At 43.6% G+C, this 140,924-nt stretch overlaps 3 protein-coding genes across 3 annotated transcripts in view; 2 read left to right on the forward strand and 1 right to left on the reverse strand.

The window, feature by feature from the left end:
• Positions 1–6,351: 6,351 nt before the first annotated feature.
• LOC311109084 (clathrin coat assembly protein AP180-like) lies at positions 6,352–55,981 on the forward strand (the record flags this gene model as incomplete). Its single annotated transcript, XM_084151889.1, has 9 exons — positions 6,352–6,481; positions 34,442–34,584; positions 38,977–39,052; positions 39,289–39,391; positions 43,599–43,692; positions 46,690–46,801; positions 47,106–47,212; positions 47,326–47,367; positions 55,916–55,981. The coding sequence occupies 9 exons, from the start codon at positions 6,352–6,354 to the stop codon at positions 55,979–55,981; spliced, it is 873 nt and encodes a 290-aa protein (XP_084008015.1).
• Positions 55,982–73,695: 17,714 nt separating this feature from the next.
• LOC311110226 (inactive serine protease 35-like) lies at positions 73,696–76,170 on the reverse strand (the record flags this gene model as incomplete). The annotated part of the gene is made up of 1 exon (XM_084152984.1): positions 73,696–76,170. The coding sequence occupies one exon, from the start codon at positions 76,168–76,170 to the stop codon at positions 74,881–74,883; it is 1,290 nt and encodes a 429-aa protein (XP_084009110.1). The 3' UTR covers positions 73,696–74,880.
• Positions 76,171–117,958: 41,788 nt separating this feature from the next.
• The window catches only part of LOC311126030 (NADP-dependent malic enzyme-like), a 107,157-nt gene continuing 84,191 nt past the window's right edge, over positions 117,959–140,924 (forward strand). Inside the window, exon 1 of the mRNA XM_084158469.1 lies at positions 117,959–118,186. Within this exon, the coding sequence (XP_084014595.1) occupies positions 118,058–118,186 (129 nt within the window). The 5' untranslated portion in view covers positions 117,959–118,057. The remainder of the gene's footprint in view (positions 118,187–140,924) is intronic.

A 140,924-nucleotide genomic window follows, 5' to 3' on the forward strand; every position in this document is an offset into this window, starting at 1 on the left:
ATAGAGAGTGGAAAGCACTTAAAGGTCCAATGCAGCAGTTTTTATCTCAATATCAAATCATTTCTGGGTAACAATTAAGTACCTTACTGTAATGGTCAAAAAATAATAATAGCTTATTGGCAAAGAGCAATTTCTCAAGCAAGAATTTTGCTAGGACAGTATTATTCCAACCTCATAGTGTGGAAATATAAAACTTTTTTTCTTTTTTTTTACTGCACTGAGCCTTTAACATGTTCTCTCTCTCATATTGTACATATAGTGTTTTGGATTGATTTGTGCCATTTTAATGTATAATTTCATATATAGGGTTGGGGACAGATAGAAGCTATAATTTGTGAATTCAACTAAATAACTAGAATGCTGCCACACATTTTGGCCAGTTACATCTACCACTTTGTGAAATATGAGATTAGATAGTTTTGAAAAAGACAAACTACAATGAAATTAATGTAATGATTATAATAAGTATAAATATACTAATACATTCCTCTACAAGGTCTTGCAACAGGAGGACTTTTTGAAAGTCTTCCTCAGGCATGAAAACATCCTCACAAAGAGGGAGTGCTTGCATGGTTTCTCCTGTGTTTGAGAGCTAGAGGAAAGATCCCCCTGTAGTGGAGACAGCTTCCAGCACGATGTCCGGTGCTAGACAGGAGAGATGGTTGACATGAACATGAATTTGTGTCCATCAAACATTTCCCTCCCAACTTTTCTATTTACTGTAATGACTGTCCATGTTGAGGCATTGGAAGTACATTTAAAGGCCCGAAACATTCTTGATTGGCAGAATAAAATGTTGTAAAGATTGTTTCATTCTATGTACACAGTTAAACATATATATAGTAGAGGGGTCTTAATGTATGGACTTACAAATGCAATAGTCATCCTAGTGGGCAATCTTAGCCTGGTCCTGTGCTGCCTCTGAGGCCTAGCTGTTCTTTATATACACTGAACAAAAATATAAACGCAACATGCAAAGTGCTGGTCCCATGTTTCATGAGCTGAAATAAAAGATCCCAGGCATTTTCCATACGCACAAAAAGCTTATTTCTCTCAAATTTTGGCACATCTCTGTTAGTGAGCATTTCTTCTTTGCCAAGATAACCCATCCACCTGACAGGTGTGGCATATCAAGAAGCTGATTAAACAGCATGATCATTACACAGATCCACCTTGTGCTGGAGACAATAAAAGGCCACTCTAAAATGTGTAGTTTTGTCACCCAACACAATGCCACAGATGTCTCAAGTTTTGAGGGAGAGTGCAATTAGCATGCTGACTGCAGGAATGTCCACCAGAGCTGTTTCCAGATAATTTAATGATAATTTCTCTAATATAAGACATAGTTTTAGCGAATTTGGCAATACATCCAACTGGCCTCACAACCGCAGACCACGTGTAACCATGCCAGCCAAGAACCTCCACATTCGGCTTCTTCAACTGCAGGATCGTCAGAGGGGTGCTGAGGAATATTTCTGTCTGTAATAAAGCCCTTTTGTGGGTAAAAACTCATTCTGATATGCTGGGCCTATGACCTCCCAGGCCCACTCATGGCTGCGTCCCTGCCTAATCCATAGATTAGGGCCTAATGAATTTATTTCAATTGACTGATTTCTTATTTGAACTGTAACGCAGCAAAATCTTTGAAATTGTTGCATGTTGCATTTATATTTTTGTTCAGTATAGAAATACAGTACCAGTCAAAAGTTTGGACACACCTACTCATTCCAGGGTTTTTCTTTATTGTAACTATTTCCTACATTGTAGAATAATAGTGAAGACATCAAAACTATTAAATAACACATATGGAATCATGTAGTAACCAAAAAAGTGTTAAACAAATCAAAATATATTTTATATTTGAGATTCTTCAAAGTAGTCACCCTTTGCCTTGATGACAGTGTCAGTAGCTGAGTGTAGATGCGGTGTGGAAATCAAGCGCAGGAAACACGGGCGTTCGTGAACAGACTTTAGTAAATGAAGGCAGCACCAAACAGGCGAACAGCCAACCCAACCGGGAGGCAAAATACAAATTACGCACAAAATAACAACGTGCGTAAAAAGACAATAGCGCACACAGTGCGGACTCTCGAAAAACAACAAAACACGAGAGTAATAACGAGAGCAACAGCTAGACAAAAACCAATCACACATAACACCTGACCCAACACACGATAACTAAATAGGAAACCAAATCAAATACTAACAAGGGACAGGTGTACAAACAGACAAAACCAAACAAACATGAAACATCGAACGGTGGTAGCTAGTACTCCGGGGACGACGACCGCCGAAGCCTGCCCGAACAAGGAGGAGGAGCAGCCTCGGCCGAAACCGTGACAGACAGCTTTGCACACTCTTGGTGTTCTCTCACCCAGCTTCATGAGGTAGTCACCTGGAATGCATTTTAATTAACAAGTGTGCCTTGATAAAAGTTAATTTAATGCGTTTGAGCCAATCAGTTGTGTTGTGCCAAGGTAGGGGGGGTATACAGAAGATAGCCCTATTTGGTAAAAGACCAAGTCCATATTATGGCAAGAACAGCTCAAATAAGCAAAGAGAAACGACAGTCCATCATTAAGGCATGAAGGTCAGTCAATATGGAACATTTCAAGAACTTTGAAGTTTCTTCAAGTGCAGTCGCAAAAACCATCAAGCACTATGATGAAACTGGCTCTCATGAGGACCGCCACAGGAAAGGAAGACCCAGAGTTACCTCTGCTGCAGAGGAAAAGTTCATTAGAGTTACCAGCCTTCACAGAGTTCAAGTAACAGACACATCTCAACATCAACTGTTCAGACGAGACTGCGTGAATCAGGCCTTCATGGTCAAATTGCTCCAAAGAAACCACTACTAAAGGACACCAATAATAAGAAGAGACTTGCTTGGGCCAAGAAACACGAGCAATGGACATTAGATCGGTTGAAATCTGTCCTTTGGTCTGATGAGTCCAAATTTGAGATTTTTGGTTCCAACCTCCTTGTCTTTGTGAGACGCAGAGTAGGTGAACGGAAGATCTCTGCATGTGTGGTTCCCACCATGAAACATGGAGAAGGAGGTGTGATGGTGTGGGGGTGCTTTGCTGGTGACACTGTCAGTGATTTATTTAGAATTCAAGGCACACTTAACCAGCATGGCTACCACAGCATTCTGCATCGATACGCCATCCCATCTGGTTTGAGCTTTGTGGGACTATCATTTTTTTTCAACAGGACAATGACCCAAAACACACCTCTAGGCTGTGTAAGGGCTATTTGACCAAGAAGGAGAATGATGGAGTGCTGCATCAGATGACCTGGCCTCCACAATCCCCCGAACTCAACCCAATTGAGATGGTTTGGAGCGCAGAGTGAAGGAAATGCAGCCAACAAGTGCTCAGCATGTGTGGGAACTCCTTCAAGACTTTTGGAAAAGCATTCCAGGTGAAGCTGGTTGAGAGAATGCCAAGAGTGTACAAAGCTGTCATCAAGGCAAAGGGTGGCTACTTTGAAGAATCTAAAATATAAAATACAGTTCGATTTGCTTAACACTTTTTTGGTTATTACATGATTCCATTTGTGTTATGATGTCTTGGTTTTGATGTCTTCACTATTATTCTACAATGTAGAAAATAGTAAAAATAAAGAAAAACCCTTGAATGAGTAGGTGTGTCCAAACTTTTGACTGGTAGTGCATTCGGAAAGTATTTACGTTACAGCCTTATTCTAAAATTGAGTAAATCATTTCCTCATCAATCTACACACCCCATAATGACAAAGCAAAAACAGGTTTTTAGAAATGTTTGCAAATGTATTTAAAAAACTGAAATATCACATTTACATAAGTATTCAGACCCTTTACTCAGTACTTTGTTGAAGCACCTTTGGCAGCGATTACAGCCTAGAGTCTTATTGGGTATGATGCTACAAGCTTGGCACAAATGTATTTGGGGAGTTTCTTCCATTCTTCTCTGCATTTCCTCTCAAGCTCTGTCAGGTTGGATGAGGATCGTCGCTGCACAGTTATTTTCAGGTCTCTCTATAGATGTTTGTTCAGGCTTTGGCTGGGCCACTCAAGGACATTCAGAGACTTGTCCCGAAGCCACTCCTGCGTTGTCTTGGCTGTGTGCTTAGGGTTGTTGTCCTGTTGGAAGGTGAACCTTCGCCCCAGTCTGAGGTCCTGAGCACTCTGGAGCAGGTTTTCATCAAGGATCTCTCTGTACTTTGCTCCGTTCATCATTCCCTCGATCATGACCAGTCTCCCAGTCCCTGCTGCTGAAAAACATCCCCACATCATGATGCTGCTACCACCATGCTTCACCATAGGGATGGTGCCAGGTTTCTTCCAGACGTGACTCTTGGCATTCAGGCCAAAGAGTTCAATCTTGGTTTCATTAGACCAGAGAATCTTGTTTCTCATGGTCTGAGAGTCCTTTAGGTGCCTTTTGGCAAACTCCAAGCGGGCTGACGTGCATTTTGCTGACGAGTGGCTTCCGTCTGGCCACTCTACAGTAAAGGTCTGATTGGTGGAGTGCTGCAGAGATGGTTGTCCTTCTGGAAGCTTCTCCCATCTCCAAAGAGGAACTCTGGAGCTCTGTTAGCGTGACCATCGGGTTCTTGGTCACCTCCCTGACCAAGGCCCTTCTCCCCCGATTGCTCAGTTTGGCCGGGCAGCCAGCTCTAGGAAGAGTATTGGTGGTTCCAAACTTCTTCCATTTAAGAATGATGGAGGCCACTGTGTTCTTGGGGACCTTCAATGCTGCAGATATTTTTTGATACCCTTCCCCAGATCTTTGAATCGACACAATCCTGTCTCTGAGCTCTACGGACAATTCCTTCGAACTCATGGCTTGGTTTTTGCTCTGACATGCACTGTCAACTGTGGGACCTTATATAGACAGGTGTGTGCCTTTCCAAATCATGTCCAATCAATTGAATTTACCACAGGTGGACTCCAATCAAGTTGTAGAAACATCTCAACGATGATCAATGGAAACAGGATGCACCTGAGCTCAATGTCGAGTCTCATATCAAAGGGTCTTAATACTCATGTAGATAAGGTATTTCTGTTTTTTAGTTGTAATACATTTGCTAACATTTCTAAAACCCTGTTTTTGCTTTGTCATTATGGGGTATTGTGAGTAAATTTATATGGGAAAACATTATTTAATCAATTTTAGAATAAGGCTGTAACTAAACAAAATGTGGAAAAGGTCAAGGGGTCTGAATACTTTCCGAATGCACTGTATGAAAGCATAATAAACAGCGTAATACAACACAATATAGTTGAGTCAGAGAGCTTTCCACATCCTTCTCCAGCACTGGCCAGATCAGCTATTGGTTACTCGTGCGAATCTGCCTATCAGTTACATCGTTGGTCCCTTTAACTCTTTAAGAACTCGCCTCGCCATGTGTATGCCTCCCACTGCTTACAGGGATGCTGCTACTAGCCTACTCGGTTCTTACATGACGTTTAACCTGACTCAGACGAGGGGGAGGAGTGAGGAGTGAGATAATAAATAAATAAATAAATAAATAAACAAACCAGGCAAATCCTCCAAAACGCCACCATCCACCTCCTCTGTTTCAAGCGTCGTCGGTGGTGAACGGTGGGATCACTGGGGGAAAAGAACGCCACTGTTATTGAATGGCCCATAAATTGAGAGGCGAAATAGTAGGCTGAAAAACGGCGGTCCTTGGAGAGGATTATAGTCCTTCGCTGGAAGAGAGAAGGACGCCTTGTCCGTAGAGCATCATCCACAGCGAATCATCATTTTATAAGGAGGCTACCATACAAACCGTTACAGTAAGGACTTTAGAATAGAATAGCCTACAGACAATTGAACTGATATTTCATTGGAAATAATGTATTACTAATGTAGAATTATACAAATCAAACATAGCAAAAAAGAAATACCCGTTTATAGACAATTACAACGAGAATGTATCATAGAAAAGATATCGACCTCATCTTTAGCATGTGAATTTTGTTTTGTTTAGCATATTCACGATAAATTACAGCTCTGATAGCCTATAGGCTAATCTTATTTGTCAATTCTAGTTTATATAGCATGGGCCAGGCCTAAACAAGGCATAGGCTATCGGTAAATTGGACTCGAGAGGAAAGCACGGCGCAACCTTATTTGCCATTATCCATGTCAAGCATCCTTTTCAACTTGTCATTTCATTTCCGATCTCAGATAGGGGCCTAATAGCCTACAACATTTCCCCGTATCTGGGCTGAGAGTATTTTTCCTATACCCACCTCCCCAGTGGATTTTTAAGGGCAGCCTGGAATACCACGACTGGTTGTGCTTTGGGGGGGACCATTTTTGACGTTTGAGTCGTGAGGTTTGACGCCACGGAGAGAAGATGTCGGGGCAGACGCTGACGGACCGCATTGCCGCGGCGCAATACAGCTTGACGGGATCCGAGGTTGCTCGAGCTGTCTGCAAAGCCACCACTCATGAGCAGACAGCACCCAAGAAAAAACACCTGGAATGTAAGTATGGCCTCCTCCCCATCTCTACACACACCTTACAAGTACTGGTCCATGCCTGTGTTTGTGTGTGTGTGTTTGTTCCTGTGGAAGTTCCTGTGGAAGTTCCTATGGGATATGTATCAGTGGCGGCTGCTAAGGGGAGGGTGGCTCATAATAATGTCTGGAATGGAGGGAATGGAATGGCATCAAACTGTGTGTTTGATGTATTTGATACTAGTCTACTAATTCCGCTCCAGCCATTAGCACGAGCCCGTCCTCCCCAATAAAGGTGCCACCAACCTCCTGTGATACCTTTACCCATATTACAATATTATTAAATCAATAATAATGGTTCGCCATATTTATTTGCTTGTGTGAAATAGATTTTTTCATTATGTAGACCTAAAACAAGTCAAGTTTTGCTTTAGTCAGACTGTCCGGGCCCCTTGCCAGGCATCACCGATCAATGTTGATGCCTGCTGTACTCATAAAAGAAACTGTTAGACTGAAGTAGTCAACTCCGAGCCAGGACATTGAACAGAACAGAGCCACCAGCCTCCTACCTCTGTGTCCTTCCTTCCACCCTCTTTTGAGAAATAAGTGATCTGATATGGTTGGAATGGTGGAAGTTATGAGATAGAACCATTGCTTACACCTAACAATTTTTGTTAGATCAGGGATTACCTCAAGGATGGATGGAAGGAAGGCTGTGTTTTTAAAGCATTGGAATTTAAAGCATCAAGGCCTCTATCGCAGTCTGAATAATGGATTCCTTCTCCAGTGCTGCTAAATGCATAATGCAAAAGTTCAAAAGGTGCTGTTATCACTACTACTAACACAGGCTTGTGCCTGGGGACCTGGCCAGTTTGAGGAGGTACAGGAGGCGGGGTGGCACTGTCTGTCAACCCTTAACCCTGATTTAGAAGCTGTGTCTGGTATCAAAGCCCCACTTTGTTTGATGTTGAGGAGACTTAAGGTTTTCTGAGGGTTTTGCCTTACAATGACATAGGAAACCCGATGTGATGAATTTCCTTCTTAGTTTCAGAGTTGTATTTGACTCAATGTCTGAAATCCCCAATATACACTGAGTATACCAAACATTAGGAACACCTTCCTAATACTGAGTTGCACCCCCGCCTGGCGGGTAGGAATGTTGGGCCAGTAACAGAAAGGTTGTTGGATCGAATCCCCGAGCTGACAAGGTAAAAATGTGTTGTTCTGCAGTTAACCCACTGTTCCCAGGGCGCTGATGACGTGGATGTCGATTAAGGCAGCCCCCTGCACCTCTCTGATTCAGAGGGGCTGGGTTAAACGCGGAAGACACATTTCAGTTGAATGCATTCAGTTGTACAACTGACTAGGTATCCCAATTTAAATGTTGCACTCAGAACAGCCTCAATTTGTCAGGGCATGGACTCTACAAGGTGTTGAAAGCGTTCCACAGGGATGCTGGCCCATGTTGATTCCAATGCTTCCCACAGTTGTGTCAAGTTGGCTGGATGTCCTTTGGGTGGTGGACCATTCTTGATACACACAGGAAACTGTTGAGCATGAAAATTCCAGCAGCGTTGCAGTTCTTGACACAAACTGGTGCGCCTGGCACCTACCCCGCTCAAAGGCACTTATATACACTGCTCAAAAAAATAAAGGGAACACTAAAATAACACATCCTAGATCTGAATGAATGAAATAATCTTATTAAATACTTTTTTCTTTACATAGTTGAATGTGCTGACAACAAAATCACACAAAAATTATCAATGGAAATCAAATGTATCAACCCATGGAGGTCTGGATTTGGAGTCACCCTCAAAATTAAAGTGGAAAACCACACTACAGGCTGATCCAACTGTGATGTAATGTCCTTAAAACAAGTCAAAATGAGGCTCAGTAGTGTGTGTGGCCTCCACGTGCCTGTATGACCTCCCTACAACGCCTGGGCATGCTCCTGATGAGGTGGCAGATGGTCTCCTGAGGGATCTCCTCCCAGACCTGGACTAAAGCATCCGCCAACTCTTGGACAGTCTGTGGTGCAACGTGGCGTTGGTGGATGGAGCGAGACATGATGTCCCAGATGTGCTCAATTGGATTCAGGTCTGGGGAACGGGCGGGCCAGTCCATAGCATCAATGCCTTCCTCTTGCAGGAACTGCTGACACACTCCAGCCACATGAGGTCTAGCATTGTCTTGCATTAGGAGGAACCCAGGGCCAACCGCACCAGCATATGGTCTCACAAGGGGTCTGAGGATCTCATCTCGGTACCTAATGGCAGTCAGGCTACCTCTGGCGAGCACATGGAGGGCTGTGCGGACCCCCAAAGAAATGCCACCCCACACCATGACTGACCCACCGCCAAACCGGTCATGCTGGAGGATGTTGCAGGCAGCAGAATGTTCTCCACGGCGTCTCAAGACTCTGTCACATCTGTCACGTGCTCAGTGTGAACCTGCTTTCATCTGTGAAGAGCACAGGGCGCCAGTGGCGAATTTGCCAATGTTGGTGTTCTCTGGCAAATGCCAAACGTCCTGCACGGTGTTGGGCTGTAAGCACAACCCCCACCTGTGGACGTTGGGCCCTCATACCACCCTCATGGAGTCTGTTTCTGACCGTTTGAGCAGACACATGCACATTTGTGGCCTGCTGGAGGTCATTTTGCAGGGCTCTGGCAGTGGTCCTCCTGCTCCTCCTTGCACAAAGGCGGAGGTAGCAGTCCTGCTGCTGGGTTGTTGCCCTCCTACGGCCTCCTCCACGTCTCCTGATGTACTGGCCTGTCTCCTGGTAGCGCCTCCATGCTCTGGACACTACGCTGACAGACACAGCAAACCTTCTTCCCACAGCTCGCATTGATGTGCCATCCTGGATGAGCTGCACTACCTGAGCCACTTGTGTGGGTTGTAGACTCCGTCTCATGCTACCACTAGAGTGAAAGCACCGCCAGCATTCAAAAGTGACCAAAACATCAGCCAGGAAGCATAGGAACTGAGAAGTGGTCTGTGGTCACCACCTGCAGAACCAGTCCTTTATCGGGGGTGTCTTGCTAATTGCCTATAATTTCCACCTGTTGTCTATTCCATTTGCACAATAGCATGTGAAATGTATTGTCAATCAGTGTTGCTTCCTAAGTGGACAGTTTGATTTCACAGAAGTGTGATTGACTTGGAGTTACATTGTGTTATTTAAGTGTTCCCTTTATTTTTTTGAGCAGTGTATTTTGTCTTGCCCATTCACCCTCTCAATGGCACACACATGATCCATGTCTCAATTGGCTCAAGGCTTAAAAAAAATCGTTATTTAACCTGTCTCCTCTCCTTCATCTACACTAATTGAATTGGATTTAACAAGTGACATCAATAAGGGATCATATACAGTGGGGGAAAAAAGTATTTAGTCAGCCACCAATTGTGCAAGTTCTCCCACTTAAAAATATGAGAGAGGCCTGTAATTTTCATCATAGATACATGTCAACTATGACAGACAAAATGAGAAAATAAAATCCAGAAAATCACATTGTAGGATTTTTAATAAATGTATTTGCAGATTTTGGTGGAAAATAAGTATTTGGTCAACAACAAAAGTTTCTCAATACTTTGTTATATACCCTTTGTTGGCAATGACACAGGTCAAACGTTTTCTGTAAGTCTTCACAAGGTTTTCACACACTGTTGCTGGTATTTTGGCCCATTCCTCCATGCAGATCTCCTCTAGAGCAGTGATGTTTTGGGGCTGTCGCTGGGCAACACAGACTTTCAACTCCCTCCAAAGATTTTCTATGGGGTTGAGATCTGGAGACTGGCTAGGCCACTCCAGGACCTTGAAATGCTTCTTACGAAGCCACTCCTTCGTTGCCCGGGCGGTGTGTTTGGGATCATTGTCATGCTGAAAGACCCAGCCACGTTTAATCTTCAATGCCCTTACTGATGGAAGGAGGTTTTCACTCAAAATCTCACGATACATGGCCCCATTCATTCTTTCCTTTACACAGATCAGTCTTCCTGGTCCCTTTGCAGAAAAACAGCCCCAAAGCATGATGTTTCCACCCCCATGCTTCACAGTAGGTATGGTGTTCTTTGGATGCAACTCAGCATTCTTTGTCCTCCAAACACGACGAGTTGAGTTTTTACCAAAAAGTTCTATCTTGGTTACATCTGACCATATGACATTCTCCCAATCCTCTTCTGGATCATCCAAATGCACTCTAGCAAACTTCAGACGGGCCTGGACATGTACTGGCTTAAGCAGGGGGACACGTCTGGCACTGCAGGATTTGAGTCCCTGGCGGCGTAGTGTGTTACTGATGGTAGGCTTTGTTACTTTGGTCCCAGCTCTCTGCAGGTCATTCACTAGGTCCCCCCGTGTGGTTCTGGGTTTTTTGCTCACCGTTCTTGTGATCATTTTGACCCCACGGGGTGAGATCTTGCGTGGAGCCCCAGATCGAGGGAGATTATCAGTGGTCTTGTATGTCTTCCATTTCCTAATAATTGCTCCCACAGTTGATTTCTTCAAACCAAGCTGCTTACCTATTGCAGATTCAGTCTTCCCAGCCTGGTGCAGGTCTACAATTTTGTTTCTGGTGTCCTTTGACAGCTCTTTGGTCTTGGCCATAGTGGAGTTTGGAGTGTGACTGTTTGAGGTTGTGGACAGGAGTCTTTTATACTGATAACAAGTTCAAACCGGTGCCATTAATACAGGTAACGAGTGGAGGACAGAGGAGCCTCTTAAAGAAGAAGTTACAGGTCTGTGAGAGCCATAAATCTTGCTTGTTTGTAGGTGACCAAATACTTATTTTCCACCATAATTTGCAAATAAATTCATTAAAAATCCTACAATGTGATTTTCTGGGAAAAAAATTCTCAATTTGTCTGTCATAGTTGACGTGTACCTATGATGAAAATTACAGGCCTCTCTCATCTTTTTAAGTGGGAGAACTTGCACAATTGGTGGCTGACTAAATACATTTTTTCCCCCACTGTATCTTTCACCTGTATTCACCTGGTCAGTCTATGTCATGGAACGAGCAGGTATTCTTAATGTTTTGTATACTCAGTGTATACCCCTGTATGTGATTATGTGTAAGCATTTGAAAGATCATACACTCCTATCTGAGAGACTCTTTGTCAGGGGTGCCCAGGCCAGGCACCAGATCAATTGAATCCAAAGGCCTCTGATTTGCATCAGGCCTAAATTATCACTGATGGCAGGTGGCTTGTTCGCCTCACTTTCTCCCTAAGGACCATTGGTGATCAGTCTGTGGCAATTAGGCCAAGAGAGTCTGCTTGCCAGGATGATAGCCCAATACTATGCCAGCTAGGTAACCTAAGGCTATAGTTTCTCCTTATGTACATCATCAATATGAAAACCAAGAGTGATCTGGGCAATACAGAACTCAAAACCCCACAGGGAAAAATCAATCCCACCCAATCCATCCTCCTTGAGTCTGGGAGTAAAGCATATTTATGTACTCCCCTTAATCATGGGATTGGGGGATTGGAAAGCCCACCCCCGGCCAATTATGTGTCAGCAATCTTTTGACATCTCGGAAAGTGCCGACTCAGCGTCCTCTGCTCCTCATAGCCAGTTGCTCTCGTTTAGTGCTCTGAGTGTATGTGATGTCGCCCACTGACTAGCTCTAAGGGACAATGCTCTCCACTGAATGCACGACAGGTTCACACACATATGCATTCACATGCAAGCATGCATGCACGCACTTACACAAACACACACACACACTAGTACGTATGGTAAATAGTCTCATAATTAGATCAAACAATGTTGTAGATATTGCGAGTATAATACAACTGCAATATAATCACAAGTATTCCCTTTTTGGTGGGAGGGTAGGGGAGGGAAAGGGGGAGGTTTATATCAGTTGCAATCTGGGAGGGCTCTTGGGAAATGTAATTTTTTTTCTTTTTACATATTCAATGCTGATTATTGATTACTCATCTATTTACTTTTTAATTTACTTTCAAATGGGTTTGTACTCATTATTACATTTGCAATAAAGTATTTTCCAGATTTTTAATGGAAAGCTATCTGTGCTTTCTTGGAACTTACAGTGCATAAATAGAAGAAAAAAAAGCATACTAGTTGTTTTGATATTATGAATAGGAAAGGAGTAGATATTGCCGTACTCCAGGAAACTCATATAATGATTTAAGCAAAATAGAAAACAACAACATCATGGTGGCTGCCTTTTCTTCTGTTAATAATTAAACTAAAGCAGTAATTATTGTGTTTCGCCGTAATCTCAAGTTTCAATGATCAAGAAGGGAGGATTGCCTATGTGAAATAAATGTTTTCTTGGAAGACAAAAATGTTTTTATTTCTGCGAATGTCCCCAATACTTATGATTATTAGTTTGTTGTTTCTTAATCCAAAATACTTGCTGGAATATCAGATTTCCATGTGGTCTTGGGTGGTGACATGAATACAACGGATAAATCTAACAATTCGGGTACTGCACCACCAGCCACCATAGCATTGCAAAATATGGTTTCTGATTTTACACTATCAGATATATGGAGAGTGTATAATCCACAGCTGAAAGAATATACTTTTTACTCTGCTAGGCACCGATTATTTTCAAGGATAGATTGATTACATACTTTCATCACAGTTAGTGCATCTAGTTCAGAAGGTCAAAATTGTACATACTGTATGTCTATGCCTGATCATCACACACACTTATGCAAACTATAACCAATGCTCCATATCGTGCCACAAATTGGAGATTTAATCTCACTCTCACTCTTTCGGCAGAAAAACTGTTCTGCTGTTCACGAGTTAGTAAGGACAGGTTTTTTTTATTTTTTTTTACTTGTTCAAATCAGAAGCAAATGCTATTGTATTGTTTCTAATAAACCCTTTCATGGCATCCCACAGGAATCTATTATCATTCACAGACTCTTTGTTGAGGAGGATAAATTCATGTAAATCAGACCTGAATTTATCCTCCTCAACAAAGAGTCTGTGAATGATAATAGATTCCTGTGGGATGCCATGAAAGGGTTTATTAGAAACAATACAATAGCATTTGCTTCTGATTTGAACAAGTAGACATTTTTAAAAATAAAATAACTGTAGGCCACTTTATCCTTACTAACTCGTGAACAGCAGAACAGTTTTTCCGCCGAGAAGGAGAGAGAATTATTAATAATCAAATCTGAGTTAAATTCCTTACTCAGATTAAGAGCAGAATTTCTAATTCATAGAGTCAGACCAACTGATTATGTGGACGGTAATAGACCTAGTAAATTACGCAATAATGATAGTCTTGCTGACATTGTTTCCATTCAGTCTAAAGATAGTGTTATCTTGCATGATTCACCATCAATCAAATTACAATTTAAACAAAATACCTGACAGTATGAGACTCTTTTTCGAGGGCTTGACCACAACTCTCCTCCGATGATCCACAATCTGTAGTTGCACCTATAATGCTCAATGAACTGCACGATGCATTGAAAGACATGAACCAAGGTAAATCCCCTGGATGGGATGGCATCCCACCGAAATTCTATTTAACCTTTTGGTCTGAACTTGCCCCGATATTTATTAGAAATGGTACAAACATCTATTCAAATGGACTTTTTCAATAGAGATGTTAATACTGCAATTAGCTCTCTGTTACATAAAAAAAGGTAAAGACCCAACTCTCTGTTCAAGTCATAGGCCTCTCTCCCTTATTAACAGTGACATGAAATTGTATGCCAAGGTTCTAGCCGAACGCCTTCAAACCATTTTACCCAAACTAGTTCATCCTGATCAAACAGGTTTCGTCAAACATAGATTGGCATCAGACAATCTGAGATGTCTCTGTATAGTAAAAACTGTATAGTAACCCCTCTGCGATGGTCTTGAATGGTAACCAATACTCCTCACAGTTCGCCATCAAACGGGGAACTCATCAAGGCTGTCCAGTGTCAAGCCTCCTATTTGCCCTATCACTGGAGCCTTTAGCTAAAATGTATTAAGTCTATTCAGACAATTCAGCAGTATATCAAGTTATAAGATTAACCTGTGGGCTTGTGGGCTCCCGAGTGGCGCAGCAGTCTAAGGCACTGCATCTCAGTGCTTGAGGCGTCACTACATTTACATTTACGTCATTTAGCAGACGCTAAATCCAGAGCGACTTACAAATTGGTGCATTCACCTTATAGCCAGTGGGATAACCACTTTACAATATGGTTTTTTTGGGGGGGTGGGGTAAGGGGGGGGGGGTAGAAGGATTACTTTATCCTATCCCAGGTATTCCTTAAAGAGGTGGGGTTTCAAGTGTCTCAGGAAGGTGGTGAGTGACTCAGCTGTCCTGGCGTCGTGAGGGAGCTTGTTCCACCATTGGGGTGCCAGAGCAGCGAACAGTTTTGACTGGGCTGAGCGGGAACTGTGCTTCCGCAGAGGTAGGGGGGCCAGCAGGCCAGAGGTGGATGAACGCAATGCCCTCGTTTGGGTGTAGGGAGGTGCCGTTCCCCTCACAGCTCCGTAGGCAAGCACCATGGTTTTGTAGCAGATGCGAGCTTCAACTGGAAGCCAGTGGAGTGTGCGGAGGAGCGGGGTGACGTGAGAGAACTTGGGAAGGTTGAACACCAGACGGGCTGCGTCATTCTGGATGAGTTGTAGGGGTTTAATGGCACAGGCAGGGAGCCCAGCCAACAGCGAGTTGCAGTAATCCAGACGGGAGATGACAAGTGTCTGGATTAGGACCTGTGCCGCTTCCTGTGTAAGGCAGGGTCGTACTCTCCGAATGTTGTAGAGCATGAACCTACAGGATCGGGTCACCACCTTGATGTTAGCGGAGAGCGACAGGGTGTTGTCCAGGGTCACGCCAAGGCTCTTTGCACTCTGGGAGGAGGACACAACGGAGTTGTCAACCGTGATAGCGAGATCATGGAACGGGCAGTCCTTCCCCAGGAGGAAGAGCAGTTCCGTCTTGCCGAGGTTCAGCTTGAGGTGGTGATCCGTCATCCACACTGATATGTCTGCCAGACATGCAGAGATGCGATTCGCCACCTGGTTATCAGAAGGGGGAAAGGAGAAGATTAGTTGTGTGTCGTCTGCGTAGCTATGATAGAAGAGGCCATGTGAGGATATGACAGAGCCAAGTGACTTGGTGTATAGCGAGAATAGGAGAGGGCCTAGAACTGAGCCCTGGGGGACACCAGTGGTGAGAGCACGTGGTGCGGAGACAGATTCTCGCCACGCCACTTGGTAGGAGCGACCTGTCAGGTAGGACGCAATCCAGGAGTGAGCCGCGCCGGAGATGCCCAACTCGGAGAGGGTGGAGAGGAGGATCTGATGGTTCACAGTATCAAAGGCAGCAGACAGGTCTAGAAGGACAAGAGCAGAGGAGAGAGAGTTAGCTTTAGCTGTGCAGAGAGCCTCCGTGACACAGAGAAGAGCAGTCTCAGTTGAATGACCAGTCTTGAAACCTGACTGGTTTGGATCAAGAAGGTCATTCTAAGAGAGATAGCAAGAGAGTTGGCTAAAGACGGCACGCTGAAGAGTTTTGGAGAGAAAAGAAAGAAGGGATACTGGTCTGTAGTTGTTGACATCGGAGGGATCGAGTGTAGGTTTTTTGAGAAGGGGTGTAACTCTCGCTCTCTTGAAGACGGAAGGGACATAGCCAGCGGTCAAGGATGAGTTGATGAGCGAGGTGAGGTAAGGGAGAAGGTCTCCGGAAATGGTCTGGAGAAGAGAGGAGGGGATAGGGTAAAGCGGGCAGGTTGTTGGGCGGCCGGCCGTCACAAGTCGCAAGATTTCATCTGGAGAGAGAGGGGAGAAAGAAGTCAAAGCATAGGGTAGGGCAGTGTGAGCAGGACCAGCAGTATCATTTGACTTAACAAACGAGGATCGGATGTCGTCAACGGACGTCAACTACAGACCCCCTGGTTCGATTCCAGGCTGTATCACAACCGGCCGTGATTGGGAGTCCCATAGGGCGGCGCACAATTGGCAAAGCGTTGTCCGGGTTTGGCCGGTGTAGGCTGTCATTGTAAATAAAAATGTGTTCTTAACTGACTTGCCTAGTTAAATAAAGGTAAAAATAAAATACAATAAAAAATAAATAAATAAAATATTAACCTCACTAAATCAGCTCTGCTCCCACTTAACAAAGCAATGTTCAATCTCAATATAGAATCGAAGATACCAATTGTGACCCATTTTAAATACTTGGGCATTGACATTTTTCCCTCTCTAGATAAAATTGTTTTGAAGAACTACAAACAAGTCACAACTGCAATTACAGCAGATCTCAACAGATGGTTTAATCTAACATTAACTTTATCAGGTAGAATTTCGATAGTCAAAATTAATGTATTGTCTAGACTCTATTTCTTTGTTAGCATGCTTCCTTTGCCCTCACCATTATGGTACTGGGAAAAGATTCAAAGTTCAGTCTTGAATTTTATATGGGAAGGGAAATGTCCCAGAATTAAAATGACTACACTCCAGCAACCCAAAGGTTTTGGGGGTATAGGTTTACCCAACTTTAAGTTACATGCTTTGTCTCTAGTGCTCCGCCCACTTAAGAAATTGTTTGATCAAGATAAATGTCTTCTTTGGTTGGAAATTGAGGAAAATATAGTGTCACCATTTACATTGAGAGATGTACAGTGAGGAAAAAAGTATTTGATCCCCTGCTGATTTTTGTACGTTTGCCCACTGACAAAGAAATGATCAGTCTATAATTCTAATGGTAGGTGTATTTGAACAGTGAGAGACAGAATAACAACAAAAAATTCCAGAAAAACGCATGTCAAAAACGTTATAAATTGATTTCCATTTTAATGAGGGAAATAAGTATTTGACCCCCTCTCAATCAGAAAGATTTCTGTCTCCCAGGTGTCTTTCATACAGGTAACGAGCTGAGATTAGGAGCACACTCTTAAAGGGAGTGCTCCTAATCTCAGTTTGTTACCTGTATAAAAGACACCTGTCCACAGAAGCAATCAATCAATCAGATTCCAAACTCTCCACCATGGCCAAGACCAAAGAGCTCTCCAAGGATGTCAGGGACAAGATTGTAGACATACACAAGGCTGGAATGGGCTACAAGACCATCGCCAAGCAGCTTGCAACACCGGCCCTCCCCATAACCTCTATGTACAAATAAGAGAGCAGGTCTGAAATCAGTGTGGCAGGATAGGATGATTACACAGAAGGATCACCTCGCTTTTACATGATGGTCTTTCTGGGGGGCGGGAGAAATAACGAGGAGGCAACTTGATTTAACGCTGATTGCTTTTATTAGAATGTCTACATTGCGAAAAGTGAAACAATTAATAAATCATGCCGCGAGAGGTACCGGATCCGGGCAAATAGGTGCCGGAACAAACAAAGTCAAATCTGAGAGGTGCCGGATCCTGTTTAAACTCAAATTAAGCACTGGGTATACCCAAACACCACTATTTACAAATAAATCCCTACCTTTGGGAGGGAAACTTATTATTTTTAAACAATGGTCTGAACAAGGAACTCATAAATGTTCAGACATAATGAATGATAAAGGTTTATAATCCGCATCTCCCCAATATATTATTGTTGAACGATGACTCTTCACTGACTTCCACAGTACCCCAGAAACGAGTATAGTTGTCTGGACTGACTGCGGCAAAAATAATGTTAGTGACCAGATGGAAGCCTCTACATAAGATCTGCATAGCGCAATGGCTACAAAACCTCATTGACGTTCTTTCACTAGAGCTCTACATAGCTTGTGTGAACAGCACCAAGGAAATAACATTAGATACATTCAATAGAGCAGTCTAAAAGGTCACATTTTTTGAATTGTTTGAATTGATCTATTGTATTTTGAATGTCTGTATAGAATATTGATGTCTACAGACTGATTCTATTCATGTGTGCCTTGGTCCCACAAACAATTTTACAAACATAAGATGAGTTGCCCATGATGTTTTGTTTTATGCATAGATATGTCCACAACATGAGCTCATGGGGGGGAGAGGTGAGGAGGGAGGGGTGGGGAATAGGAATGGGTCGCACCTACTAAGAAGGGGGAGGGAGAGGGGAGATGGGACAGGCAAGACAAAAAATGTTTTTTTAAATTATTGTTTTTCATTTTTTTATATATGTACTTTTTTAATATTATTGGAGGTCTGTGATCTGAACCCCTCACAAAAAATAAATAATGATAACAATAAAGTTGGTCACAAAACAAATATTAGATCAAACAACATTATGAATTTAATCACTTTCGCATCCATCAGATTTTCCTCTCAGACTTCAATACTTGAGAGAAAAAAAAGGAAGCAGACAAGAAGTATGATTTTTATAGAACAAAATTAGTTATTCTCAAATGAATGACGAATGTTCTTTTAACTCTTGAGCAAAATGGGGATCCTACTGTTTTATTGTTTATTTATGTCACGATCGTCATATAGAACAGACCAAGGCGCAGCGTGATGAACAAACATACTTTAAATTAGTTAAAGTTTAAACACAATACAAAACAAGAAACGACTCGTGACGTCCAACGGTATCAATGACCGAACACGGAACAAAAACCCACAAACACAAAGGGAAAACAGACAGTTTAAATATGGCTCCCAATCAGAGACAACCAGCCAACAGCTGACACTCGTTGCCTCTGATTGGGAGTCACTCAGGCAAACATAGAAATCAACAAACTAGAACCCCCAACATAGAAATAAACACATAGAATAAACACACCCTGGCTCAACAAATAGAGTCCCAGAGCCAGGGTGTGACAATTTATAACTAGTTGTGATGCTGTCCTTCCCAGTCTTGTTCATTGGCTAGAGGAGGACTGGAAATTGATATTTATTCAGAACATGTTCTTGCCTGATTGATGTACACCAAAGCACACTTAATGTTAAGGCCTTTCCCAATCCTACAGTGAGGGAAAAAAGTATTTGATCCCCTGCTGATTTTGTAAGTTTGCCCACTGACAAAGACATGATCAGTCTATAATTTTAATGGTAGGTTTATTTGAACAGTGAGAGACAGAATAACAACAACAAAATCCAGAAAAACGCATGTCAAAAATGTTATAAATTGATTTGCATTTTAATGAGGGAAATAAGTATTTGACCCCTCTGCAAAACATGACTTACAACTTGGTGGCAAAACCCTTGTTGGCAATCACAGAGGACAGACGTTTCTTGTAGTTGGCCACCAGGTTTGCACACATCTCAGGAGGGATTTTATTCCACTCCTCTTTGCAGATCTTCTCCAAGTCATTAAGGTTTCGAGGCTGACGTTTGGCAACTCGGACCTTCAGCTCCCTCCACAGATTTTCTATGGGATTAAGGTCTGGAGACTGGCTAGGCCACTCCAGGACCTTAATGTGCTTCTTCTTGAGCCACTCCTTTGTTGCCTTGGCCTTGTGTGTTTTGGGTCATTTTCATGCTGGAATACCCATCCACGACCCATTTTCAATGCCCTGGCTGAGGGAAGGAGGTTCTCACCCAAGATTTGACGGTACATGGCCCCGTCCATCGTCCCTTTGATGCGTTGAAGTTGTCCTGTCCCCTTAGCAGAAAAACACCCCCAAAGCATAATGTTTCCACCTCCATGTTTGACGGTGGGGATGGTGTTCTTGGGGTCATAGGCAGCATTCATCCTCCTCCAACGGCAAGTTGAGTTGATGCCAAAGAGCTCGATTTTGGTCTCATCTGACCACAACACTTTCATCCAGTTCTCCTCTGAATCATTCAGATGTTCGGATGGGCCTGTATTTGTGCTTTCTTGAGCAGGGGGACCTTGCGGGAGCTGCTGGATTTCAGTCCTTCACGGCGTAGTGTGTTACCAATTATTTTCTTGGTGAGTATGGTCCCAGCTGCCTTGAGATCATTGACAAGATCCTCCCGTGTAGTTCTGGGCTGATCATTGCAACTCCACGAGGTGAGATCTTGCATGGAGCCCCAGGCCGAGGGAGATTGACAGTTATTTTGTGTTTCTTCCATTTGCGAATAATCGCACCAACTATTGTCACCTTCTCACCAAGCTGCTTGGCGATGGTCTTGTAGCCCATTCCAGCCTTGTGTAGGTCTACAATCTTGTCCCTGACATCCTTGGAGAGCTCTTTGGTCTTGGCCATGGTGGAGAGTCTTATTGATTGGTTGCTTCTTTGGACAGGTGTCTTTTATACAGGTAACAAGCTTTGATTAGGAGCACTCCCTTTAAAAGTGTGCTCCTAATCTCAGCTCGTTACCTGTATAAAAGACACCTGGGAGCCAGAAATCTTTCTGATTGAGAGGGGGTCAAATACTTATTTCCCTCATTAAAATGCTAATCAATTTATAACATTTTTGACATGCGTTTTTCTGGATTTTGTTGTTGTTATTCTGTCTCTCACTGTTCAAATAAACCTACCATTAAAATTATAGACTGATAATTTCTTTGTCAGTGGGCAAACGTACAAAATCTGCAGGGGATCAAATACTTTTTTCCCTCACTGTATGTGTTATCTTGTGAAGAAGGACTAGTTTGTCTGGATATAGAGTGGTGCTATCTAAAAAGCTGAAATGTCTCTCAGGTCTTTTTCCTTTGAAGACTTTGTGCCCTGGTATGTTTCCATGGTGATTTCGTGAGTGTGATATCGTCAAGCACCAGGCCTGTGAGCTTTCCATGCTGACCCATAAGCGAGAGAGGCTGTCTCTCCCCCATCCTCCTTACCCCACCCCTATTCGTTCTCTCCCAGTAGAGAGTGAAATGATGCAGTGCTAGTAGTGAGTGTGCTGCAGTGAGAAAATAGAGAGAGAGAGAGCCTCCAACCTCTCTCAGGTGTCCAACCCTCACTGGACAAGGGCGTTCACTAGACATAATACAGTAGTAGTGTAATAGGACACCAGTAATCAGAGTGAAGCATGTGTAGTAGCTGAACTAGGTCACTTGGGGTCATGTTCAGTAGGGCACACCGTAGCAAAACATTTTCTAATGGAAAGCAACATTTTGCATTTGAAACCTCCCTTTTCAAAACGTTTTCTCTCTTGAGAACATGACTCTGAACAGAAATGGGTCTTCCTCCTGCCAGACAACACAGTAGACTGTAATGGTCCGTCTGTCAGGATTCCTCAGAGCACACCTTCACACATAGAAGATGGTGTAGACGTCCTTGTAACCAGCTTCACACCACAGCTGACATTGAAAGCCCTGCAAATAGTGAGATGTCAGGTCAGCTATCATCTTAGCAGGGGATTGGAGACACACCTGTGTGAAAGATCCATGTGTTACTTATTTTAGAACTGTGATCATTACAGCTGAACAGCAAGGAGGTTCTTTAACATCTTTCAAAACTTATGATGGTGGCTCGACAGGGCCTGCTTGTGTCTTCAGTGCAGGATCCAGCAATCTTAGAGCTGTTGCACTGCTTATGTGTGAATGCCAAGTACGTTCTCATTGTGTGGAAGGGGATAGAGAACACAACTGTATGGGGACGCTATGGATTAAGAAGCCCAGCTGTGTGTTTCTATGCCCCACTCATGGCCCCCAGCTGCCTGGGCACAAGTCTTGGGCAACCTTTAACCTCTTCATGACTCACATCAGCTTGGTTATTGTGGCCATGTTGGAATTCTGGCTTCTACCGTGTTTTTTGGTCCCTATGGTCAGAAAACAGATGGTTTTCATACTGACTTCAAAGGTTAAGGCCCTCGTAAGAGGATGAGAAGGACAGCCTTAGCCTGAGCCCAGAGGGAGGTAGTGCACTGGCAGGATTTGGATTACTGCCACATTAGATGGTTCAGAAGGAGGAGACCTGCCACCCTGCTGCTCAGAAGGACCACCATCTTTATCCAATGCACTTTAAACTATATGTCTCCCATCCTCTTGCCCTGCTTCAACAGCTGTCAGTTTGAGGAGTGTACATGAGTCATGAGCAGGGCTGTGGACACACAAGCACGCACACACACCAACACACACACATACACACCAACACACATACACAGTCAATATTCATGATTATATCTTCTATCATGACATCCGATAGGCATTTGTAGCAGTATACCCATCTGTGTGTGTGTGTATGGTGTTAATTATCACCAGCACTGTTAATTATCACCTGCACTGCCTAAATCTAAATCAACAGTCATTCCAATTAACAGGTTTTCTGTTAGTGTTATTTTGGGGGGGGTTGTAGTAGTAGGGTTTGGAGGGCAAGGGGAGGAGGTGAGAGGTGGCAGCAGATACAGTGGGGAGAACAAGTATTTGATACACTGCCGATTTTGCAGGTTTTCCTACTTACAAAGCATGTAGAGGTCTGTAATTTTTATCATAGGTACACTTCAACTGTGAGAGACGGAATCTAAAACAAAAATCCAGAAAATCACATTGTCTTTAAGAGGCTCCTCTGTCCTCCACTCGTTACCTGTATTAATGGCACCTGTTTGAACTTGTTATCAGTATAAAAGACACCTGTCCACAACCTCAAACAGTCACACTCCAAACTCCACTATGGCCAAGACCAAAGAGCTGTCAAAGGACACCAGAAACAAAATTGTAGACCTGCACCAGGCTTGGAAGACTGAATCTGCAATAGGTAAGCAGCTTGGTTTGAAGAAATCAACTGTGGGAGCAATTATTAGGAAATGGAAGACATACAAGACCACTGATAATCTCCCTCGATCTGGGGCTCCACGCAAGATCTCACCCCGTGGGGTCAAAATGATCACAAGAACGGTGAGCAAAAATCCCAGAACCACACGGGGGGACCTAGTGAATGACCTGCAGAGAGCTGGGACCAAAGTAACAAAGCCTACCATCAGTAACACACTATGCCGCCAGGGACTCAAATCCTGCAGTGCCAGACGTGTCCCCCTGCTTAAGCCAGTACATGTCCAGGCCCGTCTGAAGTTTGCTAGAGTGCATTTGGATGATCCAGAAGAGGATTGGGAGAATGTCATATGGTCAGATGAAACCAAAATATAACTTTTTGGTAAAAACTCAACTCGTCGTGTTTGGAGGACAAAGAATACTGAGTTGCATCCAAAGAACACCATACCTACTGTGAAGCATGGGGGTGGAAACATCATGCTTTGGGGCTGTTTTTCTGCAAAGGGACCAGGATGACTGATCCGTGTAAAGGAAAGAATGAATGGGGCCATGTATCGTGAGATTTTGAGTGAAAACCTCCTTCCATCAGCAAGGGCATTGAAGATGAAACGTGGCTGGGTCTTTCAGCATGACAATGATCCCAAGCACACTGCCCAGGCAACAAAGGAGTGGCTTCGTAAGAAGCATTTCAAGGTCCTGGAGTGGCCTAGCCAGTCTCCAGATCTCAACCCCATAGAAAATCTTTGGAGGGAGTTGAAAGTCCGTGTTGCCCAGCGACAGCCCCAAAACATCACTGCTCTAGAGGAGATCTGCATGGAGGAATGGGCCAAAATACCAGCAACAGTGTGTGAAAACCTTGTGAAGACTTACAGAAAACATTTGACCTGTGTCATTGCCAACAAAGGGTATAAAACAAAGTATTGAGAAACTTTTGTTATTGACCAAACACTTATTTTCCACCATAATTTGCAAATAAATTCATAAAAAATCGTACAATGTGATTTTCTGGAGAAAAAAAATCTAATTTTGTCTGTCATAGTTGACGTGTACCTATGATGAAAATTACAGGCCTCTCTCATCTTTTTAAGTGGGAGAACTTGCACAATTGGTGGCTGACTAAATACTTTTTTCCCCCACTGTATGTCATGCAATAAAATGCAAATTAATTACTTAAAAATCATACAATGTGTTTTTCTAGATTTTTGTTTTAGATTCCGTCTCTCACAGTTGAAGTGTACCTATGATAAAAATTACAGACCTCTACATGCTTTTTAAGTAGGAAAACCTGCAAAATCGGCAGTGTATCAAATACTTGTACTCCCCACTGTATGTAACCCGCCACCTGGATTCGGTCCTATGTAGCACATTTTTTTACATTGGATAAAAGTAGAGACTCAGCGATAGAAAATAGTATATTATACACTGCAGTTGAGGAACAATGGGAAAGTTATTCTGCATTGAAAGTTAATAAACTTGGAACGCCACTATTGAGAAAATGGCCCTTGAATGTTTTGGTACACCTACTGGAGAGCTCTTCTTTGTCTACACGCATTCAGCATCGTTCACACCCTCTTAAGCCTTAGCCCCACCCATCTCTTTAAGGATTCACATGTGAGGCCATGTGCTAAACAGAGTGAATAAGGTAGTAAGGTAGTGTAGTAAACAACCAAAGATTTCAAGACTAAAAGTAGTAGCAAAAAGTAGTAGTACAAATACACTTTATCTAGTCCTTGGCCTATATCCTAATCTGACTTTGGTGCAGGTCATGTTGTTCTTCACATTACCGTCTCTGATAAACACCCACTATATCAAATAAAATCAATGTTTATTTGTCACATGCACAGGATGCAGAAGGTGTAAACGGTACAGTGAAATGGTTACTTGTTTAGTTGAGTATTTTGTTTAGACATGTAGCTAGCTAGCTAAACAATGAACCATAATCCAAACTCATACTACCATGCACCATGCATGAATCTGCAGGTAGCTAAAGCTAACCAACTACCTAACCAATTAGGCTATAACTAGCAATGCAAATGGCTTTCTGAGATACGATTAATATTACTACACAGATCATACACATAACGTTAGCTAGCGAGCCAGCCAGATAGTGTTAGCTAGCTAGCTAGCTAACAGTACGCTTTAACTCGTAATGAAAACAATAATATCTGAAAATGTAGCTAGACTCTTACCCGTATACATGGATGAGCGCTTCCCCCTCTCTGCCATGGTTGCCCTTAGTTTGAAGATGTAATCCAGAGATGTGTTTTATACAACAGCCTTCTGTGTTCTCTTTTCGACTCCCTCCGCATTTGCAATCATCTCTCTGCTTCCACCAGGCATTCCACTGATTTCAAAACTCGGTCAACTTCTTCCGTGACAACAACACTGTTGATCACCGTTTCTTCCCCATCAATGTCATCAGAAGACTACAGTGTCTGGTTCAACAAAAATGTTTTTACCTAAATCAGGGATTTCCTCATCGTCTGATTCATTTTCAGAGTCAGAGAGGGTCAGCATGGCACTATCATCCTCCAGAAAGTAGTCCATCACACAGTTTCCCACTGATCTTTGTCAATAGCGCCTGTTAAATTCAGGGCAGCTATGTTGAGAGCAGTAGCAACACTTTAGCAGTTCTTCGTGATATATTTTTTTATATTTTAAATAAAGCCGTGGTAGAAAGGATTATCTACACATACTGAGCAGATCATGTTATAGACAGGCAGACCAATCTGAACTCGTCTCTCGGCATGTCCAGCCCATCCATTATCTCAGCCAATCATGGCTAGCGGGAAGGTTCCTGTATTTTTCCGTAGCTAAACGAACTAGGCTCGTAATTTAACTATTTTATCAGTATTTACAGATGGCATACAAGTTTGGTATTAAGGCACATGAAAGTTCACATGTTCCATATTGATAAACATTTTTTTTTTGTTCAACTGCCTCTCCTGTGAAGTAGTGACGTACGACATATGCCTATCTTCTTGAAAAAAATAAAATAATAATAAAAAATAATGTATGCACTAACTGTAAGTCGCTCTGGATAAGAGCGTCTGCTAAATTACTAAAATGTAAATGTAAAATGTAATGAACAGTGTGTTCAGGTGGGGGGGATCTAGGTCCTGTGTAGGGCTCTGAGTTTTTCCTGACCATGTGATCCAACCAGGAAAAACTCCCCTGACTGTAGTTATGTGTAAGTGGCTGTATTTATGTAATACATTGCTCCCGAATTTTAAGTCCTATCAACTCATTAATGGAGTGTGATGATCTCCTTCAGAATAGAATGAGAGAAAACATGCATCTGTAGTGGCAGAGGGAGAGTTAAAGAGAGACAGGGGGGGAGCAACGAGAGACTAGATTGAGCAAGCTCAGTTTGTCAGATGTATAGAGTGTTAGTATAGTGAGAAGAAATAAGTGGGAGTGGTAGGGCTACGCCACCCAACTTCCTTGTGCTCTTTCCGTTTTTCTCAATATTCTCCTTGCTGCTCTGTTAGGCTCTCTCTCCCCCATCCTTACCCCACCCCTATTCATTCTCTCCCAGTAGAGAACAGTGAAATGATGCAGTGCTAGTAGTGTGCTGCAGTGAGAAGAGGGATAGAAGAGAGATAGAGAGAGAAAGGGGAATATACAATTGAGATCTACTCTTAAAACATGCTCGCTCTAGTCAAACTATTGTGCTAATTACAGTAGACTGTATCTACTAACACCACCACCAGTAGCGCTATTGACCTGGTTTTACGGATATTAAATCCTGTTATGCATGTGGTGTAGCTCATAGCGATGCTCAAGGAGCTCTGTGGTTAGTTCAGGCTCAGACTTGTCACATATACGTATTCCTACTGCTCTAGCACACATATAGACCAGCAGGCCTATGATGAATAGTTGTTTTGCTGCTTCTGTAACTGACCAGCGCTCAAACCCAGGTTGTGTACATGCCACAAGACTGTTAGCCTGCTGAGCTAAAAACTGTATTAGTCTGCTGAGCTACACTGCGTTAGCCTGCTGAGCTAAAATCTGTATTAGTCTGCTGAACTAAAGACTGCATTATCGTGCTGAGCTAAAGACTGCATTAGCCTGCTGAGCTAAAGACTGTGTTAGCCCGCTGAGGTCAAGACTGCGTTAGCTTGCTGACGCTTGTGTTTCCTGTTTATTCACCCTGCAGCCTCACCGCTTAGCTCCCAGGGGCACTGCTACTAGCACCCAGGAGGGAACCCTGGGCAGGGGGAGGGAGACAGCACAGGAAGAGACGGAACTGATTTAGACCCATTGGGAGTGAAGGGATAGTAGGGCATGTAGGAAGTGGGAGTAGTCTGACTGTAGGATACTTAGGGAGAGAGAGTAGGCTGAGTGAAGGGTGCTTAGGAAAGAGGGAGGCTGATTGTAGAATGCTGAAGAAGTGAGGGTAGGATTGAATGTAGGGTGCTTAGGGAGAGGGGGTAGGCCGAAGGTATGGTCACTATGGTGCTTAGGGAGTGAGGGTAGGGTAAGTGTCGGATAGTAGGATGTACAGGGAGCGAAAGAAGGGAAATTGAGAATGGGATAAAGAATGTGATTCACAGTGGTACTCACAAGGGATTAAAATCAGAGCGCTCTGGAAGTGAGAGTAACAGATTTCTTCCTCAAATGTGTCTCTCTTTCCCCAATGTCCCTCTCCTCTCGCTGTCTGCTCTGGATTTTGCTGGTTCTCTCTTGGCTGATGTGCTGGCCAGCGGGGGTTTCTGGGTAATTTTACCTGTTCTGCTCGGGGAAGAGGTGTATAAATAACATGGTCCATTCATGTGCAGTGAAACATGATCTTACGGTGCATGCCTCCAACAGATACTAGACCACTCACAGAAACATGACCTTTTACATGATTTGGTTTAATGGTGTATCTGACCCCAGTCATGCTGAAGAGAGGGCATGGCATATATTGAAATCATTCTTTTCCAAACCATGTGTATTGTCCATTTGATTGTAAGTTATACACTTGGTGATACACTGTGTCATGCACTGAATGTGAAATGGGGTAGATTGGGACATGATGTATGAGGTAGACTGGTGACAATATACCTCTAACATGTTCTGCAAAGGCATTTTACTGCAAACTTGATGCCAGGCAAAAATATGAGAGATTGCTAGTTGCCAAGGAAACAGTCTTGGCTCATCCCCATTTGTACTCTAAACCCGTTTATAAAAAAAGACTCAATACATTTCCTGTGTGAGTGAGTGTGCACATGCTTGTGTGCCCCCTTTGTGTCCTGTGGCACCAGTATCACTTCCAGCTATTGATAAATGAAATCGGCCTGTTCGATTCAGAGTTTGTCACATGGACATATGGCAGGGTGTTGTGGTATCGTTTTCACTGGCAGTGACCCAACACGATATCGGTCAATAACACACACACACACACACACACACACACACACACACACACACACACACACACACACACACACACACACACACACACACACACACACACACACACACACACACACACACACACACACACACACACACACACACACACACACACACACACACACACACACACACACACACACACACACACACACACACACACACACACTCTCACACACACACACACACACACACACACACACACACACACACTCTCACACACACACACACACACACACACACACACACACACACACACACACACACACTCACACACACCCTCACACACTCACACACTCACACACTCACACACAAACACACACACACACACACACACACACACACACACTCTCACACACACACACACACACACACACACACACACACACACACACACACACTCTCACACACACACACACACACACACACACACACACACACACACACACACACACACACACACACACACACACTCACACACACCCTCACACACTGTGTCAATGAGAGCGCATAGGGTCAGTAACAGGCACCATGTCTGTGTTTAGCCTTTGTCTGAACCTGTGCTTAGAGTAAGCAACCTTAATGGAAGTTAGTCAAGTCAGGAATAAATAACTCATTCTCATTCTCTGTCTTGTCATGCATAATAACAGCAATTGCAATTTTCCAGTCAACATTGTGGCTATTTGACTGACATGCTGAGCTCTGGTGTAAGCGATGGATGATGGATGCAGTCGAGGTAGAGTTTGACGCTGACAGGTTTCTCTGCCTTTGTTCACGTACAACAAGAGGATGGGATTATGTCACACCCATGATGCTTCTCTTTCGCTCGCTCTGCTGCGCGATGACGCCTCAGGTGGTGGGGCTTTATAAATAGAGCAGAGAGGCTGTGTGTCGTATTTGTACTGTGTTTGTGTAAGTTTAGCTGTAGAGATGCATTTCCCTATGCTTGTGTGATGAATAACCATGCCTAAATCCTGAAGACACATACATTTTTAGCTCAGCGGGCTAACACTGTCTTTCTGTGCAGACAACCTTTCTGCGCTAGCCAGTCAGTTACACATGCGCGTGTGTGTGATGATGTGTGTGTACGTGTGTGTGTATATCTGTGTGTGTGTGTGTATATTTGTGTGTGTGTGTTTGTGTGAGGTACATACTGAGTGAACTATATGCATGTTACTGCTGCAGAATGATGGTGCCATTGAGTAGAGTCTGGTGCAGTAGGGAGATGGGGATGTGTCTATTACAGTAATCACTGCCAAGGCTGCTGCTATTACTGCCACCACTTCCCTAACTGGCACTGCAATTACTGCAGCCACTGCTCTTCCTCTATGGCTCCCTACTGATATTATACTGCTCTGGTTGCTTCTTCCAAGGCTAATAATCACACATTTAAGGCTTTTTATGATGTTATCTGAAGTGTTCAGCGCCCACCCAGTGAATAGATTATGTTTTAAATGTTTAGCAATGAAATGGTCCCATAACGTGGCATTATCATCTGAACGCTCCAGTAGGATTTCAAGAAAATACAAGTTTTCACTAACACCCTTGTCACATTGACTGTTCCTCCTTATTCCAATATGACTAGGCTATTTCAACTGGGCAATTATACTTGATCCATGACAGGAATCTTTAGAATCCTTCCTCCTTCCTGTGCTTGCTCCAGCAGTGACACAAGGTGGTGATTAGACCTGTCTGTCTCACGCAAGTACACTACATGCAAGTAGTCCCTAATAACTAGGGCAGTGTTACTGCCGTTACTAACGGTGCTGCTGCTATGACAACATTGTATACATGCATGCATGACTGTGTGTGCATACTCAGGTGTTTGTATTTTCATAGTGTGAGTAGTTAAATCCCTTGTGGGTCTATGCTACACGCATGGGACTTTGTGAGTAGGGGATATTCGTGAAATTGCTGTGTGCATAATTACACACACACACACACACACACACACACACACACACACACACACACACACACACACACACACACACACACACACACACACACACACACACACACACACACACTCCCTCTCTATATATTTCACTCTCTCTCTTTCTCTCTCATCTCTCATACAGTATGTATAATGGACAGAGGGGAAGGGAGAGCTGTGCTGGGACAGTGAGTCAGGGCTGCTGTGTGCTGTGCTGGGGTTCCTGCTGCTCAGCATCTCAATCAGAATAGCTCAGCCCTGACTCACGTTTCTCCTCATCTCTAACCCACCCTTTCTCTCTCTACGCTCTATTTCTCCTCTTTCTCTCTCTCTCCATCTGCTCTCTCCATTCGCTCTCGCTCTCTCTGCTCTCTATCTTTTCTTTCTCTCCGTTCTCTCCCTCTCTCTAAATTGAATTTAAATGATCTCTCTCTCCCTTCTTCTCTCTCCCTCTCTATTTCCCTCACTCCCTCTCCCATATCTATGCATCTCTGGGAATGTATTATTGTGACCACTCTGGCCGTTATGTGGATCCTGCTGACCATAGTGGATGTCTATGTGAGAAAAAACAGACTTCCTCGTAGTTTTTCTCTGGACTTGTTGCTCTTTGAAATGTTGCTCTGGGAACAGTACTTGTTACTTCCTGTGCCCAGATAACCCAGAGGAAGCAGCAGGTCTAACAAGGCAAAGGGGTTAGCTACAATGATTAGAACAATGTCAGATAATTAACGGTGCTGGATTTATTATCAGTGTAATGATGGCCTGGTGGACCCTGTCTGTCTGTCATTCAACTTTATCCTATCCTACCTGCACAGTTGTGGGTCTTACTTTATGGTGGTTTGGTGAATGCCTAGGCTCTTGCTCAGCGGGGTAACACAGACTTGAGGCACCCGGGAGACTCAGTTTTGAACCACAATTGGTTATACTGGCTTGGTTTGAGTCTCTGTGAGTAGTCGAGGTGAAGTCACCATTGGTTAGCCCCCAGAATTGCCCCAGACATTATGCGTAGCCTTTGGCCCAGAGGTATCCATGGGTTTCTGTTTGTGTATGTGTCTGTCTGTTGGTGTATATATTATCTGAATCTGTGTTTGAACTTGTGCCGTTGTGTGTTTGTCCGTGTATTTTCTATGTCTGTTTGTGTGTGGCTCAGTGTGTGTATTTTGAGAGAAGAGGAGAGAGGGATGTAAAGAGAGAAACGGAGGAGGTTTGATGAGTCAGGCTTCTGACTCATCAATCCCTCAGGGATGGTCTTTCTCACTGTGTGTGTGTGTGTGTGTGTGTGTGGTTTTGTGTATGTGTGTGTGTGTACGCGCACGTCTATGTGTGTCTGCGGGAATATGTGTAATACCTACATATATGTACACTACCAGTCAGAAGTTTGGACACACCTACTCATTCAAGGGTTTTTCTTTATTTGTACTATTTTTTACATTGTAGAATAATAGTGAAGACATCAAAACTATGAAATAAGACATATGGAATCATGTAGTAAACAAAAAAGTGTTAAACAAATCAAAATATATTTTAAATAGCCACCCTTTGCCTTGATGACAGCTTTGCACACTCTTGGCATTCTCTCAACCAGCTTCACCTGGAATGCTTTTCCAACAGTCTTGAAGGAGTTCCCACATATGCTGAGCACTTGTTGGCAGCTTTTCCTTCACTCTGCGGTCCGACTCATCCCAAACCATCTCAATTGGGTTGAGGTCAGGGGATTGTGGAGGCCAGGTCATCTGATGCAGCACTCCATCACTCTCCTTGTTAAAATAGCCATTACACAGCCTGGAGGTGTGTTGGGTCATTGTCCTGTTGAAAAACAAATGATAGTCCCACTAAGCCCAAACCAGATGGGATGGCGTATCGCTGTAGAATGCTGTGGTAGCCATGCTGGTTAAATAAATCCCAGACAGTGTCACCAGCAAAACACCCCCACACCATAACACCTCCTCCTTCATGCTTTACGGTGGGAAATACACATGCGGAGATCATCCGTTCAGCCACACTGCGTCTCACACGGCGGTTGGAACCAAGAATCTCCAATTTGGACTCCAGACCAAAGGATAGATTTACACCGGTCTAATGTCCATTGCTCGTGTTTCTTGGCCCAAGCAGGTCTCTTCTTCTTATTGGTGTCCTTTAGTAGTGGTTTATTTGCAGCATTTCGACCATGAAGGCCTGATTCACACAGTCTCCTCTGAACAGTTGATGTTGAGATGTGTCTGTTACTTGAACTCTTTGAAGCATTTATTTGGGCTGCAATTTCAGAGGCTGGTAACTCTAATGAACTTATCCTCTGTAGCAGAGGTAACTCTGGGTCTTCCATTCCTGTGGTGGTCCTCGTGAGAGCCAGTTTCATCATAGCCCTTGATGGTTTTTGTGACTGTAAAGTTCTTGAAATGTTCCATATTGTCTTAAAGTAATGATGGACTGTCGTTTCTCTTTGCTTATTTGAGCTGTTCTTGTCATAACATGGACTTGGTCTTTTACCAAATAGGGCTATCTTCTGTATACCCCCCCTACCTTGTCACAACACAACTGATTGGCTCAAACGCATTAAGAAGGAAAGAAATTCCACAAATTAACTTTTAAGAAGGCACACCTGTTAATTGAAATGCATTCCAGGTGACTACCTCATGAAGCTGGTTGAGCGAATGCCAAGAGTGTCCAAAGCTGTCATCATGGCAAAAATCTCAAATATATGTTGATTTGTTTAACACTTTTTGGTTTACTACATGGTTCCATATGTGTTATTTCATAGTTTTGATGTCTTCACTATTATTCTACAATGTAGATAGTAGTAAAAAAAAAATGAATAGGTGTGTCTTTTGACTTTTGACTGGGACTGTATGTGTGTGGGTTAATGTGTGTTGTATATACACGCAAGAGCCACCCTACCTCACTGGAGGTGACATCCACACCAATCAGCCCTTCATGATGATAGCATGATGGTAAAAGGCTGAAGGGATACTGTAACATGTCTGTGACAGAATCTTGAACTTCAGAGCATCCCTCTCCTCTTTATTCATCCCTCTATCACTACCTCCCTCCTTCTCTCTATCACTCCCTCCGTCCTCTCTGCCTCATTGTGTACTATATAAATATAGCCAACCTTCCTGTCCATATCAATTTGCCTTCTAAATCTTCATTGAGTTCAGGAAGATCTTATTACAACAAATCATGACAAAGTGTTTTGGACGTGGATGGGCTGTATTGGTAATTTCAGGTGTGTAAAATCACAAAGGGAAAATTCAATACCAGTCTCTCAGCTTGCTCTGTCTTTTGGCAGAGTGACAGATATATATTGTACTGTGTGTGACACACTTCTTCGCCCATGCAGGGCTTGATAGCTATGACCTATTTTCTGTTCATAGAGCGAGTGCCTCCCTCTTTCTGAGCCGCAAACTCATCTGCAATATCTCATATACCAGACATTTATATGAGGAATTTGACTGAAAACTACCAAGCGTGACTGAGGAACCCATCCTATCCCGCCACAGTAAATAGATTCTCTCTGAGCACATGTTGGCTGATTTGTGTTGGTGAGGGGGAGGCAGAACAGCTTGAAATTTCCCACCCTGTCTGTCTGCTCGGATGGCACCACCACTCTCTCTGGCTCTCTGTCTCTCTAGCTCTGCCCTGAGTGATGCCTTTCTTTCACAATTGTAGGGAAATTCCACTCTCTTCTCTCTTCTCCTCTCTCTGTACTCTACCTGTGTCAGTGTAACCGGGTGATGAAAGGACACTATTGACAATAGGATGCTCTGTCTGTCTGTCAGTTCAGGACCAGCCAATGTAACTATGTCCAGGAAGCAGAAGATCAGGTTTATGGGTAATAATGAACTGGTTTAAAGCGATAGGTCCGGTGGGAAATACATTGTCAAAATGACATAGATTACACTCAATGTAAAGTACATGGAGAGTTTGTAACCTATTTGTACAGTTTGTAACCTGTTTGTAACCTATCATTGTCGCTGTTCCCTCAGACCTGATCGAGGTAAAAATTGACCAAGCCTAATTATGTATGGGGTTAAAGAGATTATGCTTGGGAATTGTACATTACATGAATGAGAAAATTGAATGAAACACTGTATTTCTCTTCATTATTCTCTCCCAGACCTGATTGAGGCCACCAAGGAGTCCAATGTGAACATCCCACAGATGGCGGACACGTTGTTTGAGAGGGCCACCAATGCCAGCTGGGTGGTGGTGTTCAAGGCCCTGATCACAACGCATCACATGATGGTCGCTGGCAATGAGGTGAGTGAAAGCCAGCACCACCACTACTGTTCGTATGGGAGGGCCTGTAGTTAAAAGGCTCTTGATTGGCTCTTGTTTATATATTTTGGTTGTATTGGACATGTTGAGTTTTTAGTTTTTAGTTGGCTAACCCTCCTCCTGGAAAGCTACTGGGTATGTAGGCTTTTGCTCTTGCATACCCAGTAGCTTTCCAGGGGGAGGGTTGGCTATCTCTGCTTTGGAGGGTTTGTTAAGGTTAGGTTATAAGCCTGCTTGTCTGATATATACTGAGTGTACAAAACATTAGGAACACCTTCCTAATATTGAGTTGCACCCCTTTTGCCCTCAGAAAAGCCTCAATTCGTCAGGGCATGGACTTTACAAGGTCTCTAAAGCATTCCACAGGGATGCTGGCCCATGTTGGCTCCAATGCTTCCCACAGTTGTGTCAAGTTGGCTGGTAGTCGATCTCTAGTCCGAATTGCTTGTTCCATCTCATTCCACAGATGCTCAATTGGAATGAGATCTGGTGTCGGGGCATGCCACTGCAGTAAGCTGAATTCACTGTCATGTTCGTGGAACCATTCCTGGACACTCCTAGCCTTGTGGCATGGGGAATTATCCTGCTGAATTAAATTTTTTGTAGATCTCATAAATCTCTTAAAAATCCTTATTTAACCTGTCTCCTTCCCTTCATCTACACTAATTTGAAGTTGATTTAACAAGTGACATCAATAAGGGATCATAGCTTTCACCTGGATTCACCTGGTCAGTCTATGTCATGGAAAGAGCAGGTATTCCTATTGTTTTGTGCACTCAGTGTCGGTGAGAGAGAGAGAGAGAGAGAGAGAGAGAGGGAGAGAGGGAGAGAGAGAGAGAGAGAGAGAGAGAGAGAGAGAGAGAGAGAGAGAGAGAGAGAGAGAGAGAGAGAGAGAGAGAGAGAGAGAGAGAGAGAGGGGGAGAGAGAGAGAGAGGGGGAGAGAGCTGTGTCATATCGAACGGACACACTCTGATAATGAAATTAAACTCGGTGTCTGTGGAGGAGAAATCAATGGGGAAGAGGACATGTGCACTAATGTTGCCATTGGAGACACAGGGTAACTGGCTTTTTGAAGATGTCTCTTCATTCATATGCCCTTCCCCCCAACATTATTAATCTCATCACAGTGAATGTATGTGCGTGCATCTGTGTTTATACAGTGGGGGGGAAAAGTATTTAGTCAGCCACCAATTGTGCAAGTTCTCCCACTTAAAAAGATGAGAGAGGCCTGTAATTTTCATCATAGGTACACGTCAATTATGACAGACAAATTGAGAAAAAAAAATCCAGAAAATCACATTGTAGGATTTTTAATGAATTTATTTGCAAATTATGGTGGAAAATAAGTATTTGGTCACCTACAAACAAGCAAGATTTCTGGCTCTCACAGACCTGTAACTTCTTCTTTAAGAGGCTCCTCTGTCCTCCACTCGTTACCTGTATTAATGGCACCTGTTTTAACTTGTTATCAGTATAAAATACACCTGTCCACAACCTCAAACAGTCACACTCCAAACTCCACTATGGCCAAGACCAAAGAGCTGTCAAAGGACACCAGAAACAAAATTGTAGACCCGCACCAGGCTGGGAAGACTGAATCGGCAATAGGTAAGCAGCTTGGTTTGAAGAAATCAACTGTGGGAGCAATTATTAGGAAATGGAAGACATACAAGACCACTGATAATCTCCCTCGATCTGGGGCTCCACGCAAGATCTCACCCCGTGGGGTCAAAATTATCACAAGAACGGTGAGCAAAAATCCCAGAACCACACGGGGGGACCCAGTGAATGACCTGCAGAGAGCTGGGACCAAAGTAACAAAGCCTACCATCAGTAACACACCACGCCGCCAGGGACTCAAATCCTGCAGTGCCAGACGTGTCCCCCTGCTTGGCCCGTCTGAAGTTTGCTAGAGTGCATTTGGATGATCCAGAAGAGGATTGGGAGAATGTTCATATGGTCAGATGAAACCAAAATAGAACTTTTTGGTAAAAACTCAACTCGTCGTGTTTGGAGGACAAAGAATGCTGAGTTGCATCCAAAGAACACCATACCTACTGTGAAGCATGGGGGTGGAAACATCATGCTTTGGGGCTGTTTTTCTGCAAGGACGACTGATCCGTGTAAAGGAAAGAATGAATGGGGCCATGTATCGTGAGATTTTGAGTGAAAACCTATTTCCATCAGCAAGGGCATTGAAGATGAAACGTGGCTGGGTCTTTCAGCATGACAATGATCCCAAACACACCGCCCGGGCAACGAAGGAGTGGCTTCGTAAGAAGCATTTCAAGGTCCTGGAGTGGCCTAGCCAGTCTCCAGATCTCAACCCCATAGAAAATCTTTGGAGGGAGTTGAAAGTCCGTGTTGCCCAGCGACAGCCCCAAAACATCACTGCTCTAGAGGAGATCTGCATGGAGGAATGGGCCAAAATACCAGCAACAGTGTGTGAAAACCTTGTGAAGACTTACAGAAAACGTTTGACCTGTGTCATTGCCAACAAAGGGTATATAACAAAGTATTGAGAAACTTTTGTTATTGACCAAATACTTATTTTCCACCATAATTTGCAAATAAATTCATTAAAAATCCTACAATGTGATTTTCTGGATTTTTTTTCTCATTTTGTCTGTCATAGTTGATGTGTACCTATGATGACAATTACAGGCCTCTCATCTTTTTAAGTGGGAGAACTTGCACAATTGGTGGCTGACTAAATAATTTTTTCCCCCACTGTACATGTTTGTTTTGTGTGGGTGTGTATTTGACTTGCCAGTGAATTACAGCCCCTCAGCATACATTTCTCCAGAGCCTTATGTGTAGAGACAGATGTGTGGGGTTTAGCTCAACGTCTGGAGTGTGTCTGTTGATATGAGACTGTACGCTGTCTGAAAGAGGGAGAAGGAGTGTACTACAGGATCACACCATTACAAAAATATCTGTTTTATTGTCGCCTACACCAGATAGGTGCAGTGAAATGTGTAGCTTTATAGGTTCAGACATAGTAGTACAGCGCCCCTGGAGCAAATTAGGGTTAAGTGCCTTGATCAAGGGCACCTCGACAGATTTTTCACATAGTCAGCTTGGATATTTGAACCAGCAACCTTTCAGATACTGGTACAACACTCTAACCACTAGGCTACCTGCCACCCTAATTTATTTCACCTCATTAAACTGGGCTTTGACTTTTGAATTAAGAGTGTAAATGAAAACCCAGGTGTGTGTGTGTGTACAGGTATCATGTGTATAGGTGTGAGTGTGTACAGAGTATGCTTTTCTTGTCATGTTTCACAATTCCTCCATAGAGTGCCTATTTGTCATTCATTTATTATTCTGTGGTGGGTGATACATTCTGAATTTGAGCAGAAGCATTCTCATTCTCACCCTCCCACTCAGGCGCTGTTCTCTTTTGATGTTGGCTCTCTGTAATCAATTAAGCTGCAGCATGATTAGTATCACACTTTTCACATGAATTCCAGTTCCTCCTCAACACAATTATGTGTTTATAATATGAAACAGCTCCTCTGAAATTACACTTCTAATCCATTTCATTTTGTGACTCATTCAATCCTTTGAAGATAAATATATTTTAAAGGTAGTTGTGTGTTTGTGTGCGAGTGTGTGTGTGTGTGTTTTAATGTGTATGTGTTTTAATACCTGTCCTCCTCTGACTGGTGTTGTATTATCTCTCTCTCTCTCTCTCTCTCTCTCTCTCTCTCTCTCTCTCTCTCTCTCTCTCTCTCTCTCTCTCTCTCTCTCTCTCTCTCTCTCTCTCTCTCTCCTCTCTCTCTCTCTCTCTCTCACACTCTCCCCTCTCTCTTCTCTCTCCCTCTCTCTTCTCTCTCTCACTCATCTCTCTCTCTTCCCTCTCTCTCTCTCTCTCTCTCTCTCTCTCTCTCTCTCTCTCTCTCTCTATCTCTCTCTCTCAAACTCTCTCTCTCTCTCTCTCTCTCTCTCTCTCTCTCTCTCTCTCTCTCTCTCTCTCTCTTCTCTCTCTCTCTCTCCTCTCACTCTCTCTCTCTCTCTCTCTCTCTCTCTCTCTCTCTCTCTCTCTCTCTCTCTCTCTCTCTCTCGCTCTCTCTCTCTTTCCCTCTCTCTCTCTCTCTCTCTCTCTCTCTCTCTCTCTCTTCTCTCTCCCTCTCTCTCTCTCTCTCACTCAATCTCTCTTCCCTCTCTCTTTTCTCTTCTCTCTCTCGTTCTCTCACTCTCTTTCTCTCTTCTTTCTCTCTTTCTTTCTCTCTCTCTCTCGCTCTCTCTCTCTCTCTCTCTCTCTCTCTCTCTCTCTCTCTCTCTCTCTCTCTCTCTCTCTCTCTTTCTCTGTCTCCCCCTCTTTCTCTCTTTCTTCCCTCTCTCTCTCTTTCTGTCTCTCTTCCTCAGAGGTTCCTCCAGTTCCTTGCCTCCAGGAACACCCTCTTCAACCTCAGTAACTTTCTGGACAAAACTGGCTCCCATGGTGAGTTAACACTTGCTCCGGCAGCCCCTCCCCTCCCTGCGTTTACCAAACAACCCGCTCTGATGTCCAGTCAAGCTGTCACCCAGGGTGATCACTGTAAAAACTGTGTCCATGGTGATTAATATGGGCTCCCATGGCGATGTAAACTGGTTTCTCTGGTGATGGAAATGGTCCTCTGTGGGGTGTTGTTTCTATGGAGACGTGGAGGTGACATTGGCCTGTTGTTCCTCCCCCAGGCTATGACATGTCCACGTTTATCAGACGCTACAGCCGGTACCTCAACGAGAAGGCGTTCGCCTACAGACAGATGTCCTTCGACTTTGGCAGAGTGAAGAAGGGGTATGTTGTCTCTCAATAACTCTGTCTATCCTCTCCATCAGTGCTGCTTAAATTCTTTAATTTCATTTCAACCTCTTCTCTTTATGGCTTTTTTAAAAGGATTATCAAGCTTCAAATAGAGCAAAACACACTGTCTAGCTGCAATATACAAGATATGTTTTGACCCCTCACCCTCACCCTCCCACCCCCTCAGAAACATATACACTACCGGTCAAAAGTTTTAGAACACCTACTCATTCAAGGGTTTTTCTTTATTTTTACTATTTTCTACATTGTAGAATAATAGTTAAGACATCAAAACTATGAAATAACACATATGGAATCATGTAGTAACAAAAACGTGTTAAACAAATCAAAATATAGTTTAAATAGCCACCCTTTGCCTTGATGACAGCTTTGCACACTCTTGGCATTCTCTCAACCAGCTTCATGAGGTAGTCACCTGGAATGCATTTTATTTAACAGGTGTGCCTTCTTAAAAGTTAATTTGTGGAATTTCCTTCTTAACGCATTTGAGCCAATCAGTTGTGTTGTGACATGGTAGGGGGGGTATACAGAAGATCGCCCTATTTGGTAAAAGACCAAGTCCATATTATGGCAAGAACAGCTGAAATAAGCAAAGAAAAACGACAGTCCATCATTACTTTAAGACATGAAGGTCAGTCAATACGGAACATTTCAAGAACTTTGCAGTCGCAAAAACCATCAAGGGCTATGATGAAACTGGCAATCATGAGGACCGCCACAGGAATGGAAGACCCAGAGTTACCTCTGCTGCAGAGGATAAGTTCATTAGAGTTACCAGCCTCAGAAATTGCAGCCCAAATAAATGCTTCACAGAGTTCAAGTAACAGACACATCTCAACATCAACTGTTCAGAGGAGAATCAGGCCTTCATGGTCGGATTGCCGCAAAGAAACCACTAATAAAGGACACCAATAAGAAGAAGAGAGTTGCTTGGTCCAAGAAACATGAGCAATGGACATTAGACCGGTGGAAATGTGTCCTTTGGTCTGGAGTCCAAATGTGAGATTTTTGGTTCCAACCGCCGTGTCTTTGTGAGACGCGGTGGGGGTGAACAGATGATCTCCGCATGTGTATTTCCCGCCGTAAAGCATGGAGGAGGAGGTGTTATGGTGTGGGGGTGCTTTGCTGGTGACACTGTCTGTGATTGATTTAGAATTCAAGGCGCACTTAACAAGCATGGCTACCACAGCATTCTGCAGCGATACGCCATCCCATCTTGTTTGGGCTTAGAGGGACTCGTTTGTTTTTCAACAGAACAATGACCCAACACACCTCCAGGCTGTGTAAGGGCTATTTTACCAAGAAGGAGAGTGATGGAGTGCTGCATCAGATGACCTGGCCTCCACAATCCCCCAACCTCAACCAAATTGAGATGGTTTGGGATGAGTCGGACCGCAGAGTGAAGGAAAAGCAGCCAACAAGTGCTAAGCATATGTGGGAACTCCTTCAAGACTGTTGGAAAAGCATTCCAGGTGAAGCTGGTTGAGAGAATGCCAAGAGTGTGCAAAGCTGTCATCAAGGCAAAGGGTGGCTATTTGAAGAATCTCAAATATTACATATATTTTGATTTGTTTAACACTTTTTGGGTTAATACATGATTCCATATGTTATTTTGATGTCTTTACTACTATTCTACAATGTAGAAAATAGTAAAAATAAAGAAAAACCCTTGAATGAGTAGGTGTTCTAAAACTTTTGACTGGTAGTGTATACTGAACAAAAATATAAACGCAAGATGTAAAGTGTTGGTCCCATGTTTCATGAGGTGAAATAAAAGATTCCAGAAATGTTCCATATACACAAAAAGCTTATTTATCTCAAATTTTGTGCACAAATCTGTTTACATCTCTGTTAGTCAGCATTTCTCCTTTGCCAAAATAATCCATCCACCTGACAGGTGTGGCATATCAAGAAGCTGATTAAACAGGATGATTCATTACACAGGTGCACCTTGTGCTGGAGACAATAAAAAGCCACTGTGCAGTTTTGTCACACAACACAATGCCACAGATGTCTCAAGTTTTGAGGGAGTGTGCAATTGGCATTCTGACTGCAGTAATGTCCAACATAGCTGTTGCCAGAGAGCTGAATGTTCATTTCTCTACCATAAGCTGCCTCCAACATAGTTTTAGAGAATTTGGCAGTACGTCCAACCGGCCTCACAACCGCAGACCACGTGAAACCAGGCCAGCCCAGGACCTCCACATCCGGCTTCTTCACCTGTGGGATTGTCTGAGATCAGCCACCCGGACAGCTGATGAAACTGAGGAGTAGTTCTGTCTGTAATAAAGCCCTTTTGTTGGGGAAAACTCATTCTGATTGGCTGGGACTGGCTCCCCAGTGGGTGGGCCTTGTTCCCAAGTGGGTGATCCTATGCCCTCCCAGGCCCACCCATGGCTGCGCCCCTGCCCAGTCATGTGAAATCCATATATTAGGGCCTAATGAATTTATTTCAATTGAGTAATTTCCTTAAATGAACTGTAACTCAGTAAAATCGTTGAAATTGTTGCATGTTGTGTTTATATTTTTGTTCAGTATTAAAACATAGAAATAGATGTACATTCTATTTCTCATAGAGACAACACTTGGCAGAATCACAGCCACCTGACCTGTCTGTCAGTCTCAGGGGTCCTGTCAGTAGGTGGGAGTGATTCATCTTAAAGCCAGGGTTGCACCAAAGAAAGTACCGTATGAAGATGGGCTAAAACTGCTTCTCCAATAGAAATTCCTGATCACAGTTGTAAGCGATATCATGGCAACGTTGGCTAGCAAGCTCATGCGTAAAAACACGTCATTGTGTCTAACGGTCGTCTCGCGCCGAACTGCGCATGTGCTGGCCGTCAAATCAAAGGCACTCCTTCGATATAAAGTTGTTTTTGACGAAAATGAAAACGTGTCAGTTTGTCACTTTCACAAGGTTGGAGTAATAACATGTTAAACTACCTAATACATTGGCTCGAATCTAGGTTGTGACTTTAGTTTTTGCGAAAATGTACAATTAAGGAAGAATTATTCACTTTTCTCATTGACTTCTCAAACTCCAAAACACGGTTTGGTCTGTTTCACAAGCGTTCCCGGAAGTATCGCGATGTTGTGCCTCTGGGTTTAAAAACTCTGTGATTGCACTGTGGGTGAGGGCAGAGTGAGTGGGCTGTCCATGCCTGTGCCTGTACAGAAACAGACAGATGAATACAGACTACAGAGTGAGCTATTACTTAGGCTCCTGTCCAGATTATTGCGTTTTTTCTGGCAGACACAAGGTCCCACAGCATAGTGTGTGCCAGCCATGCGGCAAACAGACAGAACAGCCAGGTGTGCAGATAGAGCTGTCTCTGCCCTAGTGTCTCATGTCAGGTGTCTTACCTAAAGTAAGTTAGCGTTGTATCACAAGGTCTTGGCTGATCTCTAGTAATAATATAATTGTAAATGGCACTTAGCAGAAGCTTTCATGCAAAGCCACTAACAATACAGTGAGTGTTTAAGTCTTTAGTATGTGCATGTGATCCCTGCAAGAATTGAATAATATATGCCATTTAGCAGACATTTATCCAAAGCAACTTATAGTCATGCGTGCATACATTTTTATGTACGGGAGGTCCTGGGAATCAAACCCACAATCCTGGCATTGCACACACCATACTCTACCAACTGAGCCATACAGGACACTCCCTTTGTGTTGCTAGCGCCACAGGATCACACCTATCTACAGTACTTCACTATAGACTCACTGTCCCAGAGGTCTATATGTTGTTTATCCCAATGTAGAGAGTATTTAGTTGTTTCCTCTCATCTCATTTTGCTGGAAAAATAAATGGCAGCACATTATTGTATGCTCCACAATGTTTTTAATGGATCTTAAACCTATGTGTTCGTCAATAGACCTTCATTAGGGTTTAATTCAGCATACTGTATCAAGAAAGATTTTGTATTGATCCGCTAATGGGAAAATCTGACTACGCCAGATAATACAAACAAGTACCAATACACCCAGCACAGAAAAAACAATGAACATATCGACAACGTTAAAATCATCAGATCATCAACACAAACAACTGGATAAAAAACGTTTTTAATGGACCTCAAACCAACATTCAGGGTTTTCTCATACTGTACCATGTCTTTGCTCCTTTGTCCTCTGTCTGTCTGTATGTCTGTCTGTCTGTCTGCCTGTCTGTCTCAGAGCTGAGGGGGTGATGAGGACGATGCCCGTAGAGAAGCTGTTGAAAGGAATGCCCACTCTGCAGAGCCAGATAGACGCCCTGCTGGAGTTTGATGTGAGTATTATGATGATGATGAGGAGGATATTTGTATCCATTAGGAAGGACATTTTTGTTTTTTCCTTAGCATTAAACACCTGATTCAATTAATCAAAGCTTGATGATGAGTTGACCATTTGAATCAGCTGTGTAGTGCTAGGGCAAAAACAAAAATGTGCAACCTTTTGGGTCCCCAGGACTAGGATTAAAATACACTGCATTAGGAAATTATCTCTGTCTATTTACATAGACAGGCGGACAGCCAAGAGTCATGTAACGTTAGACATACAGTATTCACGTAATAGACAACCGTACAGCACAGTACAACACAACGCAACGAAACACAACATTTACATGCAGTACATAGGTCTACTTTGTCACATTATAATTATTGTGATTGCTAGGCCACCTCCTGTTATGCCCCATGCCTCAACAATAACCTAAACCAAAACTCTCCAACCCTGTTCCTGGAGAGCTACCCAACCTCAGTTGTAACCAGTGGCGATTTTAGCATGTAAATCTTGATGGGGCAAACCATTTTTTTTGGGGGGGGATGCATGCCAGCAAAGCCACTACACAACACAACACAACACAATACAACACTAAACAATATATGAATTGCTCTATAACGGTGACAAACAGTGCCCAAAAACTGTTAGGACCTACATAAAGCTGTCCCAACAGCAGAGTCCCAACAGCAGTCCCAACACCTGGCTATCAGTGGAGCCTTGTCTGGCAGCGAAACAGTTCATTCAGCCTCATTTACTGCCTTTTAAAAAAACATAGGTGATATGGCTGAGTTGCTTAAACAAATGTGGTTTCTACTGACAATTGAGATGTACAAACTATGGCATAAGGGGACGACAAGCTCATAAGAGGCAATCCGTAATTTTGATTAAGACATTAATGAGCGAGCTAGAACGGACGTAGTCAATATAACTATTTGTTCAGCACTTTTTAAATGTACAGTGACAGAATTCAGAACATGGCCCGTTCTTACAGTATTCTCCCTGTACACCAAGTCAGAACCGTAGATAAATATAGGGGGCATATAAGCAGACAATGAAAGCTCTTACAATATTCGATGATTACATTTCTCTAAAACAGGTAATAGGCTACATGTGCACCACCAAGTCAGACCAGTAGGCGAAATTAAGAGGGGAAAATAGACCTTTGTGGGCAAATTTTGGCATCAAAGTCTGGCATACTTTGGATTCATGGCGCTTTCAAGACAACTGGGAAAAAAACAAGGTCAAATCATGATGACGTCAGTGATCTTCAGGTCGTAGCTCGAGAAAGAGGCCCGAGTTCCCGACTTACAATTCCGAGTTGGATGACCGTTCAAAACGTATTTTCCCAGTCTGAGCTCGTTTTTTCCTGAGTTACCAGTTGTCTTGAACTCACTGAAGTCAGATTTCCCAGTTCTGAGTTAACAGTTGTTTTGAGTGCGGCAGAAATCATGCCGTATTGACAGCATGGCCAATGTTGAATGTTTATAATTTTAAGCTTGGAAAAGAGACCCTTAAATTCAGACTTGGGACCACACTAGTGCTAGTGATTGCTTTGCAATGCTTGCAGTTAGCCACTAATTCCTTCCAAACCACTCATTGTTGAATTTGCGATTTCCAACTTGTTGTGTAATGTTTATGTCCAATGGTCGATGAGCACCGATACGTTTTATCTATAATTTCTCTTCATTATTTCTCTTAATATGACAAGGATTAAAAAGCATTTGCCAGTAGATTGTCGACTTGATTCATGATGATGACTGCTAGCTTACTAGCCAAGATTTGAAAGGATGATGTTGACATGATCAGTCCAATCAAAGCTACTGTAGATATAACGTGATTTGACGTCATTTTATCTGTGGCCAATGACCTTGAGCCTTCTTGGATGGGCACTTCTAATGTAACTCTATGGCAGCACCCAAGGGGTTTGAATTTTCGAGCTCTACCCTTAGAGTTGGCGGTGACGTAGTGTCCCCATGAGTGACAGAACACTAAGCCAATCACGGCACAACTAGAGAGTATTACCCAATCACGGTGCAACTAGAGAACATTACCAACCCCTACACTCCGTATTTTCCGCTGGCTGCCCCACCACCACCACAGAAAGCACTGAGCTAGGCTGAAACACCTGCATTTTGGAGCTGCCTTACTCAAGAAAGCAAAAAAGAGAACATGTTTGTATGCAGCTTTATTAACGCAATGATATATATATATATATATATTATTTATTTTTTTACATTGTTTTCCAACTGATATGTGACATGTGGTCCTCTGTAGCTCAGCTGGTAGAGCACGGCGCTTGTAACGCCAAGGTAGTGGGTTCGATCCCCGGGACCACCCATACACAAAAATGTATGCACGCATGACTGTAAGTCGCTTTGGATAAAAGCGTCTGCTAAATGGCATATTATTATTATTATGTATTAATGCCAAAATAACATGCAAAACAGGCAACCCCATTTTTTAGGTAATAATGTGGGGCTTAAAACAAGTGGGGCTCTGCCCTACCTGCCCTGAATGATGGGTCGCCACTGGCTGTAACTAACCTAGTTCAGCTTATCAATCAGCTAATTATTAGGATCAGGTGTGCTAGATTAGGGTTGGAGGGAAAACCTAGAACCTAGCTCTCCAGGAACAGGGTTGGGTATCCCTGACCTAAACTACCTGGCAACTCAACCCAAGCAGTAGTGGTGTAAAGTACTTATGTAAAAATACTACTTAAGTAGTTTTTTGGGGTATCTGTACTTGAAATTATTTATACTTTTACTTTTGATACTTAAGTACATTTAAAACCAAATACTTTAAAAAATGTTACTCAAGTAGTATTTTACTGGGTGACTTTCACTTTTACTTTAGTCATTTTCTATTAAGGTGTCTTTACTTTTACTCAAGTATGACATTTGGGTACTTTTTCCACCATTGCCAAGCAGTTACCTACAAACCTATTACCTTTCAACTCAAATCTCCCATCCTCAGTGTGATCTAATCTCACCTTGTTTATCTATAGGTCCATCCCAATGAACTGACCAATGGGGTGATCAATGCGTGCTTCCTCCTGATGTTCAAAGACCTGATCAAGTTATATGCCTGCTACAACGACGGGATCATCAATCTATTAGGCAAGGCTTGACCCTTTTCTTCTACTTCCTGGGACAATAATCGTGCCTGTTTATATTTGATGAATATCACAGGTTAAATTTGATTCAAGACATGGAAATAGATGTGGTCCTTTTCATTTTATGTAATAGTAATGTCTCAATGGTTGGTGAAAAATCTGTCTGTGCCCTTAAGCAAGGCACTTAACCTTAATTGCTCCTGTAAGTCGCTCTGGATAAGAGCGTCTGCTAAATGACAAAAAAAAAAGGACAAAAAAATAGGTTATTGTGTAATAATAAACATGTTGATCCCCCTTTTTCTTCACAGAGAAATTTTTCCAGATGAAGAGAGGACAGTGCAAAGACGGGCTGGAGATCTACAAGAGATTCTTGACACGGATGACCAGGGTTTCTGAGGTCTTCAAAATCGCTGAGGTAAAAGACAAAATCCGACAATACACTTTACTGTTGAAAAGTTCAATCCACAGCCTGTATGACAAGCATGGTATACGGAGGCTCAGGTGAAATGTCAACATCTTCTTTTACAGACCATGGGAATTGACAAAAATGATATCCCCGAGCTCACTCAGGTAAGTCCTGTTTGACCTTTTAAGTCTAATTTCTTAAATGTTCAGTGGAATGATACACTTTCTCCTAATCCAGTAACAGTTTATTCACATTGTACTTACATTGTACCAGCATTGCATGTCAGTGTTGTGGTGTTCTTTCACCTGGGGTAGCATGCGTTTTGGGCATAGCCAACAACTCCCAGAAATCTCTTCTCTAGCAGCATCAACCAATCACAGTATTGGTCCTTTTTTTTGGACATGTCATTGTCTACCTGACCAATGGTGAACTTTTCATAGAGTGGGGGCGTATCCCTTTGATCCATTCTGTCCTCCATGCAGCCAATGAGCCGTGCTTCCCCTGTGATTGACAGCCACTCTGCCCCCTCTCTTCTTACTTCCAGAGGTGCAGCTTGCTATTACAGGCTGAGAGTGTGAGTAGTGTGTAGTACATACAGCTCGCCTTTGGGTCATGGCTTTTTTGCTAACCCTAACCCTAATCCTAATCTTAACCGAATTATCCTAGCCTGCTACGTTAGTTCTCCTAACCTGCTACAAAAAGTCAAATCTGACAAAAGCTGTATGCCATCTAGTCAAAACCTCACTTTTGGGGATCAAAGCAGCCTATAGGAAATTGAGTAACAACACTGAACTCTCTTGAATGCATTTAACTGCAAATACAGCAGATACTCTTGGATGAAGCTGGTCACATCCTGGTCTCATAGGCTAGACATGCTGTAACATAGTAAATGTAAATCCAGGACACTCAAATTAGTATGATACAGTGCATTCGGAAAGTATTCAGAACCCTTGACTTTTTCCACATTTTGTTACGTTACATCCTTACTCTAAAATTGAATAAATTGTTTTTTTCCCCCCTCATCATCATTTCCCTACACTCAACACCCCATAATGACAAAGCAAAAACAGGTTTTTAGATAAAATAAAACGGAAATATCTAATTTACATAAGTATTCAGAGCGTTTACTCAGTGTTGAAGCACCTTTGGCAGCGATTACAGCCTCGAGTCTTCTTGGGTATGACGCTACAAGCTTGGCACACCTATATTTGGGGAGTTTCTCCCATTCTTCTCTGCAGATCCTCTCCATCAGGTTGGATGGCTAGCATCGCCTCACAGCTATTTTCAGGTCTCTCCAGAGATGTTTGAACGGGTTCAAGTCCGGGCTTAAGCTGGGCCACTCAAGGACATTCAGAGACTTGTCTCGAAGCCGCTCCTGCGTTGTCTTGGCTGTGGGCTTAGGGTCGTTGTCCTGTTGGAAGGTGAACCTTCACCCCAGTCTGAGGTCCTGAGCACTCTGGAGCAAGTTTTCATCAAGGATCTTTCTGTACTTTGCTCTGTTCATCTTTCCCTCGATCCTGACCAGTCTCCCAGTCCCTGTTGCTGAAAAACATCCCCACAGGTTTCCTCCAGACATGACGCTTGGCATTCAGGCCAAAGAGTTCAATCTTGGTTTCATCAGACCAGAGAATCTTGTTTCTCATGGTCTGAGTCCTTTAGGTGTCTTTTGTCCTTTGGGTGCCTGAGGAGTGGCTTCCGTCTGGCCACTCTACCATAAAGTCCTGATTGGTGGAGTGCTGCAGAGATGGTTGTCCTTCTGGAAGGTTCTCCCATCTCCACAGAGGAACTCTGGAGCTCTGTCAGAGTGACCATCGGGTTCTTGGTCACCTCCCTGACCAAGGCCCTTCTCCCCCGATTGCTCAGTTTGGCCGGGCAGTCAACTCTTGGTGGTTCCAAACTTCTTCCATTTAAGAATGATGGAGGCATTGTGTTCTTGGGGACCTTCAATGCTGCAGAAACTTTTTGGTACCCTTCCCCAGATCTGTGCCTCGATACAATCCTGTCTCGGAGCTCTGCGGACAATTCCTTCGACCACATGGCTTGGTTTTTGCTCTGACATGCACGGTCAACTGTGGGACCTTATATAGACAGGTGTGTGCCTTTCCAAATCATGTCCAATCAATTGAATTTACCACAGGTGGACTCCAATCAAGTTGTAGAAACATCTCAAGGATGATCAATGGAAACAGGATGCACCAGAGCTCAATTTCAAGTCTCATAACAATGAGTCTGAATACTTATGTAAATAAGGTATTTCTGTTTTTAATTTTTAATATATTAGCAAAAATGTCTAAAAACCTGTTTGTCGCTTTGTCATTATGAGGTATTGTGTGTATATTGATGATAAAAAAATATATACATTTAGAATAAGGCTGTAACGTGCCAAAATGTGGAAAAAGTCAAGGGGTCTGAATTCTTTCCGAATGCACTGTATGTTACGTTTGGTAAGGTTAAATAAGACAGAAGGTTACTTAAGGCAAAAACGAAAATACGGTGTTGGTCGGGTGGATGGATGTATAATGTGAATGTGTAGCAACCCAAAGGTTGCGTGTTCGAATCTCATCACGGACAACTTTCGAATTTTAGCTAATTAGCAACTTTGCAACTACTTACTACAGTTTAGCTACTTTGTAACTACTTAGCATGTTAGCTAACCCTTCCACCTAATTCTTAACCCTAACCTTAACCCTTACCTTAACCCCGAACCCCTAACCCCTAGCCTAACTAACATTAGCAACCTAGCTAAAGTTAGCGTTAGCCACTAGCCACCTAGCCAACGTTAGCCACAACTAATTGGAGTTCGTAACATATCATCCGTTTTGCAAATTCATAACATGTCGTACAAATTGCAATTCATAACATATTGTACAAATTGCTATTCGTAACATATCATACAAATTGTAATTCGTAACATATCATACGAAATGGATGATGGACATCCACAAATTAATACATACCATACAAAACGTAACATATCATACTAATTGGAGTGTCCCGGATTTACATTGACTATTTTACGTCTACCCCTGAGTCCAGGTTGATGTGACTGAAGGAACAGATTGGAGAAGTCTCAATACCTGCAGAGCTATTCCGCTAAAAGCTAAGATCTGATTTAACATTGGTTTTAGCTCAACAATTGTATCTTAGTTCATCAGAATGTTACTACAGAGTTTCCATAATGTCAAAATCACCCGAGAGGGTATCTGAAATCCCATGAACAGTATGCGTCCCTCAATTAAGTATGTAGTACCTAACTGTGTGTCCCAACTACTCCCTACCCCATTCCCTTTGGCCCTATAAAGCTTTACTGTTTGCAGATATGTAAGGTGGAGGCTTTGGTGGAAGCTCAACCACCACACTGCTTTTACCTTTACATACCCTTCAGATCTCCAAACATCAAAGGGGTTTAGGCCAAGGGGAAGGGGTACACTCTCACTCATGAACATTATGAAGACTCTATATACATGGCTGGGGTATTTCCCTGGCAGATGCGGGTAGTGTGTATGCCTTTACACTGAGAGCATGATGCACTGATGACCGTGTGGACTGTGGACTGTGGATGGAAAGGGATTGCTTTAATATCACAGCCTTGGGCAGGTGCAGATCTGCTGGGGGGTTTGACCACACTGACATGCATGATTGGTTGGACTACTAGCCAACCGGGAGGGTGGTGGGATGTGAAATGGGGGGTTGAGCTTACTGTCATGTCATGGTGTTGCTCTAAAGAGGAGCTGGTTAAAGCATGGTAATGATACATTGATTCAAGACTGTGAGTTTGGGGGAGTTGTGGAGCATGGATTAGGGTTGAAAGGCCTGTGTGTGTGGTTGGATTTTAATGGAGTCCATCGGCTAACTAGCAGATTGACTGGTTAGCATTATGTCACAGTTTGGACATTCTGGGTGTTCCTTATTGTTTAGAGAGATTCCTGTCATATTACTAGCACTATTACTATTACAGTACTAGTTGTTTATAAACTGTCAAGTGAAATGACTGCCTCGTAGAACAATCTATGTGTCTTCATTGATGTTTGTATGCATGTGGTGGAGAGGCAAAGAGAAAGCCTGTATACACTATGTCCAGACTTGTCTCCTTCGTAGGCAGTATCCTTTAAGGCTCTTTCTTAGGCAGTATCCTTTTAGGGATACTGTCCTGGCCTAGAGGTGTGAGTTATTAGGCTCCCAGTGCCAGTGCTTAGGCAGCTGAGACAAGTGACGCTCCACAATAAATTCTACTGAATTCTCCATCCCGTGAGTAGCTAAACGACCTAGTGATTTAGCTGTAACTATTAGAAATCGAATACGAAAGCCATTTAATTAGTTAATCGAAATTAAAACATATCATGTTGTTTCACCAGATGTTATATATTTCTCTTATTACTGGATTTACCTGACAGACGTAAGCATGTGTATTGTATTATTCTCTGTTGTGTGGAAACAGCAACCTCTTATCTATGACAGATAGACCGATATGTGAATTCCAGGTGGATCTTGATGATACCACAGTGCTGTAGGGAATACAAAAGCATTGGAACGGCATGAAGCAGGGAAATAACATATTTGCCCCCCTCTACTATGTTTGTGGCTGTGTAATAGCATCTAAATGGCATCTAAATGGATGGTATTAGGATCTAATCATCAGATCTCTTAACCCCTCTTTGGAGTGTATCCTTTGGCAGAGGCAAATGCTGAGTAACGATTTACATTACGGCCATCTTCGTAATGCATTCTTTACATATGTACACCTCATAAGCGTACTGTAGGCTGAACAGAATCGAGGAGATTCTAAGAGAAACTTCCAATTCATATAGTCATTCTTTTCCTTTGAATGCTCATTGAAGATGCTTAGAAAGTCATTACAGCGATATCACTGCCAACAGTGTAGAGCAGACCCTCCCTAAATGTACCTAAATGTTCCCTGAACAGCTTGCTGTCCGAAAGAAGGTCTGTGATTTTGGATTGTATCAGGTAGAGACCCCTGTTTAATAGAAGGACCCCTGTGTGTCTGTACATGGCCCAATTGGCCTTTGGAAGTGATGGTACTGTCACTCCTCCTCCTGGCAGCTCTGTGACAGTCAATCACACACCTGGGTGGTTTTCAATAGGCACGAAGTGGAAGAAAACTGTCCAAAACGAAGTTAAATTGGGAGGTATTATCTGAACGTGTCCAATAAGAAACGCTGGTTTTTCGTTGTCCGTTGCAAAATGTTTTGCTACGGTGTGGCCTAATAAAAATGACCCAGCTGTAGAAGAAAGCTCAGAGTAGATACAGTACTACTGGTTCTTAGTTCTGAAATGGGCCGTCCTCTTTCATATTGCAAAGGCAGAGATTTATCATTGTACTGTCTGGCTCCGAGGCCTCTTACATTTCAGGCACGATTACCTAGAATGCCAAGACATTTATTGGGTTATCAGAGGAAGTAGACCAAGGTAAATGGGGCAGGAAAATAATAGTGATTTAAGAGGGAAGTGTGTGAGACTTATTTAGCTGGCCCATTTAGCTTTGACAGGCACATGTGGGTTGCTAGATGCTAACTGCTTAGCCTATTAGGTGTACTTCCATCTGTAGCTGTGCAGCATGTTTTGCTATGATGTGTTTACAGTCTGTCTGTTAGTTTGAGCATGCAGTAGAACTGTATTGATGGAAGCATTGTTCTTTAACATAAGCATGAGTAGTTTGCTAGAGTTAAGTAATGAATGGACTGAACTGCTGTGTGAAAGAAATTGAGAGGCACTCAATTAGCATTGTTCTCCTATTGTCCCCCATTACTTCCATAGCTCCAATGTGATCATTCTTTGTGTCCCCTGTTAGCTCCAATGTGGTCATTCTCTGTCTCCTGTTAGCCCCAATGTGATAATTCTCTGTCCCCTGTTAGTCCCAGTGTACGCTGTTAGCCCCAATGTGATCATTTTTTGTATGTCCCCTGTTAGCCCCAATGTGATAATTCTCTGTCCCCTGTTAGTCCCAGTGTACCCTGATAGCCCCAATGTGATAATTCTCTGTCCCCTGTTAGCCCCAGTGTACCCTGTTAGCCCCAATGTGATAATTCTCTGTCCCCTGTTAGCCCCAGTGTACCCTGTTAGCCCCAATGTGATAATTCTCTGTCCCCTGTTAGTCCCAGTGTACCCTGATAGCCCCAATGTGATAATTCTCTGTCCCCTGTTAGCCCCAGTGTACCCTGTTAGCCCCAATGTGATAATTATTTGTATGTCCCCTGTTAGCCCCAATGTGACCATTCTCTGTGTTCCCTGTTAGCCCCAATGTGACCATTCTCTGTGTTCCCTGTTAGCCCCAATGTGACCATTCTCTGTGTTCCCTGTTAGCCCCAATGTGACCATTCTCTGTGTTCCCTGTTAGCCCCAATGTGACCATTCTCTGTGTTCCCTGTTAGCCCCAATGTGACCATTCTCTGTGTTCCCTGTTAGCCCCAATGTGACCATTCTCTGTGTTCCCTGTTAGCCCCAATGTGACCATTCTCTGTGTTCCCTGTTAGCCCCAATGTGACCATTCTCTGTGTTCCCTGTTAGCCCCAATGTGACCATTCTCTGTGTTCCCTGTTAGCCCCAATGTGACCATTCTCTGTGTTCCCTGTTAGCCCCAATTTGACCATTCTCTGTGTTCCCTATTAGCCCCAATGTGACCATTCTCTTTGTTCCCTATTAGCCCCAATTTGACCATTCTCTGTGTTCCCTATTAGCCCCAATTTGACCATTCTCTGTGTTCCCTATTAGCCCCAATGTGACCATTCTCTTTGTTCCCTATTAGCCCCAATTTGACCATTCTCAGTGTTCCCTATTAGCCCCAATTTGACCATTCTCTGTGTTCCCTATTAGCCCCAATTTGACCATTCTCTGTGTTCCCTATTAGCCCCAATTTGACCATTCTCTGTGTTCCCTATTAGCCCCAATTCGACCATTCTCTGTGTTTCCTGTTAGCCCCAATGTGACCATTCTCTGTGTTCCCTGTTAGCCCCAATGTGACCATTCTCTGTGTTCCCTGTTAGCCCCAATGTGATCATTCTCTGTGTTGCCTGTTAGCCCCAATCTGATCATTCTCTTTGTTCCCTGTTAGCCCCAATGTGACCATTCTCTGTGTTCCCTGTTAGCCCCAATGTGACCATTCTCTGTGTTCCCTGTTAGCCCCAATTTGACCATTCTCTGTGTTCCCTGTTAGCCCCAATTTGACCATTCTCTGTGTTCCCTGTTAGCCCCAATGTGATCATTCTCTGTGTTCCCTGTTAGCCCCAATGTGACCATTCTCTGTGTTCCCTGTTAGCCCCAATTTGACCATTCTCTGTGTTCCCTGTTAGCCCCAATGTGACCATTCTCTGTGTTCCCTGTTAGCCCCAATTTGACCATTCTATGTGTTCCCTGTTAGCCCCAATTTGACCATTCTCTGTGTTCCCTGTTAGCCCCAATTTGACCATTCTCTGTGTTCCCTGTTAGCCCCAATGTGACCATTCTCTGTGTTCCCTGTTAGCCCCAATTTGACCATTCTCTGTGTTCCCTGTTAGCCCCAATTTGACCATTCTCTGTGTTCCCTGTTAGCCCCAATGTGATCATTCTCTGTGTTCCCTGTTAGCCCCAGTGTGACCATTCTCTGTGTTCCCTGTTAGCCCCAATGTGACCATTCTCTGTGTTCCCTGTTAGCCCCAATGTGACCATTCTCTGTGTTCCCTGTTAGCCCCAATTTGACCATTCTCTGTGTTCCCTGTTAGCCCCAATTTGACCATTCTCTGTGTTCCCTGTTAGCCCCAATTTGACCATTCTCTGTGTTCCCTGTTAGCCCCAATGTGACCATTCTCTGTGTTCCCTGTTAGCCCCAATGTGATCATTCTCTGTGTTCCCTGTTAGCCCCAATGTGACTATTCTCTGTGTTCCCTGTTAGCCCCAATTTGACCATTCTCTGTGTTCCCTGTTAGCCCCAATTTGACCATTCTCTGTGTTCCCTGTTAGCCCCAATGTGACCATTCTCTGTGTTCCCTGTTAGCCCCAATTTGACCATTCTCTGTGTTCCCTGTTAGCCCCAATGTGACCATTCTCTGTGTTCCCTGTTAGCCCCAATTTGACCATTCTCTGTGTTCCCTGTTAGCCCCAATGTGACCATTCTCTGTGTTCCCTGTTAGCCCCAATTTGACCATTCTCTGTGTTCCCTGTTAGCCCCAATTTGACCATTCTCTGTGTTCCCTGTTAGCCCCAATTTGACCATTCTCTGTGTTCCCTATTAGCCCCAATGTGACCATTCTCTGTGTTCCCTGTTAGCCCCAATTTGACCATTCTCTGTGTTCCCTGTTAGCCCCAATTTGACCATTCTCTGTGTTCCCTGTTAGCCCCAATGTGATCATTATCTGTGTTCCCTGTTAGCCCCAATGTGACCATTCTCTGTGTTCCCTGTTAGCCCCAATGTGATCATTCTCTGTGTTCCCTGTTAGCCCCAATGTGACCATTCTCTGTGTTCCCTGTTAGCCCCAATGTGACCATTCTCTGTGTCAGACCTCCTGTGGCTCTTCTTCTCATCCCTCTATGTGTTTCCCTTCAGACCCTTTAATCAAGTCAAGTGTCATCACCTGTCAAGCCTGCATGGCCAGTAGCTCTCCAGGCTCAAAGTTGGAGACCCCTGTTCATAACCTATGTTTCTGATCCATGTACTGTACGGTATACTATAGCCCTGTGGCCCCTGTAGTAATATGTTGCCCATCTCTTCTCGTTCTCCAGGCCCCTGAGAGTCTCCTGCAGTCTCTGGAGACTCACCTGAACACTCTGGAGGGGAAGAAGCCGTAAGTACCAACCACACTCTCCACCAATCCGTACCCCATCCGTAACCAGGGCTACTTGGGAGTGGGACTACTTTACTTCCTATTTACTTAATATTTGAGAATTCAGCAATTCAGCAACATGCTTTGGGTTTTAAAAAGTATGTGAAGTAAATAATTAAAGAATACACACCCTAAAGGTGAAAAAGAAAGTCGTACTGGGGGTGGCAGGTAGCCTAGCGGTTAAGAGCATGGGGCCAGTAACTGAAAGGTTGCTGGTTCGAATCCCTGTGCCGACTAGGTAAGAAATCTGTCAATGTGCCATTATAAGTCGCTCTGGATGAGCGCGTCTGTTAAATGACTGAAATGTAAACATTCTGCCTCTTTTGCTGTGGATTTATTTGACCAACACTTCGGCTAAAGAGCCTCCATCAAGGTGTGAAAATAGTCTGTGACCATCCAGTGAACCCAAATTAGACCTGTGCTTGACCCTGATGTCCCATAGGCTTTAATTAAGCTCAGCCTCTCTCAGTTAACATCATGTGGACCTCCAGTGTATGCCCTCTAGATTGTGTGATTTTTATGGACTGAATCTGTCATCACCAGACTGTCAGTCGTGTGTTCTCGACAGGACCTTAGTAGGGCAATGATACAAGATAGTATTTGTGGTCATCATCAGATCGGATGATATTTCATAAGATGACCTTGCTTCTAGAAATATGGAAAGAAATGTATCAGATTAAGTCTTAGCAAATGCCAGTGATTGTCAATGTGTGTTACAGAGAGGATGTTCACAAAGAGGATGTGTAAGTATTCTGCTGGATCTACTACAGAATGAGTTGACGGAGAGGGCCGGGTCATTATTTGCTGTTGTCTTGTATTGAAATGAATGAAACTGTAAAAAAAAGAATCCCCAATTGTTTCGTGATATTCACATGAGGATTCTATGGAATTGACATTTGAACTTACAGTTTAAAGTAATGTTTCGCAGTGTTGTGAAGTTCAAATGGGATTCTATAGAATTTATGTGAACTTGGCATATTTGTGATTGTTCAGTATCTCTCCTGAGTTTTGTCTCTCCCTCAATATTAATATGAACTTTGACAGCTGACTCGGGACTTACCTAAGGTTCACTTTGCATCGTTTTTTAATATGACGTGAATCTGGTGTCTTAGCTCTTCAATGTTCATATTGACTTCGTTGTCATATTATTGTGATCAACCCACCTCCTCAAAGCTTTTGATGCATGTCATTGCAAAACATGGATTTGTTATGTCTGGAAAATATGAATGAAAAGCTTTGTGCAAGGAGGTGATTCAATATTGTTTTATTCAGTGTTGCAAATCTAAACTCTACCGATGTAGTACTCTTAGAAAAAAGGGTTCCATAAGGGTTCTTCGGCTGTCCCCATAGGAGCACCCTTTTTGGTTCCAGGTAGAACACTTTGTGATAAGGGTTCTACATGGAACCCAAAAGGGTTCTACCTGGAACCAAAAAGGGTTATCCTATGGGGACAGCTGAAGAACCCTTATTGGTTCTAGATAGCGCCTTTCTTTCTAAGAGTGTATGTTTTCACAATGGAATTGCCTCTAAATGCCTGCTCTTTGCAACCAAAACAACAGTGCTTCTTTAGCTGTCACTTTGACACAGCTCAGTAACAGCCATTGTGCTTCACCGTGCATATCATCTGGTGATGTTATGATGGTTTTAACTCATTCTTATTGTTTCATTTTGCAGGTCACCGACCAAGGTGAGTCAGATACCCCTTATTATACTCTGTCTCTGCACCTCAACAAATCTTTTTGACGACTGACAATAATTTGAAGATCATTTGAAGTGTATTCATTAATGCGTAAAACAGCATAGCCATGTCTGCTTCTGTAACTGTGCCGCGTCGCCATGGTAATGGACTAACGGGGCTAACCCTCCATCTGACAGGAGTCTGAAGCCAATGGCTCCCCGGCCGCAGCCGCCACGCCTACGAAAGCTCCAGCGGCCCCTACAGCTGCTGCTGCTCCAGTCGCTCCTGCCCGCCCTGGACCACCTGCCAGACCCACAGCGGCACCCACCTTCAAGAGCTCCAACAAGTAGGTGCCCATCTGCTGTGGGCTCTTAGGTTGGCCATTTCATGTGCCAGTGTTTTGCTGTGTTTTTGCTGTGCAACACTAGCTTTAACCATTAGCTATGTTGTACAATCTACCAGTGATGTAAAGTACTCAAGTAGAAATACTTTAAAGTACTACTTAAGTAGTTTTTTGGGGTATCTGTACTTTACTTTACTATTTATATTTTTGACAACTTTTACTTTTACTTCACTACATTCCTAAAGAAAATAATGTACTTTTTACTTCATACATTTTCCCTGACACCCAAAAGTACTTGTTACATTTTGAATGCTTAGCAGGCCAGGAAAATGGTTCAATTCACACATTTATCAAGAGAACATCCCTGCTCGTCCCTACTGCCTCTGATCTGGCGGACTCACTAAACACACATGCTTTGTTTGTAAATTATGTCTGAGTGTTGGAGTGTGCCCCTGGCTATCAGTAAATTTAAAAAAAAAACAAGAAAATGGTGCTGCCTAGTTTGCTTAATATAAGAACTTTGAAGTGATTTATACTTTTACTTTTGATACTTAAGTATATTTAAAACCAAATACTTTTAGACTTTTACTCAAGTAGTATTTTACTGAGTGACTTTCACTTTTACTTGAGTCATTTTCTATTAAGGTATCTTTACTTTGACTCAAGTATGACAATTGGGTACTTTTTCCACCACTGCAATCTACAGTCTTCAATCTCCAATCTCAATTTAATCCTTTTCTCATTCTGTTTTTCCCTCTATTCTTATTTCTCGTTCTCCACTCCCTCTTCTTCATTCTGTCTCTTGTCTCTTTTCTCTCTCTCTCTCTCTCTCTCTCTCTCTCTCTCTCTCTCTCTCTCTCTCTCTCTCTCTCTCTCTCTCTCTCTCTGTGTTTATCTCTCTCTGTCTCCCCCCCCCTATCTGCAGTGCTCTGCTAGACTTGGACCCATTGTCAGCCTCCCCATCAGCAGGTGGACCAGCAGCCTCTGTCTCTTCATGGGGAGGTGAGGCTTTTAAAACCTTTAATACCTGGGTCGCATTCATTATGGCTCACAACAGATTATTATTTTTAAACATGTTGTAATGGGAAATTAAAATGAGTGTTTCTCATTGGACAGGCCCAGGACGTCCCTCCCTGTTTCATTTAGTTTTCTTCCGTTTGGTGCCTAATGAATACGATCCTGCTGTTTGTCATGCTTTCTACCTACATCCTCCTCTCCATCCTTACTCAAGGGAAGGGCTGATATTGGCCGATATTCAAACCTGGCCCCTCTGCAGATTGAAATCGCATTAAGGGCCTCTTACTCATATTAAACTGTATTCTCATGTGTCATCATTTTCCCTTGGAGTGTTTTGTCATTTTCAAGGTGGCAGATCAAACATCAGAAGTACAGTAGTCACGTGTTATGGTAGTGAGTTATCGACCCTGATAGGCGTTTCTGTGTTTATATTATCTGTATGTAATCACGTCTTCTCTTTGCTCTCTCTCTCTCTATCTCTTTCATTGTCTTGTACAGATCTACTTGGTGGCGGTGAGTACATTCTTTACACTGCTCCCATCCACAGCAGAGCATGGCAACTGCTAGGATTTACACCTGAAGTTAGAATTGAACACCTATCCGGAGGCTTTGGCCACGTTCCAGGCTGACTGCATTGCAGACGCCTGCTAGATCTTACAACGCCTGGATAGGTTTTTAACATATCAGCTAACCACATCATGTGATATAGCAATCTGATACCTACTGCGCAGTCAATGACGTTTCACACAACCATAGGTTGATAAAATGATGTACTGCAATGTAGTCGGCCTGGAACGCAACCATTGTACCTGTGGCTCACTGTGCTTTCAGTGCATGACTCCAGCTGTAGACCTAGGATCTGAGAGGATCAGCATTCTTGCTCTGTGATCTCTAACAATGCCTCTCAATGTGTAACATACTCCTCTCCAACACTTTTCTGTTACCACTGGTCTCTTTGACATATCTTACGCTTATATTCTGTTTCTCAAGACAATCGCTCTACTTCTCTCTCCCTGTTATATTCCCCCTGTTCCTCTATCCTGTTGTGATTGGGGATGGCCTTGGGTGGGGATGGATGGGGGGGTGTAGGCTTAGATACCCCCGCTGATCCTACTAGTGCCTCTGAGCCTGCCGCTGCTGATGCTGCCGCCACCCCGGCTGCCACGCCCACGGCGGCCCATACGGATGGCCCCGCCGCGCCCTCTGCGGCCCCCGTGGTGGTGCTGCCCGTGCCCGCCTCCGCCTCAGACATGGATCTGTTCGGAGGTCAGTGGGGTCAGCCTCCTGGGAGAGATCATCATGGCTAGACTACACAGCAGCTGTCTGCTTGTTAGGAACAACCTCTGATATGCTTACATGTAGTTACACCACCTGATTCTCACGTTCTCACATTTACCAGTTTCAGTATTTACTCTGCATCCACCTTAACAAAAATATCCTGTTCATGATATTCTGTATTTGTGCAAAATTCAACTGGCATAGTTACTGACATCTAATAAGGACAATCATTTCCAAATGTTCCATCTCGCTAAACAATGATTAGCTTGACTGATTATTCATTATTTGGGTACTACATCAATCAATCAATTATTTATCCAAGACAGCAAGCAGGTGATGAAATTTCTGCTCTGCACTGTATGGAGAACAGTAGAAACTGTAACCCATATACTCTACGTATCTCCTCTTGTCGCTCACATTTCTAATAGTAGATATACAGAATTAAATCCCATATCAAAATGTTATAGCAAAGTGTGGCCCTCTTTTCCATGGAAAACAGCCTCTGTCAAAGAGAGACGTTGCTTTTCCCATCGCTGAGCTTGGCATTTCCTGTCACACAGTACAAGCTTATGACAGCATCATATTATCTCTTCACTTTCCCAGCGTGTACAAACATTGTGCACACTAAATGCAGCTTTATGCAGGCCCAATCCATATGATACTAATAAGATCAGCAATTTCAGCAATACATCTTGTGTTCTCTGTTTTCTCCTAAAGTTGATCTCTCATCTTTCTGTTTTTCTCATTCTCTCTATACTCCTGTTCTTTATTTACCTCCTCATCTCTCTTTCTCCTGCCTCCCCCTGTTTTTCTCTGGGTGTTGTGTTGTGGTTTGTGTCCACCGTCCCCTCCTCTCATGTCCGGTACCCCAGACGCGTTTGCACCCTCCCCAGGTGACGGCCCGCCCAGCAGGGCGCCTGCTGCTGATGCATGTGCCGGATCTGGTGGGTGATAAAACACTGCTCAGTGTGTGTGTGTGTGCGCACGCGTGTTTGTAAGTGAGCATATGCTTGTACGTGTGTGCACTCTTCCAACACACGTGTGTGTGTTTGTGCAAGAGTGTGTGTGTGTGTGAGTTCCTGAAGCTTGGGTAGCGCCAAGCTTCTTCTGCTACTATATGGGACAGTAGTAAATCATCTGATACGTTGCATTGGGGCCAACCATCCCGACCCTAACCCCACTATTGGTGGCCAAAGCCTCGGCCCCCCTCTCTAACCCTCCGCCACTCAGCCCTGCTTCAGAACAGTCCCCCTGCTTCTCTCACCTCGTAATATTCACCTGGTGATGAATACTCGAGTAAAACACAGTTGTATAAATTTCGCCAAAATCCTAGAATTGTTTATATTTCATATAAATGATGCCACTTACTAATCATACTAACTGACCATCTTTATTTACCCTGTTTTGTTTCTCTCTTTGGCCTGAATGTGTAAGTATTAATCGACTGCTGTGACTGTAGAAGTCCAAAACCACAGTGTGTGTAATTCACATGGCTCCTTTACTGTATGTTTATGGAGCTTTGGTCTTATGGCATAGAATAGTAGGAGAGTTTGACGTTGAATTATGAAAAATGTTCTACATGAACTTTATTCTGCGCCTTTATCATAGTATTTGAATTCTATGTAGACAGAGCTTATCAGTGTGGAAGCAGATTCATGCCAAAATGTTATTATTTGTATTTGTTTTGGTATGATTCTGCTTCCATGTGTATCTACTAGTTCTAATGTAACCATAGACAGAGCCTTTAACTTTGAGCCAAAGCCAGCTGTAGCCCATTCCCTTTAATGAGTCTGAGTGTGAGACAGTGAGTATTCTAACCTGCGGCTGTAGTATAAGGTTAATGGTGACCTTGCCTTTAATTTGTTTATTTTCTTTACTTCCCCCTAACTCTCAATATGGAAGCTCCTCTAGACTCACAATAATATGCCTTTTACAATGTTTGTTGTTTTAACAAACTCTCAACTCCCTTTACTCTCTTCCCCTCCTCCCCTCTCTGGTCATATCCCTTAAACCCCATACCCCCCCCCCCCCCCCCCCCCCCCCCCTTCCTCCCTCCTCCTGAAGACCCCTTCGCTCCATCGGAGGGGAGTGCGAACATGGCTCCAGAGATGGACTTCTTTGCTATGAAGTTCGATAACACGCTGGCTGCCCCAGAAACAGCCAGCCCCACCTCTAGCGCAGTACCCATCATTGTCGACCTCATCGAGCCCCCTGCTGCCGCCCCGGCTCCCTCCACTACCACCACCACTGAGTCTGCAGCTGCCCCCGCCCCTGCCATCCCCACTCTAGACCTCTTTGGTGGTAAAGTTCACATTCTACTTTGCACACTGCATTGCTCTGCATTATGACGATGATGATGGTGGTGATGATACAGTAACTTCCCTACATTTTAGATTTGTTTTCGTAATTATGGCTATGTTTGTTTCTGTTATTATTCATATGATTATTTTGATTTAAGTCATAGGCATTGAGTGAATCACACATTTTGACCACCCCTGTAAATGAGAAATTAAATGGATATGATGATGGGTACAGTATATGGATCTATCAAATGATGGTTATTCTCTGCATCATTCCTGTGCAGACAAGTAAATACACAAATCTCAAAAGTGTATGCCTTCTAATGGTATACTACAACTATTGAAACTAACAGTAACACTTTACTTAAAACCGGCAAATATAATGCATCATGATGCCGTTATCGTGTATTGTGAGATGTCATGAGCATTCATGACAATGAGCCCCTTATACATATATATATATATATTTTTTTTACCTTTATCTAACTAGGCAAATCAGTTAAGAACAAATTCTTATTTACAATGACGGCCTACACCGGCCAAACCCGGACGACGCTGGGCCAATTGTGCGCCGCCCTATGGGACTCCCAATCATGGCCGGTTGTGATACAGCCTGGAATCGAACCAGGGGGTCTGTAGTGACACCTCAAACACTAAGATGCAGTGCCTTAGACCGCTGCGCCACATGTCTTATAATCATTTCATAATGATCGTGACTAAATAACAGCCAGTTTGAGTCAGTTGAAATAAGAGACAAAACATATTATAGGGCTTATTATTAGACATTATAAAGCCTCAGACATGCTTATAACAGGTTATGAAGCATTGTACCTGCAGGCCGTTACCAAACAAACCTTTTCAGTTGTCAGTAAATCTTTGTGAGGCAATTAGTTGTATTGGCCTCCAGAGGCATTGATTAAGTAATCTGTCAGCACCAGATATTGGCCTGTCAACTGTTTACATTCATAGGGGTGGCTCAACATGTTGTGATTTCAACCCAGCCTTTAGCATGAACCATTATAGTCAGTCAAATTTAGAGGGAAGTGAGCAGGGTTGTGTTTAGTAGGGAGAAAAGTATTTGAAAAGGAGTGAAACTCAGAGCTATTACCTGAACGTGTTCAATAAGAACACACATTTTCATTTTCTGTTGCAAAGGTGTTTGATACGGTGTGCCTTACTGAACTCGACCTAGTTTTTATGGTCACTCTAGCTGCAGTGTGCCTGCATGACAACCTTTGCTTTCTTCACCTCCAACTTCTGACCAAGGTTGTAGATAGCAAATCTTCATTTTATCTTTCACCTGATTTTAGTTAATCTGTTCCTTCATTTGCAATAATTAGTTTAAAAATAAAAGATGAATCGGTAACACTTTCTAACAACTTTCATGAATAAGCAATTATAAAGTAATGCAATGCTTATTCATGAAAGTTATTATGAAGCGTTACGATACATCTTTAGATGCTTTTTTTTTTGCTTTTCTCCCTTTCCCTCATGCTGTATAGATTGTAAACTGAATGTAACTGTGTGTCCTTGTTTATAGATTCTATGTTTGATTCAATGCCTGAGAAAAGCCCTACCGCAGGAAAAGCTGATGCTGCTGTTACTCCTAGCGTAGACCTATTTGGGGCAGGTACAGGATGTTGATTGCTTTCTTTTTGTGGAACCTCTTCTTCATCTCTTCTGTCCTTCCTCTTCAACCATCTGTTTTACCACACGTCTTGGTTTGTCCCCATAGTGGTATGCGACTTGTGCGTGCACCCAATCCAGGATTGGGTCAATTTGAATTGAAGTCAGTCAATTCAGGAAGTGATTTGAATTTAACATTCAAAATGTGTCAAATTGTTTGAAACAAATAGCTTCTTATTTTCAGTTTATTCAGAAGTAATTTAATTTATTTTCAATTATTAAATCTGAATTAAATTTTACTTCCTGTATTGACTGACTTCGAATTGACCCCAACCCTGGACCCAATGGCTTAATAACAGTAACTCCTACCACTGCTTCCACTCTCTCTGTTATGCTAATGCTCCTCTGTGTTCTTCTACTTCACTCTTCCTACTTCCTCGACATCCTTCCTGTGGCGTTTCCCTGGAAGATCTCCCTACTATCTCTCGCGGGCCCTCTCCTTTGCCTCCCGAGGCCAATGCTGATGAAGACCTCTTGTCTGGTGTGACTGGTGAGTTACACTATCTGCCCACTCTTAGCTGACCTCACTTCATGATCACCTATGGGTCTACTTCCTGTATCTCCAACTCTGCCTGCATGACTACAGCATGCAGTAGTACAGGCTTGGTAATTCACTTCCCTGTCAACCTGTCAATCAATGTATCTCTTCAGCCAGTGACTGGAACTTTGTATTTTTGTGTATTCAGAAGAAACAGAATCACCTTTATTTGCCAAGTACATTTACATGTACCAGGAATTTGACCTGGTGAAATTGTGCTGCCACAATAAACAGAATATACAGACAGAATATATAGATGAAGAATTTACACAAATCCACATACCATTATGTACACTGTAAACAGCAAAAACAGAACAATTATGCATAGTAAGGATGTATAAACATATTTACAGTATATATATATATATATAATGCCGTTTTTTCAAAGTGTGGTGAAATACTCTCCTCTCATTCTGTAGATGCATTCTCTGCTATGGCTCCAGCACCAACTGTGGCTCCAGCTCCAGCTCAAGCCCCGGCTCCAGCACCTGCCCCTGCAACGGTTTCTCCTCCCAAACCTGAGCCGCCTGCACCTGCACCTGTCATTGACCTGCTGGGTGCGTACTGTACCACGAAATCCACCACTTCCTGTAAACCTTCATGGGTTGCTTTGACTCATGCTGAGGAACATCTGACCTTTTCCAAACTCTATTAATCTATTCGACTTGTGTACTTTCCTTGCAGTGTTTTTTTGTTGCTATTTCTCCATTGTTAGATATAGCTATTAGGTGTGAAGGATATTTGTGTGTGGAGAGATGTTCATGTGTAAGTATCTTCGTAGCCAGGGTAATAGACCCCAGATAAGTCTAGATCTAGGAGAGATAGTATGATATGTTTGGTGTAGCAGAATATCCCAGAAGTTTTTCTCTGCAACTGGTTTGGATTATGTAGCCAATGTAGCATTGCTTGCTAGTTAGCTGTGTATGCGTTAGTAGCAGTTATTGTGCAGTGAAATCACCCGCCCTGAAACCTACAAGTACTGTCGCCCGCACCAAGAAACGCCTTTGGATTTTCTGGGTCAGTGGTATTAAGGCTTCTTGAGTTCCGTTGTTTTGGTGTGCAGAGAGTTTTGAGTTCATACACAGGTTGGGACGGAAATTCTACACTCTTGCAATTGCATGGTACTTAGAGGTGTGCGTGTGCTTGCGTGCGTGTGCGTGTGTTTACTGTACTGTGAGACCTGTCTCACTTCCTGTGTCCCTCCCCCTCCCTTCCTGGCTGACTTACTCTTCTCTACCCTCATGCTGTCGCTCTATAGACACATTCAGTAGTCCTGCTCTGTTGGACGCTACACCCGCTGCCCCCGGGGGACCAGGAGATGATCTGTTGGGTGGTACGCACACACACACACTTTTGCTTTAACCCAGTTGTAACACACCAGAATCAATGTCCTAGTGAGCAGCTAATTGGTAGAATAAGGTGAGCTAGATTATGGTTGTAGTAAAAGCCTGCAGGACTGTAGTAGAAGGGTTGGGAGCCCCTGCTCTAAGACATCCATCTGCCATTTGTGATTCATACCGCACATACAGTATGTTAATATTGAGTACCATGACACAACGTAACTTCAATCAATGTAAATGTAATCAATGGAAACGAAAAATCATTATCATCATATATAATACTCTCATTCCAATGGTTCCCCACTTCCAGGACTGATGTCTCCTAGCCTGGCTCCCACGGCGGCCCCTGCTCCTCTGGCCCCCGCTCTGGCTCCGGCCCTCGCCCCTACCCTGGCTCCTGTCTCAGCCCAGAATGACTTGCTAGAGGGCGGCTTCGACACCCTCGGCTCCCTGCCCCCACTAATGCCCGCCATCCCAGCAGCTGCAGATACAGCGCCGGCCGCAGCAGCACCCTCTGGTGGCTTTGATGCATCAGGTAGGGGACACTGTCTGCTCCATGTGTATAACCTGAGGGAAGTGTGTGTGTGTTCTGCATGCATGACTGACGCTGCCACGCTTCACCGCCACTGTCCCTATTACATAACGCTGAGGACTCAACAGTCACCACTGCTGATGGTTTAATTCCTCAACCCTGCTCTCTCTCTCTCTCTCTCTCTCTCTCTCTCTCTCTCTCTCTCTCTCTCTCTCTCTCTCTCTCTCTCTCTCTCACTCTCACTCTCACTCTCTCTCTCTCTCTCTCTCATATCTCTCTCTCTCTCGTCTCACATGCGCACATGCCGATGCTTACTACTGTGCCCCCCATCCTATTTCAACTCCTTCTTTCTCTATGTTGGTCTCCCTCTCCCTCCCTCCTCGCGTTCTCTCTGTCATACTACCTTTCCACATTTTTCTCCTCATATCCTTTCTTTGCCCACCCCTTCAATCCCCCCCTCTCGCCCACTCTGCCCTTGTCTCTTTCTGCCATCCCCTCTCTCTCGCTCTGTCATTGCTGGGTCATTGCTTGCTGCTACTGCGTAATTGGTGAGTTCACAAGCCTTTCTCCCCCTAGTGCTTTGCGGTATGAGCTGTTTTGACACGTTCCCCATCTTTAGGACTATTCCCTTTTTTGCATGTTTCAATATGTTTGTCTCACGTATGAGACAATGTAATGTATGTATTACTCCCATGTGTAACATTTGCCAGATTCTACCCTCAATTCAACATAGTGCCCTTTGAAGCTGCAGTGCTGGCACTGTGGTGGTCTAAAACCACATTTTAAACACATTTATAGACTTGAATGTTTCAGATACTGTGGTAGTGATGGCCTTACAGTGGGTATATATTAATCTCTCGTGGACAGACTACGTAAACATAAAAGGTACCAAATTACGCAAGATTGTTGTTCTGGGTTAACAGAGATTAGGTGTATATTGTTCCTGCCCTGATCGGTGCATGCAGTGCATACCAGAGTACTGTACTGAATGCTATTGTTGTGGGGATGAATTGTATGGTGATGTCACATCTGCCCCCTCTTTGTGAAGATTAGGGATTATAAAGGTTTTAATCCATGCTGTATGTCTCTAACATCTTTCTCCCCTTATTTCTGCCGTTTCCCTCTAAGTGTTTGGTGGATTAGGGGACCTACTGATGCCAGCCATAACACCCCAGTCCACTGGGGGCAGTGTGGGCAGCACTGGCAGTGGTGGGGGGAGTACCAAGGTGACGCCCGCGGTCGGGGGTGTCATGGCAGGCGCCCCAGCTATTAAACGGCCATCCATCGGGGGCGACTTGGACTCCTCACTCGCAAACCTGATTGGAGGCATGTATTGATCACACCTGGACAGTCTTGATGGTTCTGATTACTTTATCTGTTTTTTTTTTTCAGTTTAAGAATGAGTTCTGAAATTACGTTTTCTTCACTTGCAGATCTGGGGATTCAGAAAAAGTACGTACGGAATTTCTCTGTTTGCGTGCTTGCGTGTGTGTGTGCATGTGCGTGTTCTCCTTTTCTTTGTGTGCTTCCTAATTAACAATCAAAGTCATGCTGTATCTAGTGTGTATTCCCAAACCTTCCAGCTAGCTGATGACAACTTTGGTGTCCTGTGTGTCTCCTATAGGGATCATCAGTGGAATGAGAAGAAGCTGACAGGAGGATCTAACTGGACCCCCCAGGTAGCCCCTCCCAGCTGGGGAGCCCCTGGACCTATGATGGTAAAAGCGTCCACAAGCCTCCCAATATTAGCAAAGGACCGTTATTTAATCAAATCAAATTGTATTGGTCATGTGCACAGGATACAGGTTGTAAATGGTACAGTGAAATGCTTACTCAACAGTACAATACACATTTATACAAAAACAAAATACACAATAAGTAATAAAAAGTTGTACAAAAAATATGAAAAATTGTAATGTTTAGAAATATATACACAATAAGAATGTACAGTGTAGAGTATGAAATGTGCTAGAGTGAGTAGTGATATGGTTGAGCAGCTTAGATGAATCCAAATAAATAGTAGCAGCAATGGTGCCCGGGTTTGTGCGTGTGTGGGTGAGTGTGAGGTGTGAGGTGTGTGTGTAAGGGTGGGTGAGTGAAAGTCTCTTAGGTGCAGCTGTGAAGAGAGTCAGTCCCCAGTGATGGACTGGGCAGTCTTCACCACCCTCTGTAGAGCCTGGAGAGAGCAGATTTTTTTAAATATGGCAAATAAGCTGTGGACCTGAATGGGAAAGGATTGTTCAGGAATGGAAATTATGTTCTATGTCATAGAGCTGTGAACTGTTTTTGTCTTGGCTTCCTGTTTCTAGGGTGGCCCCGCCCCTGGAGCCCCCGGTGCCCCTGGAGCCATGCCTCCGCCCATGGGAGCACAGCCTGGCTTTGGCATGGTGAGATACTGGACTGGATGCCCAGAAACCAACATGGACAGCTATACATATAAAGGAGCTCAGTGCTCTTATTCAAGTCAGGAAGTAGTTATTGGTCAATTCCATTAACCCCTTCCATCTCTGTCTAGGCCACAGCAGCTGGATCTGGAGCTCCCATGATGCCTACCATGATGATGGGACAGCCAATGATGGGTCAACCCATGAGACCACCCCGGCCAGGAGCCGCAGCACCAGGGGCACCGGTAACGCACACACATGCACACACAAACGCACGCACACAGATACACACTCATATTCATTCTCAGATACTTTCTTTCCACACCCTCAAACACATACACAGGAGAGTGCACATAAGTATACAGAATCACCTGTTACTCCTTCAGTTATAAACCTATTTAAAGGGGGAAATGTACTAATACAGTGGGGGGGAAAAGTATTTAGTCAGCCACCAATTGTGCAAGTTCTCCCACTTAAAAAGATGAGAGAGGCCTGTAATTTTCATCATAGGTACACGTCAACTATGACAGACAAATTGAGAAAAAAAAATTGTAGGATTTTTTATGAATTTATTTGCAAATTATGGTGGAAAATAAGTATTTGGTCACCTACAAACAAGCAAGATTTCTGGCTTTCACAGACCTGTAACTTCTTCTTTAAGAGGCTCCTCTGTCCTCCACTCGTTACCTGTATTAATGGCACCTGTTTGAACTTGTTATCAGTATAAAAGACACCTGTCCACAACCTCAAACAGTCACACTCCAAACTCCACTATGGCCAAGACCAAAGAGCTGTCAAAGGACACCAGAAACAAAATTGTAGACCTGCACCAGGCTGGGAAGACTGAATCTGCAATAGGTAAGCAGCTTGGTTTGAAGAAATCAACTGTGGGAGCAATTATTAGGAAATGGAAGACATACAAGACCACTGATAATCTCCCTCGATCTGGGGCTCCACGCAAGATCTCACCCCGTGGGGTCAAAATGATGACAAGAACAGTGAGCAAAAATCGCAGAACCACACGGGGGGACCTAGTGAATGATCTGCAGAGAGCTGGGACCAAAGTAACAAAGCCTACCATCAGTAACACACTACGCCGCCAGGGACTCAAATCCTGCAGCGCAAGACGTGTCCCCCTGCTTAAGCCAGTACATGTCCAGGCCCGTCTGAAGTTTGCTAGAGTGCATTTGGATGATCCAGAAGAGGATTGGGAGAATGTCATATGGTCAGATGAAACCAAAATATAACTTTTTGGTAAAAACTCAACTCGTCGTGTTTGGAGGACAAAGAATGCTGAGTTGCATCCAAAGAACACCATACCTACTGTGAAGCATGGGGGTGGAAACATCATGCTTTGGGGCTGTTTTTCTGCAAAGGGACCAGGACGACTGATCCGTGTAAAGGAAAGAATGAATGGGGCCATGTATCGTGAGATTTTGAGTGAAAACCTCCTTCCATCAGCAAGGGCATTGAAGATGAAACGTGGCTGGGTCTTTCAGCATGACAATGATCCCAAACACACCGCCCGGGCAACGAAGGAGTGGCTTCGTAAGAAGCATTTCAAGGTCCTGGAGTGGCCTAGCCAGTCTCCAGATCTCAACCCCATAGAAAATCTTTGGAGGGAGTTGAAAGTCCGTGTTGCCCAGCGACAGCCCCAAAACATCACTGCTCTAGAGGAGATCTGCATGGAGGAATGGGCCAAAATACCAGCAACAGTGTGTGAAAACCTTGTGAAGACTTACAGAAAATGTTTGACCTGTGTCATTGCCAACAAAGGGTATATAACAAAGTATTGAGAAACATTTGTTATTGACCAAATACTTATTTTCCACCATAATTTGCAAATAGATTCATTAGAAATCCTACAATGTGATTTTCTGGAGAAAAAAAATCTCATTTTGTCTGTCATAGTTGACGTGTACCTATGATGAAAATTACAGGCCTCTCTCATCTTTTTAAGTGGGAGAACTTGCACAATTGGTGGCTGACTAAATACTTTTTTTCCCCACTGTATATTCTTCATTAGTCCACTTTTGATACAGTCCCATAAAATGATGCATGTCAACATTCATTTTTTAAAGATATATTGTTTTTAGTCTCCTGATGACCAAAATCAAAGTGCAAAACATCATCATAACACTTTTCTACAAAGTAAACACAGGCTTGCTATTAGGAAAGCTATGAGGCTTGTATGAGCAAAATACAAATATTTTAAAGGCTATGTTTTTGAAGTGGTACTCAATTAGTTTTTCTGTTTTCCAGCTGTCTCCAGGACCTGCTGCCACCCAGAGCAAAAAGCCCAAGGACCCACTGGCAGACCTCAACCTCAAGGACTTAATGTGATCCCCCAGCCCAGGTATGTGTTCAGGACATTCAGCTGTCATCTTGGTGTGATGCTAGTCTTGCCTGGTCTCAGATCTGTTTGTGCGGTTTTGACAACTTATGATCATTGTCATATCAATGACTTTAAGAGTTGGTTATACAGCACAAAGAGATCTGGGACCAGGCTAATGCTAGTCTTGTGTCAGTGGTCAAACTTTAGGGTATGTTCTTCTCCTTATTGTCTTCCAGCTCTTGTTTTTCTGGAGCTGGGCCCTCTGGCCGCCTGTCCTATTCTGGCGTTCTGTACATCCCGGGACACCAGAGACCCTCCTCAGCTACTCACCCATAGAAGACCCCCTTCCTCCACCCCAGTCCCCTGTGTAATGTTGTAGCACCAACTGTGAAAGTGAAACCTTAGCGAGAAAAAAAACAAGTGTGTGCTTAACTAGATGTAACCCTTTGTCTAAACAAAACCACACAAAACCAACAAAAAAAAGGTCTATAAAAGCAAGCCAGAAAACTGAGCAGAAGCTGAAGGCGTATGTGCTTATGTATTTAGATAATTTTTTCCAGTAGTGTTGGCGTGTTGAGTTGAATGATGGATGCGTGTTTGTTTGATACCCTCAGCTCCACCTTCGGCCCTGCACTGGCCTTCTGATCACTCTAGAGGGGGAGGGGCTTCTACCCTGCCTCACCCTGATTGGATAAGAGGGGTAAGCAAAGCAGGCCCGTAAGTTTTGGATGAAACGTGCAATGTGTCGTTGGCAGAAGTTCTTCTTCGTTGGTGTATATTCATTTCACTGGCAAATCTCTAAGGATTTTGTCTCTACTCTATATGTCTGTGGAAGAGCATATTGATGTGAATCTGATATCAAATTGTAAGAAGTCATGTGACCATTATCTTATTTCCGTCATCTTTTGAACGTATTTAGAAACAAATATGATATGAACATATGATTAATATGAATAAGAAACATGTACGGGCTCCTGAATTCTAAATGACCATCCAATGATTTTTTTATGATGTTCAGTATATTTATTCATTTTTTTAGTCATCCCTTATTTTTCTATTTATTTTTTTAGATTTTGCGTGTCATGTCCAGCTTTATTTGTACTTTCTCTCTCTGTTGACATTGTTTGTGAATCTGCTGTAAAACACTGTCGGATATTTTTTATCAACAGATCATATCTTACCGCTTATTTTCAGAGAAAATGTGTTTATATTTTAGTTATTCCTATTCAAGATAAAGGTCAAACAGCGCATATCAGGAGCCAAATCTTGCCAGTATCTCATATCTCAATACAGAGGAGAACAGTCTTTTGTTAAACCACTAAAACAAGTTATGTACAGTTATTCTACTTCCTGGTATCACTTGCACACTCCCTATGGACCTATCACTGTCCTCGTCAGTGGTCTGTTGTTTGATTTTCATAATTGCTCGTACTTTATTATCATTATTACTATGACTAGACCACGGTTGGTACTGTATATGTAGTGTTATTTTTGTATTTGAGAAGAAACAGAAACATCCTTAACTCCCTATTCCCCCACCCCAGATGTTGCTACATGTTTCTGTTCCGTTTCCTCCCCCCTTGTTAGAGAATCAGTAATATTGTACATGGTAACATGGGCGGAGAGGAGAGCCTGTGTATACCCAGTCAGAAGAGGACACTGTTGAGCAGCTGTTTAGAACCAGTGAAACCAGTCCTGTGCTGTACACCCCCCAGATATAACGGATACTGTGTTGTGTCATTGCAAGACTGTTTTGACAATTGTTGTGAGAAACAATATGGATTACAAAAATGGGAAAACATACTGTTTTTCATTATTGAGTTCAATTTTTTCAATATTTTATTATTATTATTATTTACAATGCCCCTCCCCAGTGCATGTAAGCCCTTTGAGATGCAATAAACTCAATGATGGAAAGAATAACCCATTAATGATGTACTGTTTATTTTTCTCATATTGATAGATCAGATCATGGGCGCATTGTATTTTTAATCTGGTGCACTAAATGTCATGACATAGCAATGACATCAATAGGTGTAAGCTGGGTTGTGTTCATTAGGGCGCACAACTGAAAACATTTTAAAATGTAAATGACTGTTTCTTATTGGACAAGTCCAAGTGGTCCCTCCATGTTTCAGTTTGTTTTCTTCCATTTGGTGCCTAATGAACATAACTCTAGCTACAGGTATATATACATACAGTACACCACTTCTCCTCATGGTAAACACACATACACATACAAGTTGTAATCTTGGTTTAATTGTTGTTTTTTCAATCATGGTGAAATGTTATTAATTTAATGTAATCATCAATGGCAAACTCGTATAAATTGTGGCACATAATAAGATTCATCAACATGAACACTTTAGAATGATGATTGTTATCACATAACACTATGGCATTTGTTGTCACCACTACCCTTCAAATTACATGAATCTAATGGAAAACTGAATATCGAAATAACGTTATTAATCTGCAACCTCTGTTACATCAAACCCACTGTGTAGCCTCACATTAAATACATAGTTACAGTACTAGGCTATCAAAAATATATTCCGATAGGTGTCCCCAAAGTGTACAATTTCATATGAATTAAATTAGCACCAAGTCTCTGGATAAGCACCATTATATTTATGTGCATGGCACACTGCTAGAGTTAAAAAAGAACGTACGGTAGGATCCTTCTGGAACATTTCACTATTTAGTCATAGAAACATCATCTTATAAGAAAAGGTAGTTTTACAAAAAGGGACATTACAGGAAACTCAGAGAGCTAAATATACATTATTTCAAACACCAGCACTATTTTATTTATTTTTTATTTTGATTTAGAAATTATTTAGAAAAAAGATAGTTATAACCTCTTAATATACTTGAATGTTAATTTCTCCGAAAAAATGTAGCTTTTTTCTGGGTCGTTCACCAATGCCAATGCAAACTTTCTTGCTCCTTTTGCTAGAAAACGGAACACATTTGAAAATGTTAACGTCTCTGCATTAATTAAGCCTGCCTGGAATATATGAAATAACAAGCATCGCTCCCCTGAAACAGCTGAATATACAAAATGTTATCAAAATTGGTCAAACCTAAAAATCAGTCATAATATTCCCGTAAGCATGAACACAGACCTAGTAGGATAATAATCATGATATTCATAAATTTCTAGAATGTTTGCTTTTTAATAATTAAATAAATTAGACGAGGCAGAACAGCCATAGTTCTCTTTGATCTGTTGACGAGTTCCTGTAATCAACAACAGTGAGTCTGTATGGCCGCTTGTGTGCGATGAATGCTGTCATGAGGCAATCTGTGCCAGTTGCCAGTGGGAAGCACAGGAGGTAATAGAGAAGAAGACAGAGGAGAGTCAGTCGGGCGGGCCCCTGGTTCGTTGGTGATGAAGGGTGGAGGAGTGTTGTGGCATGTTGTGTGTCCCTCAGGCGTCCCGGCACTTGCTGGAGTCCCCATGGATCCAATAACAGATCTGGGCATACTTGAGGGGCGTTATCCTCACCGCCACGTTGTAATCCTGCTGCGCCCCTTTGCCGTTGACGTCCACCCACTGGTGGCCCGAGAACACACCGATGATCTTCCTCTTCCACTTCTTCTTGCCGGGCTCTTTTAGGCGGATGTAGACCCCGGAGCCGCTGGAGCCGGGCTTGGCGTCGCAGTACTGATACAGCAGGTCTTTGGACTCCTCCGACACCGAACAGAAGCGGTACACCAAGTTGCCGGGCCGGTCGTCGTCGAAGCCTGAGAAGTGGATCCTGCCGGCGGGCAGCTTCTTGACCGAGGGGATGACGCCTAGGTCCATGTGCTTGACCTTCTGGGCCTTCTTCAGCTCCAGCACGGCATAGTCGTAGTCAGCCGCCACACCGTCCGACGCCCCGCCTTTGAACCAGCCTTTAGGGACCTGGGTCTGCTTCACTCTGGTCCACCGGAAGGATGGCTTCTCGACCTCTGCGCTGCGACGACTGCGGCTCTTTCTGTCTTTCCCTTTCCCTCCTTTCCTCTCTTTCCCTCCATCTTTCTCTTCTTTCTCTTCCTCTTCCTTGTCTTCTCCTCCTATCCTCCTCTTGCCTTTCCCCCGTCCTCTCTTCCCCTTCCCTCCTTTCCCACGCCGGGATTTCTCCTTGAGGACGCCCACGCGTAGCTTCTTTGCTCCACTCACGTAGTCCTGTCCGTCGTGGATGCAGTGGGCGGCCGTCAGGACGTGTTTGGGGGATAACAGGACACCAGAGCAGCCCGTGGAGATCTTAACGGAGGTGGAGAAGGGGTACTTAGTGGAGAACTGCTTGTCAGCGATGCTGAAGCGGGTGTCGGTGCCGTAGACCTCCCGTTTGCGGCGTGACTTGGAGGAAGAGGAGGAGTTCCCAGCAGGCCATGCGTTGACCTCGTTGAGGCTCTGCACAGACACGGAGGTCAGGGTGCGCGTTCCGTTCTCGTACACCGTCTCATAGGACAGGAACTCCTCCAGGTCAGCCAGAGAGGGGTCGGGGAGGCGACGCTGGCACTCAATTCCACAGGTCCCGTTCAGCTCTCCCTGAGGTTTGGCCGTGAAGCCGGGGCTGCTAAGGGCCACCGTCCTCCTGTTCCTCACCAGCGGCACCTTCCACTGCGGCCAGGTAAACTCATCATTTCCTCCTGTGGCCTCCTGGGCTTCCACAGCCACCACCACGACCAGCAACGTCACTGAGAGCAGGAGACACAGGGGTACGGGGCCCATTGCACAGAAGGGCCTGGCTCTGGAGGGGAGAGGAGAGAAAGACACTATAAGGGATGGTGGAGAACGCTGAGGTGCTAATACAGTCTATGCGTTGTCAAAATGCATGAAGGGCTTTTCAAATGGCTTCACATGTCTCTACTGAATAGAATAGACGGAAAGAGACAAACATGTGCTTGCTGCTCTACTCCCATAACACACACACAAGCAGTATAGGCAACTAAATCTGAGATGGGTTAGTAAAAACTTTCTACTGAAACACATGTCATGTGGTTATTACAGAAACCACTGTTGGCAATTTACAGTTTGAGGCATCCATCTGTTGTTGGTCAAACTTCTCATCTGGGATGGGATGGCATTTCATTTGGAGGGTATTTTTATAGGTCTGACTCTGAATAGAAACAGACTCAGACAAAGATAAATGAGGTCAAAACCCCCCCCCCCCTTCCCCAAATTACATCCAGCCCCAAATTCAGAGCACTGAGACGAAGCAAAGCTGTCAAAAAAGTGGGCTGTGTCTGTGGCTAACAAAAGACACAAGATACCAGCATCAAACTCCTTGTTTACTAGCACAGTTGTTTATTTCTGTTTTTCATGGACACAACCATCTTCAAAATGCTCATGTCAACAAAAAGAAGGGGTAGCAGCAACTTCATATGGAAACGATTAAATATAACCAATAGAATAACCAACAGTCTCTCAAGAAATCATAGCATTTCATTTAGTTGACATAGGAGCTGTGTGGTTGAGGAGATTTATGGAGCTTGAGGCTGAGTGACGGCTGTGGCCAGTGGGGAAGAGAGGAGGAGGAGAGGACCATCCCCGGGGCTCTGACTGTACTGAGATGGTGGCTTGGAGCTTAGCCACATGGTTAGCCTTTAGCTATCAGTAATGACCATATCTGGTTTCTCCCTGACTCTATTGCTGCTCTCTGCTTCGTTCAGCCCACTATCTGAAGACGTAGGCCGACATGACATCACACAAGAGGAGAGTTAGACTGTGGCCAAACTGAGGGAGCAACTCGCTAAGTGTGATGGGGCTGACAGCTGTGGAGGAAATGTTAATTCAGGGCATTTTATTTATTCAACAGACCATCACTTCACTACTGAGCAGAGAAATAGCACTTTGTCAGCAGCTGCGTCGATGCAGCTCAACCGCAATTCTATACAGAGAATAGAACGGGGGGAAGTCATTTGAGCTACATTGCAGTTCATAAAGGGGCCTAAGCAGTAGTGCTGTAGTGCAGTAGTGCACTAAATAGCCTTTGGCATGCTGGCTAACATCTGGCCTTCCAGCTGGAGGCCGAGCCTGTGAGGGAGGGGCGAGCGTTGGTGGCCAGGGGTCTTCCTCGCATTCCCATTCAATTAGATGCTAGGCAGTGTGAAAATGAAAAGCCGCCAGGCGTGGCACGGATGAAGGAGACGGATGGTAGGAAATAATCCCATCAAAGGATATGCTGTTGCATCACCTACCATAGGCTACAGGGGGCCAGGCCAGTTTGGCATTATTTACATTTACATTTTAGTCATTTAGCAGACGCTCTTATCCAGAGCGACTTACAGTTAGTGAGTGCATACATTATTTTTTTGTATTTTGTATTTTATTTCATACTGGCCCCCCGAGGGAATCGAACCCACAACCCTGGCGTTGCAAACGCCATGCTCTACCAACTGAGCTACATCCCTGCCGGCCTTTCCCTCCCATACCCTGGATGACGCTGGGCCAATTGTGCGCCGCCCCATGGGTCTCCCGGTCGCGAAGTTATTCTTCTTCCACCTCATGTAGCAAACCATATGCCCTGCCTGTTTCAGACAAGTGGTATGTCTACTGTAAGGGCAAAGGTCACACATGATCTATCCCAGAATAGCATGTATTATGCCATGTTATGTAATCTTAATGCAGTTCTGTCAATGTTAGGTCATGACACATGAGTATTCTGACTCAATGGCCTCAGTTTTCATCTACAAATCAAATCACTCAACTGTGGATGGGAAAGCCATGTACACAACACCATACATCTTCAAATCAACCTTAACCTTAAATGAAACAAGGTAGAATATAAAAAATGACATTAGAATGACTCAATGCATTAGAAATGTGATGTCAGGAATTTGACCCAGGTTTCTGGCCAACCAGACACATTTTCCCAGACCAAGAAATAGCAAATTCAACAGAAAAGTGAAATTATTGAGGATAGAGTGGAAACTGATATGTTGCCAGTATAATTTTCTGTTAAACATGGCCTGCATTTAACTGAGCGGTTTTCCATTACAGTATAATCTCTCAAACGCCATCCTCCACTCCAGCACATGGTCAAAAGAATCCCGCACAGGGCCACCAAAAGATGGTGCTAGAGTGCAATCTCTCTCGCGCGCTCCTTCATTTCTTTGTTCATAATTCGGATTTTTTATGGGAAAATATCCTCTAAACTCTTTGTGGAAAAATGTCGATACAATAAAAATCACTGCAAGCAAGGGTGTCCTCTTGGTCCTAAAGTAGCACTAACTTCAGTAATTGTGATGCAAATATGTTTTTGCAAATAACTTTAGACTATCACACAACCTATCTTGGAAATGGAAAATGGTTATCAATAAAGCCATGAGTTGGCTATTAATATAAACATTCTTAATAACCTCGCAAAATAGGTTTCAAATCTCAAGGTTAAATAAATGATGTGCATTATAAATAATTGTTTTATGCTACTATATCAAAAATATTTTATTTTTAAGAACTCCATGGGGGAAAATATATACAAGACTGTAGCCAACGAAACAATAATAAAATAAAATTAGTTAATTAATTAACCTACCACATTTTCATGTAAAAAGCTAACTGTCACGTATTCCATATTGTTGTCTCAATGACTACTTAGATAGTAAAACATTTACTTTAACGAATGGCAAACAAATATAAAGTATAATCCAAAACAATATTAGGCAAGTAATGAATAGAATATAATGAAAATTCCCATCAATATATAATTTAGCAATATCACCAGTGCTAACCCAGACCACCAGAAATCAAGAAAATAGATCAAAAACCGTATTATGAAAATAATGAAGTGAGAGTCTCATTGTCTAATTGGCTCCATCAACAAAATAAACAAAAGGCTCTGCAGCTCCATACCTGCTTGCATTCGATTGATTGATATGACAAATCCGCAATGTATTGTTTGTTTTTTATTTCCAGAAAGAAACTGCTATTGCATCTCAGACGTCTTCTTATCAGTGGACGAAAGTTCCCTTCTCCTCATCGCATTTGCACCAAAGAGGCTGAGGGAAAGTCGCAGCAGCCAGAGCCCTCCGTGCGGACTGCACTTGATGCTGAGAGAGGGAGGAGGGAAGAAAAGTCTGAATATGTTTTCACTTGCGACAAAGCTCTTTACATAGGCCTACATGGGAGTGACCAGCCGGTTCATCTAAAAGGGCTGGATTGAATGAGTGTTTTTCAGTCCATGCAACCCAATAGTCCTATATGGTCGTCAATGGGATGGTGCGCTCATGAGATGCTGCTGCGCCCTATGAAATAAATATTCAATTGCAGTGTCATTCTATTTCTATTCAATGGAGCTTCCATTGGAAAGGGGACTGGAATTAGTTCCAGGGAGCCCACGATGGCCATCGCAGACTGTTTTCATTGTGGCCCGTCTGAACTTCCACATCTGCTGCACTTTTGTCTATGTGCTCGATGAAGTGGTAAACACACTGGCGGGGAGTCGTTGCGCTGTATGCACCCATGCTGTGACAGAGAGTATAATTCACGAAAACATGCCTAGAATAGTGAAGCTAACTGTCCGACGGGGTGCAGAGCAACTGAATGGATGCTCATTTTCAGTTTTATAGGGAGGTTGTGCTTCACTTGGACGTGCATCTGTCCGCACATGCATCATGTGTAAAGATAAAGTGAACTACCCACACTAATCAGAGGAGGCTGGTTGGAGGAGTTATGAAGATAGGCTCATTGTAAAGACTGGAATGGAATACATGAAAAGGTATCAAACATATGGATACCACATTTGACTCCATTCCTTGAATTCCATTCCAGCCATTACAATGAGCCCATCCTCCTCTAGCTCCTCCCACCAGCCTCCTCTGCCACACTTGGCTATCCATGCACTGTAAAAAAGCAAACTTAACCAATTGCTTAATCAGCATTATTCTGTGAGTTGGGTGGACTTCAGAAGAACAAGAAATTGAGCTAATGTGTGAACGTTTTCACTAAAACTTTGCTCACAGTGAGCTGAATGTATAAACACTTTTGAGTGGAATTATAAATTAATGTTTGGAAAAGAACACTGTGGTGGAGAGTGGGGTAAGCTGAGACATAGGGTTAGTTGAGCCTCCCCTTGTTTCTAGGAAACCATACACAAAATGAATCATATGACCAAATATTTAGGAAGAGGTCATCATTTAATGGAATCTGTGAAGGAAGATACCACATCGAAAAAGTGGCAAGCAAGTTAGGTCCAAAAAACAGATTTTCACAAATTCAAATTAATTTATGTTATAGGTTTCATGAGGTTGTATCGAAACCAAAGATAGATTGTTTTATACATCAATTGGGGTCTCTATAAGCTACAATATGAGGTCCTAAACCTAGCATGAAAGTGCATCCCTGTAGCTGTGTGGGCTAATAAAGTCAAAATGTTTGCCTTTGAGTAAGTTGAGCCAATGGCCACCATACCCCATACAAATGATGATTACATTGTCAGTTTTATGCAATGTGTCATGCATATAAACGCAAGATAGTGCATTCTTATTGTTACAGAGTGGGCATCATCATGCCCCTTGTTTACAAACGTAAAAGTCCATTCGAGCAGCAGCAAGAGCACAATTCACTGAATAACACTGAAGAGGTACATTGACAAAAAAGAAAAACCAACATGTACCTGTGCGATAGAGGCTATGATAGAGTAGCAGAGGCACACAAGGTCTTATCTGATGACATGGAGTCTGAGCTTGCTAAACATATCAAGAAACTCTTGGATCAATTTCATGGGCTCAGTAGCCTCAAATGCAAACAACATCTATGTCCCAGACAACTGCTCAAGTAATGGAATGGTAAGTGATACAGAGAGATCTATATCTGAATGTCAAATCATAGTTTATTGATTGCGTACACAGTTTAGCAGATGTTATAGCAGGTGCAGCGAAATGCTAGCTCCTAACAATGCAGTATAATGTCAAACAATAGACAAATAACAATAAAGAAAACTACAACAAGACATCAAGAAATGTCGGAACGAATCAAATTAACAACCCAAATAGCACTGTAACAATAATCTAAATATAATCTTCTGTATATGTATATACTGTACACCGGATGAATTTACACAATATATACTAAGAATGATATGTACAGCAGTAGATACAGTTGAAGTCGGAAGTTTACATACACCTTAGCCAAATACATTTAAACTCAGTTTTTCACAATTCCTGACATTTAATCCTAGTAAAAATTCCCTGTTTTGGGTCAGTTAGGATCACCACTTTATTTTAAGAATGTGAAATGTCAGAATAATTTCAGCTTTTATTTCTTTCATCACATTCCCAGTGGGTCAGAAGTTTACATACACTCAATTAGTATTTGGTAGCATTGCTTTTAAATTGTTTAACTTGGGTCAAACGTTTCGGGTAGCCTTCCTCAAGCTTCCCACAATAAGTTGGGAGGATTTTGGCCAATTCCTCCTGACAGAGCTGGTGTAACTGAGTCAGGTTTGTAGGCCTCCTTGCTCGCACACGCTTTTTCAGTTCTGCCCACAAATTTCAAATATAAGATTGAGGTCAGGGCTTTGTGATGGCCACTCCAATACCTTGACGTTGTTGTCCTTAAGCCATTTTGCCACAACTTTGGAAGTATGCTTGGGGTCGTTGTCCATTTGGAAGACCCATTTGCGACCAAGCTTTAACTTCCTGACTGATGTCTTGAGATGTTGCTTCAATATATCCACGTCATTTTCCTTCCTCATGATGCCATCTATTTTGTGAAGTGCACCAGTCCCTCCTGCAGCAAAGCACCCCCACAGCATGATGCTGCCACCCCCATGCTTCATGGTTGGGATGGTGTGCTTCGGCTTGCAAGCATCCCCCTTTTTCCTCCAAACATAACGATGGTCATTATGGCCAAACAGTTCTATTTTTGTTTCATCAGACCAGAGGACATTTCTCCAAAAAGTACGATCTTTGTCCACATGTGCAGTTGCAAACCGTAGTCTGGCTTTTTTATGGCGGTTTTGGAGCAGTGGCTTCTTCCTTGCTGAGCGGCCTTTCAGGTTATGTCGATATAGGACTCATTTTACTGTGGATATAGATAATTTTGTACCTGTTTCCTCCAGCATCTTCACAAGGTCCTTTGCTGTTGTTCTGGGATTGATTTGCACATCTCTAGGAGACAGAACGCGTCTCCTTCCTGAGCAGTATGGCGGCTGCGTGGTCCCATGGTGTTTATACTTGCGTACTATTGTTTGTACTGATGAAGGTGGTACCTTCAGGCGTTTGGAAATTGCTCAGAAGGATGAACCAGACTTTTGGAGGTCCACCATCTTTTTTCTGAGGTCTTGGCTGATTTCTTTAGATTTTCCCAAAATGCCAAAACTATAGTTTGTTAGTGGTTGATAAACAAGTTTTAATGACTCCAACCTAAGTGTATGTAAACTTCCGACTTCAACTGTATATTAGAGTGAGCTATGTCAAGAATCCAGTATATAAATAAATATGCGGTGTGTATAAACAAAAATATAAACACAACATGTAAAGTTTCATGAGCTGAAATAAAATGTCACATTTTCCAGATGCACAAAAAGCTTATTTCTCTACCATAAAGGCCTGGTTGGTGGAGTGCTGCAGAGATGGTTGTCTTTCTGGAAGGTTCTCCCAACTCCACAGAATAACTCTGGAGCTCTGTCAGAATGACGATCGGGTTCGTGGTCACCTCCCTGACCAAGGCCCTTCTCCCCCGATGGCTCAGTTTGGACAGGCGGCCAGCTCTAGGAAGAGTCTTGGTGGTTCCAAACTTCTTCCATTTAAGAATGATGGAGGCCACTGGGTTCTTGGGAACTTTTAATGCTGCAGAAATGTTTTGGTACCCTTCCCCAGATCTGTGCCTCGACACAATCCTGTCTCGGCGCTCTACGGACAATTCCTTCGACCTCATGGCTTGGTTTTTGCTCTGACATGCACTGTCAACTGTGGGACCTTATATAGACAGGTGTGTGTCTTTCCAAATCATGTCCAATCAATTGGATTTACCACAGGTAAATCAAGTTGTAGAAACTGGATGCACCTGAGCTCAATTCCGGGCCTCATAGCAAAGTTTATTAAAAATGTCCAATACATTTGAAAAAAAAATTAAAAACCTGTTTTTGCGTTGTCATTATGGGGTATTGTGTGTAGATTGATTAGGGGAAAAAATTATTTAATCCATTTTAGTATAAGGCTGTAACATAACAAAATGTGGAAAAAGTCAAGGGGTCTGAATACTTTTCGAATGCACTGTATCTGTATTCATGTGAAATCCATAGATTAGGGTATAATTTATTTATTTCAATTGAATGATTTCCTTATATGATCTGTAACTCAGTAAAATCTTTGAAATTGTTGCATCTTGTGTTTATAATTTTGTTCAGTATAACTAAAACACAATGTATAGTAGTAGAAATATTAGAATGAGCTATGTTGAGAATACAGTATTTAAATATACAGTACAAAACCCCATGGCAAAATTGATAGAAAATTGAAATTAGCCCGGAATATAACTAATACACTGAGTGTACAAAATATTAGGAAAACTTGCTCTTTCCATGACATAGACTGACCAGGTGAATCCAGGTGAAAGCTTGGATCCCTTATTGATGTCACCTTTTAAATCCACTTCAGTCAGTGTATATGAAGGGGAGGAGACAGGTTAAATAATGATTTTCAAGCCTTGAGACAATTGAGACATGGATTGTGAATGTGTGCCATTCAGAGGGTGAAAGGGCAAGACAAAAGATTGAAGTGCTTTTGAACGGGGTATAGAAGTACAATGCTGCTGGGTTTTTCACGCTCAACAGTTTCGTGTGTGTATCAAGAACGGTCCATCACCCAAAGGACATCCAACCAACTTGACACAACTGTGGGAAGCATTGAAGTCAACGTAGGACAGCATCCATGTGGAACGCTTTGGACACCTTGTAGAGTCCATGCCCCGACGAATTGAGGCTGTTCTGAGGGAAAAAGGGGGTGCAACTCAATATCAGGAAGGTGTTCCTAATGTTTGGTACACTCAGTGTATACAGTGAGGGAAAAAAGTATTTGATCCCCTGCTGATTTTGTACGTTTGCCCACTGACAAAGACATGATCAGTCTATAATTTTAATGGTAGGTTTATTTGAACAGTGAGAGACAGAATAACAACAAAAAAATCTAGAAAAACGCATGTCAAAATGTTATAAATTGATTTGCATTTTAATGAGGGAAATAAGTATTTGACCCCTCTCAATCAGAAAGATTTCTGGCTCCCAGGTGTCTTTTATACAGGTAACGAGCTGAGATTAGGAGAACACTCTTAAAGGGAGTGCTCCTAATCTCAGTTTGTTACCTGTATAAAAGACACCTGTCCACAGAAGCAATCAATCAATCAGATTCCAAACTCTCCACCATGGCCAAGACCAAAGAGCTCTCCAAAGATGTCAGGGACAAAATTGTAGACCTACACAAGGCTGGAATGGGCTACAAGACCATCGCCAAGCAGCTTGGTGAGAAGGTGACAGCAGTTGGTGCAATTATTTGCAAATGGAAGAAACACAAAAGAACTGTCAATCTCCCTCGGCCTGGGGCTCCATGCAAGATCTCACCTGTAGTGCCTTGCGGTCGGAGCCCGAGCAGTTTCCATACCAGGCGGTGATGCAACTAGTCAGGATTCTCTCGATGGTGCAGCTGAATCTTTTCAGTCTCCTGAGGGGGAATAGGCTTTGTCGTGCCCTCTTCACGACTGTCTTGGTGTGTTTGGACCATGATAGTTTGTTGGTGATGTGGACACCAAGGAACTTGAAGCTCTCAACCTGCTCCCCTACAGCCCCGTCGATGAGAATGGGGGCGTGCTCGGACCTCCTTTTCCTGTAGTCCACAATCATCTCCTTTGTCTTGATCACGTTGAGGGAGAGGTTGTTATCCTGGCACCACACAGCCAGGTCTCTGACCTCCTCCCTATAGGCTGTCTCATCGTTGTCGGTGATCAGGCCTACCACTGTTGTGTCATCGGCAAACTTAATGATGGTGTTGGAGTCGTGCTTGGCCATGCAGTCACGGGTGAACAGGGAGTACAGAAGGGGACTGAGCACACACCCCCGAGGGGCCCCCGTGTTGAGGATCAGCATGTTGTTACCTACCCTTACCACCTGGGAGGCGGCCCGCCAGGAAGTCCAGGATCCAGTTGCAGAGGGAGGTGTTTAGTCCCAGGGTCCTTAGCTTAGTGATGAGCTTTGAGGGCACTATGGTGTTGAACGCTGAGCTGTAGCCAATGAATAGCATTCTCACGTAGGTGTTCCTTTTGTCCAGGTGGGAAAGGGCAGTGTGGAGTGCAATAGAGATAGCATCATCTGTGGATCTGTTGGGGCGGTATGCAAATTGGAGTGGGCCTAGGGATAATGGTATTGATGTGAGCCATGACCAGACTGTCAAAGCATTTCATGGCTACAGACGTGAGTGCTACGGGTCGGTAGTCATTTAGGCAGGTTACCTTAGTGCTCTTGGGCACAGGGACTATGGTGGTCTGCTTGAAACATGTTGATATTACAGACTCAGTCAGGGACTGGTTGAAAATGTCAGTGAAGACACTGCGTCAGCGCATGCTCGGAGTGCACATCCTGGTAATCCGTCTGGCCCTGTTTAAAGGTCTTACTCACATCGGCTACGGAGAGCGTGATCACACAGTCATCCGGAACAGCTGATGCTCTCATGCATGCTTCAGTGTTGCTTGCCTAGAAGCGAGCATAGAAGTCATTTAGCTCGTCTGGTAGACCCGTGTCACTGGGCAGCTTGCGGCTGTGCTTCCCTTTGTAGTCCGTAATAGTTTGCAAGCCCTGCCACATCCGACGAGCGCCAGAGCCGGTGTAGTATGATGAAATCTTAGTCCTGTATTGACGCTTTGCCTGTTTGATGGTTCGTCGGAGGGCATAGTGGGATTTCTTATAAGCGTCCGGGTTAGAGTCCCGCTCCTTGAAAGCGGCAGCTCTACCCTTTAACTCAGTGCGTATGTTGCCTGTAATCCATGGCTTCTGGTTGGGGTATGTACGTACGGTCACTGTGGGGACGACGTCATCGATGCACTTATTGATGAAGCCAGTGATTGATGTGGTGAACTCCTCAATGCCATCGGAAGAATTCCGGAACTTATTCCAGTCTGTGCTAGCAAAACAGTCCTGTAGCTTAGCATCTGCGTCATCTGACCACTTCTGTATTGAGCGAGTCACTGGTGCTTCCTGCTTTAGTTTTTGCTTATAAGCAGGAATCAGGAGGATAGAATTATGGTCAGATTTGACAACTGGAGGGCGAGGGAGAGCTTTTGTACGTGTCTCTTTTTTTGGAGTAAAGGTGGTCTAGAGTTTATTTTTCCTCTGGTTGCACATGTAACATGCTGGTAGAAATTAGGTAAAACGGATGTAAGTTTCCCTGCATTAAAGTCCCCGGCCACTAGGAGCGCCGCCTCTGGATGAGCATTTTCCTGTTTGCTTATGGCCTTATACAGCTTGTTGAGTGTGGTCTTAGTGCCAGCATCAGTTTGTGGTGGTAAATAGACAGAAATATAGATGAAAACTCACTTGGAAAAAATCTTCATCCAGTACGAGGTGAGTAATCGCTGTCCTGATATCCAGAAGCTCTTTTCGGTCATAAGAGACGGTGGCAGAAATATGATGTATAATATAACGCGAAAAAACACACACAATAGCACAATTGGTTAGGAGCCTGTAAAACGACTACCATCTCTTCCGGCGCCATCTCCAAAATTGTTGTTTGTTGTTTTACTTTTTATGCACTTTGAGATTCTTTGAAAAGCACAATAAAAGGTCAAAAATCTAGTCATTATTATAATATCTGTAATCCAAGTTTGGTCTACTGTTTAGCCTAGGCCTACTATGTTATGTTTGTTAATTGTTTTAGCCATTTATTTACGGAGGACCACAATGGAAATAAGTTTTCTAACTTTTTTGTGTCATCCTCGATGATTTTAAATGCATTATCCACATGTGTGGTTGCGTTGTGTTTTACATTATCAAATAAACCTTTCTATAAGCCAGCATAATGTGACTTGTAGGCTTGATGTGGCCAGTAAATCAGGAGTTTCAGACTACTGCGTTAGGGTGTAACTATGCCCGCAAAGAAAGGAGTTTAATTTTACACTGGGTAATATGCAAATAAGGTAGAATACATTCTCAAGTTGAATTGTATGTTCACTCAAGCTAAAATTCAAAGTTGAGTGAACATACAATTCAACTTGAGAATGTATGTTGGTTCAGCTATATGCCCAAATGTTGAGCAAACTCATAATCCTATTGCATAGGGTTGCCTTATAATTATACGTTGAATCAACAATTTTTTTTTTTAGCTTATAGCAATATTTACAATCTTGCAATAGTATTCCCTAAATCAATAGTTCAATAGCCTATGGAAGAAAATGTGTTGATGGAAATAAAAGGTCCCATATTTGCCTCTAAAGAGTGTGTGTATCATAGCGGACTTGGACATTGTGATGATGAGCTAGCAACTAATTCCTGATTGAGAGAGTATATGTTCAAAGTTGAGTGTTGGAATAGCTTAGCATGTCAGCACATTGTCTATGGACCTGTGAGGGCAGGCTAGGGCCAGTGGGAAAAAGCAGGGACTCTGGCAGATTGGAATGCAGTTGCGACTGGCAAGGCCCTAAGGAGCCAAGAAAAGAAAGATGAAAAGAATGTGTGCAATAGAGAGAGAAGGGAGGTACAATAATACATATTTGGTCCAAGTTGACTGAGTGGATCACATTGTCAATCACCTTGACGTACAGTAGGCTTACACTCATTGATGCTCTCACAAACATTGTAGAGCGCATCAGCCCTTCCCCTCTGTGTGTGTGTGTGTTTGTGTGTGTGTGTGTGTGTGTGTGTGAGAGAGAGAGGTTGATATGGAACGAAGTTGAGAGAGAGAGCAATAGAGAGAGAGAGAAAGGTTGAGTGAGAGAGAGGCTGGAAGAGAGCGTCATATGGAGAGAGCGATAGCGAGAGAGGTTTAAACTTTAGAGGCCCTGCTGATCAATGGCAGTCTGTGTTTAGTGTGAATTGTGAAGCGTGGCTAAATGGCCAAACAGTTGTACAAATAAAGCGTGCGGATGCGAAGGCTGGGTCATTACTGCCTACTGAGATGTTTTATTGGTGTGGTAATATAATAGACCAAGTCATAATTGGTGAGGTTGTTGTTTGAATCAAAGCTGTAAATCAGTACCCTATACTTCACCTCTAAACTGAAAACAAATAACTATGCCTCCATGTCCCCTGCAGTTAATCTCTATAACCCCAGTACAGTAAGAGGACAGTTGGATGTTCAGGGTTTATGTCTTAGTGATTCATAGTGATTTATTATGGTGAAACTGGACACTGGCTCCTTCGTCTAAAACATACACCATCACACATCATCCAAACGTTGAGCTGCCTAAACTCCCTAGAACACCCTAGAACTTCTGAATGCAGAAGGAGGACTTCCTGCAAGGGTGTTCCGAGGCACAAAAGCCCGTCTATGCACCCTGAAGACCCTAACCATAACCAGAAATATCACTCACTGCTTTTCCATTTAAAGCCTCTCTCACCCCACATTCATGACCTTTGACTGAAAAGTTACTGTGTTTCTTTGTCTCACATTGACAGGGTTGCCATGACAACAGTTTTAGATTGTTATAGTGTATGGGTAGGGTAATACTCTGACTTCTTGTTACACATTCAGCCCTATAGGGACACCTATGGCCCTGACCAGTGAACCTGAGAGCCTAAAAAGCAGGTCCATTCCATCCACCTGATCTGTTTAGTATGGTTACAGTCATTTGGATTATTTGTGCACGTATACATGCACAAATATCATGAGTGCTCACAGACACTCAGACACACACACAAACACACACACACACACACACACACACACACACACACACACACACACACACACACACACACACACACACACACACACACACACACACACACACACACACACACACACACACACACACACACACACACACACACACACACACACACACACACACACACACACACACACACACACACACACACACACACGGGACAGTGGTGAAAGGTCCCACTTAGATCAAATTCTTTACAGTTTTTCACATTTACACATTTAATTTGCTAAATGCATTAAGACCCTAATCCTAACATGGGTAACCCTCTATTATATGTCTGTGCCATTTATTGATACTATAATTATAGTATGCACTATAAAAGGCAAGTAAACATATTATCAAAGCATGGGCTGTATTCTTTGTCCTAAAATGATTTTACCAAAGATGACCAATGCAGAAAGAATGTCACTGAATATGAAGAAACGAAGGCTTTATTTGACCTTTTTCCATTTTAATGGAAGATTACAGTTTTTGCCCATTGCTTACACACTAAAACCGAATGCTTAGACCAAAGCCTCAATACCTAAACTTCTTGTAGCATACCTTAAACACAGTGTAACCATAGCTTAAACACAATGTCAACTTTGCACTTTGTTTGCAATTCTGTAACACACTTATTGCGAAACACTACACACGTTTTCTTACATTAGACACTTTGTTCAAAAACGAAATCACCTGTTATCATTGGGAAAACACTCTGTTCAAAATGCAAAACTCATCTGGCAATTGTATGCACTTACATACACACCTGAAAACACTTGCACAGAAAACAGAACACCAATCAGTCTGAGCCTTAGCACTACAAATAGGCCTCAGGTAAGCCATTTTTAGAACTTTGCAAGCATGGAGGCAATAAGAGTCAGAGTAAGAGGAGGACAAAGAGAGAGAGGAGTCGGATGTGGAAGAGGACGTGGAAGAGGACGAGGACCAGTGCGGAGACGTATCAGATGACATCAGGGCTACTCTGGTGGACCATGTGATAAATCATGGCCTGTCCATGAGGGAGGCTGGGCAAAGCGTCCACCCTAACCTCAGTCGCTATACAGTAGCATCGATAATAAGGACATTCCGACTGGAGAACAGGTATATCTTCAAGTTTCTACTCCAGACTGTACCTACTGTGTGTGTCACATGATTCTGTATCATATTACAGTATTACTGTACTAACTATACTATACAAAAATGGGTAGTGCTGTGAAGTACTGTATATGTAAAGGAATACCATTGTGATGTTGCAGTACTGTGTACAGTTTGAAAGTACAGTATGTGAAAAATAACCTAACCAATGACATCTTGTGGTGGCATTTTCTACAGAATGGTTGGACGACCTCCTCAAGGTGGAAGGGAACGGCTCTTCACTCAACAACAAGAGCTTGCCATCATTGAAATGGTGCGAGAAAATAATGCAATCTGACTTCGTGAGTTGCAACAACGCATAATTGCAAATGGAAATGAATTCAACAATATCAACAGGGTCAGCATTTCTACACTAAGTCGCATCATACAGAAACATAACTTCAGAATGAAGCAGCTGTACAGGGTGCCATTTGAGAGGAACAGTGTCAGGGTCAAGGATCTGCGCCATGATTATGTGCAGGTATGTGTCACTTTACTTTACATACTATATATTGTGATGTGGGAATGAGGGTTTATGCTGCCACCTGCCCTGCCTGTAGCTTGTAGTTTTTGTCAATACTCACCCAACCCAGCCCCTACTTGTGTGAAAATATAGACATTGTAGTTACTGTATGTGTTTTCAGTAACACTATTCAATATTTTCTGTTACAGACAGTTCTGGAGTTTGATGCCGTCGAACTGCCGCATGAGTTCATCTACGTGGATGAGGCAGGATTCAATCTGGCTAAAACCAGGCGTCGGGGCCGTAACGTAGTTGGACAAAGGGCTGTTGTAAATGTCCCTGGGCAGCGTGGGGGAAATATCACCTTGTGTGCTGCAATTAGTGTCCAAGGATCATGCCACTCTAGGTCCCTACAATACAGGAAAGGTCATTGCATTTCTAGATGCACTACATGCAGTTGTGCAGGACAGACTACAGCAGCCCAGGTTTGTTGTCATCTGGGATAATGTTAGTTTCCACCGGGCTGCTCTGGTCCGAGATTGGTTCAACAACCATAATCATTTCACAGTTTTATACCTGCCCCCTTACAGCCCCTTTCTAAATGCAATCGAGGAATTATTTTCAGCGTGGCGGTGGAAAGTATATGATCGGCAACCACATGCCCGCATGACTCTTCTGCAAGCAATGGAAGAGGCATGTGGAGACATTGAGGTGGGATCAATCCAAGGGTGGATTCGGCACACAAGGCGATATTTTCCCCGATGCCTAGCCCGCGAGGACATCGCCTGTGATGTTGACGAGGTCTTGTGGCCAGATCCGAACAGAAGGCGTGATCCATAAGCCCCCCCGCCCCCCACCACACACACGCACACACACACAAAACAAGTATATGTTTTTTCCCCCAATAGCAATTTATCCAGTAATTGTCTTGTTTTTTTACTTTTGTTTTGTTGCTAAATTTGATGTTAAGAATTTCTGTAAGAATGTTAGTTTTTTTGTAAAAACTTTTTGTAAATACTGTTTGATTACTGCAGAAATTCTACTTTTGAGTTTTATAGAAGACAATGACAATAAAATGACAATAAAAATAGAAACACAAAGACTGCCGTGTTTTATATAAAGCCCATCAGTGTGTTGCTAGTGATATGAAAGAGTAATTCAAATGTTGCTTGTGTGTATGTTTTTTTTGCAAGAATTTCATTTTTAGAAAGGAGTGTTAAGTTTTGATTGCAGTGTTTCATTTTGGCATATACACCCAAACGAGGGCATTGCGTTCATCCACCTCTGGCCTGCTGGCTCCCCTTCCTCTGCGGAAGCATAGTTCCCGCTCAGCCCAGTCAAAACTGTTCGCTGCTCTGGCACCCCAATGGTGGAACAAGCTCCCTCACGACGCCAGGACAGCGGAGTCACTCACCACCTTCCGGAGACATTTGAAACCCCACCTCTTTAAGGATTACCTGGGATAGGATAAAGTAATCCTTCTACCCCCCCCCCCAAAAAAAAAATTGTGAAGTGGTTTTCCCACTGGCTATAGGGTGAATGCACCAATTTGTGAGTCGCTCTGGATTAGAGCGTCTGCTAAATGACGTAAATGTAAATGTAATGTAAAATGCATATATGTGAGTTGTTAATCTCCAAGTGCTATGTCTGATTGGCTGTCACGATCGTCTGAAGAAGCGGACCAATACGCAGCGCGTGGAGTGAACATGATGACTTTATTTAATAAAGCAACCACGAAAAACAACAAATGACGATAGTGAAGTCCTCTGTAACACTGACAGAAACATGGAACAAAAACCCACAAACCAAGGAGAAACCACACAGTTTAAATATGGCTCCCAATCAGAGATAACGAGCCGACAGCTGACACTCGTTACCTCCGATTGGGAGTCATATGACTAATCGAGAACAAATACCCAAACATAGAAATGAACAACTAGATCACCCAACATAGAAATACACCCAAACAATGAAAGTGAACAACCCTGGCTCAAATAATCAAAGTCCATGGAGCCAGAGTATCACAGTACCCCCCCCTAAAGGTGCGAACTCCGGGCGCACCAGCCTACAGTCTAGGGGAGGGTCTGGGTGGGCGTCTGTCCATGGTGGCGGCTCTGGCCCAGGTCGTGGTCCCCACCCCACCTTAGTCACTATCCGCTTCCGTAGCCCCCTCCACCTGACCACCCCCCAATTAAACCCCACTGGATTAAGGGGCGGCACCGGACTAAGGGGCAGCACCGGACTAAGGGGCAGCACCGGACTAAGGGACAGTACCTGACTAAGGGGCAGCACCGGACTGAATGGCGGATCCTGGCTGGCTGGCTCTGGCGGATCCTGGCTGGACGGCTCTGGCGGATCCTGGCTGGCGGAAGGCTCTGGCGGATCCTGGCTGGCGGAAGGCTCTGGCTGATCCTGTCTGGCGGAAGGCTCTGGCTGATCCTGTCTGGCGGAAGGCTCTGGCTGATCCTGTCTGGCGGAAGGCTCTGGCTGATCCTGTCTGGCGGAAGGCTCTGGCTGATCCTGTCTGGCGGAAGGCTCTGGCGGATCCTGGCTGGCGGAAGGCTCTGGCTGATCCTGTCTGGCGGAAGGCTCTGGCTGATCCTGTCTGGCGGAAGGCTCTGGCTGATCCTGTCTGGCGGAAGGCTCTGGCTGATCCTGTCTGGCGGAAGGCTCTGGCTGATCCTGTCTGGCGGAAGGCTCTGGCTGATCCTGTCTGGCGGAAGGCTCTGGCTGCTCCTGTCTGGCGGAAGGCTCTGGCTGCTCCTGTCTGGCGGAGAGCTCTAGCGGCTCCGGTCTGGCGGACGGCTCTGAAGGCTCATGGCAGACGGGCGGCTTTGCAGGCTCAGTACAGACGTGCAGTTCCTGCGGCGCTTGGCAGACGGACAGTTCAGACGGCGTTGGGCAGACGGGCAGTTCAGACGGCGTTGGGCAGACGGACAGTTCAGGCCCCGTTGGGCAGACGGGCAGTTCAGACGGCGTTGGGCAGACGGACAGTTCAGGCCCCGTTGGGCAGACGGCAGACTCTGGCCGTCTGAGGCGCATCGTAGGCCTGGTGCGTGGTGCCGGAACAGGAGGTACCGGGCTGAGGACACGCATCTCAGGGCTAGTGCGGGGAGAAGCAACAGGGCATGCTGGACCCTGGGGACGCACCGTAGGCCTGATGCGTGGTGCCGGAACTGGAGGTACCGGGCTGAGGACACGCATCTCAGGGCTAGTGCGGGAAGCAGCAACAGGGCATGCTTGGCCCTGAGGACGCACCGTAGGCCTGATGCGTGGTGCCGGAACTGGAGGTACCGGGCTGAGGACACGCATCTCAGGGCTAGTGCGGGGAGAAGCAACAGGGCATGCTGGACCCTGGGAACGCACATAAGGGCTAGTGCGGAGAGCCGGAACAGGGCATGCTGGACCCTGGGGACTCACATTAAGCCTAGTGCGGAGAGCAGCAACAGGACGCACAGGACTCGGGAGACACACAGGAGGCTTGGGGCGTGGTGTAGGCACTGGTGGGAAAGGGCTGGCGACGCGCACCGTATCCCTGGTGCGAGTGGCCGGAACAGGCCGGGCCGGGCTGGCGAAGCGCACCGTATCCCTGGTGCGAGTGGCCGGAACAGGCCGGGCTGGGCTGGCGAAGCGCACCGTATCCCTGGTGCGAGTGGCCGGAACAGGCCGGGCTGGGCTGGCGAAGCGCACCGTATCCCTGGTGCGAGTGGCCGGAACAGGCCGGGCTGGGCTGGCGAAGCGCACCGTATCCCTGGTGCGAGTGGCCGGAACAGGCCGGGCCGGGCTGGCGAAGCACACCGTATCCTTGGTGCGAGGGGTCGTAACAGGCCGGACCGTACTGGAGGCACACACCACTGGCTCTACCCCGGGAACTGGAACGGGCCGGACCGGACTGGATACACACCTCAGTCTCTCACGCCGTGCCTCTACATCTCCTTTCCCTACTTTGGCCAGTGACCCCCGTAACCTGGTTGCCTCTTGAATTCGCCCCTTCTCTGCCTCCGTTAGCCCCGTCGTCCAAGCCATGTGCCCCCCCCAAAAAACTTTTTGGGGTTGCCTCTCGTCCCTCCAACGATGATGGCCCTGCTGACGCCGTTGCTCCTCTCGCCGTCGCCTCTCCACCGTTTCGCTCCATGGACGGCGATCCATCCCATCCAGGATCTCCTCCCAAGTCCAGGACCCCTTTCCGTCCAAAATCTCCTCCCATGTCCAGGAAGCCTTTGGAGCTGGGTCCTGTTGCCGCTTGACACGCTGCTTGGTCCTTTGATGGTGGGTTTTTCTGTCACGATCGTCTGAAGAAGCGGACCAATACGCAGCGCGTGGAGTGAACATGATGACTTTATTTAATAAAGCAACCACGAAAAACAACAAATGACGATAGTGAAGTCCTCTGTAACACTGACAGAAACATGGAACAAAAACCCACAACCCCAAGGTGAAAACACACAGTATAAATATGGCTCCCAATCAGAGATAACGAGCCGACAGCTGACACTCGTTACCTCCGATTGGGAGTCATATGACTAATCGAGAACAAATACCCAAACATAGAAATGAACAACTAGATCACCCAACATAGAAATACACCCAAACAATGAAAGTGAACAACCCTGGCTCAAATAATCAAAGTCCATGGAGCCAGAGTATCACATTGGCTTGTGTGTTGAGTTTTGACATAATGAGCCAAATTCTGCAAAAAGTGTGTAAGCAATAGGCAAAAACTGTAACTATCTTCCTCTATGCCTCTGCCTCTGTACTTGCACTCCGCCTCTTACTTGGTCCATTCTTACAAACAGCAACTCAGAGGTGACCTCTTTTATGCATGAACAAGGACTGATTGCTGATTGAACAATTGTGCAAATAAGTTTTGCACACGCGCAGGAGAGGTTCACATTCATGGGAGTAATTGGTATCAGATGTGACCAAATGTTTTAATTTTATTTGTCCCCATTTACTCAACTGTTTTGCAACTTTTGTGGAGAGTTGTGTTTACTGTTCAGCAAAAATATGCTTAGCATTTGCATTGTGTGTGTGAAAGCAATGAGAAGTGACGTTTTGCAAAAAAGAATACTGTTGTGCTCATTAGGTTATGATGGAGATCAAGTGGACCCCAGTTTCATTAAAAGTGTCTTAGCAATCGAGGAAAACTGTAATTGTAAATATTTGGGTGAAGGTTTAACATGCCTAGTTTAGCAGTAGGAACTGTAGCCATATTGATGAAAGGCTGACAGAGCACACATTCACACGTGCTTATGAACTTATGCACTCATGGACCATAGGACTGATCTTCAACTCAATGCTACCTCTCCACCGAACACCCCATGAGACACCTTACATGGTGCAAAAAAACACAGCCACTGGAAAGCAATTCAATAATAGTTCATTATCATTGTAGACATGAGAGCTGAAGAAACTAGATCCTGTTCGACTACCCTCCACACCTTTTGAGGAACTGTTGACCACTGGTGCTGCATAGGTCATCCCCTGATATAGCCTTTCGTGCCCAATTATGTACATTGAAAAAATATATAAACGCAACATGTAAAGTGTTGGTCCGATGTTTCATGAGTTGAAATAAAAGATTCCAGAACTTTTCCATATGCACAAAAAGCTTATTTCTCAAACATTTTTTGCACAAATTAGTTTACATCTCCTTTGCCAAAATAATCCATCCACCTGACAGGTGTGGGATATCAAGAAGCTGATTAAACAGGATGATTAATTACACAGGTGCACCTTGTGCTGGGGACAATAAAAGGCCACTCTAAAATGTGCAGTTTTGTCACACAACACAACGCCACAGATGTCTCAAGTTTTGAGGGTGCGTGCAATGGGCATGCTGACTGCAGGAATGTACACCAGAGCTGTTGCCAAATAATTGAATCTTCAGTTCTCTACCATAAGCTGCCTCCAACGTCATTTTAGAGATTTTGGCAGTGTGTACAACTGGCCTCACAACCGCAGAGCACGTGTGACCTCCACATCCGGCTTCTTCAACTGCGGGATCATCTGAGTCCAGGCACCCGGACAGCTGAGGAAACTGTGGGTTTCCACAACCTAAGTATTTCTGCACAAACTGTCAGAAACTGTCTCAGGAAAGCTCATCTGCGTGCTCGTCATCCTCACCAGGGTCTTGACCTGACTGCAGTTCGATGTCGTAACCGGCTTCAGTGGGCAAATGCTCAACTTCGATGGCCGCTGGTACGCTGGAGAAGTGTGCTCTTCACCGATGAATCCCGGTTTCAACTGTACCTGGGCAGACGGCAGACAGCGTCGTGTGGGCGAGCGGTTTGCTGATGTCAACGTTGTGAACAGAGTGCCCCATGGTGGCGGTGGGTTTATGGTACGGGCAGGCATAAGCTATGGACAATGAACACAATTGCATTTTATCGATGGCAATTTGAATGCACAGAGATACCGTGATGAGATCCTGAGGCCCATTGTCATGCCATTCATCCGCCGTCATAACCTCATATTTCAGCATGATAATGCACGGCCCCCTGTCGCAAGAATCTGTACACAATTCCTGGAAGTTGAAAATGTTGCAGTTCTTCCATGGCCTGCATTCTCACCAGATATGTCACCCATTGAGCATGTTTGGGATGCTCTGGATTGAGGTGTACGACAGCATTTTCCAGTTCCCGCCAATATCCAGTAACTTCGCACAGCCATTGAAGAGGAGTGGGACAACATTCCACAGGCCACAATCAACAGCCTGATCAACTCTATGCGAAGGAGATGTGTCGCGCTGCATGAGGCAAATGGTGGTCACACCAGATAGTGACTGGCTTTCTGATCCACGCCCCTACGTATTTGTGACCAACAGATGCATATCTGTATTCCCAGTCATGTGAAATCCATAGATTAGGGCCTAATGAATTTATTTCAATTGACTGATTTCCTTATATGAACTGTAACTAAGTAAAATCTTTCAAATTGTTGCATGTTGCGTTTATATTTTTGTTCAGTGTATATTAACCCTGGATTGCTGATGCTATGTATTGGCCAATGACAGGTTTTTGAAGCCACCAGTCGGCCATATTGGCACTTCTCAGGAGGTGTGGCAGGTATACTAGTGGTTAAGCACGTTGGGCCAGTAATCGACATGTCGCTGGTTCGAATCCCTGAGCAGACAAGGTAAAGAATCTGTTGATGTGACCTTGAGCAAGACACTTAACCCTAATTGATCCTGTAAGTCATTCTGGATAAAAGCATCTGCTAAATGACAAAAAAAAGCTGTCCTCTGAATTAAAGGAATTCTACAGTGTTTCAATGACAATTGTACAAGATTTTTGTTGTTGTTGTATTGGGACAGTAACATTAGTTATATATATATACATTTAATATATATATATTTTTTAAAATGTTTATCTCACATAATGTAAAAAGTATGCATTGAGGTGTCTGTAATAGAATAAACAAATGTAGATAATTTGAGGGTATTTTCATCCATATCGGGTGAACCATTTAGAAATTACTTTGTGTACATAGTCCCCCCATTTTAGGGGACCAAACGTATTGTGACAAATTCACTAGTAAAAAGTTAAGTATTTGGTCCCATACTCATTGCACACAATGGTTACATCAAGCTTGTGAATGTACACATTTGTTGGATGCATTTGCTTTTAGTTTTGGTTTTGTTTCATATTATTTTGTGCCCAATAGAAATTAATGATAAATAATGTATTGTGTCATTTTGGAGTCCCTTTTTTGGTAAATAAGAATAGAATATGTTTTCTAAACACTTCTACATGAATGTGGATGCTACCATGATTACGGATAATCCTGAATGAATCGTGAATAATGATGAGTGACAAAGTTACAGACGCACAAATATCATACCCCCAATACATGCTAACCTATCACCATTACAATAAGAGGGGAGGTTAGCATTTTTTGGGGTCATGCTATTTGTACGTCTGCACTTTAACCTCATAGTCATTGTATCATTTTAAATCCAATGTGCTGGAGTACAAAGCCAAAACAACAAAAAATGTGTCACTGTCCCAATACTTTTGGAGCTCACTGTATATTGATCACTCATATCTCTCACACACCACACATGCACATTCCATATCCCATATCTCCACCTGAAGCAACCTGGCTACAACCAAGGTCATCCTAATGAATAACACCATTGAGAGAAAAACCCGTAGGCAGGAAGAGTAAGGAGGAGAGCAAATTCCCCTGCTCATGAGTAAGACATTGTTCTAACTTCAGACATCTAAAGTTTATAGCCTCTATGATTGATGAGACAGTAATTTGTGTTCAGGTACAGTAATCATAACTTCTGACTTTTCTAAGTCCACAGGAAAAGCAGCTATGAGTTTCAGCCCATAGAAATGTGCGGCCTAAAAATAGGATGTCTTTGGTCCTTTGGCTTCTGAGGCATTTAAGGGCCCTTACTTTGTTGTTTCAATGATTTATCACACAGAAGCCTCATTATACCACATACTGAACATGCTTTGGCTGTGTCCTACTGAGAAAGGCACTGAAATTGCTCTCGCCATCAAAGCGGTCTGGTGCAATCAGCCCAGTTACAGTCTAGAAATATCCTCTCCCATCATAATCTCTGGTCCCAGTGCCAACATACAAAGTGCAGCTGAACGGTTCAAGCGTGAAAAGAGGCAACACAAACCCAACATGATCTCAGTCCATGCTACACACAAAACCCCCCAGATCCAATGTAGCATTTTTGCATTATATACAAAACCTTATGTCTTATCATTGCAAGCCAATAAGGTACACACACACACACACACACACACACACACACACACACACACACACACACTGGTTTAGTCAAATACTGTAAACTGTATAGTGTTATTCTACACTAAAGTCTTATCACACCCTCAAGGGCTGTGCAAACAACAATTACCCCTCCCCCGTTTCCGCATAGCAAACACACTCATACAGTCTGTCTATTGAAATCACTGGCCACTTTAAGAAATGGAACACTAGTCACTTTAATAATGTTTACATATCGTGCACTACTCATCTCATATGTATATACTGTATTCTATTCTATAACATTCTACTGTATCTTAGTCCATGCCACTCTGTCATTGCTTGTCCATATATGTATATATTCTTAAATTCCATTCCTTACTTAGATTTGTGTGTATTGGGTATATGTTGTGAAATTGTTAGATTTTACTGCACTGTCGGAGCTAGAAGCACAAGCATTTCGCTACACCCGCAATAACATCTGCTAAAAACGTGTATGTGACCAATCAAATTTGATTTGATTTTTCATTCCTGAAATATATAGACACTCCTTATGCAAACGTTGCAATACGTCGTGTTGGAACGTCTTGTCACCCAACAGGTATATGGAACATATTATCACACTGGTAGTATTACACTTCATTACATTGGTTGACCTCAATAAGCACTGGAACTGTCTCTGTCATACAAGGTAATCGGCATGTCCATCCTTGACCTGGAGTCAGAAGTGAACTGATGTCTGAAGTGGGATGAATCCGTTTATACACGCTGAGACAAACAAGCTGACGTAGGAAATGTAGTCAGGCTGACAGGCCTCTAGTTTATAATGAAGTCTTGGACCGAGGAGGTGTTTTCATTAGAGAGTGTATAGTGCCACCAGCCAGCAGTTGAAGGGAGAAGAGAGGAGTCGATGGATGAAGTTATTTGATGAGCTCAGATGTTGTTCATAGACGCTTAGTGACTCAATAACAAGCAGCCCTGACACACACATTTTTATATTTACATTTTAGCAAACTAAGTAGACGCTCTTATCCAGAGCGACTTATGCACACACACACACACACACATAACACACACACACACACTCACGCACACACTCACACATACATGTACGCACTCACTCACTCACACACGCATGCTTGCACTCACAAACACACACAGGCACGCACACATACACATAAACATACATATTCCTTGAGGTCAAAAAGGTTATACAAACACCACCCCACTATGTAAATCAATGTCCTCTGCCCTGTAGAAGAAAGGGTTTTTTGTTGAAACAAATTGATTATGTTTCCTGTCCTACCCTTGCCATGACATTTATTTGACTGCTTTGACAGACACATTTTTTTTCTAAAGGAGAATGGAATTCCAGTCTCTTTTTCATATTTGGACACATTATTTAGACAGGAATGTAGAGAGGGAAATAGACAAGTAGGAGAAACAGTGGGAAGGGAGGGTGTGGGGAATGAACTACAGTCTCAGACAGGGTCGTACAGTGCATTTGGAAAGTATTCAGACCCCTTGACTTTTTCCACATTTTGTTACGTTAAAGCCTTTTCTAAAATTGATTAAATAAAAAAAACTGCATAATGACAAAGCAAAAACTGGTTTTTAGAATTTTTGCAAATGTATGAAAAAACAAAGCATAAATACATTATTTACGTAAATATTCAGACCCTTTGCTATGAGACTCGAAATTGAGCTCAGGTGCATCCTGTTTCCATTAATCATCGAAGGAATTGTCCGTAGAGCTCTGAGACAGGATTGTGTCGAGGCACAGATCTGGGGAAGGGTACCAAAACAATTCTGAAGCATTGAAGGTGCCCAAGAACACAGTGGCCTCCATCTTCCTTAAATGGAAGAAGTTTGGAACCACCAAGACTCTTTCTAGAGCTGGCCGCCTGTCCAAATTGAGCTCTGAAAGAGCTGCAGAGTTCCCCTGTGGAGATGGGAGAACCATCTCTGCCGCACTCCACCAATAAGGCCTATATGGTAGAATGGCCAGACAGAAGCCTCTCCTCAGTAAAAGGCACATGACAGCTTGGAGTTTGCCAAAAGACACCTAAAGGACTCAGACCATGAGAAACTAGATTCTCTGGTCTGATGAAACCAAGATTGAACTCTTTGGCCTGAATGCCAAACGTCATGTCTGGAGTAAACCTGGCACCATCCCTACGGTGAATCATGGTGGTGGCAGCATCATGCTGTGGGGATGTTTTTCAGCGGATCGAGGGAAAGATGAACAGAGCAAAGCACAGAGAGATCCTTGATGAAAACCTGCTCCAGAGCGCTCAGGACCTCAGACTGGGGCGAAGGTTCTAATTCCAACAGGACATCGACCCTAAGCACACAGCCAAGACAACGCAGGAGTGGTTTCGGGACAAGTCTCTGAATGTCCTTGAGTGGCCCAGCCAGAGCCCGGACTTGAACCCGATCTAACATCTCTGGAGACCTGAAAATAGCTGTGCAGCGACGCTCCCCATCCAACCTGACTTTGAGAGGATCTGCAGAGAAGAATGGGAGAAACTCCCCAAACACAGGTGTGCCAATCTTGTAGCGTCATACCCAAGAAGACTCTACGCTGTAATTGCTGCCAAAGGCGCTTCAACAAAGTACTGAGTAGAGGGTCTGAATACTTATTTAAATGTGATATTTCAGTGTTTGATTTTTAATACATTTGCAAAAATGTCTAAAAACCTATTTTTGCTTTTTCATTATGGGGTATTGTGTGTAGAATGATGAGGGGAAAAAACAATTTAATCAATTTTAGAATAAGGCTGTAACGTAACAAAATGTGGTAAAAGTCAAGGAGTCTGAATACTTTCCGAATGCACTGTAAATGTTCCAACAGCTGGGAGTGTTACCACTCGACCACAGGCTCTGCATGAGACAAGACACAAGACCATAAAATCAAAGATCATTCAGAATCTCCTGTGGATCTAAGTGAAGGACCTTGACCCACCAACTATTTGTGCAGTCACACCCCTTTCAGTACCCTGTGCTGAGACTGTCTGGTCTCAAGAGGGTCTAGCTCTCTTTGTGTAGTTCTCCATAAATCTCTCTCTATCACGTGCATGTACACACACACACACACACATGCACACACAGAGACACACACACACGCACACGCACGCATGCACACACAGACACACACACACACACAGACACGCACACACACACACGCACACAGACAGAGACGCGCATGCAGACACAGACACACGCACATGCACGCACACACACACAGACACACACACAAACACACACACAAAGAAACCAGTTGATAAACCTGTTCAAATAGTTCATTAAATCATAGGCTCAGGAGTGCCTTCCTGCGGAAATGTTGAACCAGACCTTAAATCAAACTAGCCTTTAAGTGATCAGACACATCTTTGCTCTATACCTACATGTCAACCCAACTCTCTGCAAGAAAGCAAGAAAGTAACTCTGCAGTTTCAAGATTTCTTATAGTTGTTATTCTTATTTTCCACATCCCTAAATTATCCCTGGGCTCGAACACTGGGTCATTAATTCCCATGATTAGTGAAAGGCCCCATTGAATAGGGGGGCTGGTGGTGGTAAGTGGGCTTACAGGCCACACAGGGCCAGTTGTACAGAGCCAAAGTGCTGGTGGTAAGAGCAGCATGGCTACAGACCTTGAAGGGCACTGTCCCACAGGACACTCTCAAAAACATCCACCCATTTCCTCCATAGGGAGGCTCTCAACCTGCCAAACCCAGAAGTACCGTTGTGTGTGCTCTGATCTGGAACCAAACAACAATTAGGTTTTTAATACACCCACCCAGAGGGAAGAAATGTGTTTCTTATTCTGGCATCGATCAGAATTTCGGGGTAAAAGTTCAGGTTGCTGGAAGTACAGATTTCAAGTATTTTTAGGGATGGATGGCTTTAACTATGAGAAGGAAGTTATGTTACGTAGTATGTGCGTATATGTGGGCCCATTCCAGGATACTGAACAGGTCTAGTATATGGAGCTAGGCATATGAGGCAGAACACACACAGAAACTATATGGCCGACAGCGATGGTCAAAAAGAAGGAGAGCGGGATGCACCTTAGAGGACTAAAGCAGGTTAACACACCTGAGAGAGTTAGTCTATAGCTATTGCTAATCCTACTCCCTGACCTTGGGAATTTTCACTGAACTTTTTAAGCCCTCTTGACATTCAACACCATACCCCAACAGCCATATTTCCCCTATCCAAATCTCTCCAACAGTCACTCCCGGTCCAGACACACCCAAAGCCCTCTCAGCCCTCTTCCTACACCCCAAACCACCTGAGCTGTTTTCATATTTCTCCTCCTTTGTACCCCACCCCAGTCTTTCTCACTCACACTAGCGAACTTCACAATGTGGATGTCAGCCTGTTCAAACGGACCAAAGTTATTTCCACCAGGAGGACTGAAACAGAGCCATTCAATGCATTTATATTGGTCATGCTATGAACTCTTACTGTATGCATAGTTTGTATTGGCAGGTGTAAATCCAGGCCAGGTAGGTTTCCTCATTCCTGGCAGTCTGGCTGTAATCATATATAATGAGCGTGTCTGTGAATAGATCCTTTAGCATCAGCCACAGCTATGGAAGTGTGACCAGGTGTCGCTGTTGTGATACAGTGTGCGGAGGAAGTGCGTTAATCCTGTTTGTGCATCCTCTGTAATTTCACTTGTCTCTGTTCATCCTTCCCCTTCCTCTCCTGTCAGCAGTGCCCTACAGGGTTAAACACATCACACAGAAGAAACTGAGCTACTTGTTGTATGTGAATGGAGTTCATCTTTTTCACTCAAATACAGGCTATGTATGGCAAGTGTATGTATTATCAGAGAATCTGTCATTATAATGCCATAATGGGACAAACAGACTGTTATCAAAAACCTGTAAACATACGTTTAATTTACTTTTTTTGTTATTGCAGGAAATTATCTATCAACAAAGGCTTCAGGCATTGATAAATCTAAACCAGGATTGTGGCCATTACATAAGCATTATTCACAGGTAATTATATGGAAAGCTTGAACCACTTAGAGACAGTTACACAGTATTTACCTCTCAATTCAACTCAGTTTTCCTAGAAAATACGAATGAGTGAGGAAAAACTATGAAAGTTATCCATAGGTGAATGTACTAGCTTTTACAAAGGTATTTACTCAGGTACGAGGCCTGTGCAGTATAATGTAGAGTGAGTGACCATGTCATGTACAGTGGGGAAAAAAAGTATTTAGTCAGCCACCAATTGTGCAAGTTTGTCACGCCCTGACTCTGAGGACTCTTATTTGTTGAGTCAGGGTGTGATTTTCCTTGTTGTGTATGTTCCTATGTGTTATTTTCTAGGTTTAGATCTAGTATGTATAGATCTATGTTGGCCTGTGTGGTTCCCAATCAGAGGCAGCTGTTGCTCGTTGTCTCTGATTGGGGCCCATACTTAGGTAGCCTATTGGCACTAGTGGGTTGTGGGATCTTGTTCCGTGTGAGGTATGTTGTGTTGTGCTGCCTTGGACTTCACGTTTCGTTTCGTTTTGTTGTTTGGTCGGTTGTTTATTCCTTTAAACATGTATGCATATCACGCTGCACCTTGGTCCGTCCCGTCTGTAAGCGATCGTGACAGAAGATCCCACCAAACGAGGACCAAGCAGCGTGCCCAGGAAGAGCGAGTAGCGATGTCACAGGTGGGCAAACTGTGGTCATGGGAGGAGATATTCGCGGGGAAAGGGCCATGGGCGAAGGTAAATGCCCAGGCAGGATAGGAACGACGGCAACACGGAAGCCGGCCGAGGAGGAGGCCCGAGAAGCAGCCCCAATAAACATTTTTTTGGGGGGCTAAAGGGGTGGTCGGGTAGCGATAGAGAAGAGCCCCGACCACTGCACCCGGTTGGGTTTCGGATTGGGTCCCTACGACCTTGGGAAGAGGAGTGGGAACAGTACTACACTGAGGAGTCGGAGGATGACGACGACGACGAGTGTCTGTTCCCTAACTCGTGGGGGGTCCCGGAGGAGTCCTCACGGGAAGAGGAGTGCCGACGACGGAGACCCGAGAGGCGACCCCAAGAAAATTTTAGGGGGGGGGCACACTGTGTGGACGACGAGGCAGCAGGAGGAAGCGACAGGGCGGATCTGCAGTTTAGGAGATGAGGCCACCAGGTTACGGGGGCTATTGGTTCAGAGGGAGCAGGAGTTATTAGGTCAGAGGGAGGTGCTACAGGAGGCTATAAGGGAGAAGGAGAGTGTAGAAGCACGGCGAGAGGAGCTGGTTAGGCAGCAGAAGGAGCGGGGGTTTATAAAGGAACCCAGTCCCGCTTCTCGCACCAAGCAAGTGGTGCGTGTCGCCAGTCCGGTCCGGCCCGTTACTGCTCCCCACACTAAGCCAGTGGTGCGTGTTCCCAGTACGGCCCGACCCGTTCCTGCTTCCCGCACTAAGCCAGTGGTGTGTGTTCCCAGTACGGTTCGGTCCGTTCCTGCTCCTCGCATCAAGCCAGTGGTGCGCGTCGCCAGCCCGGTCCGGCCTGTTCCTGCCCCTCGCACCAAGCCAGTGGTGCGCGTCGCCAGCCCGGCCCGGCCTGGCCTGTTCCTGCCCCTCGCACCAAGCCAGTGGTGCGCGTCGCCAGCCCGGTCCGGCCTGTTCCTGTCCCTCGCACCAAGCCAGTGGTGCGCGTCGCCAGCCCGGTCCGGCCTGTTCCTGCTCCTCGCATCAAGCCAGTGGTGCGCGTCGCCAGCCGGTCCGGCCTGTTCCTGCCCCTCGCACCAAACCAGTGGTGCGCGTCGCCAGCCCGGCCCGGCCTGTTCCTGCCCCTCGCACCAAGCCAGTGGTGCGCGTCGCCAGCCCGGTCTGGCCTGTTCCTGCCCCTCGCACCAAGCCAGTGGTGCGTGTCGCCAGCCCGGTCCGGCCTGTTCCTGTCCCTCGCACCAAGCCAGTGGTGCGCGTCGCCAGCCCGGCCCGGCCTGTTCCTGTCCCTCGCACCAAGCCAGTGGTGCGCGTCGCCAGCCCGGTTCGGCCTGTTCCTGTCCCTCGCACCAAGGCAGTGGTGCGCGTCGCCAGCCCGGTCCGGCCTGTTCCTGCCCCTCGCACCAAACCAGTGGTGCGCGTCGCCAGCCCGGTCCGGCCTGTTCCTGCCCCTCGCACCAAACCAGTGGTGCGCGTCGCCAGCCCGGTCCGGCATGTTCCTGCCCCTCGCACCAAGCCAGTGGTGCGCGTCGCCAGCCCGGTCCGGCCTGTTCCTGTTCCTCGCACCAAGCCAGTGGTGCACGTCGCCAGCCCAGTCCGGCCTGTTCCTGCTCCTCGCACCAAGCCAGTGGTGCGTGTGTCCAGTCCAGCACGGCCCGTGCCTGTCCCACCGGTGCCTGGTCCGGCACCGGTCAGCCGCTCCACTCCGGAGCCAGAGCATGCCGCTCCACCGGTGCCTGATCCTGCTCTGGTTAGCTGCTCCACTCCGGAGCCAGAGCAATCCGCTCCACCGGGGTCCAGTCCAGCTCCGGTCAGCGGATCCACTCCGGAGCCAGAGCAGTCCGCTCCACCGGTGCCTGATCCAGCTCCGGTCAGCGGCTCCACTCCGGAGCCAGAGCAATCCGCTCCACCGGGGTCCAGTCCAGCTCCGGTCAGCGGCTCCACTCCGGAGCCAGAGTAGTCCGCTCCACCGGTGCCTGATCCAGCTCCGGTCAGCGGCTCCACTCCGGAGCCAGAGCAGTTCACTCCACCGTTGTCGGGTCCAGCTCCAGTCAGCGGTTCCAGTCCAGACCCAGACGTCAGCCCCTCTCCAGGTTTGGGGTCTCCCACACCAGGGTCCAGACAGGGCTTGGTACTTCGTGGGAGGAAGGAGAGGGGAAGCAGTGCGCCGAGGTCCAGACCAGACCAGGGGCGCAACAGGGAGGTGGAGAGTAAGTGGTGGTCACGCCCTGAGCCGGATCCGCCTCCGAGGCGGAATGCCCACCCGGCCCCTACCCTGTTATGTTTATGTTGTGCGGTCAGAGTCCGCACCTTTGGGGGGGGGGGGGGGGGGGGGGTACTGTCACGCCCTGACTCTGAGGACTCTTATTTGTTGAGTCAGGGTGTGATTGTCCTTGTTGTGTATGTTCCTATGTGTTATTTTCTAGGTTTGGATCTAGTATGTATAGATCTATGTTGGCCTGTGTGGTTCCCAATCAGAGGCAGCTGTTGCTCGTTGTCTCTGATTGGGGACCATACTTAGGTAGCCTATTGGCACTAGTGGGTTGTGGGATCTTGTTCCGTGTGAGGTATGTTGTGTTGTGCTGCCTTGGACTTCACGTTTTGTTTCGTTTCGTTTTGTTGGTTGGTCGGTTGTTTATTCCTTTAAATAAACATGTATGCATATCACGCTGCGCCTTGGTCCGTCCCGTCTGTAAGCGATCGTGACAAAGTTCTCCCACTTAAAAAGATGAGAGAGGCCTGTAATTTTCATCATAGGTACACGTCAACTATGACAGACAAATTGAGAAAAAAAAATCTAGAAAATCACATTGTAGGATTTTTAATGAATTTATTTGCAAATTATGGTGGAAAATAAGTATTTGGTCACCTACAAACAAGCAAGATTTCTGGCTCTCACAGACCTGTAACTTCTTCTTTAAGAGGCTCCTCTGTCCTCCACTCGTTACCTGTATTAATGGCACCTGTTTGAACTTGTTATCAGTATAAAAGACACCTGTCCACAACCTCAAACAGTCACACTCCAAACTCCACTATGGCCAAGACCAAAGAGCTGTCAAAGGACACCAGAAACAAAATTGTAGACCTGCACCAGGCTGGGAAGACTAAATCTGCAATAGGTAAGCAGCTTGGTTTGAAGAAATCAACTGTGGGAGCAATTATTAGGAAATGGAAGACATACAAGACCACTGATAATCTCCCTCGATCTGGGGCTCCACGCAAGATCTCACCCCGTGGGGTCAAAATGATCACAAGAACGGTGAGCAAAAATCCCAGAACCACACGGGGGGACCTAGTGAATGACCTGCAGAGAGCTGGGACCAAAGTAACAAAGCCTACCATCAGTAACACACTACGCCGCCAGGGACTCAAATCCTGCAGTGCCAGACGTGTCCCCCTGCTTAAGCCAGTACATGTCCAGGCCCGTCTGAAGTTTGCTAGAGTGCATTTGGATGATCCAGAAGAGGATTGGGAGAATGTCATATGGTCAGATGAAACAACTCGTCGTGTTTGGAGGACAAAGAATGCTGAGTTGCATCCAAAGAACACCATACTTACTGTGAAGCATGGGGGTGGAAACATCATGCTTTGGGGCTGTTTTTTTGCAAAGGGACCAGGATGACTGATCCGTGTAAAGGAAAGAATGAATGGGGCCATGTATTGTGAGATTTTGAGTGAAAACCTCCTTCCATCAGCAAGGGCATTGAAGATGAAACGTGGCTGGGTCTTTCAGCATGACAATGATCCCAAACACACCGCCCGGGCAACGAAGGAGTGGCTTCGTAAGAAGCATTTCAAGGTCCTGGAGTGGCCTAGCCAGTCTCCAGATCTCAACCCCATAGAAAATCTTTGGAGGGAGTTGAAAGTATGTGTTGCCCAGCGACAGCCCCAAAACATCACTGCTCTAGAGGAGATCTGCATGGAGGAATGGGCCAAAATACCAGCAACAGTGTGTGAAAACCTTGTGAAGACTTACAGAAAACGTTTGACCTGTGCCATTGCCAACAAAGGGTATATAACAAAGTATTGAGAAACTTTTGTTATTGACCAAATACTTATTTTCCACCATAATTTGCAAATACATTCATTAAAAATCCTACAATGTGATTTTCAGGATTTGTTTTTCTAATTTTGTCTGTCATAGTTGACGTGTACCTATGATGAAATGTACAGGCCTCTCTCATCTTTTTAAGTGGGAGAACTTGCACAATTGGTGGCTGACTAAATACTTTTTTCCCCCACTGTACAATATGTTATTCAACCAGGAACATCCATTTACCCGAAGATCACAAGGTCAGTGAGCCTGATGACATATTGATGCTTAAAGGCCTTAGCTTGTATTATTATTATTTTTTTTTTATATCGGTACACACCAACCCAGCCTCTGCCCGGCCCCATGCCCCCAATACCTTTATGTACATGCACCACCCCTCCAAAACCCCAAGTCTTCCTCTCTATTTTTCAGCTCCCTCTATCTCTCTTTCTTCAAACCGCACACAACAAGGGATCCCTGCCACCAGTGCTTTATCACCAGATGTGTACAACTTCATGTAGGTCATTTCCAGCACTGTGATCAGCTTCTTCTCCCTTCTCTAACCAACATGTTGATTTGGTCGGTGGAGGTGGTTCCCAAAATGTTCCTCCCTCTGCCAGCTGGCTAGCTGCTCAACCTGCAACACAGTTACTCCCGGCTCCCGGTCCCATTGGAGACGACAGCTGTTAGTCGTCTGGATAAATCATTCAGACTCTGGGTGGAAGTCTCCTGACAGTGTGGAGTGCCGGGACGCTCAGCCATTATCAAACTACTACATTTCGGGAGGGATTTAGCTGGAAAGTCTGCTTGATACCTTACCGTTCTCTTGAGGGGGAAAGGGGAGTAATGGGTTTCCATTTGCCCTCCTATGGGCTAAAATCACTGGGCATGATGAGCTGATTTGGCTGCAGAGGGTTAAACCTGGGCCTCAGTGGTGCAGGTTTCACTTCTTGGACTTTTGCTCTTCCAGCCTGTAGTTATATACTTTGAAATTTCACTCAACACTGTATTATTTAAGTAAACCAACTACTCAGTCAGGAAAAATGATATGCTCCAACCCAGAGTGTTTTGAACCAGAGGGAAGTTGTCTGCCTTGCAAGGGGCCTATTTAATGGCATGTATGTCACCATTTATGTCACCATCCATTGGTATAAGAAGAGATCTATCTCAACAATTAACTATCCCCAATCATTCGTCTTTGACGGTTTCTCTAATAAAATAACCGTGCGTAAATGGAATCTACCCACTGATGTAAGCCAGGCAGCAGCAGATCAGCTGTTGGTGAGTGACGCTCTCCATAGATTTTCCATTATTATTAAGCCTTTCAACGGTTTCTATGGTGCTCTTAGCATGCGGTGGAGAGTCTCAGTCAGGCGTCTCCACTGCCTCTCTGGCACTTATCTGAGTTCAGGTCTTAGGAGAATTTCCACATCCAGTAGGCAGGCAGCAGAGCTCTGTGGTGCTGACTCAGGGCCAATGAGGACAAAGTGCCAGCCAGGCCTGCAGTCAGCCACAGTGAATCAGCAGCCGACTCTATCTGACTGTTTGATCTGTGATTCAGCACAAAGCCAAGTGCCAGCCAGCCGCACTGTTGTTCAGCTGCCCTTCTATTACTCTAGCTGATCGCTCTCTCTCTCTTCTCTCTCACTCTGTCAGTATGTCTCTGTGTCTCTCCATGTCTTCATACACACAAGCATGCACACGCACCAGCACGGATCAAGGTCCAGATAGAACAGCTTCAGGTGCACATCCACAGCCCATATAATCTTTCCTTATCTCAATTTTAGAGACAGCAATACGCTACAGTTGAACAGGCACAAGCAAGTAGAAACAGAAAGACAACAGCCTTCATTGCAGAGACAATAAGAGTGCTGACACACAAAGGCCGTATCTGGTTTCATATTCTTGCACATTTTGAACCTCTCTTGGTGTCTTGTTAAATGTGATTGTAAAACTAATTGGACAAATATGGGACAGTGAAGACTTACTCTAGAGGCAAGCACTATAAACATAAAAAGACGTACAGTATGGAATAGGCCTATGCTATTAAATCAGATGATAAAGCTATAAAATAGTTTAGGAACATGTAAATGGTGCATGAGTGATTCAGTGTGCAAAGTGGAACTGACCACTTCCCTAATCCTGCAACACTAGTCTCTCTGGACAGACGGGTTGCCTCCCACAATGTACCAATGTTCCGGTTAAGAGTGTGGGTTTCCGAGACTACTGCAACACCACAGTTTATTAACGGTAATGGCCATTGACACCACATATAGCCTAAGTGCCATATTGCCTAATCCTGCATAACACTGTGAATGCAATTTTGAGTTGTTTTAATCTACACACAATACCCCATAATGACAAAGCGAAAACAGGTTTTTAGAATTGCTTGCAAATGTATTAAAAATTAAAAACTGAAATACCTTATTTACATAAGTATTCAGACCTTTTGCTATGAGATTCGAAATTGAGATCAGGTGAATCCTGTTTCCATTGATCATCCTTGAGATGTTTCTACAACTTGATTGGAGTCCACCTGTGGTAGATTCAATTGATTGGACATGATTTGAAAAAGCACACACCTGTCTATATAAGGTCCCACAGTTGACAGTGCATGTCTGAGCAAAAACCAAGCCATGAGGTCAAAGGAATTGTCTGTAGAGCTCTGAGACAGGATTGTGTCAAGGCACAGATCTGGGGAAGGGTACTCAAAGATTTCTGCAGCATTGAAGGTTCCCAAGAACACAGTGGCCTCCATCATTCTTAGATGGAAGAAGTTTGGAACCACCGAGACTCTTCCTAGAGCTGGCCTCCCGGCCAAACTGAGCAATCGGGGGAGAAGAGGCTTGGTCAGGGAGGTGACCAAGAACCCGATGGTCAGCTCCAGAGTTCCTCTGTGGAGATGGGAGAACCTTCTCTGCAGCACTCCACCAATGAGGCCTTTATGATAGAATGGCCAGACGGAAGCCACTCCTCAGTAAAAGGCACATGACAGCCGGCTTGGAGTTTGCCAAAAGGCACCTAAATGACTCTCAGACCATGAGAAACAAGATTCTCTGGTCTGATGAAACCAAGATTGAACTCTTTGGCCTGAATGCCAAGCGTCACGTCTGGAGGAAACCTGGCCCCATCCCTACTGTGAAGCATGGTGGTGGCAGCATCATGCTGTGGAGATGTTTTTCAGCGGCAGGGACTGGGAGACTAATCAGGATCGAGGCAAAGATGAACGTAGCAAAGTACAGAGAGATCCTTGATGAAAAACTGATCCAGAGCGCTCAGCACCTCAGACTAGGGTGAAAGTTATTCTTCCAACAGGACAACGACCCTAGCACAAAGCCAAGACAACGCAGGAGTGGCTTCGGGACATGTCTTTGAATGTCCTTGAGTGGCCCAGCCAGAGCCCGGACTTGAACCCGATCGAACAGCTCTGCAAAGACCTGAAAACAGCTGTGCAGCGTTGCTCCCCATCCAACCTGACAGAGCTTGAGAGGATCTGCAGAGAAGAATGGGAGAAGCTCCCCAAATATAGGTGTGCCAAGCTTGTAGCGTCATACCCAAGAAGACTCGAGGCTGTAATCGCTGCCAAAGGTGCTTCAACAAAGTTCTAAGTAAAGGGTTTGAAAACGTATGTAAATGTAATATGTTGTCAGGCGTCAGTGTGTAGCAGTAGGACGGAGTCAGGCGCAGGACACAGAGCTAGTAGACAACATACTTTACTCGTAAAAAACTAATGAACATAAACTCCACGCAAGGAGGACAATCCCGCTCACCAGTCGATAACACCAAACATAGAACAAACATGCACACAACACAGTGGGAGCCAGAGGGTTAAATAGGGAACAAATCATAGACATAATGGGAACCAGGTGTGTACAATGAAGACAAAACAAGTAGAACACAGAAACATAGATCGGTAGCAGCTAGTACTCCGGTGATGACGAATGCCGAAGCCTGCCCGAGCAAGGAGGAGGAGCAGCCTCGGCTGAATCCGTGACATATGTCCGTTTTTATTTGTAATACATTTTTTATTGCTTTGTCATTATGGGGTATTGTGTGTTGATTGATGAGAAGAAAAAAAACAATTGAATCAATTTTAGAATAAGGCTTTAACGTAACAAAACATGGAAAAAGTCAAGGGGTCTGAATACTTTCCGAAAGCACTGTACATACTATATACATTTTACGGACACAGTATATTTTACAATAGTTATCTTTTGTTTGTTTTTAGTCCCATCCTTCAGCTACCCTCAGCCTCTCCCATCTATCTCTGAACACCATCCAGTTTCTATTTGCCATATATTTTTCAACTGTGCTATGATGTTTCACAAAAGTTCAGAACCTTTCTATTCTCATAATTTCTACAGATTGTAAATTTAAGATAAACATTTTTGCTAAGAGTATTATTATATTATTGATCGATTGACTATCACTTTTAAATCACCCAGCAGTGATATTTGCAGAGCTACAGGTAATTATTTCAATTCTTCAGCCATTCATGAGCCTGGGACCAAAAACAAGCTATATATGGACAGTACAAAAACAAATTATCTAATGATTCTGTCTTTTCACAGCAAAATCTGCAGAGCTGGGATGGTTGTGTCCCCCATATACAGTGGGGAGAACAAGTATTGGATACACTGCCGATTTTGCAGGTTTTCCTACTTACAACGCATGTAGAGGTCTGTAATTTTTATCATAGGTACACTTCAACTGTGAGAGATGGAATCTAAAACAAAAATCCAGAAAATCACATTGTATGATTTTTAAGTAATTAATTTGCATTTTATTGCATGACATAAGTATTTGATACATCAGAAAAGCAGAACTTAATATTTGGTACAGAAACCTTTGTTTGCAATTACAGAGATCATACGTTTCCTGTAGGTCTTGACCAGGTTTGCACACACTGCAGCAGGGATTTTGGCCCACTCCTCGATACAGACCTTCTCCAGATCCTTCAGGTTTCGGGGCTGTCGCTGGGCAATACGTACTATCAACTCCCTCCAAAGATTTTCTATTGGGTTCAGGTCTGGAGACTGGCTAGGCCACTCCAGGACCTTGAGATGCTTCTTACGGAGCCACTCCTTAGTTGCCCTGGCTGTGTGTTTCAGGTCGTTGTCATGCTGGAAGACCCAGCCACGACCCATCTTCAATGCTCTTACTGAGGGAAGGAGGTTGTTGGCCAAGATCTCGCGATACATGGCCCCATCCATCCTCCCCTCAATACGGTGCAGTCGTCCTGTCCCCTTTGCAGAAAAGCATCCCCAAAGAATGATGTTTCCACCTCCATGCTTCACGGTTGGGATGGTGTTCTTGGGGTTGTACTCATCCTTCTTCTTCCTCCAAACACAGCGAGTGGAGTTTAGACCAAAAAGCCATATTTTTGTCTCATCAGACCACATGACCTTCTCCCATTCCTCCTCTGGATCATCCAGATGGTCATTGGCAAACTTCAGACAGGCCTGGACATGCGCTGGCTTGAGCAGGGGGACCTTGCGTGCGCTGCAGGATTTTAATCCATGACGGCGTAGTGTGTTACTAATGGTTTTCTTTGAGACGGTGGTCCCAGCTCTCTTCAGGTCATTGACCAGGTCCTGCCATGTAGTTCTGGGCTGATCCCTCACCTTCCTCATGATCATTGATGCCCCACGAGGTGAGATCTTGCATGGAGCCCCAGACCGTGGGTGATTGACCGTCATCTTGAACTTCTTCCATTTTCTAATAATTGCGTCAACAGTTGTTGCCTTCTCACCAAGCTGCTTGCCTATTGTCCTGTAGCCCATCCCAGCCTTGTGCAGGTCTACAATTGTATCCCTGATGTCCTTACACAGCTCTCTGGTCTTGGCCATTGTGGAGAGGTTGGAGTCTGTTTGATTGAGTGTGTGGACAGGTGTCTTTTATACAGGTAATGAGTTCAAACAGGTGCAGTTAATACAGGTAATGAGTGGAGAACAGGAGGGCTTCTTAAAGAAAAACTAACAGGTCTGTGAGAGCCGGAATTCTTACTGGTTGGTAGGTGATCAAATACTTATGTCATGCAATAAAATGCAAATTAATTACTTAAAAATCATACAATGTCATTTTCTGGATTTTTGTTTTAGATTCCGTCGGCAGTGTATCAAATACTTGTTCTCCCCGCTGTATATAACATTCTATAATTCTGTATAATAATTTCAATGAAAAACTCTACGTTTTGAATCCAGCGTCGTCTTGTGTATCAGTTCATATACCATGTGCCATGGAATCGGTACATTGAAAATCTCTTCCCAACCATTTTGCAATCTATATGGCACAGCTGTACATTTTTTGGTCTTTAAATGAAATTAGTATAGTTTTTTATTTATCACAATTTTCTTTAACCAATGTTGGTCTATAATGCAGGGCTGGTAGATAAGTTCCTTACCTTCTCCCCCTTCCACTTGCCTCTTCCATTTTTTGCAGTAATGCTGTAATTAGTTGGTTGTAATTTTGAGTAAATCAGACATTTCCATATATTTCTGTTAGCTGTATGTGTGACATAACTCCACCCATCCTTTTTAAGATATAATTTACAAAGATTAAACCGTTTTAAAAAAATATATCAAAAAATATAGTTTTTAAAATAAATTAGTATATTAGTATACCGTCAGACCATTTTATTGGTAAACTACAAGGTTATGTAAAAATTAATTTTTTTAGTGATCCAACTCGTAATATAGTACACATCATAATTTGGTTGTAATCCAGAGAAGTTAGAAAAAATTTCTAGATCCTCTATGCAAATTGTGTTTTTAAAAGAAAACATTAATCATCAGTGTACAGTGACACCTTTCTTTTTAATCCCTGGATTTCTAGCCCCTTGATATTATTGCTGGATCTGATTTGAATAGCTAACATTTCCATAATAAATAAATATGCCGATAGTGGACAACCTTGTTTTACTCCTTTTGACAGTTTAATACTTTCTGAGAAGTAGCCATTATTTACTATTTTACACCTAGGGTTACTATACATAACTTTAACCCATTGTATAAGAGATTCTCCTAAATATTCCAGGCATTTACATATAAATTCCAGTCGTACTTTATCAAAAGCCTTTTCAAAGTCAGCTATGAATTCCAGGCCTGTTTTCCCAGATTTTTGATAGTGTTCTATTGTTTCCAGCACTTGTCTTATATTATCGCCAATGTATCGTCCATGTAAAAAAAACTGTCTGATTAGGATGAATAATATCTGACAACACCTTTTTTTTTATTCTATGTGCTATGCATTTTGCTAGAATTTTTGCATCACAACACTGAAGTGTAAGGGGCCTCCAATTTTTTTAATGGAATGGATCTTTATATTTACCACTTGGGTCCTGTTTCAGTTATAATGAAATTAGACCTTCTTGTTGAGTATCTGATAATCTACCATTTTTATAGGAGTGGTTAAAACATTCTAATAATGGTTCTCTGAGTACATCAAATAAAGGTTTGATATACTGCAACTGGTATGCAATCCAGCCCTGGAGTTTCCCAGACTTAAAGGCTTTAATTGCATTAAGAAGTTCCTCCTCTGTAATTTAGCCTTCACATGAGTCTTTCTGTACAGCTGTTAATTTTACATTATTAATAGAAAAAAAAATCCTTACAATTAACTTCAGTTAGTGGAGATGGAGGAGACTGAAACGAAAACATATGCTTAAAGTACTTTGCTTCCTCTTTCCAAATATTGTTTGGTGACTGTCATTTGTAACAAGTTTCAGTAAATTATTTTTGGTAGCATTTCTATGTTGAAGACTAAAAGATAATTTGGTGCATTTTTCCCCATATTTCATGCAGTTCACTTTATTTGTATAATATAGTACACTTTATCTTTCTTGAATAAGTTCCTCCATTTCTTTTAGTTTTTCCTCTAACGTATTCTGTGCCTCTATAGTAGTTTTGATTGCTATCTATCTGTACTGTAAGTCCCTCTATTTCCTTTGTTAATATGAATTATTTTGACCTAAATTGCTTTTGTTTTAAAGATGAGCATTGAATTGCATGCCCTCTAAAGGCACATTTAAAGGTGTGTCATTCAATAAGGGGATCTGCTGTACCTATATTATGTAGGGAAAAGTCAATTTATAAATTATTCTGTCCTTAAGTTGTCATCAAATAGGCTTTGATACAATTTCTAATATCCTTGCCCACGTGGAGTAATGTATTGGCAAATTATTTGAAGGTCTGACCAACCCTGTTTCTTACCCCCTATTGAACAACACACTATCACACACATAGCCTAGCCTAGCCTTCACTCCTTAACAACGATACAGGTGTGTGTGTGTGTGCGTGCTCAAGGTTGGCCATAAACCTTTATGGCTGTTCAAGATTTCATGGCTCATCGTTTTTAAAAGTGCTCCTAATGTAAGGGATAAAAGCCAATATTCACTCAAATTAAATTATTAATAACATAGCCCCTAGCTCTTTTCAGGATGGAATAGAAAATAAATTCACCAGCATAAAAATATTACCACATGCATTTGACATTTATTCAATACAAGTAAATAGTTGCATTATCTTATCCAAGCAATAAAATAGTATTGTTGTTAATGACTTTAGTCTAACTCCATTCCTCATGGTAGGTAGACAGACGTTGCGTTGTGTCACTGTCAGAGCTGTCAGTGTGCGGAAGAGAGCGTTCACCGGCGCATCCACTTGTTGACTTGGGTTCACGACAGAGTTCAGGGTTACTGTACGCTATTTAAAGAGGGAGGCAACATGGCACACGGTTTAGTCAAACGGGAATCGGTCGAGAGTGAGATGCATAAATCCGAAGACCAAAGTAAGACCTTTGTTTACACGAAGAAGAGGGGGTATGACGTTACACGTAACCCCTACCTGAACAAGGTAACCAAAACAAGTGCTTTTTGTGTTTACTTTGTACGTTTCTTTTCTAAACGAAGTGTTCGCTTTAGCCGACATGTTCAGGAGTATCAGCTTCAGAGCAGGCTATATTTAGATTTAAAGGAGCCCAACACCCCTCGGAGCGGGTTACATGAAGTTGTTCCACTCTCGCCTTTGCAGTCTTTTTTCAGTAGCCCCTAACTAAAAGAAATGACGCGAAAGCCCATCCTCCCCGCGTAATACCTTTTACACAAGTTCAGTTTTTCAAATATTAAATGACAGCCAGCCCACTATCAGCCTTCTGTGCATGATGGAGACTTGTGCATTTAAGATTAACGAGCTAACAATATATTATTTTCATTTGGTGAGTGGAAGAACAAAAGTCGGTCAGCTGCTAACCTTCGCAATTGCATGAGTGGGATGAAGCATAGGTCCCCCCCTCGACTTGCTTGTCAGACTTCGGAAACTCTTCCCAGTTTTTGTCACTGAAAATGTACATTTGCACAGGCTGCCATACGTTTTCAAAATAGTACAGAGAGGCTGGCACAACGGTTCACGAAATTAGCCAAAATGTCAGGAGGTAGCTTTACTAGGCTGCAAAGCATAGTCATTGTGTTTGAGTTTGGTAACCGAGGGAGCTTTCTAGTGTTTTCTTGGTTTTACGAGGCCCGCCTCCCTACAGATTTGCGGTCACAGGCTAGTGAGGCTACATGTTGTTGGTCAACGTGGGGGAGAGTGACAGCTTCATATCCCTGTCAATGGTTCTGATCAGGTCATCGCAATGAGAGTGCAAATTGTGGGTCATCTGTCAACAGAAATACAAAACTGTTGAATTAGACGTGTAGTGTACTACAGTCAGAAAAACGAATTGCCTGTTGAACGCTACCATATTGTTGTATAGCCGTTGTCCATAAATTGGGACCGATTTTGGCAACCTGGTCTCAGAGCATTTCATATTATTCTGTACGTAAATCCGAGACACCCCATTTATTATGGTATGTATTAATTTGTGGATGTCCATCACCCATTTCATATGATATGTTACGAATTACAATTCGTATTATATATTTCAAATTTGCAACACGTACTATATATTACGAATGTGCAAAATGTATAATATGTTGCAAATTCTAGCTAGCTGGCTAACGTTATCTAGGCTAGGGGTTAGGGTTAAGTTTATGAGTTAGGTTAAAGGGTTAAGGTTAGGGGAAGGGTTAGCTAACATGCTAAGTAGTTGTAAAGTAGCTAAAAAGTAATTGGACAGTTGCTAGTTAGCTAAAATGCTAAAGCTGTCCGTGATGGGTTTCGAACTCACAACCTTTGGGTTGCTAGATATTGGCGTCATACGGCCGACCAACCACCCTACTTTCATTTTTGCCTTAAGTAACCATCTGTCTTATGTAACCATACCAAACGTGACATACAGTATCATACTAAATTGAGTGTCTCGAATATACATTTACTATGTTACGTCTAGTCTATGAGACCAGGCTGATTGGGGCTTGTGTCAGACAGTATTTTTCCTTTGATGCTGTAAAAGAGAAGAACAAGGACTTGTAGGCTTTAGTTGAGTACTTGCCTTTCAACTGCTAATTAGGATACTTATCTTGTATTTAGGCTAACACAATACATTTAAATATTAGAGTGCTATTTAATTTAAATAAATTACATTTTAGGAATTAGGTAAGAAAAAATGGAAGACCTTTGGTCTCAAATTTTCTCTCTGATTGACTTGAAGCAGTGGAGGTCTTTGGGTAAAAGCTCTCCCTTATCTGATAAAGAGTGGCATTTACTACTGTTGAAATGGCTGTCAGGGTCCTTGTCCCTACCTAGCTGCTGATAAGTCAGTCAGTCAGTGCAGTTCAAACATTCTGTCTCCTGGAGGGGGGCCAAAGGCCCCACTGCCTACACAGAGCCCAGTTTGTCAGGAAGGTTAATGAGTCCACTCCTCTAAGACCAGCTCTCACACACAGAGTGCATGCACAGGTGTTTGTGTGCGTGCGTACAGGCGTGTGTGCGTGTATGTGTGTGTGTGCAATATAATGGAAAATGTGGTCCATTTTTAAAATTCATATGCCCTACCACATGATGGTTTTTAGTGACGTCTTTTTTTACACAGTGAATGTGGCTGGCTGCAGAGTGGAGTATGGTTTTGCTTTGTGTTGTACAGTTCCATACCTCAGTTTATTGTTAGTCCAATAAGAAATGGGTTTTGTCAAGGGCAGCCTATGTGATATTGGTCACTGGGAGCACTGAATCTGCCTTGAATCTGATTCTAATCCCCAATCATTGATAGACTGAACTTGAGCCAGGTTCTTGCTTCTGCTGTTTTGACTCAGAAGTTGGTCATGTCAGCTCTGAACCCTGTCTAAACTGTTTGTTTACATCTAGTAAACTGGTTGTTTACATTACATTTACATTTTAGTCATTTAGCAGACACTCTTATCCAGAGATACTTACAGGAGCAATTAGGGTTAAGTGCCTTGCTCAAGGGCACATCGACAGATCTTTCATCTAGTCGGCTCAGGGATTCAAGCCAGCGACCTTTGTTACTAGCCCAATGCTCTTACCAGCTAGGCTACCTGCCGCACATCCCAGTTTGCACCCCAGCGGTTTGAATGGACCGTCTGTACAAGAGAGATGTAGAGGTCTTAGAGGCTCTCAGATTGGACAACTAGGCCGTTAGTGTATGGTGAAACTTGATTGGTCTACTGATTTTGTATTTAGTGTATCCCAAATGGTCTTTCATTTGTGATTGGGCCTCTTTGGTAAGAAAACTTGCCCTTCAGTGCAAGCTTGAATTTGATTGGACAATGAATTTGACAAGTTGATTGGTCAGACAAACACAGTGAATTTGATTCTGGAATGGCATTGAATGTTGAAATTCCAGAGGGAATGACTGAGATTTTTATTTGAGTTGCACAACTTCTCAAGCATGCTTCACTAGGTGCAAACCACAAAGATACTTGTCAGCACAACAATATTTTATTTGGGTGGCCATATTGGATTTGGTCACATGGACTAGGCTATGAGCTATAGATCTAGAGAGCCTGGTTAGTCTATCCATTATGTTACTATGCTCATCTCGCTCTGTGTCGGAGTGTGAAGAGTGAACGTTACGAGACCCACAGTCTCATGTTTTATGGTGAGGTTTTTCATGTTACTTCTATGTCTCCCGTCGTAATGAGCGAGATAGAGCACGTGTTATTGCTTTGTTTTGGAGAAGACTGGGGGTTTAATGAGATTGAGATAAACTGCTTTCAAACTGCTTTCATTTGGGAGTCATTGGAGACCGAGTGCAGCAACCTATTTATTTAACTCTCCTTCGGTAGTAAACGTGCTTCGTCTGGAAAACTTTAAGTTAGGCCTAATACACCAAAAGACTGCCAGGACCAAAGTATAGGCTTAATAGTCAGTGTGAGTAAAACATTGGTAGGTCTATTTGCATCAGTCAAAGAAGGCTACAATGGGGTTCTCTCTTTGCCAATTGATAATCACCAAGATTGTCTTTTACAAGAGATAGGCTATATGAATAGGCTTAGGCTACTTGCTTTTAAATAATGTTTATTTTTCTATAAGTAGGGCTAAACCACAATTATTTTTGACCGCCAGCAGTCAATGAAGCATAAGCACTGAGTGCAAAGACACTGAGATTGCCTTCTTGAATGCCTCAGCTTTGATTTGGTGTGATCTACCTGATACCCTCATAAGTCAGGTCGAAACAGACGTAGGCACACACACTTAAACACACAAGTGCACAGGTAAGGCTAGCGTTTTCTGATCTGAGGAGAAAAAGGCTTTTTATGCAGCGGGGTGAACCATTCACTGTCAACCTTGTCCATGAACCAGCAGGAGGAAATTAGAGGAGAAGGTAGGAAATGACTGCTAAAAGTGTGTTCTGCTGCTCAACAACAGGCAGCCTTCTGTGGGTCCAGCAGTGGGACATTGTTGCCCTCTCCTGGGTTCAGCACACCCTGGGGATATGTGTTTACCTCCCTCACATGATCCACTTCAGCCTCAGACAGTAGCCAGTGAGAGGGACAACACACTAATTGATGCTGAGGGATGGAGGTTGCTAAAAGCGGCGTGTCCTCACATCTGCAAGAGTCAATTTTGTTTTCATCCCCCTCCACTCACTCTCCATTCACCTCGTACCCCTCCTTTCTCGCTCAACACTCGCTCCCCCTCTCTGAAAAGGTGGAACAGGATATTATAGGAGTGTTTTCTGTGTGCACACCACGCAATAAAGAAATAAAGTGGGGAGCGAGGCAGAGAAAGGGGTCTCTGTGGGGAGGAAGAGAGAGCTGGCTGGACTCCACAGACGTCCTCTGTCTCTCTGGGTTGATCAGGTATTAATGAGCAGCCTGTGTGAATCCCAGGCTCCCAGGCCACACTGCGGCCCTCTGACGCTTGCTGGGCCGGCCTGCCACGAAACGCTGGCATGAAAAACAACAAGAAGTGAAACGCTCTCTCTGAGCGCCCTATCAGGGATGGTGTTTCACCTCAAACACAGAGGTAGTGGAGCACAGGTGAATCCAACAGATGCCCATTCAGTGGGTCTTTGTGTGCTAACTAGGCTAACCCTGTGCCGAGTGTGGTCATGGTATGGATGGACACTCTGCCCTTAGCATTCATTAGAGGGTCAGGGTGGCATCAATGAAGACCTTGACCTGGGACAGTCCTCTCACATCTCTGGATGTTAAGGAAGATGGCTCTCCTCAGGAGACCCCTATGATGCACTGAAGATGTTCAGCTGTTCATCACGGATTGGTATTCAATATCACCAAAATAGTGTGGAATGGTGCAGAATTCAATCTGGCATCAACTTTCAACTCTCCAGAAAATGGAGATCCCTTGATTAAGCAGTAATATGCAGTTTATTGAGGTTTAAATAGCTAGTCTGGTGTTAAGTAACATTTCAGCCCAAAATCAAACGGTGGTAAAGATCCAGAACAGCAATTGGATGCCCCATTTGTAACCACAGGCTCCACATGACATCGCAGATGGCCCATCAGACAACAGACATCCATTAATCTGTGTTCTTGCTTAGTGAAAACTCTGTGGAACAACACTGTATCTGATTGGACGATGAGGATGTGCTGGAATGCCAACTGGCTGACCCTGGCAATGGAGCTGGGTTATCAAAACCCTCTGTCTCTAACAAATGGGAAGTCATCGTTAGCCTGAATGATTCTGAATCTAACCGTTCTTTGGCTGCTACACTCATTGGTTTTCTCCCCCCAATAGTTAGAGCTTTTCCACAAGCCTTGCATTTTCCTCTCACCAAGGTTAGAATAAATACATTTAGAAACAAACACATGGCAACAAATAGCTTTCAAATCTGTAACGGAAACATTTCTAAAGCTGTAACTCTGGCTTTTGGAGCACTCTTTATGGGTTGCTGGTTGGTTGGTTGGTTGGAAGAGCAGCCAGTGATTGAGAGGGACTGGTTTTGTGTGAATCCTAATGTGCTCTAGTCGGGGCTATACATCTTGGACCAAAGGTATAATACAAAGCTGTCCTAATTGGAAAAAGGTGCCGTTGGACGGTTGTGAGAGTGTTGGGCCTACAGAACTTCACCTACAGAATGAGCATGTCTCTCCAAATATTTTGGAATGTTGGGAAACGTGTTATTGACGGGAGGTCACAAGTTCACAACTCTGTGTGGGGGCCCTGTGTAGCCATGGCTGATGTGTATAGTGTGTACACTGTCCTCTAAAGACATAGGCCATTCTATTATGAGTAATACAGAAACTCGTTTTTTTTTAGGGCCAACGTGAAATGCAGGCGGGTGTTAGCTGGCAATAAGCTTTCATGACACTGTTAAACTGATGAGTGGCTATGGGACAAAGAGTGCTCTGTTCTTGCCCTATCACATGTCAGATGCTCCTGTCAATCTCCCTCACTAGGCGGGCCCTAGAACTCCCAGGACTGTGTGTGTAACGTCACAGGTATCCCAGGTGTGGCCAGGTGTCTCCAGGTGTGACGGTGCGACCGCAAGCATCGCCGGCCGCCAGACATTCCGCTGATGGACTGGAGTGGAGAGGCCAGACGGGGAAAGTGCACCCCTGTTCCGCTCCAATAACTCAACCTCGGTGGCACCTGCCAAGCAGCCTCTTTTTACCTTGTCACACACACACACACTCACACACACACAATATCTCAATCTGCCTGTTCATTCTGGCCTGTTTTTCTTTGGGACAGACCCGTCTAAATGCCCTAACCTGCTGATTCGTTGAGGCTTTGTGTGTTCTCGAAGACAGTCTTTTTCAGGTCTGGACAATGGAGAAGCCGTTAGACTGGTCCCAGACACATAGAGGGAGACACTGATGGCCTTGTCGCCTGCATATAAAGCATGGCTCCAACCTCCCCTCCCCACCCCTCTGTTGCTCTTGTCCCTCCCGTCTTTCCTCAATACAGCTTTTGTTTGTTGTTTGAAAGGGAAAGTCTTACAAAGTCCTGACATAAATATGGGTCTAGCGATGGAGAACCAAGGGAATAACCAAAAGAACAGACCTAATGATATTGAGATGAGGACTAGGCCTATCCCAGTGAGGCTAGTCAGTGGATTTGGAATTTGGACTGACCGATTGCCTATTGGATCAAAAGAGGTTGTGTGAGGACATTGTCTGATAAACAGGTTGAGGGTTTCGGCTTATCAGATTTGACACGATTCCCAAAGGACTTTGAATATGACCAAATGTCAATGACAAAGTAAATCTGGTCAATGGGCCTCCAAATCCACTTTCTAGGAAACAGTGGAGAAACACAATCTGGCCTGCACAGGCAGCAGTACAAGCTCGCCACCAAGCACAACATCACTGTGAACTGGAATGCTGTCACAGAGAAAGTTATGTGATTGTTGAAGACCAGTGCTCTATCCCCCTGAGCCACTGGCAATGGAGTTATGTTATGGGGTTGCAGTGTTACAGCCTTTGCTCATTGTAATGGTGAAGGTGTTTGCATAGCTAGAAACAAGTTCCAATGCTTCATTATTTTTCGCCTTTGTGTTTTTTTGGAAAGATTCATTCAGAGCACCGGTTGCGATGTAGGTGGGCCTTGTCTTGTGGATGGAAGAGATTATGGGAGATCATAAAAGGCAGTGGGGACAAGGGACAACCATTTTAGTGCCTCCCTTTCATAGGTTTCATGTTAACACACAATGTCCATTGATGGTGAACCTATGCCATGCATCCTATTTGAACTGGAATCCCATTCACACTGGCTATCCCAAGGCTATACTCCAGCATGGTGTAGGCCTAGAGATGGCTGTCATTTAAAACATGGCCAAAGCATTTCAGTTCTGATGATTGTACAACTGGAAATAAATCAGTCCACCTAAAAACATGGCCAAAGCGTTTCAGGTCTGACGATTGTAGAACTGGAAATAAATCAGCCTACCTACTTTGATAATGAAATGACTGAAAATATGTGGAGCCAATAAGGCTGTGACTGCACAGGACTGTCTTTCTCTCACTCTATAGTGAGTTCAGTGTTGTTGTTATTTTGAGATAGCAGGTCAGCAAGGATTTACTTTAGCCGCATTTACTTATTAATGGGAACAGAAGCCAAATTGATTAGGGATTTTCCAGGAAATTTAGACTGAGAAGAGCAATTCAGTAGCTAACAGACTTTAGCCATTAGACATGTACGTTTTTTTCCTCATATCTAGCCTACCTTAAAACATGTTGCTTCTGGGGGTGCTCCTGAGCCAAAAGTGTCCACTAAAATGGATGGACATATTGCTCAGAAATGACCTCATGACCCTTGATGTACAGCTCCTTTAATATGGATTTGGCTGCATTCTGGGTGTAGGCTCGGTTTAGATGTCACAAGGGAACAACATGTTGAATAGCATAGTGACTGCCCCCTACAGGACAGCTGTGAGAGTGACAGAGGGATTTCAATGCCTTCTGACAGTGCTGCCTGTTTGCGTAAATACTTGTGCCCAGCACTGTCCATCAGACGTGCTATATCAGCCCAGACTGTTTTTGGAACTAGACTAATGAGTGCTGAAGAGGGCCTGAAGTATGCGAATGTTTAGCCCAAGGCTTCAGAGTTGCTGATTTGTTTGGAGACTTGGACTCCTGCCCGGCAACACTGTAGCTCCCGAGAGCATGAAAAGTCTCAAGAGAAGACCATGGCGGAAGGCTGCATTTTAAAAGTCTTATATCCCACACCCCGGCCGCCGACTCTTTAAGTCAACCATCTCCATTTTCAAGGCTCTTTAACCAGCAAGACATTCACAAGTTAACGCCTCACTGATTTACAGAGCCCCGTGGTTCACATATTTGCTCAGAAGGGAGACTTTGAGAAGCTCCTCTCAGTCAAAAGAGAATGAGAGCCCAGATGGGTGGAGTTTTCAGGATGAGGATGACTTAATGGAAGCGGAGATAACCTAAATAGGCTTTAATGTTGTGCTGACTAATGGTGGTTTTGGAACAGCGCTGGACTGTGGTATGCCATATGGACGTGTCTGTGATGGTTATTTACTCTGCATGTTGTTAGAGTCCTGTGGGGCTGACCCCTGGTCACAGTCACTCTGTCATCCAGTCTCAAGAACGTCTCAGTCATCCAAGTCTAAGCAGGCTTAAACACAATGGCAATAAGCAACTGACAACGAAGTCAATTTGGAAGTGAAATGTACTCGTCAGACTGTCAACTGAGGTTCTGGAAAATGTGGAGGCTAAAGTCTACAGCATGGTGCTGTTGAAGATTGACAGCTTAGTGATCGAAACTAAACTAAGGCTGGCCTTTACTCCTGAGAGCAAAATTGTGTGTTAAGTCAAATTTGCCAATGCCTGTTTAATTTAGACATGAGTCAGTTGTGACATGTAAGTTGGGAAAGTTTTATAAATAGCCTTTCCAGAAGACCTTGTGGGTCTATCTACTGGCCCTGAATATTTTTTATCTTTAAAAGGTCTTTTTAATTTTTAAGGTCTCTTTACTTCCAATAGCACAACGCTCATAGACTACTGTACTGTATCACAACACCACATACTTTCCTCTGCCTTTCTCAGCTTCAGTAGGTATGCCTCCATATTTTCTCTCTCCACTTACCCTACTTATTCCTTATTCCCTCTCCTGCTGAGTTATTATTACTAGCTACAAATGTTTAGGTCCTGATGACAACCGCGCTCTAAACAACATAATAACGCGTTTTTCTGCCCGTGATTCCAACGAATGACCCAATTTTGTCTTGGTAAGCGAGTGTTTACAAATGTTGTAGCAGTCGTAAGGGCAGGAATCAGTGGAAGGAAGGCAGGTTGAAGTTCTCAAAATGTAGATCTATTTACAAGTGAAGGCGCCATATATCGAATGAGTAGATTTACAAAATATACACGGGCAACAGCCCTAAAGAAATAGCCGCCAGGCTTAACCTGTCCTATCTGAACAGACGCAACACTACACAGCCTCCCCCTGAGAAACCAAATCAAATCTGTCTCACAGGACTTCCAACAGGTACAGGTACATGCGTATATGCACTTGGCCCCTCCCAGGTCCATACAATTACCCAATTGGAAATGACCAATAAACTGGTTCTACAATGTAAAAGGCAATTTCCATGAACTAATTTATAATGAACTAATAGAATGAAGTAACAGAAATTACCGTAACATTACTGAGAAATGACTGGGATTAATGGTAAATTCACTACTGGTTATATATATATATATATATATATATATATATATATATATATATATATATATATATAATAGGGAATTGATAAACATTTAGCAAACAATTCACACAGTGAATGTGCACAAAGGGCAGTGTGGAATGCAACAGCGATTGCATCATCTGTGGATCTGTTGGGGCGGTATGCAAATTGGAGTGGGTATAGGGTTTGTAGGATAATGGTGTTTTATGTGAGCCATGACCAGCCTTTCAAAGCACTTCATGGCTACAGACGTGAGTGCTACGGGTCTGTAGTCATTTAGGCAGGTTACCTTGGGGTTCTTGGGCACAGGGACTATGGTGGTCTGCTTGAAACATAATGGTATTACAGACTCAGTCAGGGACAGGTTGAAAATGTCAGTGAAGACACTTGAAAGTTGGTCAGCGCATGCTTGGAGTACACGTCCTGGTAATCCGCCTGGCTTGTTTCACTGGGCAGCTCGCGGCTCTGCTTCCCTTTGTAGTCTGAAATAGTTTGCAAGCCCTGCCATATCCGACGAGCGTCGGAGCCGGTGTAGTACGATTCAATGTTAATCCTGTATTGACGCTTTGCTTGTTTGATGGTTCAATTGAGGGCATAGCGGGATTTCTTATAAGCGTCCTGGTTAGAGTCCTGCTCCTTGAAAGCGGGAGCTCTACCCTTTAGCTCAGTGTGGATGTTGCCTTTAATCCATGGCTTCTGGTTGGGGTATGTACGTACGGTCACTGTGGGAACGACGTTATCGATTCACTTATTGATGAAGCCATTGACTGATGTGGTGTACTCCTCAATGCCATCGGAAGAATCCCGGAACATATTCCAGTCTGTGCTAGCAGAACAGTCCTGTAGCTTAGCATCTGCGTCATCTGACCACTTTTTCCATTGACCGAGTCACTGGTGCTTCCTGCTTTAGTTTTTGCTTGTAAACAGGAATCAGGAGGATAGAATTATGGTCAGATTTGCCAAATGGAGGGCGAGGGAGAGCTTTATACGTGTCTATGTGTGTGGAGTAAAGGTGGTCGAGAGTTTTTACTCCTCTGGTTGCACATTTAACATGCTGGTAGAAATTAGGTAAGTTTCCCTGCATTAAAGTCCCCGGCCGCTAGGAGGGCCGCCTCTGGATGAGCGTTTTCCTGTTTGCTTATGGCCTTAAACAGCTCATTGAGTGTGGTCTTAGTGCAAGCATCAGTTTGTGGTGGTAAATAGACAGCTACGAAAAACATAGATTAAAACTTTCTTGGTAAATAGTGTGGTCTACAGCTTATCATGAGATACTCTACCTCAGGCGAGAAAAACCTTGAGACTTCCTTAATATTAGATTTCGTGCACCAGCTGTTGTTTACAAATATACACAGACCGCCACCCCTTGTCTTACCGGAGGCGGCTGTTTTATTTTGCCGATGCAGCGTAAACCCCACCAGCTGTATGTTATCCATGTCGTCATTCAGCCACGACTCAGTGAAACATATGATATTACAGTTTTTAATATCCCGTTGGTAGGATATTTGTGATCGTAGCTCGTCTATTTTGTTATCCAATGATTGTACGTTGGCTAATAGGACTGATGGTAGAGGCAGATTACTCACTCGCCGTCGGATCCTTACAAGGCACCCCGACTTACGTCCCCGATATATCTCTGTCTCTTTCTCCTGTGAATGACGGGGATTTGGGCCTTGTCGGATGTCTGAAGTAAATCCTTCGCGTCCGACTCTTTTAAATAAAAAATCTTCATCCAGTACGAGGTGAGTAATCGCTATCCTGATAACCAGAAGCTCTTTTCGGTAATTAGAGACAGTGGCAGAAACATTATGTACAAAATAAGTTACAAATAATGCGAAAACATAATGCGAAAAAACACACACAATAGCCGTAAAATGGCAGCAATCTCCTCCGGCGCCATGATACCTGTGAAGATTGCTGAGGAAAATGTTTTCCCCTGCTGATTTTGTACGTTTGCCCACAGACAAATAAATTATCAGTCTATAATTTTAATGGTAGGTTTATTTGAAAAGTGAGAGACAGAATAACAACAAAAAAATCCAGAGAAACGAGTTGTGTTTTTACCAAAAAGTTCTATTTTGGTTTCATCTGACCATATGACATTCTCCCAATCCTCTTCTGGATCATCCAAATGCACTCTAGCAAACTTCAGACGGGCCTGGACATGTACTGGCTTAAGCAGGGGGACACGTCTGGCACTGCAGGATTTGAGTCCCTGGCGGCGTAGTGTGTTACTGATGGTAGGCTTTGTTACTTTGGTCCCAGCTCTCTGCAGGTCATTCACTAGGTCCCCCCGTGTGGTTCTGGGATTTTTGCTCACCGTTCTTGTGATCATTTTGACCCCACGGGGTGAGATCTTGCGTGGAGCCCCAGATTGAGGGAGATTATCAGTGGTCTTGTATGTCTTCCATTTCCTAATAATTGCTCCCACAGTTGATTTCTTCAAACCAAGCTGCTTACCTATTGCAGATTCAGTCTTCCCAGCCTGGTGCAGGTCTACAATTTTGTTTCTGGTGTCCTTTGACAGCTCTTTGGTCTTGGCCATAGTGGAGTTTGGAGTGTGACTGTTTGAGGTTGTGGACAGGTGTCTTTTATACTGATAACAAGTTCAAACAGGTGCCATTAATACAGGTAACGAGTGGAGGACAGAGGAGCCTCTTAAAGAAGAAGTTACAGGTCTGTGAGAGCCAGAAATCTTGCTTGTTTGTAGGTGACCAAATACTTATTTTCCACCATAATTTGCAAATAAATTCATTAAAAATCCTACAATGTGATTTTCTGGAAATTCAATTCGTCTGTCATAGTTGACGTGTACCTATGATGAAAATTACAGGCCTCTCTCATCTTTTAAAGTGGGAGAACTTGCACAATTGGTGGCTGACTAAATACTTTTTTCCCCCACTGTGTCTGTGTGTATATATATTTATATATATATATATATATATATATATATATATATATATATATATATATATATATATATATATATATATGAGAGAGAGAACAAATTGAAAAGCAGGGAAGTATCAGAACTGCGTGACTTTTCAGGGGGGTTGGTAACTGGAAACCATAGCAGCCACTTGTGTTTTCAACACAGTGTCAGATTGCGGAGGTCAATGCCATTTATTATTTAAGATGTGTAGAGTTATGAGCGGAGGAGGAGGAGCTTCCATCAATAGTGTCTGTGTACATTAGTGGGTTAAGTGGGTGGGATGTGCATTGCACTGCTGTAAGACCTTGGCTACATGTCTTTCAGATAAACTATTGAGTGTTAGGCCTACTCCTTTCTTCCTGCATTTGAAATGATAGTGTCGACTTACGATGAAGGTGGCACTACAGTCAATGTTGTCCTCTGTTAAAATTAGAACCTGCATAATCGAGAAAGCGGACTTCTCTTGACTTTTGTGCACCTTACTATCGCCAAGCCCTAGGCCTATTTCTTACCCATTGTACGGTCCCAGTAAAAATGCAGTGTGCCCTTGTAAATGTTTACTAGCCTTTTTCAAATAAAATGTTATTTGTCACATGCTTCCTAAACAACAGGTGTAGACTAACAGTGAAACGGTTACTTATGGGACCTTCCCAACAATGCAGAGAGAAAGAAAATAGAGAATTAATAGAAAAGTAATAATAAATACAAAATGAGTATTGATAACGTGGCTATATACACAGGGTACCGGTACAGAGTCGATGTGCAGGGGTACGATGTAATTGAGGTAGATACAGTGGGGAGAACAAGTATTTGATACACTGCCGATTTTGCAGGTTTTCCTACTTACAAAGCATGTAGAGGTCTGTAATTTTTATCATATGTACACTTCAACTGTGAGAGACGGAATCTAAAACAAAAATCCAGAGAATCACATTGTATGATTTTTAAGTAATTAATTTGCATTTTATTGCATGACAGCAGTATTTGATCACCTACCAACCAGTAAGAATTCCGGCTCTCACAGACCTGTTAGTTTTTCTTTAAGAAGCCCTCCTGTTCTCCACTCATTACCTGTATTAACTGCACCTGTTTGAACTCGTTACCTGTATAAAAGACACCTGTCCACACACTCAATCAAACAGACTCCAACCTCTCCACAATGGCCAAGACCAGAGAGCTGTGTAAGGACATCAGGGATAAAATTGTAGACCTGCACAAGGCTGGGATGGGCTACAGGACAATAGGCAAGCAGCTTGGTGAGAAGGCAACAACTGTTGGCGCAATTATTAGAAAATGGAAGAAGTTCAAGATGACGGTCAATCATCCTCGGTCTGGGGCTCCATGCAAGATCTCACCTCGTGGGGCATCAATGATCATGAGGAAGGTGAGGGATCAGCCCAGAACTACACGGCAGGACCTGGTCAATGACCTGAAGAGAGCTGGGACCACAGTCTCAAAGAAAACCATTAGTAACACACTACGCCGTCATGGATTAAAATCCTGCAGCGCACGCAAGGTCCCCCTGCTCAAGCCAGCGCATGTCCAGGCCTGTCTGAAGTTTGCCAATGACCATCTGGATGATCCAGAGGAGGAATGGGAGAAGGTCATGTGGTCTGATGAGACAAAAATAGAGCTTTTTGGTCTAAACTCCACTCGCTGTGTTTGGAGGAAGAAGAAGGATGAGTACAACCCCAAGAACACCATCCCAACCGTGAAGCATGGAGGTGGAAACATCATTCTTTGGGGATGCTTTTCTGCAAAGGGGACAGGACGACTGCACCGTATTGAGGGGAGGATGGATGGGGCCATGTATCGCAAGATCTTGGCCAACAACCTCCTTCCCTCAGTAAGAGCATTGAAGATGGGTCGTGGCTGGGTCTTCCAGCATGACAACGACCCAAAACACACAGCCAGGGCAACTAAGGAGTGGCTCCGTAAGAAGCATCTCAAGGTCCTGGAGTGGCCTAGCCAGTCTCCAGACCTGAACCCAATAGAAAATCTTTGGAGGGAGCTGAAAGTCCGTATTGCCCAGCGACAGCCCCGAAACCTGAAGGATCTGGAGAAGGTCTGTATGGAGGAGTGGGCCAAAATCCCTGCTGCAGTGTGTGCAAACCTGGTCAAGACCTACAGGAAACGTATGATCTCTGTAATTGCAAACACAGGTTTTTGTACCAAATATTAAGTTCTGCTTTTCTGATGTATCAAATACTTATGTCATGCAATAAAATGCAAATTAATTACTTAAAAATCATACAATGTGATTTTCTGGATTTTTGTTTTAGATTCCGTCTCTCACAGTTGAAGTGTACCTATGATAAAAATTACAGACCTCTACATGCTTTGTAAGTAGGAAAACCTGCGAAATCGGCAGTGTATCAAATACTTGTTCTCCCCACTGTATGTACATATAGGTAGGGATATAGTGACTAGGCAACAGGATAGATAATAAACAGTAGCAGCAGCATATGTGATGAGTAAAAAAAGTGAATGCAAAAAGGGTCAATGCAGATTGTCCGGGTAGCTATTTGGTTAACTATTTAACCAACTATTTAGCAGTCTTATGGCTTGGTGGTAGAAGCTGTTCAGGCTCCTGTTTTGTGTGTGGAGGTGTGCCTCTCCATACCAAATGTGATAATTCTGTCATCAACGTTAATGATAGCCTAGTCCTAGGTTATGATAGCATATGTTTGACATATTGTTAATATGTTATGTAGGCATTGTAGCCTAATTTACAAGTATTTGGCACCATTTTGATTTGTTTTTGTAGAACCATGACTGACTGACACACAGACGGATATAGTTTGTTTGCTGTGAACATGTGCTGGCCGTGTGTCTGTCGGCCTGCCGTCTCTCTTAGTAATCAGACGTGGTTTCCTGGCCTTGCTTTCAGAGGAATCTCCTGATTGAGCTATTTTCAACATAGGACAGATGCTTCCATTTCTCATGCGAGTCTTGTTCCTAAATCTAACCAGACATTTGATTCATCCAAGTCTTTTTACTGAGTGACCATAAAAACAAGGAGAAGAGGCTGCTGTTAAGGCGATAGTATCCTCTAAAACAGTGGGTCTCAACCATCTTTGGTTACAGAACCCCCAATCACATTTAACTGTACCCAAAGTATCTGTCATAGCCATATGTGTTTTCTTAATTACCCCCTGTGGATAGGTCAAGTACCTCCAGGGGAATTAGTAGGACCCCAGGTTTAAAAACACTATGTTTAAAATAATGTATGTCTCTACCTGTTCATGCTTGATTGATGGGCCATTATTGGTTCCGAAAAAGAGATGATCCCAGAGGCAGACAGTTGGAAACTGCTTGGGGACAGACCAAGACCAAACTTAATTAAATGTGCTGTATGAGCGATGGAGCTTTTCCATTGTGATAAGAGTGCAAATTCCAGTAGCATTTCCTCGTCTGCACACAGAATTGATGTGGTGTAGAATGGCCTAATGACCTTTGGAACAAAAGGTCTAGTGATGATTTTGGATCTCTGTTCAAACCATGATCTGTTACTTCCTGATATGTAACCCACAGATGCTCATTGTTGGATTCTTGTAAAGGTGACTACAGTAGACCTGAGACCCCCATAATGCGAGTGGTATCCCATCTCAGGCAGCAGCATCCTTCTGGATGATCCATAGCAGCAAAGTGGAAGTCAAACACTCAGGCACAGATTCTCACTCACTCACTCACTCACTCACTCACTCACTCACACATACATACATACATACATACATACATACATACATACATACATACATACATACATACATACATACATACATACATACGGTGCATTCGGAAAGTATTCAGACCTCTTTTTTCCACATTTTGATACGTTACAGCCTTATTCTAAAATGGATAAAATTGATTTTCTTCCTCATCAATTTACACACAATACCCCATAATGACAAAGAAAAAACTGGTTTGAATTTTTTGATAATGTATTAGCAATAAAAAACGGTTATCACATTTACATAAGTATTCAGACTCTTTACTCAGTACTCTGTTGAAGCACCTTTGGCAGCGATTACAGCCTTGAGTCTTCTTTGGTATGACGCTACAAGCTTGGCACACCTGCATTTGGGGAGTTTCTCCAATTTACTCTGCAGATCCTTTCAAGCTGTGTCAGGTTGGATGGCGAGCATCGCTGCATATATATTTTTAGGTCTCTCCAGAGATGTTAGATCGGGTTCAAGACTGGGCTCTGGCTGGGCCACTCAAGGAGATTCAGAGACTTCTCCCGAAGCCATTCCTGCGTTATCTTGGCTGTGTGCTTAGGGTCGTTGTCCTGTTGGAATAACCTTCACCCCAGTCTGAGGTCCTGAGTGCTCTGGAGCAGGTTTTCATCAAGGATCTCTCTGTACTTTGCTCCATTCATCTTTCCCTCGATCCTGACTAGTCTCCCAGTCCCTGCCACTGAAAAACATCCCCACAGCATGATGCTGCCACCACCATGCTTCACCGTAGGGATGATGCCAGGTTTCCTCCAGAGATGACGCTTGGCATTCAGGCCAAAGAGGTCAATCTTGGTTTCATCAGACCAGAGATTCTTGTTTCTCATGGTCTGAGAGTCCTTTAGGTGCCTTTTGGCAAACTCCAAGCGGGCTGTCATGTGCCTTTTACTGAGGAGTGGCTTCCGTCTGGCCGCTCCACCATAAAGTCCTGATTGGTGGAGTGCTGCAGAGATTGTTGTCCTTCTGGAAGGTTCTCCCATCTCCACAGAGGAACTCCGGAGCTCTGTCAGTGACCATCGGGTTCTTGGCCTCCCTGACCAAGGCCCTTCTCCCCCGATTGCTCTGTTTGGCTGGGTGGTCAGCTCTAGAGTCTTGGTGTTTCCAAACTTCTTCCATTTAAGAATGATGGAGGCCACTGTGTTCTTGGGGACCTTAAATGCTGCAGAAACTTTTTGGTACCCTTCCCCAGATCTGTGCCTCGACACAATCCTGTCATGGTGCTCTGCGGACAATTCCTTCGACCACATTGCTTGGTTTTTGCTCTGACATACACTTTCAACTGTGGGACCTTATATAGACAGGTGTGTGCCTTTCCAAATCATGTCCAATCAATTGAATTTACCACAGGTGGACTCCAATCAAGTTGTAGAAACATCTCAAGGATGATCAATGGAAACAGGATGCACCTGAGCCCAGTTTCGAGTCTCATAGCAAGGAGTCTGAATACTTATGTAAATAACGTATTTCTGTTTTTTATTTTTTATAAATTAGCAAAAATGTCTAAAAGCCTGTTTTCGCTTTGTCATTTATGGGTTATTGTGTGTAGATTGAGGATAATTTACAAAAAATCAATTTTATAATAAGGCTGTAACGTAGCAAAATGTGGAAATAGTGAAGGGGTCTGAATACTTTCTGAATGCACTGTATATACAGTACCAATCAAAAGTTTGAACACCTACTCATTCAAGGGTTTTTCTTTACTTTTACTATTTTCTACGTTGTAGAATAATAGTGAAGACATCAAAACTATGAAATAACACATGGAATCATATAGTAACCAAAAAAGTGTTAAACAAATCAAAATATATTTGAGATTCTTCAAATGGCCACCGATGAGGTAGTCACCTGGAATGCATTTCAATTAACAGGTGTGCCTTCTTAATGATTAATTGGTGGAATTTATTTCATTCTTAATGCATTTCTGCCAATCAGTTGTGTTGTGACAAGGTAGGGGGGTATACAGAAGATGGCCCTATTTGGTAAAAGACCAAGTCCATATTATACAAATAAAGCAAACTGGATGGAATATGGGGAAAAATTCACAAAATTATTTTTTAATCTTCAACATTGGAATGCTACCAAAAAGAACTTAATGAAACTGGTTACAATTGACGGAGTCACCCATGATTCACCAAATGATATTTTGAAGGAGGAAACAAAGTACTTTAAGCATATGTTTTATTTTCAGTCGCCTCTAACTGAAGCTAATTGTAGAGATTTTTTTTCTATTGATAATGTCAAATTAACAGCCATACAGAAAGACTCATGTGAAGGTGAAATTACAGAGGAGGAACTTCTGGATGCAATTAAAGACTTTAAGTCTGGGAAAACTCCAGGGTTGGATGGCATACCAGTCGAGGTATACCAAACCTTTTTTGATATACTAAGAGGACCGTTATTAGCATGTTTTAACCACTCCTATGTAAATGGTAGATTATCTGACACTCAAGAAGAAGGTCTGATCTCATTATTACTGAAACAGGATACAAGTGGAAAATATAAAGATCCAGTTCATTTACAAAATTGGAGGCCCCTTATACTTCAGTGTTGTGATGCAAAAATTCTAGCAAAATGTATAGCGCATAGAATTAAAAAGGTATTGTCGGATATTATTCATTCTAATCAGACAGGTTTTTTACATGGAAGATACATTGGAGATAATATAAGGCAAGTATTGGAAACAATAGAACACTATGGAAAATACGGGAAACCAGGCCTGCTATTCATAGCAGACTTCGAAAAGGCATTTGATAAAGTACGACTGGGGTTTATATATAAATGCCTGGAGCATTTCAATTTTGGAGAATCTCTTATAAAATGGGTTAAAATCATGTATAGTAACCCTAGGTGTAAAATAGTAAATAATGGCTATTTCTAAGAAAGTTTTAAACTGTCAAGAGGAGTGAAACAAGGTTGTCCACTATCAGCATATCTATTTATTGTGGCCATCGAGATGTTAGCTATTAAAATCAGATCCAATAATAATATCAGAGGATTAGAAATCCAGGGCTTAAAAACAAATGTGTCATTGTACGCTGATGATTCATGTTTTCTTTTAAATCCGCAACTAGAATCCCTCCACAGCCTCATAGAGGATCTAGATACGTTTTCTAACCTCTCTGGATTACAACCAAATTATGACAAATGTACTATATTACGTATTGGATCACTAAAAAATACAATTTATACATTACCATGTAGTTTACCAATAAAATGGTCTGATGGTGATGTGGATATACTCGGAATACATATCCCAAAGGAAATAAATGATCTCACTTCAATAAATGTTAATAGAAAGTTAGCAAAAATAGATAAGATCTTACTACCATGGAAAGGAAAATACCTGTCAATTTGTGGAAAAATCACCCTGATTAACTCTTTAGTATTATCCCAGTTTACCTATTTGCTTATGGTCTTGCCTACACCTAGCAAACTGTTTTTTAAATTATATGAGAAAAGAATATTCAATTTTATTTGGAACGGCAAGCCAGACAAAATTAAAAGGGCATATTTATATAATGAATATGAATTCGGAGGTCAGAAATTATTAAATATTAAAGCATTAGACCTATCACTAAAAGCTTCAGTCATACAAAAGTTATACTTAAATCCGAACTGGTTCTCAAGCAAATTAGTAAGATTGTCTCACCCAATGTTCAAGAAAGGCCTTTTTCCCTTTATTCAGATTACAACAACTCATTTTCAGTTATTTGAAAAGGAAATAATCTCCCAAATATCACTATTTCTAAAACAAGCCATAGAAAGTTGGTTGCAATTTCAATTTAATCCTCCAGAAACGACAGAACAAATAATGCAACAAATATTGTGGTTAAATTCAAATATACTAATTGACAAAAAACCTTTATTTTTTGACAGAATGTTTAAAAAAGGTAAAATCTTCGTAAATGATATCATCGGTAGGACTGGTGGAGTTATGTCGCACATGCAGCTAACAAAAACATATGGAAATGTCTGCTCTACCCAAAATTACAACCAAATAATTGCAGCCTTACCGCAAAAGTGGAAGAGGAAAGTGGAAGGGGGAGAAAGTAAGGAACTTGTCTGTCGGCCTTGCATTAAAGAACATCATTGGTTAAGGAAAACTGTGATAAATAAAAAAGTATATCAGTTTCACTTAAGGACCAAAGGATTGACAGCCGTCCCATATAGATTGCAAAATAGTTGGGAAGAGATTTTTGACGTACCGATCCCATGGCATAGTGTTTATGAACTGACACGCAAAACGACACCGGATTCAAAAATTAGAATCTTTCAATTTAAATTATTATATAAAATTCTTGCTACCAATAGAATGTTATTTATATGGGGGATACAATCTTCCCAGCTCTGCAGATTTTGCTGTGAAGAGACAGAATCATTAGATCATTTGTTTTGGTTCTGTCCATTTGTAGCTTGTTTTTGGACACAGGTCCAGGAATGGCTAAAGGATTGCAATATTTACCTGGAGCTAACCTTGCAGATAGCATTACTGGGTGATCTGAAAAGTCATAGTCAATCGATCAATAATATAATAATAATACTTTTAGCAAAAAATAATATTTTTAATTCACAATCTGTAGAAGCAATGAGAATAGAAAGGTTCAGAACTTTTGTAAAACATCACAGTACGGTTGAAATATATATGGCAAATAGAAATCCTATATGGATGGTGTTAACAGATAGATGGGAGGTATTGAATGGAGTTGAAGGATGGGATTAATAACAAATAACAACAAATAATAACAAAGATGGCTAATAATGTAAGCATACTGTGTCCATAATAAGTATATAGGTTGTATGTTGGGAGCTTTTGGGAAAGAGCACAGTTAGAAAGATATGGCATATAGAAGCAAACCGGATGGACATCATGAAAATGATCGGAGAGGTTGAGAGTAGAAGTTCAGGAGCATAAGGTCTAGATGGTGGGTGTAGGCCGGGAGTGGAGGCCTGGGCGTTGTTGTTCACTAGTTTACTCTAAGTAGGGAAAGGATTGCGGGGTTGAAAAGTAATAAAGGGGAGTATATATATAAAAAACATGGGGGATTGGAAGTGATGCAGACAATTACATTGATAGAAGTTACAATCTATCTGCAATATTAAGCTGATCCACCCCCCCAGCCCCCCCCCCCCCCCCCCCCCCCCCCCCCAAAAAAAAAAAATCCATATTATGTCAAGAACAGCTCAAATAAGCAAATACAAATTACAGTGCATCATTACTTTAAGACATGACGGTCAGTCAATACGGAAAATGTCAAGAAATTTGAAACTGGCTCTCATGAAGACCGCCACATGAATGGAACACCCAGAGTTACCTCTGCTGCAGAGGATAAGTTAATTATTGTGACCAGCCTCAGAAATTGCAGCCCAAATAAATGCATCACAGAGTTCAAGTCACAGATACATCTCAACATCAACTGTTCAGAAGGGACTGTGTGAATCAGGCTTTCATGGTCGAATTGCTACTACCACTACTAAAACACACCAATAAGAAGAAGAGACCTGCTTGGGCCAAGAAACATGAGTAATGGACATTAGACCGGTGGAAATTTGTCCTTTGGTCTGGTCCAAATTGGAGATTTTTGGTTCCAACCGCTGTGTCTTTGTGAGACCCGGTGTGGGTGAACGGATGATCTCTGCATGTGTAGTTCCCACCATAAAGCATGGCGTAGGAGGTGTTATGATGTGGGGGTGCTTTGCTGGTGACACTGTCTGTGATTAATTTAGAATTCAAGGCACACTTAACCAGCATGGCTACCACAGCATTCTGCAGCGACATGCCATCCCGTCTGGTTTGGGCTTAGTGGGACTATCATTTGTTTTTCAACAGGACAATGACCCAACCCACCTCCAGGCTGTGTAAGGGCTATTTGACCAAGAAGGAGAGTGATGGAGTGCTGCATCAGATGACCTGGCCTCCACAATCCCCCGATGTCAACCCAATTGAGATGCTTTGGGATTAGTCGGACAGCAGAGTGAAGGAAAAGCAGCCAACAAGTGCTCAGCATATGTGGGAACTCCTTCAAGACTGTTGAAAAAGCATTCCAGGTGAAGCTGGTTGAGAGAATTCCAAGAGTGTGCAAAGCTGTCATCAAGGCAAAGGGTGGCTATTTGAAGAATCTCAAATATAAAATATATTTTGATTTGTTTAACACTTTTTTGGTTACTACATGATTCCATGTGTTTTATTTAATAGTTTTGATGTGTTCACTATTATTCTACAATGTAAAAAATTTAGTAAAAATAAAGAAAAACCCATGATTGAGTAGGTGTGTCCTAACCTTGACTGGTAGTGTATACATACACACACAGACTGGTGTTTTGCTCTCCATTTTTCCATCGGCACCAGGGTCCATACGATTGGGGGTTTTCAGGACATGGCTGTGACACGTCACACGTCACTGGCTCATTATC

The sequence above is a fragment of the Coregonus lavaretus genome, assembly GCF_964263955.1.
Source record: "Coregonus lavaretus genome assembly, chromosome: 3".
Classification (NCBI taxonomy): Eukaryota; Metazoa; Chordata; class Actinopteri; order Salmoniformes; family Salmonidae; genus Coregonus; species Coregonus lavaretus.